The 144,179-nt window shown below is 45.8% G+C and overlaps 1 protein-coding gene across 1 annotated transcript; it reads left to right on the forward strand.

Annotated features, from left to right (window-relative positions):
• The first annotated feature begins 6,187 nt into the window (after window positions 1-6,187).
• On the forward strand, window positions 6,188-110,083 carry LCP2 (lymphocyte cytosolic protein 2). Its single transcript, XM_083181777.1, has 22 exons — window positions 6,188-6,715; window positions 6,837-6,918; window positions 7,015-7,077; window positions 33,140-33,186; window positions 49,013-49,078; window positions 53,144-53,214; window positions 56,610-56,647; window positions 63,169-63,340; window positions 66,963-67,051; window positions 76,755-76,821; window positions 78,320-78,388; window positions 80,563-80,603; window positions 81,359-81,384; window positions 82,927-83,007; window positions 87,874-87,904; window positions 90,963-90,975; window positions 92,214-92,328; window positions 99,322-99,368; window positions 99,595-99,677; window positions 107,139-107,216; window positions 108,434-108,583; window positions 109,429-110,083. Exons 2-22 carry the CDS (start codon window positions 6,841-6,843, stop codon window positions 109,555-109,557), a joined length of 1,554 nt encoding a protein of 517 aa, XP_083037903.1. The 5' UTR covers window positions 6,188-6,715; window positions 6,837-6,840; the 3' UTR covers window positions 109,558-110,083.
• Window positions 110,084-144,179: the final 34,096 nt, after the last annotated feature.

The raw sequence follows: 144,179 nt of genomic DNA on the forward strand, positions 1-144,179 counted from the left end.
CCCACATCATATGTGTACCTTTAGCATGTATAACCTTATATATTTCTAACTTATCCAATTAAACCTGAAATAAAGACTCGGAGGCATAGGTTTGGCAGAAATTGTTAACTGATTTATTTATAGCAACTTTTTAAACTAGATTGATTATTTGTTTTAGTATTGATATTAATTAATGGTGGCCAAGAAAGAACGGCTAACTACAAAACTCCATCCCAAAATCTGACGTAATCGTCCTAACTCAAAACAAACGGTATCCAACTACACCACCCCATTGACTACCCACCAAGCCAGGTAGGTTGCTGTCCCCGACACGGGTGATACAGCGAAAGGCCTAAGCCAATGAGAGGTGAGAGCACCGCAAAAATAGGCCAATAAAATGGCAACCTTAACACTTAGTAGGAACTATTTGATTAAATCTGCCGTTCTTTCCCGCCAGAGCGGGGGATTTCTAAAAGAACTCCCCCCGCCCCGCCACCAGCTAGACTAGTGAATCTATAACCCCCAGCAGACCCTCCAGAAATATAAAAAGACCCTTACTCACTAAATGAACCCCATCAGGCCGAAAAAGGTGCTGAAAACCAAATCTAATCCTAGCATGGGTGACAACCGCCCCCCCGTTGGCCAGCACCCATCGAGCAACGGCTGCATTAAGTTTTTTCCTAGCCTCGTCGATCGCCCGTGGATCCCTAGCCCCTCTCCAACTAATTCGTGGAATTACGTAGGACCACACAATGGTGCAAGACGGCCAAGCTGATTTGATGGCAGCGAGATTGTCTAAGATCAAGCTCCGCAGCTCTAATTGGGACAACTTCCCGAGGTCGTTACCACCCAAATGAATTGCTAAAACAGATGGCAACCCGTAGCGACGAACGTTACCCATAAGGAACGCCCGCAGGTCCCTCCAGCGCATACCCCGAACACCTAGCCACCTAACTAACTGGGAGCAAGCGAAAGCCGGACCCTCGCCTGCGGAGATTGACCTGGCTGCCCAAAAGATACCTATCGAATCCCAGACCTAAGGAAAGAAACGTAAAAAAGGTGTAATTAGATTGGGTTCTGAATGAAGGCACGTTTACAACTAAGGAGGATCTGCCAAAAAAGAAAAAAGAAATTTCGAGATTCATTTGAATAAGGCACAGTAATTAAGGTGCCAGTAGACATGCTCCAATCACGATTGGAGCCATACCAGGACACAAAGGGTAAGAGACAAACAAGGGAGGGTGAGGCATGGTAAGGGAGAAGGAATGACGGGTGTACTCGGCCGGAGGAAAACGACTGGACCTGCTGAGGGACTCTTAATTAGACTATAATCAAATTAGTGAACCAAATTCAGTCCGTTAGGTCAGGCAAAAAGCGAGAAAACTCCGGACGCTGGCCCAATGGCAGAGCGTAGCTACACCCCGAGTAGGGAGGACACAGGGTTGGGGGAAACAAATGACCATTCAATTCCTCAGGCAGACACAAGGACGCACAAGCACAGGCAAACCTTCAGGGCAGGAGGTGAGGTCTAATATATCTCCTATAGCTCGCTGAGCGCCATCTGCCTAAGGACTTGATTTCAGCAACTGGCCAGCCAGCCGCTGCGGCCGAGGTAGCGGCGCCAATTCGAAATGAATGGGTACCAAAGTCCCCTGGGGACAGACCCAATCTCACCACGCAGCGCCCTAGCATCCAACGAAATTGATACACCGTCAGAGGTGACCCATCATAATGCAAGAGCCAGGAACCATCCATAGATGGCCTGACCTCCGCGTACAGAGATGCTAGGGCTACAGGGCAAACAGAGGCCGGAATTGCCGGCGTCATAGAAGCCCATCGACCCCTGGCTGACTGGTCAGTCTTAGATCTCCTAATTCTAAACCAAAGGGCCCCCCGTCCAACCGAATGTCGGATACTAGTAAAATAGCAGAGCGGGACCTAGCCGGAGCAACTAGCTCTGAAATTCTAAACGCACCATGAAACGCCATGGAAAAAGCTAAACTAAATAACAGTGTTTCAAAAGCAGAATCAGCGGAATGACCTATCTCATCTATTATGGCTGAAAGTAGCGAAGCATCAATGGGCCTGCGACAGTCGGGACTAACGGGAACTACACGTGACCAACCCTTCATGGCCTTGACCACCAGAAAGCATTTAGTAAAGTCAGGAAAACCTTTTAGTTTCGCAAAGAAAGCTATCCCCGCCAAATAGCGCGCTGCCACTGCCCTGGATTTTCCCTTGCAGTACAGCGACCACAGAAAGGACAACAAGAGACGCTGTCCACGCCTACCTGACTGAGAAGCCCCGCCCGCGAAAGACTCCCACTCCGTCCATGCCGCCCGATAGTTCCTAAGGGTAGAAGGGGCCAATGAGGATTCGGCTAACCCCTCCAGTCCTGCCCGATCACCTGCCAAACATAAGAAGGGCAGGGCACCCCAACATCGTCAGCCTGTGGAGCTAATTCCCTAAAACGCTGCCACTGGAAGCGGGAGAGTGCATCCGCAATCTCGTTCTCCACCCCTGGAACGTGTCGGGCCCTAAACAGAATATTATGCCGTAGGCACTGGAGGGAGAGCTGCGCCAACAAACGTAATACTAACAGGGACTTCGCTTTCTGATGATTGATGGCATGGACTGTGCTGAAGTTGTCGCACCAAAACAGTAGGCTCCTATTAGCTAGTCTCGAGGCCCAGATTTCCATAGAGACCATGATGGGGAAGAGCTCCAGCAACAACAGGTCTCTAGTAAGACCCCTTTCAACCCAATCGCCAGGCCACCTCTCGGCGCACCAGTGACCGGCCAGAAAGCAGCCAAAACCCAACGACCCAGATGCGTCGGTGAAAAGCTGTAGTTCCCCATTGGCGACCGTGGGGGCCAACCAGATCCGCACCCCGTTGAAGTCCTCTAAAAGGAGGACCAGACAGCCAAGTCACGCTTAATCTCAGCGGACAGGCGAATAAGGTGGTGCGGCCTGAGAACCCCCGCGGTGGCCCGTTCTAACTTCCTGCAAAACAAACGTCCCATAGGGATAACCTTGCAGGCGAAGTTGAGCTGGCCCAGGACTGATTGGGCCTGACGTAAGGTGACCTTGCCTCTGTCCCTACACATCTCAATGGCCTCTCCCAGTTTCGACACCTTATCGGGGGGCAAGCTACAAAGGTCCTGTACCGTGTCAATTTGAATTCCCAGGAACGACAAACACATCACAGGGCCCTCGGTTTTATCGTCCGCGATAGGGACACCGAACTGCCGGAAAAGGGACTGCAGGGACAACAACAGCTGGGAACAGCGGTCGGAGCCAGCCGGCCCGACACATAGGAAGTCATCCAGGTAATGAGCGATCCCGCTCTCACCGGATGACTGTTCTACACACCAATGCAGAAAGGTACTGAACCGCTCAAAAAACGCACAGGATACTGAACACCCCATCGGCAAACATTTGTCGATGAAATACCCTTCTCCTATGCGGAAGCCCAAGTACCGAAATGCATCAGGATGTAGAGGGAGCAACCTGAAAGCAGACTCAACATCCACCTTAGCCATGAGTGCCCCCCGTCCAAACGACCTCACCATGGCCAAAGCGTCGTCGAAGGACTGGTAAGTCACTGAACAACACTCGGCAGGAATAGCATCGTTGACGGAGAACCCCGCTGGCCAAGATAGATGCTGTATGAGCCGAAACTTTCCAGGAGCTTTTTTAGGGACAACCCCAACAGGTGAAATGACCAAACCCTCTAGCGGGGGCCTGGGAAAGGGGCCCACCATGCGTCCCAGCTGAACCTCCTTAGTCACCTTTTCCAACAGCATGGAAGGGAGTGAGCGCGCAGATTGTAAATTCCTAAACGCCCCTCCCCGCACCTCCCCCTTTACGGGAAGGCGAAATCCCGAGCTAAAACCCTCCTTCAAGAAAACAGCCGCTTCTCTGTCAGGATAAGAGAGGAGCCAATCCTCCATGGCCTCCACCCGGACTGGAGTAGCTGCCCTAGCGAGAACCCCCAGGCCCATTGGGTTTGGGGGCAGAGCCGGCACCCGCCCCCCCTAGAGGGACGGGCTCCGCGAAAGCAGTTTGCAGCCGGGTGGTTCCCCGAGCAAGTAATGCAAATGTGCTTGTAGCGCCAACGGGTGCCCAACTGACAGGTAGCGTTATTAAAGGCAAAGCACTTGCCCTTGGCGGCACCCATCGTGCCCAGCTTCCCTGCCCCAGGGAAACGGCGAGCGGCGGGGGCCTCCGCTACCGGCCTCTGCTGCGGGAGGGGAGCAGACGTGGAAGGGGAGGAGGTTGCAGCCGCCTCAACTGTGTCCAAGTGCACGCGAGCCACCTCCATCCAAACTTCCACGTCCTTACAGCCTAAATCCAAAATGTGCAAACAATCCTGTTTGCGCCTAAACTGGTCGTCATAAGTACGCCATGCAGTACCCCCATATTTACGTTGCATTTCGTGTATCATATGAATATACCGTATGACGTTGATGTGCTCGTCTGGCCTATCCTCCAAGTAGCAGGCTGCAAATACGCAGAACCCCGCCAGCCAGTTGTCATAGGACCGGTATGCCTCCGATCCTATGCCACCCTTTTCCTTGGCGGCCTTAAATGCCTTCTTGGTGTCCTCAGTCAGACTGAACACATCAACATAGTCCCCTTTAACTATCTTCTGCCTGCAACTCTCGCGTAGACCCCTTAACACCGCGGTGTAATCACAATGAACCACACCCGGCAAATTACGCCTCTTCCTCTCCCTGCGCGACATGGCGGACATCTTCCTTCGCTTGACTTGACTAGCGCGCCTACCCACCTCCTTTTTTGCATATTTAGCTGCACGCTTGCGGGCCTTCGCTGCACTGCCAATGTCGGACCCACCCGCAGAGGAGGAAGAGGAAGTGGAAGAGTGGCTACCCTGGGATCCCCCGGTAGAGGAACCCCCATCAGACCCTTCATCATACTCCAAAGAGTCCTCACCTGGCCTCTCCGGCTGGGCCGCCCAAGTGTCGTCGTCATCATCGACCTCATCCAACTCGCCGGCCTCGAGAGCCGCCTCGTCTTCGTCCTCATGTGGTTCAGCCCACTCCTCGCACTCCAGTACACGGTGTCTCGTGGATCTCAGGTTCCGCGCTCGGGCCCCCCCGCCTCTCAGGAGCTACAGGGGGATTGGTCCCTTCTTCCATCTCGGCCACCGCAGAGCCCATGTCGCGGAAAGCCTGCATAAATCTGGAGCAGCCCGGTATGGGCCCTCCTTGTGAGCCGGGAGCCCTACGTCTCCCTCGGGCAGAACCCCCACTCTCCTGGGGCATACTATCTGCTAGGGGCGCTAGGGCGCTGGCGACAGAGGAGAGGGCTGCAGATAGATAAGAAGGGTCAAAGGCCGGGGAGGGAGCCTGTGCCACAGGGCCACGGCCTGTGCCAGAAACCGGCCCAGACCGGCCTCTGCGCCTAGAGGCCCCCGCACCTCTGCCCACGGTCCTCCTCACTAGATCTGCCCACTCATCCTCTCCCACCTCCCCGGTGTCAACTTCCCCAGACCCGCCAATTGCATAGGCCTGCAGGGGGCCCTGAGGCGCAGGCACCCTCTGCCGCCCGGCCACCCTGCCAGCCATCAATTCCTGCCCCCTCTGAGCCGCAATCTGAGGCTCCTGTGCCCCCCTGCCCCTGCCCGCCTGCCTCCGCGACGCCGGAAGTAGGCCCGACGCCGGGAGCCCCCGCGCCCTATATGCGGGAGCCCCGCGGCGAGAAGGCCGTCCAGGATCGTCAGCGGCAGCAGGTAGGCTTGAGGCCCGGCCGCCTGTAGCGGGGATCGGAGCGTGTCCCCGGCGGGCGCCCCTAGATGACGCGGGCCGGCCGCGTGACGTCACCACAGTGCGCCCGGCTGCCGCGCGTGCTGTAGGCCGCGCCGGCGCTAGGCCAGCCGCGGCGGTCTCCACACCACGGGACCGGCGTCGCCCAGGCGCCTGAAGGTGAGCGCCAGCAGGGGGGGACGTGTCAGGGGAACCCGCGGCCATGACTCCGTCGCCGTCCGCAAAACGGGCGGGCACGCGAGCAGCACGCCTAGGTCTGTGCGGGTGAGCCATAGGCAGACCGATCTAGCTGAGGGGGCTTGCAATGATAGCCAGGGAATACCTCACTAAGAATCTCAACGCTGAACGGGGAGAGCACGACCACTCACCCCAAATTCAGCAGGCAGAAGAGGTAGATCCCTCCTCTTCCTGCCCTATTAAACATCAGCCCCTTTTGCCCAGCCTATGCCCCTATTGGTTGCTGAGTCACATGCTCCAGTGTGACACACTTAATGGGGGATGTTTAATCCACTCCATTTTTACTGCTGGCATTACGTTATTCTAATGTTAGTTATTGGGGTTAATAATAGCGTAGGAGCAAAAAATTAAAAATCTGCGATTTTAGCAGTTTTTATGCTTTTTTAACAAAAAATCAGAACCCAAAACGTTTAGGGGGTGTTTTGGCAAAACCCATCAGAACCCAAAACTCAAAATGTGAAAAGTGGCTGGTGCACATCCCTAATTTAAAGGAACTTGCACTATCCCTGTTGACTGCAGTTTACTTAGCTTCATCATGCTTTATATAAGGAAGTGGTAACGGAAATGTGCTGAATTTTCTGAGAAGTGAGCCCCAGTACGCTGGGGGAAGTTGTCAGTCTTGTGGAAGATGTTTCAGCATTCAGTTGTTTATTAGGGGACAAGCAATACCATACAACCAACTAAATGACATCGGCAACTCCGACGATTGGTAAACCCTAAGGATCTCTTTCTCCTTTTGCAGTTCATGCTTCTTACACTAATACGCTGACATACCCAGATACAAGATTTGTTCTGTAATGAACTGAATTGTTCAGTTATTCCCTTAACAGAGCAATGGATTTTCGAAAGGTACCGCCTTCCAATGAAGTGAGCACCTGGGGTCCTGAAACACTCAACGATTATTTCAGAATGGTAAATATTACATCTTTGTGCTGCGATCAAGTTTTTAAGCAATTCATATATACCAATAACCCTAAAAATAACAATATTTTCTTTTTTTATATTTAGTGCAACCTTAAAGATTGTCATAAACTCATTAAAAAGCAAGGGATTACCGGGAAAAGGTTTCTGGTAAGCTTGTACATCTTCATAGTAAATGCTATTTGTGAGAACGAATGTTAATCTAAGGTTCAAACTGTCTGAAGGAAAGAAAAGGTGGAAGAGAGAGATAAAATCAGCTTCTAACTGCACCGTTACAGGCTGTGTTTGAAAAATGTCAGGAGCCGGTCCATTGATATTTTATCTCTCTCCAAGCAGTGATAAATCTGCCCATAGTATTCTTAGAAAATCATTTGTTAATTTGGTTGACTTTCATAATGGTAACTATGTAATGTTATGTACAGTGGCCCTTATTCAGATCTGATCGCAAAACAAATTTGTTCTTAAAATGGGCAAAACCATGTGCACTGCAGGTGGGGCAGATGTAACATGTGCAGAGAGAGTTACATTTGGGTGGGGTGTGTTGAAACTGAAATCTACATTTGCAGTTTAAAAATAAAGCAGCCAGTATTTACCCTGCACAGAAACAAAATAACTCACCCAAATCTAACTCTCTCTGCAAATGTTACATCTGCCCCACCTGCAGTGCACATGGTTTTACCCATTTTGAGAACAAATTTATACTGCAATCAGATCTGAATAAGGGCCAGTATGTACAGTATATGTAAGCATTGTATATTAATTATTATATCTAGGTATAAATGTTGCTGTGTTGTCTCTAAACCTTCTTTCTAAGACTTCATTGCAACAGAGAAGAGTGTCATACAGTACATTTAGGCCCCTATTCTTATTCACTCGCAAAGGCAAATTCCTTCTAAAATGGACAAAACAATGTGCACTGCAGGTGGGGCAGATGTAACTTGTGCATAGAGAATTAGATTTGGGTGGGGTTTTACTTCAAAGTGAGATCTACATTGCAGTGTAACAATAAAGCAGCCAGTATTTTTCCTGCACAGAAACAAAATAACTCACCCAAATCTAAATCTCTCTGCACATGTTACAGGACCTCAGATATGTATGTCGCTACAGCTACAGACCTGGTGGCTGCGGGAAGGTGGGGGGGGGGGTCCCATGACATCACTGGAGTGATCACAAACTCATGTGCAACTGAATACACCTTCATAGCTTATATGCTAGAATGCAAAATATTGACTGCTAGGGTAGCTCTATGGTTAAGGAGCCTGGCTACAGCATATTTCTCTACGTACATGATTGCAGCTGAAGGCAGATACTTCTCCCGAAAATGGCCATGGCAAGTTCTCTGCATTACAGTTCCCATTATAAATGCGATCACTAAAGGTGCCCATACACATTACAATCATTGTATACAATATCGCATCTCATTGCATCTCGGTTTTGCGATGAGATGAGATCTAGTACAAAAAGTATGTGCAGCACATTCTTTTTGTACTAGATCTCATCTCATCGCAAAACTGAGATGCGATGAGATGCGATATTGTATACAATGATTGTAATGTGTATGGGCACCTTTAGGCACTTGGCACATGCACAGTGTGATGATAGCACATGCTCAGTCTGCCAGTAATCACTCCCTTGCATGAATATCAGCATTCAGTGGTGTAGCTACTGTAAGGCAGACCCCTCTGCCGCTTGGGGGAGCAAGCGGCAGCAGGATCTGTGTGGGCACTGTGCGCCGACACCCGCCGCTGCCCACTGGCTGATCACTGGAGAAAAAGTCAGCCGCGGCACGGGCATGGCCATGACACAGACAAATCCCCACTGATTCAATTGAACTGTACACAGATCCGGCTATTAGCTACTGTGTACAGGATGGGTGGGTGGGTGACTAGGGGCAGCCTGGGACACGTTGGAGGAGAAGCAGCAGTCTGCTGGTCTCTCTGCCTCTCTCCTGCTTCTCCGTTATGCGTGTGACGTCATCACGCCACACGCTGGGGAAACACGCTGGAGAGGAGCCGGGAAGCCACCAGAGAGGGAGCAGACAGACAGTCCCACCCAGTCCAATCCTCACACATGTTATTGTTATAATAGAGGTGTGTTTTTGTCTTAGCAAAATGCCATGGGGGGAGCGCCACAAATTTTTTGGCTGGGGAGAGCAAAATTTATAGTTACGCCATGTTTTTGACCAATTTTGTTCATTTTGACCCTTCTGAAAGATATTGATCAAAATATCTTTCAGTGTGTATCATAGGTGTGCACACAGAGGGTGCCAGGGGTGCACAGGCACCTCCTAATGACTGGCATCCCCGGCACAATTGCAGCACCTCCTAATGACCGGCAGCGGCAGTGCCCCCTCTCCCGGCCGGCTAGCAGTACCTGCGCTGGGTTGCTGGCCTGGCTGGGCTCCTCCAGCAGCAGTCAGCACGAGTCGAGTGTTCAAAAGGGGGCGTGGCCACGGGGGTCCGTGATTAGGTCATGCCCCTGCCTTTTCCTGTGCCCGGGTAGACCACACTGCAGCTGCAGCGGCCCTGCCTACTGTTCTGCCACTGTGGCAGGCTCTCAGGCTGGCTCCTGGCTGAAGCCTGAAGGTAATGTGTGCACTGCAGAGACTGGGGAGTGTGACATTTATTGTGTGGGAGTGGGCTGTGTGTGAGAATGTAGTGAGGGGAACAGGGGGCCTGATTCAGGATCACTCACTAAGCAACAATCTTTTGCTGCTTAGCAAGTAGAACACCGCCCGCAAATAACTGTGAAAACTGTAATGTCCCTGCTGTATTGTTACCTGCCTGGCTGATGCGGTGACCAGTGGCGCAGCTGATGGCTGCCTAGGTGCTGTGCAGCTCAGCACGTATGTGTGCCCTGTGTGATAACCGTACTGTCCCTGCTGTATTAACCATACTGTCCCTGCTGTATTATCTTATCCACGGCGCCACTGGTCGCCGCAACAGCCAGACACGGCTGTTGCGGCGACCAGTGGCGCCGTGGATAAGAATTTTTTTTTCTTTGGTTGCCTAGGCTCTGTGCTGCTCGACAGGTACGTGTTCCCTGTGTGATAACTGTACCGTCTCAGCCTATATTGTTCCCCACCCGGGGGTCCAGTGGCTCAGCGAATATATGTTCCCTGCATCTATATACCTCAGGGTACATCTAGCGTTTACATATAATACAAATATAAGTCACTATGCACTGTGTAATATGAATATGGGTCACTATGTGCTAATATTAGTCACTATGCACTGTGTAATGTGAATATGGGTCACTACACTCTGTGTAATGTGAATATTGGTCACTACGTGTGAGTATTGGTCACTGCGCACTGTATAATATGAATATGGGTCACTACGCACTATGTAATGTGACTATGGGTCACTATGTATGAATATTAGTCACTATGCGCTGTGTAATGTGACTATGGGTCACTATGTGCGAATATTGGTCACTGTGCTGTGTAATGTGAAAATGGGTCACTACGTGTGAATATTGGTCACTGCGCGCTCTATAATGTGAATATTAGTCACTGCGTGCTGTATAATGTGAATATTGGTCACTGCGCACTGTATAATGTGAGTATGGGTCACTGCGCGCTGTATAATATAAATATGGGTCACTACGCGCTGTGTAATGTGAATATCGGTCACTAATGCGAATATTGGTCAGTACATGCTGTGTAATGTGAATTTGGGTCACTACATACTGTGTAATGTGAATATGGGTCACTGCACACTGCGTATAGTGATTATGGGTCACTACATGCTGTGTAATGTGAATATGGGTCACCTCGCAGCCATTTTCCCAGTGGTCTTTACCGCTGCTCTGCCGGACCGATGATGAGGTGAGTAGAATTAAATGGGTGAAGGGTGTACAGCGTGTGGGGCCCCCAGCAACACTTATGTGGCATCATATGTAATAGCTATTATTACAATGTGTGGTATAATATGTAATGGGCATTATGGAATGTGTACTGGGCATTATTGCCTAATGTGCAATGGGCATCACAGTGTCAGGTGTAATGTGTAATGGGCATCACGGTGTGAGATGTAATGGGCATCGTGGTCTGGGTCAATGTGTAAGGGGCATCATGGTGTGAGGTGTAATGTGTAATGGGCAGCACAGTGTGAGGTGCAACATGTAATGGGCATCACAGTGTGAGGTGCAACGTGTAACGGGCTTCACAGTGTGAGGTGTAACGGGCATGACGGTGTGAGTCACAACGTGTAATGGGCATTACGGTGTGTGGCGTAATATGTAAAGGGACTTACAGTTTGTGGTGTAATGGGAATTACAGTGTTTGGTATAATGTGTGTGACATATCGTGTATTGGTCATTATGGCATGTGGGTTTGTGACGTGTATTAGGCAATACAGTGTGAGTTTTTGGCACGCGCCTTCAGCGCACACTGTCCCTATTATCCCTATTTTACAAAAATTCGTCAAGCCCTGGCATAATGTGGAATGTCCATTACTGTGTGTGGCATTATGTTTGATGGGCATTATGGTCTGTGGTATTATGTGTATTGGGCATTATGCTGGGTGGCATTAGGTGTAATGGGCATTACTGTGTGCGGCATTATGTGTGATAGGCATTACGGTGTGTGGCATTATGTGTAATGGGCATTATGATGAGTGGCATTATGTGTAATGGGCATTATGGGGTGTGGCATTATGTGTAATGGCCATTACAGTGTACATTTTTGCAGCGCGCCTTTGGCACGCACTTTCCCTGTTTCTCGTGTGTGATGTGGGAATGATTAATTCTGAAGCCCATATACATAAATAAGTCACCTTCTATTTAGTTTGCATTGATGCCCAGTAGGCGTGATGGACATGCCCAGTCGGCTTTGATGGACATGCCCAGTAGGTGTGATGAACACGCTCCTCCAATGGTGCACCCCCTAATAAAATGGGCTACGCACACCTATGGTGTGTATGCAACGAATGACGAATGATGATGCGCGTACCCGCCAGTTGTTCCTCAAGGCTGTTCGTCAACTGTGCATGCAGCTCAATTTGGATATCTAGAAACTGTAGCTAGATTGTTTGTCGTTTGTCAGGGGAAGGGGGGTGCGGGGGGGTGGGTCTCTGGCTGTTTGTGACAGCTATCTGCAGTAGGGCAGAGTCTGTAGACCAGGGGTGGCCAAACCTGTCCTCAAGATCTACTAATGGTGCAGGTTTTCCAGGCAACCTGTGGATCTATAGTAGGAATGAATGCAGCAGGTTTGAATATGTGACTGTTAGTATTGACTACAGCTGTGCACCAGCTAGGTGATCTGGAAAACATGGACCATTGGTAGATCTCGAGGACCGGTTTGGCCACCCCTGCTGTAGACAGATTCACTCCAACTGCGTGTGAGGTACAGTGGGAAATAAATTTTACTGCATATGCCAGTACTACTGTAGGCTGTGCTGGAGGGGATTCTGTGAATATGTGACTGCCTAGGGGGGGTCTCTGTTTGTTTGTGACTGGCTGCTATGTCTGCATTAGACTCATAGGGTGACATTTAATGAGATGCGAAAATGTGATTTGTGCAATTTTTTTCGCACATTTTCCCAAATTTGCATATTTAATGAGATGCGAAAAATGGCAAAAACCACTGATTTTGCTGCAAAATCGCACATTCTGTAAGTAGGATTTTTAGTCGCGCCAGAACTTGCATCTAGATGTTTTCCCATTGAAAAGGAAAATTGGGAAATGTGTCTAAAATTCGCCACATACTGTATCTAGACCAGGTTCTGAAAGGCGAATTGGCCAGAACCCTGCACTGATGATTGAGATCTGTGCATGTTCCTGTGTAAAAAAATGTGTAAACGTGTTCTTGTTTTTTTAAATAAAAATGGCGTGGGGTCCCCCCTCCTGAGCATAACCAGCCCTGGGCTCATTGAGCAGGACCTGGTTCCAAAAATACGGGGTCAAAAAGCGTAGGGGTCCCCCGTATTTTGAAACCAGCACTGGGCTCCAACAGCCCACGGTGTCATGCCACAGCCACTTTTTACATGCGGGGGAGGTCTGCTGGCACTTGTAGTTCACCTGCATAAAGCAATGTTAAGGAATGTGTGATTTAACCTTATCAGGCCGGCGTCCACTGGCCACGGACATCGGTGACAGCCCCGGGCTTCAGCCCTGGACGGGTGAAGCCTGGGGGGAACCCCTTTATTGGGGGGGTCCCCACTCCTCCAGCTACCCCGTCCAAGGCTAACCAGCCACGGTGCTCATGACCTTATATAAAATGTGTCCCCCGGCTGTGGCATGACACCACGGGCTGTTGGAGCCTGGTGCTGGTTTCAAAATACGGGGGACCCCCAGATTTTTTGTCCCCCGTATTTTTGGAACCAGGACCGGTCCAGGAGTTCGGGGCTGTTTTCAGAAATACGGGGGACCCCTACGCTTTTTGTCCCCCGTATTTTTGGAACCAGATCCGGCTCAATGAGCCCAGGGGTGGTTATGCTCAGGAGGGGGGACCTCACACCATTTTGTTTTTAACACAAATTCTCACATTTTCTCAAATTCGCACATTTTGATGCCTAAAAATAGCACATTTTCATGACTAAAATTCGCCCATTATCGTACTTTATCACCCTTTTTTACCCGCAATACACACCTCATTAAATATGCGAATTCGGATCAAAAAATGCGATTTTAAAAAGTGGGATAATGGGCGAATTTGAAAATGACTAAAAATCGCATTCTATTAAATGTCACCCATAGACTCACTGGGGGAAATTTACTAAAGGAAATTTGTAAAAAATAGGTGTATTTGTATCCAGAAATACACTTATTTTTGACAATTACTATCCCAAAAGAACGGCAATTCGTATTCGTATTGATGTGCTATCAATACGGATACGAATTGCCGTATTTTCGGGATAGTAAATGTCAAAAATAACGGTATTTCTGGATACAAATACACCTATTTTTTACAAATTTCCTTTAGTAAATCTCCCCCACTGTGACAACTCAGATCCCCCTCCAGCTCAGCCCCTCAATAGGCAGACATGTCCCATACAGACCTACAGTATTCAGATTCTGAATGTCTGACATATCTGCCTATGCCGGGGGGGAGTGTGTTTACTATTTAGAAACCCCCCTTTTAAAATCCTGTGTTTGCCACTGCACAGTCACAGTGAATCATGTGACTGTTACACAAATGTGACTTTATGTGGAGGAACTTATTTGGAAAAGTGTTGCTTGCGTCTTGAGTCATAGGATGACATACTTGGAACTTGAAAGTGACGATGTTGGACGGAGAACAGTTATTTTGCTTATTACTTCATGATCATAGAGCTTATATTAAAATAGGAATACCTGGATTCTGGGCTTGTAATAAGGTGCATTACAGGGGCAAACGCAGGATTTTCAGAAGGGGGTTTCCAGAGGGGCGGGGCAAAGCATGGAGATGGACACTTAGGTGACCCAGTATATGCCGGGTCAGTTAAAGTATTATAGATAGACCAAATGTATATAAATAATAATAATATAAACATACAGGGGCGTCAACAGCAGTGTAGACCTCTGGGCATAGCAATGTATTGGGGCATCTACCGATCCTCCAGCGGTAGGGGTGGGGGAAGCTTTGATGTCCCGCGGGTGGTAGGGGGTATTATATCAACCACTCAGCATGTAGGGCCTGGATCAGTCATTTCCACTAATTACCCCTTTACTGCACAGATGCCCTGAATGAAGGGGCCCTGATACATAACTTCCAGGGTGGTAGAGGATGTTTAATATGCAGTGGAGGGGTGATAGTGGAGTGGGCTTATTATTCATATTTTCTGGTGGGAGGACAGCTTGCTTGAATGCAGATATCTCCAGTTCCCAGAAATAGATTTCTTAGATTTTAATGGAATTAAAACCTAGAGAATCCCACCTACCAAATGGTACTGGGGACTAGCAGGGCCGGATTTGTGCCTAGGCCCGTGAGGCACCGGCCTCAGGGCGGCACCAATTAAGGGCGGCAGGCAGGCTGACATTCTGTTAAATGGCACAGCAGGTGGGCAGCGGCGAGGGACAAGTGACGCCGCCGCAGACATGAATTATCATATGTCGGCGGCAGCGCCGCTTGTCACCCACCACTGCCCACCCACTCTGCCATGCACATTACATCACCGCTAGTGTCTGGGTCCGACGGTCCCCCTGCACGTCCGGAAATGGCTCAGGCTCACTGCTGCCGGCTCCCGCCTATTGGCTACTCTACACACACACAGTCTATTGGCTGCTGTGTATCCAGCAGCTGAGCTGAATGGTGTGCAGATCCTCCCTGCGCTCAGTCAGTCACAGTGTGTGAGCCGGAGAGAGACTGACGGAGACACTGTGCTAATCACTGTACTAATAAGTGCCTTCCTCCCTCCGGGTCCTCCGTACAATGAGCAGTCCAGAGTGCTTAAAAAAATATTAAGGTGGACTACAGTTAAATTTTTATGAAATATATAAATAACAATGTATATACATATATGATTACATTAAAATAGGGGTAGGGGGGGGGGGGGGGGCACAAAAATGTTGTGCCTAGGGGCGGCCTGGCCCCTAAATTCGCCCCTGGGGACTAGGGGATCAGAGTTCAGAAGGCAGAGCAATCTGCCAACGAGTATATAAAACTACATACCAGGTGTGTGGAGCTGGAGCAGTAACCAACTGCTGGAAGGCTGATATCTCTGGGTTGATATCTCTGGTTCTGGGAACAGTAGAGACAAGTTACTAGTTTCCATCAAAGGGGGAGAGTCCCAGCTTTTGGAATATACCCTTAGAAAAACTCTAAGTCAGAAAGAACCTGAAATATCTGACTGGAAATAGCAATTAACAGGCTTGGATGGGGACCACTGCTTTGAAGTCAGATATCTCCGGTTCCCAAGGGCCGATTTTTTAAATTCTTGTATCTAGGGACCTTAGACTCCTGTGGGGGGTTTCTGGGTACTCAGAAACCCCCCCTGCGTGCGCTAATGCATTACTGTCTGGGCCTAATCAAACACAATAACATTAAAATAACATATTAAGGTACTTGTGTATTTTGGCGGCGCCCATCGCATCGCATACCATAAGGCATGCGATGGTATGCAATGCGACGCGATATCGCGCTATACTGTACAATGTCATACAATTTTATGAAAAGGTCGGAGGACGCGTACTGCCGCCCCTCGCGGGCTCGCTGCACTCGCCACGCTTCGGGTTCACGTTTATAGTGGGGGGGTGGCGTGGGGGTGCATTTCACATTGTAAGCACCCATTAGGGTGCTTAAAAGCACCCTTTATGGTGCTTATACGATCTTTCATCGCATAGGGGGCAAACATCGCGTCGCATCGCATCACATGCCATGCGATGCATGCCATGCAATGCGACGCGATGAAAACATTGCGCGATGAACATCGGGGGCACCGCTATAATACACAAGTATCCATATTTATTTAAAAAGTATAAATTTTCAGGTGGCCACTTTATACAAAATAACAAAATCAACAACATAAACAATGTATCACTAATCTACTCTACTGTGTAGCAAAAGGTGCCCATATTCAGTGCGATGAACTCCATGCTTTTAGTATTCGATTGCATACCATCTAGTACAAAAAACATACAATGTGCTACAGCAGCGTGTTATTGTACTAGATACGGTGCAATCTAGTACACAGACTTTATGTGTTGTGTAATGGGAAGTGCACGGGGGGCGCTCATCTCATCGCACTGCCCCACCGGCTGCTTTCTGCCGGCTCCTCATGGGGGAACGGGAGCTGGGAGCCTTTTTCATTACTGTAGATGTACATATTTACTAAGTAGGACAGCTTACAGGGACATTCGAGGTGGCACGTGAGACATTACAGTGGGAATATTTTGCAGTTACTTGCAAGGCTGACAGTACCAACATAAGCATTCAAGTGCTGCCCCCAAACATGTGCTGCCCCTAGGCATATGCCTCACATGCCTAAGGGAAAATTCACCACTGTGCCCAATATAGGCTTTGCTGTTTGTATCGTTCTGAGAAAAAAAGAATTATCATTAAATAACTAAATGTCATTAGTAAAGAACATTAAAACAAACGTCTTCAATACAAGTGTTCCATAAGAATTATCTGAACGTACAATGTATTCTATCAGGGGCATCCTAGGAGAGGAGGAGGCCTGTTTGCAGCCTCCTCCAGCCGGGCCCCACCCTCTCTGCTTGGAGCAGTAGGATCTGAGCACAAGAACGCACAGACCCTAATGTACATGCATGGACTGCTGGAATAATGGTGCGGCGCTGTGGAGTGTGAGCATTAGAGCACTCAGAGTCCACTGTGTATGCGCCAATCACTGGAAAAATGCCCACCGCATTCCTTTTCCCGCTGGACTCCACTGGTAAGGATTACAGAATCATTATAGATACGCCACTGTATCCTATATAGAAAAAGGAAAATCAAAAATAAAAAGAGAAGGGGGAGGAATAAACAGGGGTAGGAGGTGGGGGAAGGTCATGCACGCCATGGTAATGGCCATCTATTCATTAGAATATTGTGCTGGATGGTCTTGAAGCGGTATTCTGTTTTCATACCACTGTGTTAATATAAAACAATAATGTACTTGCTTATTAGGTGTGTATTTTAAAGTCAAGAACATTTGTAACACTAAGCGCTGCTGGGTGGATGTTAAGGTGCATACACACTGTACAATTTTTTTGACCAATTTGGTTGAAAGACATTTCCATTGAACCCAGTGTCCTGGACGAAAGATGTTGACAAAAGATATTGTCAACAAACAAACGATGAATGATGATGCGCATACCCGCCAGTTGTTCATCAAGATTGTTCGTCAACTGTGCATGCAGCTCAATTTGAATATCTTTCAAAAAGAGCCTATAAACTGTAGCTAGATCTATCTTCTTTTGTCTGTCGTCAATATATTTTGTCAACATCTTTAGTCCAGGACACTGGGTTCAATGGAAATGTCTTTCAACCAAATTGGTCAAAAAAATTGTACAGTGTGTATGCACCCTTAGTCTCTAAAGCAGGGGTGGGGAACCTTTTTTGTGCCAAGGGCCGTTTGTATGGGGAAAAAATCCTTCAGGGGCCATAAGTAAAAATTTCTCTTACAAATTGTCCTGCTGCAGCCGTCCCACGCTGAATAACAGTCTCCGGCTGCTGTTGATTAAGAGGAATCTTGCGAGAACTACCGACCTCTCGCGAGAATTACCCTGTACTTGACTCCTGGCAAAGCCACTGGGCGGGTGGGAGGGCCACTCAGACCGACTACGGGGGCCGCATATGGCCCCCGGGCCTGAGGTTCCCCACCCCTGCTCTAAAGTAACAGTTGCTGATCAAAATGACTGGACACATTTGTTTAAAATTCAATCTTTATATATCAACAAGTTAAAAATAAACATACATATAACAAGACTTATGGTGTGTGCACACGGGGGCGATATGCCATGCTATGCGAGTCCCGATGCGATCACATTGCATCGGGACTCGGCATGCTAGAGGGGCACAATTTAGACTATATAGTGCAGATTTGCACTATATATTCTTGCCTGCCCTCTCTATTTCACTGCCGATTTGCGCTCACACGGTAGCGATGTGGCTTCCGATGTTCACTATATCGGCAACATCGGAAGCCATATCTTACCGTCTGTACACACCATAAAAGTTATTTTTAACTTGTTGATATATAAAGATTGAATTTTAAACAAATGTGTCCAGTGTCATTTTGATCAGCAACTGTTACTCAGAGACTAACATCCACCCAGCAGCACTTAGTGTTACAAATGTTCTTGTGTTTTTCCCTATTTTTTGTGAGCAAAGGCTAGCTCACACAACACGAGCAGCAGCAGGTGGATAAATAATATATGACACTCATTTTTAACCTCTAACGCATATTAGAGCGCCAGGTACTGTGATCCGCCTGTCACCCTAGGTTCCAGTTCGTTTCACAACACATTGTGTATTTTAAAGTGTCAATAAAGCTTGCCCATATAGAATAGAAGTGTTTTTTTTTTCCTTATGAAGAGATGATTCAATCCAGTCCATTCTAAAGACGTAAAAATAACTTAAGCATGGATAATGATAGGGGAGTGGAGTGGATCCATTGTTGCAGAATACATTTTTTAGCTATTGAAGAAAGAATGATTCATCCTTTTATACAGCCCTTAGATATATGCATTTTTCCTGGATGATATCCCAATATTGTCCATTCTGGTGTCAGCGGGAGATAAATCATGTAATGCAAAGAATTTGAACTCAATCCATTTTTTTTAAAATAACAATACAACCCACAAGCAGATATATAATAATGCATCTGTATTAGAACTTTTTGGACACATTGGTGTATTGGTTATGCCAATCCTGTTTTCGCGTTTTTACTGCATTTTTCATTTGATACATCACAGACACAGGGGTAGATTTATTATAGCAGTTCCTGCTTCGCCTCCGTAGCGAGGCGAAGCAGGAGGGGACAGCAACAAGATCTACTAAGATCTTGCCACCGAAGCGGGGGGAGCGCTAACTCCCCCCTCCGGCGATGTCCCCTCCAGCTGACAACGCGTCAGTTAACACTGACACGCTGTCTCCTTCCCCCCGGCCGGCTGGACTGCGCATGCGCGGGATCTCGCTACTCACGCGAGATACCAGTGCAGCTCAGAGCCAGCAGCAGGGACAGCGTTGTCCCTGCTGTAGGCATAGGGCATCGCCATCTGCAGCTGTCGAAGACGATAGCTGCAGGCGGCGGAACGGTCAGCGATGCTGACTGTTCATAAATCAGGCAGGAGGTAGGCGTGCCCTATGAAATATCGTAGCTGCGCTATGCCTCCTGCCCCACACCGCCACATGTTATACAACCACTCGGCGGGTGTCTTAGATCAGGGGAAGCGCTATCCCCTGCTTTAGCGCATGGGGATAGCGCAGATTCCCCTGATAGCAAGTTAATAAATCTGCCCCTTAGTAAGATAATCAGTTATGTTAAATCAGGGAAGGATAATTGCTGATAGTATAATAAAAGCAGGTCATCTCTCTATAAGTAAATCCTTCTGATAAAAAAACACCATTTATTTATTTATTAACAGTTATTTATATATCGCATACATATTCCGCAGCGCTTTACAGAGAATTTTTGAACATTCACATCAGTCCCTGCCCCAGTAAAGCTGACAATCTATATTCTCTACCAGGGCTTAAAGTGGTCTTGGAGAGGTGGTGGAACTCATTTCCACTTGAGTACCAGGAAGAGCGGACCATATGTGGAGTATAACCATAGAGCCACCAGGAACTTAGGAAGAGGAGGTGGCTCCATCTTGTTGACTCTAATGCCACCTGAATCACCTATTAACATGGGTGGTGGAACATGCTTTTCTGTAGAACTTACTGTGCAAGGCCGTGGTGGAGGTGAAACTTGTTCCACCTCCAGTTATAGGTGGTGGAACTCAGTTCCACCCCGTTCCCCCCACACTTTTACCACATGTACACAAGCACACATTAATTCTGGGGTTAATTTTTGTTGTGAGCCACCTAACCTAAATATATTTTGGAAGTTTGGTAGGTGATCTAGGTCGCCCTGCGCACCCCTCTATGCAGCCCTGGAATAATTCTGGGTGTTTTCCAGGACACCCCAATATGAACTGGTAGAGAATTTTTTTTTTTTTAAATTCCTTGGGCGCAAACAGGTAACAGGTATTTTATTGGTAGAACGGTAAAACCATCACATTAAAACATAGAACATCAAAGACAAAAAACATGAACAATTTCCTCTCACCCAGTGTAGGTGGTGGAGCCACAGATGGCAAAAGCAGAGTGTCCCAAAAAAAGATACACCCTGCAGGCTCCACAGGCTTAGCACTGGGCTGAGTCCTTAGGTAATAGCAGCAGTCTTGGTCCAAAGCGTTTCGAGTCTTTAGGACTCTTTATCAAGGCTAATGAAAGTTTCTGAAATGCTGCTTTTTATGGTAGAAAAATGCGGGAAAAAGAGTGGGCGGGATAGGTGTCCGGGTACCTGGACCTCCCCGGAAGTTAATGTTCATTGGTAGTTCAGTGTGTTTCCATGGAGAGTGTTCTCTTCTATTTGCGGAGAATGCCGCGACCTCACTTCCGGTTTCCGGAGGTGCGGGCGGCGGAAGTGAGAAAATGTAAAGACCACTTGGAAATATCGAGACTCTGAAACCATGTTGGCAAAAAAAGAGATGGAATGGATTTTTAGACTAAAAACCCTGGTCCCCCATGGTCTCAATAAGGATTTTGAGTTAAAGTGGTTTTTATGATTCTAGAAAGATAATACTTTGCTAGTATAGTGTTGTGCTTGGAGAAAGTCACAAGATATTAAGTAGTCATATTGTCTATTCCAGTTTTCTCAAACTCGGTCCTAAGGACTCCACACAGTTCACGTTTTCCAGGTCACCTGACAGGTGCACTTATTACTGACTAACACATTTTAAAAGATCTACAGGTGGGGAACTAATTATTTCACTTGATTCTGTGAGGAGACCTGCTAAACATGCACTGTGTGGGTTCCTGAGGACCGACTTTGAGAACGTGGTCTATGCGCTTGCTCAAATTTTAAAGGACTTTCTAAATTAGAGTCTGAAAAATATCTGATTGTGTAAAGCACCAAAGTCCCATCTGCAAAAAGGATTTGCCGCAAGCCCATCCTGAAAATTATTATTACCCATCAGAAGGAGATGTAGTGAATAAGAGGGATGAATATTACATTTGTTACGTATAGAATGCCATGTTGGGCATATACATTCTAATAGAATGTACTGCTGGAAATTAATAACCAGTGTGACTTGTGCATTTCATTATATATTTGCTGTCCACATGGTATAATAGTGCTCAATCAATGGACGGCTATATTCAATTTCTACTGTTAAAAATAATTTTCTTCAAAAATTGTATGTAGCGTTGTAATGTTTCCCATATCCTATGTATATATAATGTCAAAATCTATAGCAATATCTTACTTTTATTATTTGTGAAATATTCAGAATTCATAATTGCAAACTATCTCTATATACACAGTGTTCCGTAAAATTTACTTTCAGACTATTTTTTAAATAATTAACTTAGTGTAATCCACCTCTCCATGTAAATAAATACAATATATGATATTAAGGGGGGTATTCAATGTCATGGGCACGGCTGTCGAGCTAGCGCGACAGCCGTGCCCCTGTCCCGTTCTCGGTTAGCTCGCCTGGAGCTCGGCAGTCGGGATTCAATGTCCCGGCCGCCGAGCGGCAAGAAGGGGGCGTGGCCGTGAGTTGATGATGGAAATAGACGAGCTCCGGCCGGGAGCTCGCCTATTTCCGGCTTTTCTCGGCAGAACGAGCCTGACAGCTTGTGATGTCGGGCTCGTTCTGCGCAAAACCCCTGTTCAATGCTGTCGGGGAAGACAGCATTGAATAGGGCCCCGCAGCCATCTCCCCCGTCGGGAGATGGCTGCGGGAGCTCGAAAGACATTGCATACCCCCCATAGACTCACAATGGATGAAACTGTTAATGACGTGTTTGTGTTTTATCACTAAGCGGAATGAAAGTTGTTTTCTTAACCTCATGGGGTCAGATTAGACACCAACCTTACCACACACTTGTGGCATCCTGGTGCTCTGATAGATTGCCAACAGCTATTCATGGTGGAACTGGAGGTCACATCTTGGGTTATTATTAGGAAGCTTGGTGCCAGGATGGTTTTCGAATTTCTGTTCTTCTTTGGTGGAGTAATATACATAAGAATGTTATCCCTCCATTCTTAGTCATAATTTAAATATATAATGTTCTTAAAATGACTAGCACATATATTGTATTTACACACAAATGATAGATTACATTCAGTCTCTGAGACAAGGTGTCAGTTGCTTGATTAGTGTTCTTTGGTTGAATGAGGTGAGTTAAATCTATACTGTAGCACTAACTTTGTTAAGAGTTTTTTGTAGCACACAAATTATTTATAGGTTGTCACAAAGTTCTTCACTGTTCTACAGAGGAATGACTTACACACGGTAGATATAGGTACAAACAGTGTCTTCGAGAAGGGGTGGGAGGGTGGGGTTCGGGATGGTTTGGGTACTTTATACCCAGGGTCTGTTGGAGGAGCCCAGGTCCCGCTCCACCCTCCTCTCTTGCAGGGTTCCGGGCAGAGGGGAGGGGGATGACAGGTTGCTGCCGCAGCACAGCCTCTCTCCCCAGCTCATCACACGCTTCTCAGTGTTGTGTGCTGACCTGGGGAGCAAGACATCTGCAGCCTGTCCCAGCACAGATTACGTTTATTTTTTATTTCTCTTCATAGGGTGTGACCATGCCCCCCCCCGGTGACTACACCGCCCCCTTTTACCTGTCAGTGCCCCTGGTTATTAATGACATTGTTAACAGTTTATGACAAACTTGATCATTAGAAGCTGCGTTGTTTGATCTGAAAGTGGGAATCAAGAGGAGGGAGGGCCCTGATCATGAGATCTTACAATCTAACAGTGGGTGCACATGGTTCGATTTTGCTTATGATTCCATCCCAATTCCATTGCCATCGAATTGGGATAGAATCAGATAGAATCGAATGGTAAGCAAAATGCATTCGATTTGACTATATAGTAAAAATTTGTACTACAGTATACGGGGCGGGATGTATTATGATTAAAATGCAGTAAAACCCACATTTACCGCATTGTCATATGTACTAAAACCCCCGCCGCACCCTCTTCGGCGGGCAGGGTATCGCCACCTTTGGGTGGTGATACCCTATAGAAGCCTATGGGCTTCTATCGCTGCCCTGCTACCCGGCATCCGCACCCCCTCAATGTCCTTCCTGCTGATCCACCTCCCCCAGCAGCATTTTGCAGCCGGGGATGTCCTTCCGGCTGCAGGGGGTCGCTGACCGTCGACTGACCTCTCACCTAATCACCTCCTCCCACTCCCGTGTCCAAGACTTCTCTCGTGCTGCCCCCCTGCACTGGAACAACCTCCCGCCACCCATCAGGCTTTCTGATTCCCTTACCTCCTTCAAGCGCTCCCTCAAAACCCACTTTTTTCGACTAGCCTATCCCTCCTCCTAACCTCTTTTGATCCTCCTATCTTGCCTCCGTTCCCATCCGTTTCTACTTATCCTGTTGTTTTTCGTTCGTCCACCCACCTATTTTTAGTATGTTAACTCTTATGAGTAGGGTCCTCCTGCCTCACGTACTCACCCTACCTCTTTACCTCACCTGTCCTCCTGTCCTGTTCTTCCCTTCCTCTACTTCATCTTCAGCCTCCTCGACAATTTTGACACCTACTTCTGAACTGAAGCTGATTTTATTTCTACCAGCTATACCCCTATTTATACTGTATTTTTCAAAACACCCTGTACGTTACCTTGTCATTTGTTTTTTGTTTGCTATGTACGGCGCTGCGGACACTTTGCGGCACCTTATAAATAAACGTACTACTACTACTAGGGGGTGGGGAGATGCCAGGGACGCCACAGAGCCCAGGAGGTGACCCTCGCAAACCACATTACAGGTATCACGGGGGCCTCCGTCACGCACCGCGATGCCAGCTGCTTATGTTAGTACATATGCGCTGGTATCACAGCGGCCAGGCGGCGAGGGGCGGCGATGTATGTCAATTTTTTTGGTAAATAGCTTTTTTTGAAGCACCTAAGCGATAACACAGACAGTAACTGTAACTATCACATAGAAATTTTCTTCTTTTCTGTCTAGGAGATAGAGTCTCTCTGACATGTGCTATATGTTTAATGTTTGTATGTAAAATTGTACTTGTCCTTATGGTTGGCTCGCAATATTTTAATTGATAACCAAATAAAAGTTCATTTTTAACTATACTTAACAAACCAAGTTGTGCCCCTAAAAAAGAGAGAGTTCTTCTTCTTTTCTTCTTCGTTGCATCATATCACTCTCTAGGGAGCACCTCCACACATATAATTGACGGATACGTTAGTATCTAATCAAATATTTTCGTATTGTGGAACTATATATATAGACATACACTTCTTTTAGTGGAATTGCCAGTGACACTAGTGCATAGACAACCCCCCCCCCCCCCTTTCCCCTTTTCCCAGTTAATCGCACATGTAGAGAAGTGTATAAAGATATGCTTCCAATGTGTTTGAGGGCTGTGTGTGGCTTGCAGGTAGTGAAATAATGGTTTTGACTTAATAGGCTGCAGCACTGCTTATTACATTCAGGTGTATGTGTTTGAGTACTAATCAGCATTAATTAGCAGACCCAGGCGTCCGCTCTCATACGGTATCTCTAGGGGTGGTCTGGAGGTATCGTTGGCGTCCGCCTGTTTTCTGTCCGAAATGCACTGTGCTTTCGCCGATCGAGCGGTTGTAGCACCGTACATTTTTGGTGCACACCCCCGTGTACGCCCATGTTTACGCCCAGTTTTCCTCATTATTTCGGCCGCTCCCCTCAACACGCCCCTATGCCGCCCACAATGACTGTACTCTTGCGGACAGGTTTTTTCGCACGGAAAGACCCATCCGTGAGCGTTGTGAAGTCGCCGCGCCTGCGCATTGCGGAAGGTATGCATGCGCAGAACAAAAAAAACCCCGATCTGCCGGCGTACGGTCCCAACGTACCAAGCAGAATAAACAGGATAGTGGGCCAGATGCACTAAGTGATAAAATAAAGAGTGATAAACAACCAACCAATCAGCTCCTGTCTGACATTTTTCAAACACAGTCTGTGACAGGTAGCAGCTGATTAGCTGGTTGTTTATCACTCTACATTTTATCACTTTTGAAGCTTAGTGCATCTGGCCCAGTGTGTGGTGACAGTGGGAGGGAGAACTACAGGATAGTGTGTGGTAACAGTGCGAGGGAGAACTACAGGATGGTGTGTGGTGACAGTGTGAGGAAGAACTACAGGATGGTGTGTGGTAACAGTGCGAGGGAGAACTACAGGATGGTGTGTGGTGACAGTTCGAGGGAGAACTACAGGATGGTGTGTGGTGACAGTATGAGCGAGAACTACCGTACAGTGTGTGGTGACAATGGGCCAGATTCTCTAAGCTTGAAAGTGATAACATGGAGAGCAGGGGCGGTTTGGGGACTAAAAGTGGCCCTGGAAATTTTTTGTGAGTGGCCTCCTGTGGGTGACACCAAATCCTGAGTGGCTTGCAGGTGACGAATGCCGGCAGCAGGAGGGGGGGGGTGGGGTGGGGGAGGGGGGAGTGCTGCCCAGTCTACTTTTAATTGCAATACCTATTGTACGTGCATCAGTCTCGCCAGCCCTACAACACTGTGGGATATGATTTTGACTATATGTAGGCATAAATGTAGGGTGTGGGGAAGGGGTGTTGCCCCATATTAGTACCAATTCACATTACACCACTCACTGTGCCAGGTAGAGCCCCTTAGACACGCCGTACCAGGATTACGCACACCATAATGCCCATTACACATGGCAATGCCCATTTTTGGGGGAAAAGGTGTTGACCACCAAACAGGGCACATTTTACATTAAAAAATTACATAAAAAATTGCACACTGCACCAAGATTACACATTGTCACACCATTATGCCGATTTGACATATTATACCACACACCGTAATACCTATTACATATTATACCACACAACGCAATGCCTATTACCTATTATGCCACACATGTAATGCCTATTACATATTATGCCACACACTGTAATGCCTATTACATATTATGGCACACACCGTAATGCCTATTACGGTATCCGGACTATTTGCCTACAGAAAAAAGATAGACAACCATTAGGTCAACACCATTAGTTCGACAAGCAAAAATGTCGACACTACCATTAGGTCAACTGTGTCTAGGTCGACAGTCAAAAGGTCGACATGGGTTTTTTTCACAGTTTTTTGAGCCGACATGTGCCGACAGGCGATATTTCATGCCCTACCATCCACTAGGGCAAGGTGTGAGAACATGGGGACCGTCGGTGGTGGCAGGGGAGGCGGCGGACGGCGGCGGGAAGCTCCGCCTGTCCCTGTAAAGATAAGTGGAGCTACATCTGTACATCTCTCCCCAGGCCTCATTGACTCTCCTCTCCCCTCCCCCACCCCCACCAACCCCCCCCCCCCGCCACAAATGGCTGCCTCGGATCTGTGCACTCAGCCACATGTAACCTCTAATCCCCGGTCCCCTGTGTGATAATTGTACTGTCTCTGCTATAACTGCGATGTCTCTGCTCATACTGTTACCTTCCAGGCTGCTGCAGCGACCAGTGGCGCCGCTGATGGCTGCCTAGGCGCTGTGCAGCCTGGCGGGTATATGTTCTCTGTGTGCCAGTATACTGTCCCTGCTTATATTGTAACCTACCTGGCTGCTGAAGCGACCAGTGGCGCCACGGATGGCTGCCTAGGCGCTGTGCAGCTCGGCGGGTATGTGCTCCTTGTGTGATACTGTTTTGTACCTGCTTATACTGCTACCTACCTGACTGGTGCAACGACCAGTGGCGCCACTGATGGCTGCCTAGGCGCTGTGCTGCTTGGCGGGTATGTGTTCCCTGCATGTAACATCTCAATGTAATGTATGTAATCCCCCCCCCCTTCATCCCTGCTTGATGCTGCACTGTATATCCACAAAAAATTCCTAGTGTGCGCAAGCACACATGGAGAATAAAGTTGATTCTGATTCTGACATGCTCATTGCCATGGGGGATTAGATGATTGTTGCAAGAGAAAGTTACACACTTGTTGCCAGGGGGAGTTACATGCTTGTTGTGTGTGACCCGTTCACACTGCCAAAAAACCCGTGTTAAAAGGCAAATTCCCGGGTCCACATGCTAGACCCGGGAATTTGGCTGCAGTGAGAATGGGGTATTAGACAGAGAGGGGGGCGAGCATAGCTCATTACAGCAGCTGTAAGCCGGCCAGGAGAGTGCACTGCAGCTTGTGGGGGGGCAAGGAGAGTGGGCTGTAGTAAACGGGAGCAGGGAGCGCTGACTACCACTGATCGTTGGTGCAGTCAGGATTGGGTGCAGGGGCAGCAGCGGGCCCCGAGCTGTTTCTTGGGCCCGCTGCTCCCCCTACACCCAGTCCTGACTGCACCAAAGATCAACTGCAGTCATCGATCCCTGCTCCCGCTTACTACAGCCCACTCTCCTTGGCCTGGCCCTCGGTAGTAACGCCACTGATGAATGGGCTAGTACAGTGGTTCCCAAACTTTTTCAGTCCAAGGCACCCTTTGGGTCTCCATGACTTTTTGAAGGCACCCTTAAGCCAAAATAATTACCAAACTGTCCCTTTTACACCAAATAAATACTTGTTTTAAGGGGCCTTCACACATAGTGATGCTAGATTATCTAAGTGATCTAGTGAAATGCCTGTATATCGCTATGTGTGTAGGCCCCATTATTCAGCAAATTACCAGGTTGAAATTTTTAACCCAGTAATTTGCAGCTCGGTGTGAAAGGGGTATGAGTCACTTATACCCCTTTCACATTGCAAATATCATGTTGCACCTGGGATTTGAACACTAGTCTGTACCAGAAGTGACCCATCATTTGCAATATTTGGTGCTTACAGCGACCCGGCTTATTGCCAGTACAGGTAGAGCGTCAGTATGTCAGGCGGGGAGGAGGCAGCACAGATGTGACGCTGCTGCCTCCTCCATAGAAGTGAACAGGACAAATGTCGCTCAATCCAGGGTACCCATTCAAACTGCCAAGCAACCCGTGAATAACACTGCTTATACCCCGGGTTGGATTGCTGGGTTGCTGGACCCGGAATATACTGTAGAACATGGCCCTTTCTTGGCCAGGACTTCAATCAGCCATCAGGATCCTTGCCCAGCACATTACTTGGCCATTCCAGCAGACTTCAGCCGGCTGACTCTAGTCTCAGGTCAGGGGCGTAACTAAGGGACCCCATACATTAGGACATGTCGGACCCAATTCTCCTGTGACCCGCCCGGCAGCTACCCGGGAGACTCACATACAATTTGGCACTTGATGAGCCAATTTTTACATGTGATAAATCGCTTGCGGATCGGATCAGATGTCACACACTTGCGATTTTGGGCCAATTTCACCCAATTATCGGCTCAAAGTGCCGAAATCGAATGAAATCGTCCCAAAATTGCATAGTGTATGGGGGCCTTAAGACCTTCTGGGCCCCATAGCAAAATCTTGAGGGGGGGCCCCTTCATTGCCACTACTATGACCTGGGGGGTAATAGGTTTTAAAAGACAAAGAGGGTGTTAGGGGAGAGAGGAGTGGAAACAAAAGTGAGAGATGGGTGTTTACAGAGTGAGTGGCCCTGCCTGTAGCCAACTGGGGCAAATTTTAACGGAGCAAGAGGGGTCTGCTGCGTCCTCCCACACTATGGCAGTCTGACACACAGGGGCACACTAACACACATAAATATTGTATACTAGGTGATTCATTGCGCCCTACGGGCGCTCTTCACACTGTCGTAAGGGGCTGCGCCCCCTTAATTTGTGAACGTTGTATTGTGAGAAATATGGTTAGAATTGTATGTAAGATGCCCTGTATTGCAACTTGAGTTATAGGTGAAATGTGTTAAATAGAGAGCATGTGATTTGGAAGGGGGTGTGTATTGCTTTGTTTAATTAAAAAGCCACGAATCGCAGGAGGGAGGGCGCGGGGGGGTTGCCGCGAATCATGGGAGGGGGGGTTAGCAGCGAATCGTGGGAGGGGGGTCACAGGGTGGGGTGGTGCCGCGAATCACGGGAGGGGGTGGTCGCAGGGGGGGTGCCGTGAATCGTGGGAGGGGTCGCGGGGGGTGCCGCGAATCGCCACAAGAAAAAATCAACACAGAAAGGTCAACACATGTAAATGTTGACATAAGTGTGGCATTTCATTGGTGTCCATGTCGACACATGAGAATGAATATGAGAACATTCGAAAAATGAAAATAAATCTCAAAATCTCATGTCAACCTTTTTCATTGTCGACCATAGCCATAGGGAGGGGGGGGGGGTTTGCCGCGAATCGCGGGAGGGGGGGTCGCGGGGGTGCCGTGAATTGCGGGGGGGTTTGCCGTGAATCGCGTGGGGGGTTGCAGCGAACCGCGGGAGGGGGGGCACAGGGGGGTGCCGTGGATCGCGGGAGGGGGGGGGTTGCCGCGAATTGCGGGAGTCGCAAGGGGGTGCCGCGAATCGCGGGAGGGGGTCACAGGAGGGGCGCGAATCGTGGGTGGGGCGACGGGGGGCGACAGTGTCTTTGCTGGACAACATGGGGAGGCAGAGGATGTCTGGCACTGTGGGCTCACTGGGCTGGTTCTCTGTCATGTGAGTCAGTCACATACCTCCCAACATGACCCTCTTCAGGAGGGACACATTGCTCTGTTTCTGGACTTCCCTCATAATGTATGATTGCCATCACCTGTTTCACACATGTTATTAATTGATTAGAAAGGTGCTTCAACACAGGTGCTGGCAATCATTAATTAAGGGAGAAGTCCAGAAACAGAGCAATTTGTCCCTCCTGTTATACACACACTTTGAGTGACAGATGCAGCCAAATATATAAGAGATAAACAAAGGGCACACACATTGTACAGGGGCGCAAACACACACAAGGACCAGGGGACACAAACACATACAGTACCTACATTGTGCAGGGAATAGGGGTGGGGTGCACTGACACTTTGTATTGGATACATGGATCAGGAGTGCAGATATACTGGAACCAAGTCCCCTTCCCGGCCTTTCCCTCCCCTTCAGGGTGAAGAGTACCTGCTGCGTGTCTCCAAAGGAGCGGTGCTATGATGAGACACTGCAGAGATGGGAGCTCTGTATGAAATCTGTCTGGCAGCATTATAGGTCTGAAATAGCGCTGCATGCCTGGACGAGCGCTGTACGTCCAGCTCTGTGCAGGGCAGGGGGAAGGATTGATAAGAAACATCCAGCGGCTGCTCTCCGGTGACTAGTGGGGAAGAGGGAGCTGCCTCCCTCCCGGGGCCGGTTAGCTCGGTACAGACTGCCCCCGCTCCCATTAAGAAAAAAAAGACAGGCGGCTGCCAGGTTGTAGTGGCGGAACCCCTTGTGACAGTGCAGGAAATGGGGGCGGGCCGGCTCTCACAGGATGCAGGACGCAGGGTCTCTGACTGTGCTACAGAGAGAAACTCTGAGTCTGAGCTATTGAGATGCCGCTTCCTGTCCAGGTTCCGGAGAGGGGTTTATTTTACATCATTTAACTAAAAAAGCATCGGGTCAGGGATCAAGTGGCCTCACGGACAGCCGGCCTCCCGGGAAACTTCCCTGAGAGTTTAATGGCCAATACGCCCCTGATGGAGAGTGATAAATAGCCAGCATATCAGCTCCTGTATGACATTTTTCAAACACAGTCTGTGACATGGCAGGTAGGAGCTGGTCCTGCTCCTGGGAGACTCCGGCATCCCCTTCCCTGCAGGCCCAGCCTTGGCCCCCCTGTCTCACACTCTGGCCTACTGCTCAGCCGCGGCCCCCAACAAAGGCCCCCGGACACATTGGAAGTGATTAGGCCCACAGGTCCCAGCCGCTGACCCCCAGCACCAGCAGATGCGGGAGCCCCCTATTCTGTGGCGGTGCCACAGGCATGATAAGACTATCAGGAGCAGCGGTGTGGAACTCAGCCCAGAGAGGGCCCAACTCCAGCACCAGGTCTCCAGGCCTCACTGACTCTCCCCAGGCCTCAGTGACTCTCCCCGTCCCTGCCCCCCTCCTCACCGCAAATGGTGCCGCAATATGGCTGCCTAGGATCTGTGCACTCAGCCATATGTAACCTCGTGTCCCCTGTGTGATAACTGTACTGTCTCTGCTATGTCTGCTATAACTGCAATGTGTCTGCTCATACTGTTACCTACCTGGCTGCTGCATTGACCAGTGGTACCGCTGATGGCTGCCTAGGCACTATGCAACTTGACGGGTATATGTTCTCTGTGTGCCAGTACACTGTCCCTGCTTATATTGTCACCTACCTGGCTGCGGAAGTGACCAGTGGCGCCGCTGATGGCTGCCTAGGCGCTGTGCTGCTCGGTGGGCATATGTTCCTCGCATGTAATGTCTCAATGTAATGTATGTAATGACCCCCCCCCCTCTTCATCCCTGCTTGATGCTGCACTGTAATCTACAAAAAAAATCCTAGTGTGCACAAGCACACATGGCCAATAAAGTTGATTATGATTATGATTTATCACCCTTGCTTTTATCTCTTGTTAAGGCTTAATACATCTGCTCCAGTGTGAGGAAGAGAAACAGTATGGTGTGTGGTGACAGTGCGAGGGAGAACAACAGGACGGTGTGTGGTGACAGGGTGAGGGAGAACAACAGGACGGTGTGTGGTGACAGTGTGAGGAAGAGCTAGAGTTCGGTGTGTGGTCAGGGCCGGATTAACAATGGGCCTGATGGAGCTACAGCTCCAGGACGACTCTCCAAATAGGCCCATTTTGTAGATGAGGACTGGGGCTTTCCAACGAGCCCCTTGGAAACCGGAGATACCGCCGGCCAAAGCTGGAACGTTTTCCCCATATGATAACATGGGACCCGCTAATTCAAACCCCCACCCAGGTCCGATGGCTGCCAGTTCCCCCCCACCTGGCATCACAGAAGCTCAAGGTTCATTCGAACCCAAATCGCTGGGCCTTCAATCTGATACCAGGCTGGTTCATATGGGTTATTTGGTTCCAGAGATATTGCGGATAAACCGATTTTTTTTGTTTCTGAAATGTAGTTTCATGGCTGTTCATGTTCTTTGAGGGCAGATTTCTCTGGACCCAAATGGCCCAGTTTCATGGGATCAAAATCATTTGAAGCCCACTCAAAAGTTCTTCAATATGATACTGGTCTCATGTAAATGAGTCAGTTTGTTCCGAAGATATAGCTGGTTAAACAATATTGCCGGTTAAAGGAGGGGGGCTTTCTCTCCCCTTCACACCAGAAAATGCAGGAGGGACTAGGCTGGTGTAAAATGGGCAAGCCCGGGAATTTCCCAGAATGATCCTGGGACCATATTCCCGTGTAAGTCCCTGCATTTTATGGTTTGAAAGGGGTATTATTTCAAATAACCGGGACCTGCAGTGCACACATAATGGACATAGATGGGCACCCGCCTTAGATGAGTATCTTCAGCATTTGGTACTGTGCTCTGTTAATCGACAAAGTTTGTGTGGGAGACGGGGCCAATAGTCTGTGCAGGGCCACAGCTATTTTTTTTATAAAGGCAGCCTCATAGGTGCATTGGCCTACCGGAAATCTTCCCAATAAGGTCCATGAGCGATCCACCCTTCCATTGACACAACATTGTAGATTATGTAAAACATCTCCCTTCTCAATTCACCCAACTTTGTCTTTCTTGTTACAGGAAATGTCAGAAAATGACATGCAGAAGTTTCCTAAAATAGCTGTACCGTAAGTATACAAGAATCTTTATATTTTCCCTAATATATGATATACAGTATTTACATATATTGCTCAACAAGAAACAACATTAACATTAAAATTGCGAATGAAAATGCTTTGGCAATCAATACATAGATTCTGCATCTACCATGGCATAGAAGCGTATCATTGGCCATGCTTCATAGCTCTGGTTCATACATTTGGTTTGGATCAATATCTGTCTCATTCTAATTTGTTTTCCATTTTTGGCTTAAATGATATTGGTACTTTCCTTTAATTAGATACTTGTAATACATGATGTAGCACTTTTTTTATACCGTACATTTTTATTTTTTTTTGCTTTGTACTCAAGCTTTAATAAAGAAAAAATTGCCAGCAATTATTACACTCCCAGGCATAAATTCTCCTATAGAATATGCCTGGGATTGATTCTGCGTTGACTGCTGATTTACTACTGTGCAAGAATTCCTAGCTCCATTTTAGACTGAGGCCTGAACAAATATTTAACATACATGCCATTCATATTTACATTTTTTATATATTATGATGGAAAAAAGGACCTTTATGTACCCATATTATTGCTCTCCATTTAGTATTGGATGAATGTAAAGTGAACAAATCATTACATGTGTAACTATGGGCCTCATTCTAGTTCACTCTTTCTGACAAAATCCTTCTTAAATGGACAAAACCATGTGCACTGCAGGTGGGGAAGATGTAACATGTGCAGAGAGAGTTAGATTTGGGTGGGGTTTACTTCAAAGTGAGATCTATATTGCAGTGTTAAAATAAAGCAGCCAGTATTTACCCTGCACAGAAACAAAATAACTCACCCAAATCTAATTCTCTCTGCACATTTTAAATCTGCCCCCCTGCAGTGCACATGGTTCTGTCCATCTAAGAAGGATTTTGTCAGAAAGAGTGAACTAGAATAAGGCCCTATATCACTAGACTCAGTAGAGCATTGTTATCGCCTGCCTGTGATCGCCATATTGGGGATGGTGAAGACAGGGCCAGTGCAAGGCTTCTTGGCATTCTATGCAAAACTTCAAACTTCTGCCACCCTTCAACCCCCCCACTCCCCACACACACACACACCACCACCACATCCATCCGCTCAATAACCACTTTTCAGACCCTCATGTGAAAGTGTGGAGCTGGCATTTTAATGTTCCATGGCCGCCACCTGTATTAAGTACTACAAGGATTTCTTCCTCACAGACATGATTCATTTTGTTATAGGCAGACTCAGTGTCACCACCAGTGGCGTAAATAGATACATTTGGGCCCCATAGCAAAAGTTTGTAAGGGCCCCTATTGATCAACTAATGCTAAAAAATGTATATAGCACATGATACTTTGACAGGCAAAGTGGGCCCTTCTCAGCTCTGGGCCCCATAGCAGCTGCACTCCCTGCACCTATGGTAGTTACGCCCTTGGTCACCACCCCCAGATCCCGGCACCCTAGAAAGCTGCCTAATAGTAGAACCGACCCTGGGTGAGATTTTTTACTTTGGTATTAAAGCAAGTATTTAACTTGGTTCATGTGACACATGCATGGAAGGCTCCAGAGAAGGGGCAGCAGTACATATCAAAATTCAAATAGGGGAGCCACACTCAGAGGCGTAACTATTTTTTTGCGCCCCCCCCCCCCCCCCCCCCCGCCGGACATTTCGGGCGCCCCCCCCCCCCGAAATATTAACCCCCTCCTTACCCGTCCCCATTGCCGCCGGCGCTTCTGCCTCTAACCCGACACGCAGATCAGTGTCAGGTGACGGGCGGTCCCCGGCTCCAGCTGCAGTGCTAATATAATAACAGACACTCGGAAAATGGCTGCCCCCATACAGCATTATGGGGGCAGCCATTTTCCGAGTGTCTCTTATTATATTAGCACTGCACATGGAGCCGGGGACCGCCCGTCACCCGACACTGATCTGCGTGTCGGGTTAGAGGCAGCGGCGCCGGCGGCAATGGGGTAAGGAGGGGGAGGGCAGGAGTCGGGAGCTGGGACCAGGTGGTAACTATAGTCCCGCAGACCCCCCAGGCGCCCACACCTGCCTAGCGCCTCCCCGCCACCGCGGGGGCTGCGAGACTATAGTTACGCCACTGGCCACACTCACTGCTAGTGAATCATTTTGGAATGGCAGCTGAGTTGGTGGCAGGTGCCTCTCCTCAGAGGCGTACCGAGATATTCGTGGGCCCCATAGCAAAAGTTTGTAAGGGCCCCCTATTTAGCAACTGATGGTGATTAATATATGTAAAACATATTACTTAGACAGCAAAGAGGGGCCCCCTTCAGCTCTGGACCCCATAGCAGCTGCACCCCTTGCACCTATGGTAGTTACGCCCTTGCCTCTCCTTTTTAAATTTTGACCTGTGCTACAGCCCTCGTCCCATCCCCCCCTCCTCCAGAGCCTCCACCGGACACATGTATGCTCTCTGTTCTGCAGTACGTAACTAAAACCTAAGTAGCACACAAACTGATAATTCTCTTGTTTGCAGACCAGGAAGGATGTATAAACCACAGAAACTTTCAGCGCACTGTATTGTGAAACAACATGAAATGTTGATGTATTTTCCAACATGTAAATAGAATCTCTGAACAAAAAAAGCAAAGAAGCACTGTAAAATAGAGTGCAACATATACTAGCAGAATCCCCGTGCTTTGCTACGGGATGAGGATGTTAAATTAGAACAGGGTCCCTGGGAAATGATCTATTTATTTACAGTTTCTTATATAGGGCAGCACATTAGGCATCACCTGATATACTCTGTGCTTCTGGGAGACCCTGCTACTGCCATTATATAATTCTCAGTGTGTGGGTTTGTGTCCTTTAGAGAAGGGGTGTGGCCTTGCAATGAGTCCCCACAGACCCCCCACAAGTCCGGAACGGAGGCAGGCGGGGATCCGGGCAGCGCCGCAGCAGGGTCCGTGCAGTGCTGGGGAGGCAGCGGGGTCCCTGCAGTGGATGGGCAGTCAGCGGTGGGGTCCCTGTGGTGGATGGGAACCACTAATAGTTCACATCCGCCGCAGGGACCCCGCCGTTGACTTCCTATCCGCCGCAGGGACCCCGCCACTGTCTGCCCAGCAGTTCTGCTGGGCTCTGGGCTCAAGATTCCTGTGAGATCTCACTGGAACCTGCTGGGAGGTGAAACTCTATGCTAATACACTGTGGGGCCTGGAAAGGATCATTGGAGGGGGTTTTCAGACATAGCGGCGCAGGGTGGCGGCGAGTGGCAGTGAGCCCCTGCCGTGGCCCATGGGTGCGTATCATTTTCCATGGGTGCTCGGACCCAGGAGCACCCACGGAATCGGCGCCTATGCCCTTCTTCACAGCATGTCACTGCCCCTGTCACATGCAGGCTTGTTGTCACTGACATATCATGCATGTCCTGATATATTCTGAGCTGCTAGCCCACCCCTAGGGCTGATAGGGGTGTGTTACCCCACAGTGTTTGTTCCCAGATTATAAGTCATATGTGTAGCAAGTTTGGTGTAAATTGCTCCAGCCATTCCAGAGTTATGCTGTCTGTTGAAATATTTTGTGCTGCTGCCTCACTTATAGGGGTGCTAGGGGCGTCTTACTCCAAGGTGTTTGTTCCCAGATTGTAAATCATATGTGTGCCAAGTTTTGTGTAAATTGCTCTACGCACAGTGTTTGTTCCTAGACAGTTAGCTATATGTGTACCAAGTTGTTTGTAAATTGCTCCAGCCATTCCGGAGCTATGCTGTCTGCTGAAATACTCTGTGCTGCTGCATCACCCCTAAGGGTTCTAGGTGTGTCTTACTCCAAGGTGTTTGTTCTCAGATTGTAAATCATATGTGTGCCAAGTTTTGTGTAAATTGCTCTACACATTCTGCAGTTATGCTGTATCCTGTTATACACTGTGCTGCTGTCCCACCCCTTAGGGTGCTAGGGGTGTGTTACCCCCACAGCAGTGGCGTAGCTACGTTTTGGGTGCCCCCCCCGCCGTTAGGGGGGGGGGGGCCTCGCCGCCACCCCGCCAAGCACCCCTACCCCCCTGCCCTGCCGCCCCGCCGCCTATGCAAACCCCCCCCCCCCCTCAATCCCCCACAGCATTACCTATCGCGCTGGTCCCGGCGGCTCCGTTCTTCTGCTGAGGACCACCACAAAATGGCCACCCCCATACAGCAGACAGTTTCAGAGAACTGAACAGTGCTGAAGCTGCTACCATCAGTCATGACAAGGCCGATACCTCTTTGTATTTTTTGCTCTTTGGAGCATTTCTCTTTTTTTGGGATAGTTTATTAAAATGCCACCCTGTCTGCCCCTGCCGTGCTGCTCTGCTTCCAAGATGTGCCAGGTTGGAAGTGTAAGGTCCACATGTATGTGATGCCCACTACTGTCGCTTAGCTTAGTCATCCAGCTACCTCGGTATACCCTTTTGGCCCAACTACAGTAAATGAAAACAATTTTGTAAGTTGTGAAGTGATCAAAATTTACTAGAAATGAGTGGAAACTAATGTTATTGAGGTCAATAATACTTGGCAAAAACAGGCCCAAATTCTGTTATTTTAGCAGTTTTTAGCATTTTTTTTATAAAAATCCAGATCCAAAACCAAAACCCACAAGGGTGGTTTTGCCAAAACCAATCCAGATCCAAAACACGAAGGGAGATCCAGATCCAAAACCAAAACCCGAAAAAGTGTCCGCCGCACATCTCTAACAGTAAGTATTCACAACCTTTGTTCAATACTTTGTTGATGCACTTTTAGCAGCAATAACAGACTCAAGTCTTTTTAAATATGATGCCACCTCTCATGCTCCATCAGGTTGGATGAAAAAGTGTCAGTGCACAGCCATTTTCAGCCCTCTCCAAAGATGTTTAATCAAATTCACGTCTGGGCTCTGGCTGGGCCACTCAAAAACATTCACAGAGTTGTTCTGAAGCCACTCCTTTGATATCTTGGCTGTGTGCACAGGGTCGTTGTCCTGCTGAAAGATGAACCATTGCCAAAATCTGAGGTCAAGAGCGCTCTGGAGCAAATTTTCATCCAGGATGTCTCTGTACAGTCTCTGCTGCATTTATCTTTCCCTCTATCCTGACTAGTCTTTCAGTTCCTGATCCTGTCACCACCATGCTTCACTATAGGCATGGTATTGGCCTGGTAATGAACGGTGCCTGGTTTCCTCCAAACATGATGCTTGGCATTCACGCCAAAGAGTTAAATCTTTATCTTATCAGACGAGAGATTTTTGTTTCTTATGGTCTGAGAGTCCTTCAGGTGCATTTTGGCAAACTCCAAGTGGGCTCTCGTGTGCTTTTTTACTAAGGAGTTGCTTCCTTCTGGCCACTGTACCATACAGGCCTAATTGGTGGATTGCTGCAGAGATGGTTGTCCTTCTGAAAGGTTCTCCTCTCTCCACAGAGGAATGCTGTAGCTTTGACAGAGTGACCATCGTGTTCTTGGTCATATCACTGACTAGGGCCCTTCTCCCATGATCACTCAGTTTAGACGGCCGCCCAGCTCTAGGAAGAATTGGTACTTGTGTAGTGCTACTTCCGGGTTCTACGCTCACCACAAACTATGTTAAAAAAAGTAACTTAACTCCATGCCAACGTGGATAGTTCAATACCCCCACTATCCATGTTGGCATGGAGTTGATTTTAAATAGTGTGGCGAGCGTAGCGAGCCACCGAGCCCGCAGCGTGGGCGAGCGAAGCGAGCCCCGCAAGGGGACTCAGACGCACGGTGCCATACTGGCGCCGTGAAACTACACAAGTACCGAAGAATTTTGGTGGTACCCAACTTCTTCCATTTTTCTGCACACTTCACCATATTTGTGCCTCGATACAATCCTGTCTCAGAGGTGTACACCCAATTCCTTTGACTTGATGCTTGCCAAGTGTGAGACCTTATATAGACAGGTGTGTGCCTTTCCAAATCATGTACAATCAACTAAATTTACCACAGGTGGACTCCAATTAAGCTTTTGGAACATCTCAAGGATGATGAGTGGAAACAGGATGCACCTGAGCTCAGTTTTGAGCTTCTTGGCAAAAGTTGTAAATGCTTATGTACATTCAAACATGAAGGTTAATCAGCACAGTCTAAAATATATGACAGCCAGACAATACCTATAAAGCAGAGTCTTTACAAATTTAGTGTTTCATATATAGGGAGATGCTTCCTAGGAATTAGTGTAAATATACACAAAAAATGAAGAAGAAAAAGGATTCCTACAAGGGGACTGGACTGGTTAGCATTGTTATTTAGCATTTATTTGCCATGTTTTCTTTTAATGTGGTGTCCCAAGAAAATAATTTACAATAAAATGTAGCTTTTATTGGTTATCAATTAAAAACTGTGAAATATGGTTAAAAATTATTTTACAGTGAAATCAAGTGCAACAATGTGTATTAAAGTGTGATAATAAATGTAAAATAAAGTTGTCCGTTGAGTGTGATCACTAATGTGGTATAGTTCTATGACTATAATGTTCAAGATGTGGCAGTTATGTACATGTAATTCTTAGTTTTTTATTTTTAATAAATTGGCAAAAATCTCCCAAAAACTTAATTATGGGGTATTGGGCCTGATTCTGGTTCACTTACAAAAGTAAATTCTCTCTCTAATGGACAAAACCATGTGCACTGCAGGTAGGGGGGAAGCAGATGTAACATGTGCAGAGAGAGAGTTAGATTTGGGTGCTATTTCGTTTTTTTGTGCAAAGTAAATAATCAGATGTTTTCTTGAGCGTTTGCAAATCTAAGTCACTCTCTGGTGACTCAGATGTATGGCGCCCAGCTACGCCAACAGGGCGGGCAGCTAACATCTGGTGATGTCAGCTGCCCGCCCCCGGCACACGCGTCTTCTTCATTTCCAATATAAATGTTGTGTAGGTGCCCATGCCAGGAAATAATTATTATATATTATATATTATATCATTATTTATCTGACCAAATGAACAATGCTGCCAATGGCACAGTAGCTCCCAAAATACAGTATGTGTCTGCAAGCACCTCTCCTATGATGGTGGTGGGGCACATGATTCTCCTATGGTGGGGGCTCGTGCCTCTCCAATGGTGGTGGTGGTGGTGGTGGTGCATACCTCTCAATTGATTGGGGCACATTTTCTCCTATGGTGGTGGTGGGGGTGCATGCCTCTCCGATGATGGTGGTGGGTATTCTGCCACAGATGCACGTGAAGGAAGTCTCTGATAGTTGTGAGTGGCAACCCTTATGCAAACAGTGGAAGATAGTGAACTCGTTATGTTAAATTCCCTTAGCAACACCAGTTGCATGTAAGGATCCAGTGAGGAGGATACAATGGTAATGATTTAGGTATTTTATTGCTGTACCTTGAGATGATGCACAGATATACCTTGAGGGATGATACATAGAGGTCAAAGCAAAATCCTTTCTGCAGCTCAGGAAAACATGTCTGCTACACATGAGACTGACACAGGAACTGGAAGTGAGCTCACAGAACAGGAGTAGTCACATGACACATACATATGGTAATTACATTAACTTACAGAGGTAAATATAACATTGGCCAGTAGATGGCAGCAAAGGATAACAAATACATAAGAACTCAATAAATCATATAGCATCCATACAAAATGGTGGATTCAACTTGAGAAACCCTAACTAGGGCAGCACAGTGGGAGTGAATGCCTCTCCAATGTTAGTGGTGGGTGACCATGTCACTCCAATGCTGGTAGTGGGAGCACCTGCCTCTCCAATGTTGGTGGCAAATGCGTATGCCTCTCCTGTGATAGAGTAGGCGCATTTCTCATAATGGTTGTGGTACATTGCACTCTGGTGATGGTGGAGGAGCATGCCTCTGTGGTGATGGTGGAGGAGCATGACTCTGTTGATAGTAGTGGAGCATGCCTTTCTGTTGATGGTGGAGGAGCATGCCTCTCTGGTGATGGTGGAGTCACATGTCTCCTTGGTGATAGTGGAGGAACATGAATCTGGTGATGGTGGAGGCGCATGACTCTCTGTTGATGGTGGAGAAGCATGCCTCCCAGGTAATTGTGGAGGAGCATGCCTCTCTGTTGATGGTGGAGGAGAATACCTCTCTGGTGATGGTGGAGAAGCATGCCTCTCTGGTGATGATGAAGTTGCATGTCTCCTTAGTGATAGTGGAAGAACATGCATCTGGTGATGGAGGGAGCACATGTCTCTCCGATGGTGGTTGGGGCGCATACCTCACCTATGGTGGTGGTATGGGTGCATGTTCTGTAGGCTCTCACAAGTAGGGCCCACTTCCCCATGTACCCTTACTTAAGCCATGTTGTGCCCAGAGACACAACCCACATGGGGAACATGGCCCTGTGCTACAGAACCGTTATTAAAGAGACAATGAGTGCTAGGCACCAAATTTACACTGTTTGATTGGCGTTAGGCAGCAAGTATTTTAAAATGTATATTTTAGTGTGTGTGCCATAGCCCCGGGTCACCCCTGGAGGCTGCAGCAAGGTAGTGACTGAGCCACCCACAGGGGCTGGTCAGCTCCCTGTGTTGTGGAGGAGGACTTATCTGTGCGCTGACCAGTCCCGACTCCCAAAGCTACAATGCATTGTGGGATGTGCCTGGGTAACCTATTGTATATTGTGCATAGTGCATACACACTGAATGGGATCTGTAAATGATATTGTCAGCTCCCTGGCTGCTGCATGCTTTGTTGACGATTGAGTCAACATTGAGCATGCTGCATGTCCTCTGTGCTGCATGAACGATACCATTAGTTGTGATATAAATATAATGGATTTGTGCACTTGGCTATGGAGTATGGACCTGATTCAGACCTGTTCACTCTGCTGCAGATTTCACAGCATGAACAATTTTGTGATGGCCGCACATGCGCATGGTGAGCCATTCATACAAAGACAGTTTGTGAAGGCTGTCCTTCGCCGGCTGCTCCCATGGTGATTGACACTATGTGGCCATTTGAGGGATAACCATGCATTTTCTGGGAGTGCCCAAAAAACCATAGGCATTCCACGGCCATTGGGAGAGAGGTAGTGTGGCCAATCCCGGGATCGGCGGGATCCCGGGATTTGGCCTAAAAAAGTCCGGGATTTCAATCCCGGGATTGGAGAATCCAATCCCGGGATTTTGGGATTAGACTGCGCATGCAGTAGAGGTCACGCTGCGCAGGCCACACGTCACCAGTGACCGCCTGCCCGCCTACCCGCCTCTTCTCCGCCCGCCCGCCAGCACGCCGGCCTGACTCCGCCCGCCTGCCCGCCTCCGCCTGCCTGCCTCTTCTCCGCCGCCCGCCTGCCTGCCTCCGCCCGCCTGCTGTCTTCTATGGAGGTGCACTTGCCGGGAGGCACCGTGCACCTCCAAACCCACTCCCGGCCGCCCGCCCGCACCCTAATGTAAGTAGATGTGCGGGTCGACCGGGGTGGGTCCTATGCTAAAAATGTTTTTTTTTTTGGTGGGGATGCCAATCCCGGGATCCCAGGAATCCCGGGAATCCCGGGATTGAAAAAATGCCCCGGGATTGGCATCCCTAGAGGGAGGGCCGCTGACATCATGAGGGGCCACCTTCTCCCCTGAGCCTCCACAGCACTGAGTTACTCTAGACTTACTCGGCACTACCAACAGAGAAGAAAGCCATTTGATGGTGAGTGATTCCGAATGTTTTCCCCCTCATGTGCACTGCATTCACAGCCGTGCACATGGGCGAGATTTCACTCGGGTGGTGCGGTGTGGGGGGCCATTACCTGCCCGCTAGGCTCCAAACACTCACAGCCCAACAAGCAGGTCTGAGTAGAGCCCTATGTTTAGCTGCAAGATCCACGTACAGATGAATCTTGTACAATAGCATACATGCCTACTTTCAAATTCACCCCCCGCAGAGGCAACACGTCAGGGGGGCGGGAGCAAGGCTGACATCACTTGGCCCCACTTAAACTACGCGAAATGACGCGATCGCGTCATTTTAGCCCCGCCCCCTCTCCGTGGACCCGCGATTTCCAGTAATTAAACCAGCGGGCACAGCGGGAGCGGGGGCTATTACCACAAAGCAGGAGACTTGCCTACCTTCCCAGGGGGCCCGGGAGAAGGACCCGATTTCCGGGAGGCTCCTGGCCATTCCGGGAGGGTAGGCAAGTCTGTAACAATATGAATCTGTGAGTCTTCCGTCTCATCTCTCAGTGTATATCATATGAGTGCTTGCCTAATAAGAGCAGCCCCGGAATTAAGTAAGTAATTAAGTAACCCTGTGTGTTTATGTAGATAAGAAATTTCCTTTTTTACTTCTTCATTTTACCATGCAGTCTACACAATTGTTAAACCTTTCAAGACTGGAGGTGGTTCAAAACTACCCTCTGTCATGGTTTTATGCAAATGTATTTTGCCAAGAGTCATTCATTTATCAATCCACCCAAGATTTATGTTTTTCTGGCAGAAGCTGATGTATTGCTGAATGTGGGTGGCTTTGTGGATTTTCAGCATCTTGTATGTTTCTGCTCTACGTATGTTCAGGAGACAAATCACTTGCAAGTAGTTGTATGCAACTCAGTGGCCTCTCAACTTGTGGCTGATGGGGGTGATGTGTTGGCACAAAAGGCACGTGTTGGCTCAAAAGGCCTGATTCAGAGGTTCCCGCAGAAGTGCAAAAATCACTCTTAGGAGATTTCCACACCTATGCACGTGCATCAGAGCAAACATGAACAAGCTTTAAAACCGCAATAAAAGGCGAGTACAATTGTTTCTGTGGCGGCAGGAAAAGGCAACGGGGTGGTGACAATGCGACAGGTGTCGATGACCGATTGTTTTGTGTGAGCAGTCAGGACACTGCTAACGCATCCGGACCGCCGTGGGGCCTGCGTGTCACATTGCAATACAGGTTCTTGTATGTACAGTATGGGCGGTATTCAATGAGCCTGATTCGCCAGGTTTTTATGGCGAATTTGTGCTGTTTGGCGAATTTCTGACAAAAACGGTGAATCACCCTATTCAATGACCACATGGCGAATACATTTGAAGGTTTTTTTCGCCATGATTCACCGAGTAGCAATCGCTATCTTTTTATGGTGAAGTGGAATGTGAACTTTTAAAATAAAGTGTTTTGTTTTTTACATTTGGTGTAAAAAAAATCAGGAATTTTATTCTGAGGAGGGGCATGCTATTTTTATTCATGTGCTGTAAGCACATGAATATATATTTAATTTTAAAAATAATATTTTTTTTTTTTTTTTTTTACACCGGAGCCGAGCCGCTCATTACATATTCATATATTCACTGCACGATCATTACGATCATGTGTAGTGAATATACGCCCCCCTGCTGGCACCCCCGGGGGGGCCAGCCTGTGCTGCCTGGCACCCGGGGAGCCCACCTAACCCCCCACAAAGGTCTGGGCTAGGCAGAGAGACTACCATCTCTCTGCCTGGCACCGTCCTCAGGCTCCCTGCGGCAATCGCCGCAGGAGCTCATATTCGCCAGTCAGGGGCTCGCTGCCCCTGACTCGTTGAATACCGGAGCCCGCCGGCTCCGGAACGTGGCGAATGTGCAGCGAATCCAAAAAAGGATTCGCTGCACCTCGCAGGTATTCACATTGAATACCGCCCTATGTGTAATTAGAGTTGTTTCCAGACATTGGGCCAGATGTGCCAAGCTTCAAAAAGTGATAAAGTTGTAAAGATGGAGGGAGGCCTGTCACAAAGGAGAGTATAACTCTGAATATACAGTAGGTGAATGCAACAGTAGGTGAATTAACAACATATTTGTGAAATGGCAGCATACAGAATTTCTATTTCCATTATCAACAGTTCATTTTTATTCTGATGCCCAGTATATATCTCATTTAATTATGCAAAGTCATATTTTATTTTCACTTTCAGATGGATTTATTACTTGCCATTTCCTGCATATATTTCCTCTTATTTTTTTACATGGTTAATGAGTATAATGTAGATTTGCAATAAACCTTTTGCTATGCAAATGTGTGTCATTGCATACTTTGCTTAATTAAAGGTGTGCCTTATACAGTATATACTGTAGCACCGTTATTCGGATTGGTGACTGAAATGCATGCCCCGTGTGGTACTATATTATTTGGTACTATGGCCCTTATTCTGCTTGGTGCGGCCGGAGCCGCATATGCGGCTCCGACCGTGCAGGCGAATCCCCGCCTTCCATGCGGATCGCCACGGCCGTCCGTACGCGGACATGTGGCGGTCCGCATGAAAATGGCGGGGGAGACGCCTCCACCATCTTGGAGCAGCCCCCTGCATTCGATGGTCGCCGACCATCGAAGGCAGGGCCGCACGCTCCACCAGCTCCCGCAACCATAGACCTCACGGACACTTGTCCGTGTGAAAGCATGTATGGGGGCGGGCAGCTGACATCCGGCGATGTCAGATGCCCGCCCCCAACACATGCGTCACAGCCTCATTACCATGCGTACGCCCCGCGTTTGCATGGGAACGCCCATGAAACGCGGGGCGTGTGCATAGGGAAATGAGGCTAAGTAGCCCCTCACGCCCCTATCCACCCCCTTTGCGGCGGTAAAAAAAATTGTGCGGCGATTTCGCCTGCACATGCGCAGAGTGCCCTCTGCACATGCGCAGAGCGAAAACATCGGCGGAACGGCCGCAAGCGGCCGTTACCGCTTAGATCTGAATAAGGGCCTATATTATTTGGTACTATGGGCCTTATTCTAGTTCACTCTTTCTGACAAAATCCTTCTTAGAGGGACAAAACCATGTGCAATGCAGGGGTCAGATGTAAAATGTGCAGAGAGAATTAGATTTGGGTGAGTTATTTTGTTTCTGTGCAGGGTAAATACTGGCTGCTTTTTTTTTTACACTGCAATATACAGTAGATCTCACTTTGAAGTAAAACCCACCCAAATCTAATTCTCCCTGCACATGTTACATCTGCCCTACCTGCAGTGCACATGGTTTTGGCCATCTAAGAAGGATTTTGTCAGAAAGAGTGAACTAGAATAAGGCCCTATATTATGTGTTTCCATTCTGTCACTCTCAGGCACACCTTAAGCTTACCTCTAACATTACAGATAAGTAAATTGGGGCAGGGGCTGTGGCAGGGGGCAAACACAGGATTTTCAGAAAGGGGTTTCCAGAGGGGCGGAGCAAAGCATGGAGATGGACACTTAGGTGACCCAGTATATGCCGGGTCGGTTAAAGTATTATAGATAGACCAAATTTATAAAAATAATAATAATAATAATAATTGTGTGTATATATATATATATATATATATATATATATAAACAAAAGGATATATAGCGCTAAGACAAAGGTTCTCAGTCCAGCAAAAATAAGCCTATACCATAGGCTAATGTAGCACAAAGTCCCAGTTTGTTTGGACTGCAGCTCCCTCATATAGGATTCCTGGGATCCTCAGGAATAATGGATGTCTGTAGAAAATATAAGAACAGAGGGGCGCTCCATAGTGCATAAAACAGTTTATTTACATAAAAGCACACAGCATAAATGATAACCAGCCAGTGAGTGCTCGTACCAAAGTAATCCTCAGTGTGGGCTGGATACCACAGGGTTCAAAACATTAACCAAGCCAGGCAAATCTCCAACCTTTATCCGGAGCAACCGTCAGGAACTCACAGCCCACGCTGCTCTCCCCTCCAGGGGTTACACAGCGTGCCGGGAACCTCGTACGGGAACAGATGGAGGAAGGACAGCCTGGACAGCGTACAGCATGCAGCGAGCGTCTCCGTAGCCACGCCCCAACGCGTTTCGTGGAACACTTTGTCCTTCCTCCATCTGTTCCCGTACGAGGTTCCCGGCACGCTGTGTAACCCCTGGAGGGGAGAGCAGCGTGGGCTGTGAGTTCCTGACGGTTGCTCCGGATAAAGGTTGGAGATTTGCCTGGCTTGGTTAATGTTTTGAACCCTGTGGTATCCAGCCCACACTGAGGATTACTTTGGTACGAGCACTCACTGGCTGGTTATCATTTATGCTGTGTGCTTTTATGTAAATAAACTGTTTTATGCACTATGGAGCGCCCCTCTGTTCTTATATTTTCTACATATATATATATATATATATATACACACACACACACACACACACACATATATATAAATATAAAACAGTGTAGACCCCTGGGCATAGCAAAGTATTGGGGCCTCTACCGATCCTCCAGCAGTAGTGGTGGGTGAATCTTTGATGTCCCGGGGGTGGTAGGGGGTATTATATCAACTGCTCAGCATGTAGGGCCTGGATCAGTAATTTCCACTAATTACCCCTTTACTGTACAGATGGTGGGAGATGGAGTGGGAGAAGGGGGCATTGGGCTGAATAAAGGAGCCCTGATACATAACTTCCAGGGTTGTACAGGATGTTTAATATGCAGAGGAGGGGTGTATAGTGGAGTGGGCTTATTATTCATAATTTTCTGGTGGGAGGAGAGCTTGCTTGACTGCAGATATCTCCAGTTCCCAGAAATAGACTTCTTAGATTTTATTGGAAATAAAACTAGAGAATCCCACCTACCAAATGCTATTGGGTACTAGGGGATCAGAGCTCAGGAGGCAGATACATACCAGGTGTGTAGAGCTGGAGCAGTAACCAGCTGCTTGAAGGCAGATATCTCTGGTTCTGGGAACAGTAGAGACAAGCTCCTAGTGTCCCTTAAAGGGGGAGAGTCCCAGCTTTTGAAATATACCCTCAGAAAAACTATAAGTCAGACAGAACCTGAAATCTGACTGGGAATAGCAATTAACAGGCTTGGATGGGGACCACTGCTTTGAAGTCAGATATCTCCAGTTCCCAAGGGCCGATTTTTAAAATTCTTGTACCAATAGAAAGAGGGGACCCTCAGCTTTCAGCCTAGGGTCCTTAGACTCCTGGGGGGGGTTCTGGGTACCCAGAAACCCCCCCTGTGTGTGCTACTGGGCTGTGGCCACATCACAAAGGGTGTGTCTAGAATTGAAAATCACTAGGTTGTCCCTTATCTGCTTATGGTTCCCTTCATAGCATTATCCTACTGCAGAAATGGCTGCAGACTAGCAATTAACATACATACCCAAATTCCCCAAATCTGTAAAATGCAGAACATATTGTGACACTGGGACATAGACCGCAAAGTAGGATTATACCATTAAAGTAAAGGTTGGACAATGGACCTTATTTTGGTCCATTCGCATGGCCGTGTGCGTTCTTACGGGGCAGATGTATTTTCTTTGCGCAAGCGCATTTCCCATACGAGCAGAGGGCGGGGGAGCGTGGAGCGGCAGGGCGGCTCATGAGCATATGGGAACACCCAGCGTTTCATGGGTGCCCAGCGTTCTCATGCTAATGGGCCGATGATGCGGGTGCACCGGATGTCAGCTGCCCGCACACTCAGAATGTGCATGCAGATCTAAGGTTGCTCTGAGCAAACTTAGAACTGTGTGCACATTCCGCATCATTCGATGGTCGGCGACCATCGAATTATGTGAGTGTTCCCCCGCAGGCTGCGAATGGATGTTCATGTAATTTGATGTTCATGTAATCCATTTGAAGCCAGTGCGAATGTACGCACCTTGCGAATGGTGGGCCGGCGTACCACCATTCGCAAGGTGGGATTCTGGTTGACTCGCAAGGATGCAAATTCGCATCCGAACAGATCAAACAGAATAACCCCCAAAATTTCTCCAACTATAGCTCATTTTGGTGAAACTGACGCTGAATACATGGCATACCTCCCAACTTGTGCTCCTATTTATTATGCCTAGTGTTTTATATTGGAGAATATTGGCCTAGGTCACTTGTTGCCATAGATATGAGGGTATCGTGTCTGTAAACCAGGAGAACCCGTCAATACATTCATGTTTGACGTTAGATTTATCTTTGTGATGATTTTCTTTTTTTTTTCTAGAATCCTTATTAAACTTCAACAAGAAATAAACAAAAAAGAAGAAAAGAGAGGACTATTTACGACAAGGTAGGCCCTGAGTGGTTTGCAAATACATTTAAAAATACTCTTCTACTAGGAATATATTACCAGATCTTTTTGTATGCAGATATACAGTACTGTGCAAAAGTTGGTTATGGTATATTAGACTTACAGATCTACAGTCAAAAGGTTGACAACTATTGGTCGACCTTCATATGGATGACATGGTAAACAGTCAAAAGGTCGACATGGTCCAAAGGTCGGCAGTCGAAATGTCGACATGTAAAAGGTCAACAAAGGTCGACGTGCAGTTTTTGTGTTTTTTGTTGTCTTTGTCGACATGGACACCTTATAAGTGTACTGCATCCCCTGGCATGACTCGTTGCACTCGCTATGCTACGGGCATGGTACATCACTGCGCTCAGTATTAGAATCTAACTCTATACCCAAGCCAAGAGGATGATAAAGTATGAACAAAATTTACAAAAAAATCACGAAAAACTCACTGGCATTGGTCGACCTTTTTCATGTTTTTCCCTTTAGTTCCCCTACAGATTGATATCAACACAACGTAACAGAATAAAAAATACATAGACCTGTATAACAGGATGCTCTTGCTATATTAACAGGGATCAATGATTCTTCCTGAAATGAGAGAATAGGTCTTTGTCCCTCCGCAGGGAAATAGACCACAAAAGAATATAATTGTGCAGCACCTTTGATAAAACAATAAGGGTTAATAGATCCTTGCACTTACAATTTAGTGACACATATAAAAGCATGAAAGATTATCCCACTGGCAAGCTGCTATACTGGTAGACCACAATCTCCCTCAGAACTCCTGCAGCTCGTCCGGTCAGAAGATGATGATATGGATCGTCCAAGTACAGGTACAAGCCAGATGGGCAGATGGGATACACACATTTAACGCGTTTCAAGCAATATGCTGTTCGTAAGAAGTGTACCTAATGTCCCATAGTAGCTCACATTTATACGAGGGGGGTTTTATCAAAGGTGCTGCACAATTATATTCTTTTGTGGTCTATTTCCCTGTGGAGGGACAAAGACCTATTCTCTTCCAGGACTCATTGTTCTTTATGCTGAAGGTAGTTCTTAATGGCACTGGTTGTGTGTTTAGAGTTTCTGTAGAATAAATTTGGAGCCAATCAGATGCCTTTCTGATGGTATAGCATGATGGATAAGTACAGATATAGCCACGCTCATCGTTGCTGGCCATGGGCGCTCGTGCCTGTTTGGTGCCTTAAAGTCGCAGCCACAATGCTGAAATGCTACATGGGGAATACACTTGCATAGTGGGGGAGGGGTTTGCACACATGATTGCACACACACGATAACACAGTCACACATTTACATCACACTCACCGCGGCTGCAGAAGACCCGCATTCCAAATCTGGAGGAGATGACACAGCTTCAGAAAGTGAGTAATTAGTAATAATCCTCAGGAGAGGGGGTTGGGGTAGGCACAACCGCCAGGGTGCCAGGGCAAGTCCTAGCAATTTCTAATAAAAATAACAATTTTAAGAAATATCAGACTTGGAGGTGTGCGAAGAGACACAGGGCGGGATGTATCAACGCTTACCGTCGCGCTGACATCCCGTTTTCGCTTCCGCCGACTGTTCGTGTGATGTATGAATAAAGTTTCCGATTCTTGTTCATGAAAAAACTCCGCCGGGTTGAAATATCGCGGAGTTTCCGGCGCGCAAGATCATCCCATAGCAGTGTATTGTAGCTGAAGCGGTGTGTTATGTATTAACACTCGCAGCGCTCAGCTTTTTTTGGACATAATTCGCCTTGTATTGCTGGCGAACTGCAGTTGTGACAGTTCAATTATTAAAGTATAATGTATTTTTACAGTGTGTTATTTACCTTATGAAAACAGGTTGTGCTGTGGGATGTATTTTACTTGTATGGGAGGCAAGATTGGTTCTTTTTTGGAAGGTGTGAGGCACAGATCATCAGGGCTAGGCAAGAGGCAGTGAGGTGTGAGGCACACTGCCTCAGCCCTGATGATCTGTGCCTCACACCTTCCAAAAAAGAACCAATCTTGCCTCCCATACAAGTAAAATACATCCCACAGCACAACCTGTTTTCATAAGGTAAATAACACACTGTAAAAATACATTATACTTTAATAATTGAACTGTCACAACTGCAGTTCGCCAGCAATACAAGGGATAAGTCAAACAAAAGCTGAGCGCTACGAGCCGGGGAAACCCAGCCAGCAGCAGGACGCATCTGCGCATGCGCACAAAAAAAACAAAACAACGAAAAGATTCCGACGGAGGTCTGCATTACCGCAGACCTAAGAAACAAGGGAAAAAATCATACATAACGCGGAAAACTCCGCAAAAAGCCTGCGAAAACAGCACGAAAAAAAGGACTCCACTTCACTACAGAAATGCGAGTATTGATAAATCCCGCCCACAGTCATTTCTCTAGTGATTTTCTGTCCTGCAACTGAATAGCAAATCTCCACAGCTGCTGAAATAACGCCATGGGGTTTTGGAATTCCACACCCTCAATTAAATATCCTGCTATAACTACATTTTAACCAGTTGCCTGATGCGTCTATGTCAGAAACACCCATTGGCAGTGCTGGGAGGTGATCTTTCTGAAGTCGCTGGACTCACAGTGCCCTGCCCGTCCCTCTGATCTTGTGGCTCCATCAACTGACTCATGACAGGTGTTGCTTTCCTATACCTCTTCTCTGGCCACAAACAGCCTGACTAGAAATCCTACTAGGATCAGGGCAGGATTTCCCACTAGGCACATGAGGCACGGCCCAAAACGCGTTGGTGAGGAGGGAGCACCATCTACATTGTCCAGGGATCCTTGTTGCCATTTTTTTCATCTGTAAGGCAGATCCTCCTCATTCTCTAACACCCTGGTGAGTTTAGGCAGATGAAAGGATTTCCCCTTTTTTGGGGCAATTTTTTATTGTTTTTAATCCATGTATATAGGCTGGAGGCTATATTTGGATACCATTTGTTGCTGAATAAGTCTTTTTTTACGTGTGATGCAATTGGAGTGTCTCATCTGTCTGGGTTTGGAGGATCCAGGACTAAGGACTGAAAGAAACCTATATGTGCATATAGGGCATAGCTATAAGGTAAGCCCTATTCATCTGGGGACGTGGGACCAGGTGTGGATCTGAAAGATACCGTTATATGCAAATAGGGCTTGGGAAACAGGTCAGTGACACAGATTGGGTACTGTGTATCTGCCTTTATACCCTCCCTGTTGAGCCCTTTTCTTTGACTTGCAGTCAGCAACTGAAATACTATTGATCAAGATTGAAGAATCTTCCTCCACAGGACAGCGCGATAGTCTCTACCTTTTTGTGTACAAATTGTCTATTTGGTGTGGTAACCTTTGGTAAAGACTGTGCGGCAGTCCAGGGGCGCAAGTGATTTCCAAGTTCTCTTTGCTATAAGGATCACCCACAAGTCTAGGCTGAATTTAGCCACATCTGTGCGATACTCAGAGGGCCCAACCCAGTTGTTGGCTACTCTTTTTTCTAGACAAGAATTCCTGCAAAAAGAGTAATAGAGTAAAAGTTTAATAATTTGGGACAGTTATAAAAAAGAGACTTGACCGTCTCTTTGTCAAAAAATGTTCCCAAAATTGTCAATTTTGTTTACCAAATGATGCTAGCTGCTTAAACCCGATTCAATGTATTTTTATTATCAAATCTGTATTTATTGGTTAATAAAAATATACTGAATCGAGTTTAATAGCGATTATTTACATAATGTGATCACATAAATAAGCTGTACATTTGATGCATATTTTTGGAGAAAACATTGGCCAGTTAGCTGGGTAATCGTCCTTAAGTAAAAAAAAAAAACGTAATAAAAAGAGTTTACAACCTACTGTATGTTCTCATTTTAAAAATAATTATAAAAGTGTACAGTACAATAATAAAAAAAAAAACAATACCCATTAATAGTCTTTAGTAACCACAAGGCATTTGTAAGATACAGAACAAACAAAAAAAAGGAAATTACAACGTTTCCGTTACCCACTCAGTTCTGATGCTTAAACCACCTACAGAGAAAACCTTTTTATTTTCCTTTTATACTTCTTCTCAGGCCGGAAACTCAGAAATTTCACCCAGCAGGCCAATTGCATTACCCTAATATGCAAGGAACTTCCAATGCAAGTAAGTGAATGTTTCTTCTTAACCCTTTGAGTGCCAATTGAATTTGTCAAAATAGGTGTGAAAATTGGCAAACATCATAATGACCTATAGGGGAAAATTTTCTAAAAAAAATTAGTGGAAAAAAATCTTATTTTCGTATTCTTAATGATGGGACATTCGTATTTGTATTGACAAATACGAATGTCTACACCATCGATAGAATACGACAGGAATCACCATTCAAAAGAATGGTGGTTTCTGATTTACTAAGCAGCCGTTTTGAAAATACGGCTGCTAATTAGTGTGAAACTGCCACGAATATACGGCAGGAAAATACACCTTGCTTTCCCTGTCTATTTGGCAGAGGCCTGCACGGATCAGTCAGATCCGTGCAGGCTTTAGTGTAAAAAAAAAAAACAGCGTGGGGTCTCCCCACAGCTGTTACCAGCACCAGGCTGAAAGAGCCGGTAATTAAAAATCAGGGAACCCGACAAATAGGGGTTCCCCGATTTTTAACAACCAGGTCCGGGGCTGGTTCCCAAAATACGGGGGACAAAATGAGTAGGGGTCCCCCGTATTTTAAGAACCAGCCCCAGGCCAAACCAGCCAGCAGGGTAATGCCACAGCCGGGGGAAGACTTTTTATACAAGTCCCCCCGGCCAAAGCATTAACCCCCTGACCGGTCAGCCTGGCCAGGGGCCCTGGGGGAGTGGGGACCCCCCAATAAAGGGGTCCCCCCCTCCAGGACTTACCTGACCAGGCTGATGCCTGGTGCTGTCCTCGATGCCCCTGGGCGGTGGGCATCGAGCTGATTTGAATGTAAAAAATAGAATAAAAATCTATTGTTTTTTACTGTGGAACCATGAGTCCCAGCAAGGACTCATTGTGGAGAACCACAAGTCCCAGTCTGCGGGGCATTAAAAGGTCCGCTGGCACTTGTAGTTCCACAGTAAAAAAAATAGTGAAATAAATACACACTGACACACAATAAAACTTTAATACATCCAAAGCCCATACATACTGATACTTACCTATCTTGAGCCCGTAGGTAGGTCCCTGGGTCTTGGTCCGGTACCTTGTCCTGCTCCATGCGGGACCTGTGGAAGGAAATCCTACTCACCCAGGTCCTCCATGGAAGGTCTGAAGTCTTGATCCGCCGTAGTCCTGGACTTCTGTCACCTTCTGTGACACGCCGGCGACTCCATCGGCTTCCCGCATCCGACTGTCAGAGAGGCGCAGAGATCCTTCATCCTCCGCGCCGCTCATCAGAATAATTCTATTGGCCGCTTAGCGCGGCTTCTGATTGGCCGCTAAGCGGCCAATAGAATCATTCTATAGAGAGGCGCGGAAGATGATGGATCTTAGAAGGTGACAGAAGTCCAAAACTACGGCGGATCAAGACTTCAGACCTTCCATGGAGGACCTGGGTGAGTAGGATTTCCTTCCACAGGTCCCCCATGGATTTCTTTGGACCCGGATGGATGCCGCCGACACAGACGCCGCCGACAGAGATGGAGCCGACCGCCGACATGGAGCAGGACAGGGCACCGGACCAAGACCCAGGGACCTACCTACGGGCTCAAGATAGGTAAGTATCAGTATGTATGGGCTTTGGATGTATTAAAGTTTTATTGTGTGTCAGTGTGTATTTATTTCACAATTTTTTTTACTGTGGAACAACAAGTGCCAGCGGGCCCTTTAATGCCCCGCAGGCTGGGACTTGTGGTTCTGCAAGTCCCAGCTTGCGGGGAGGCTTGCTGGGACTCATAGTTCCACAGTAAAAAACAATAGATTTTTATTTTATTTTTTACACTCAAATCAGCTCGATGCCCACCGCCCAGGGGCATCGAGGACAGCACCATGCTTCAGCCTGGACAGGTAAGTCCTGGAGGGGGGACCCCTTTATTGGGGGGTCCCCTCTCCCCCAGGGCCCCTGGCCAGGCTGACTGGTCAGAGGGTTAATGCTTTGGCCGGGGGGACTTGTATAAAAAGTCTCCCCCCGGCTGTGGCATTACCCTGCTGGCTGGTTTTGTCTGGGGCTGGTTCTTAAAATACGGGGGACCCCTACTCATTTTGTCCCCCATATTTTTGGAACCAGCCCCGGACCTGGAGCCTGGGGCTGGTTGTTAAAAATTGGGGAACCCCTATTTGTCGGGTTCCCTGATTTTTAATTACCGGCCCCTGCTCTTTCAGCCTGGTGCTGGTTACAGCTGTGGGGGGGACCACACGCTGTTTTTTTTTATTTATTTATTTATTTTACCATTTTTTTTACACTCTGCAGCCTGCACGGATCTGACTGATCCCTGCACACTGCCTACACTAATTCGTATTAGCGGCCGTATATATGGCCAGCTTATACGAATTAATACGACATCGGAGGGTTACAAAGCAGTCGTATATGACTGCTTTGTAAATCCCCCTCCGGAACACCACTTTGCATACGAGGTAGGCAGTCGTATTAATTCGTAGCAAGAATACGAATACAATTTATTGTATTCGTATTCTTAGTAAATTTCCCCCATAATGGTTACCTAATATAGGAAATGTAGGGGATTATTCTGGTTGATTCACAAGGCTGCGAATTTGCAGTCTTGCGAGTCCACAAAACCCCACCTTGCGAATGGTGGCCTGGTCGCCGACCCATTCGCAATGGCTATTCCGTTATTATTATTGTTAGTAGTAGTATTATTAGTATTATTATTATAAGCCAGCTGTGCCAGATAGTCCGGCCTTGGTCACAATTAGCTCCTCATTTCGTCAAATGCAGTTTTACCCTCCTGAAGACCTTCACCCACACTTCATCAAAGGACCTAGTCCTGCACTCCAAAGAATTTTTACTTACTATTCAATGGAGAACGCCTACATTGTGGATCACATAGATGGGGGGGAATTTACTAATATGGAACTTATATTTCATATGGGATGTTGCTATGGGCAACCAATCAGAATCGACTTCTTATTTATTTAGTACCTTCTAGAAGATAATAGCATACACTCCAACATGACCCATTCCATTAGGTACAAAATGCTCTGTTCCTGGACTTCCCTGTCAGTGGCAGTTACAGATGTGAGCCTGCAGCACAGTCCAATATTCAAAAAGGGGAGCCACACCTACTGCCATCCCAAACATCACTGTCCTGGACTCACTGTGACCCCCCTCTTTGAATTTTGGACTGTGCTGGAGTCCAACCTCTGTAACTGCCACTGGCAGGGAAGTCCAGGAACAGAGCATTTTGTACCTAAGGGAATGGGTCATGTTGGAGGGTGTGTATTAGATAGTATCTGATTGGTTGCCCATAGCAACATCCCATGTGAAAAAGAACTCTCATCGTAGTAAATTTCCCCCCATGTGCTGCTCAGTGACATCTTAATACTGATATACTGTAGTAAGGTGTAAAGTCTTATTTCTTTTGCAGACGCATCAGAAAGCTGGGATTCAGACTCTGATTCATTTGTAAGTTTTACAACTTCTACTTTTCATGTAATAGAGACTAAAATAGAAATAGAAATTAGCGAGTTCTACAAAAAATAAAATATATATATTCTGTGCTCTCAAATGGGGTCTGTACTGTATGTAAACACATAACTCCCACCCGCAAAGTACCACTGCCGAGCTTTCAAAAGTTGGGAGTCATATAAACATATGCTAATATCCATCTTATTAACAGAAACTGTTGTACTTATTTTTCTATAAATACTAATGCACATCTGTCACCTATGTATGTTAATTTATGCAGATATGCAAATTGGGACATATTTATTAGAATCCGCATCTGAGATGCAGATAGGATGTGATGAATTTGCACCAATCTGCAATGTGATTATTGAGTACATTGTACTGATGTATTAATTATCGCATGTAGGGACAATGCTTGTGTGAAAGCTCTGCCCCTGCTGATCCCTCAGCACAAGTATCATTATCAGCACTGTGTTTATATGTGTCTGCGCATGTGCGGTCCAGTTGCTCCTACCTGTCTTCCCCGGAAGGGTCAAAAAATAATGTTGATAAATACAGTAAGTAAGAGATATTTATGAAAGCCAGTGGATTAAGTCGGTGTATAATGCACACAGCAATCATTTCCTTTAGTGAAGTATACACTTAGGGAAATATTACTTATTGAGGTGACTTACCCCAAACAGAAACAAGTAGAGCACAGCGTTAACAGCTTCTGGTGGAGGCCGGGGGATGGTCGCATGCACATGGAGCTCCATTCTTCCATCCACGGAGCTCCACCACCCCCAGCTTCCGGAGCCGCGTGGCGGCGGCAGGGGAGGAGAGTGAGAAGGCAGAGGAGGCGAGCAGAGGAAGGAGGCTGGCAAGGCGAGCGCCGGGCAGAGAGAAGAAGGCTGGGAAGAGAGAAGTGCCGAGCACAGGACGCAGCGACACCCGGCCTCTGGTGGGCAGCACTGCAGCCTCTGGCTGCACCATCACCTTCAGCCCCTGGCAGCACCATCAAGCACCTTCGGTAGAGGGCCAGCAGAGATGCACATTCAGTTACCCCCCCCCCCCCGGCCTCACTGACTCTCCCAACCCCACCCCCACCCACCAACACCACACCACCACCACCCACGCTGGCTCTCCTTACAGGAAGATGGCCTGTTGAGCCCTTGCAGATAGCGCCGCAAATGGCTGCCTAGGAACTGTGCACTCAGTCATGTAACCCCATGTCTCCTGTGTGATAACTGTACTGTCTCTACTATAACTGTACTGCCTATGCTTAAAGTGTACCTACCTGGCTGCTGCAAAGACCAGTTGCGCCGCTGACAGCTGCCTAGGCGCTGAGCAGCTCGGCAGGTATGTGTTCCCCGCGTCTTTCCTTATCCCCCCTTTCTTTATCCCTCAGGGTACATCAAATCTGTATGTGTTTGTATATCTGTCACTGTTGAACTGTATCTAACTGGCTGTTGCACAGCAATCCAAATCAAATTCCTGGTATACGCAAATATACATGTCCAAAAAAGTTGATTCTGATTCTGAAATAATGCTGATGTACTGTAATATAATTGCAAGTGGTGGACATAGTTGCCCTGCCTTCACAAAATATCTTGAAGACTTCTCAATGTCAGGAATCTCTCCCAGACTACTGTAGGTACTCCATGCCAGAAAGAGCATTGGTGTCACCACATATGCTTGGTAGAGACTGAACACATCCCCAAAGATGTGTCCTCATGGGGAAAAGGGTCATATGACGTCTCACCCTGTAAAACGGGAGCAGGGATAGATTGCGGCAGCGAGTCAGTGTGAATTCCCTGAAGGTGCCAGATGCATTGCAACTAATATAGAAGCAGGGGGCGCATCTTGTGCTCTGTGCAGCAGCACCAGCCGAGCCACCCTAGTTACAGTCCTGAGGAATAGACCAACCTCTGGATCAGCCCACTTTTACAATGAAGTTCGTGAGCTGGGAATTTGATGATGTGTTTCACAGCGAAAGCACTGCACCTTGTCCTGCCTCCTCCCACCTTTGTTCAGGGATATTCCCGCAAGTACTGTAGTAGTGGTGAGACATTGATTTACTTAGTGGGAGCTGCAGTAGCTGTAGGGATGTGATTATTAGAAGAGTGCAGTAGCGGAAAAGAGGCTGCACCACCAGCCACATTTAATGAGACATTAGCTATAATCATCACTACAGGAATCTGTAACATAATAGAGCCATCTTCTTGCTTGTCCCTGAATACTCAGAGCACTAATTGACCTCAGCACAAAATTGATATAGTTCTACCATAGCGGCACCCATGCATAAATGTTGAAGATAAAAATGATGAAAGGTTAATAACTCTATCCAGCTATTTTTGAGTTATGACCTACATTGCATTTATAAAATGCTGTAGTGGTTTATGCAGAATGAGTACCGTGACAATAGTCAGAGCACAGTATTGGCTGTGCACATGCATAGAACTGTTCAAGGACGCGTATGAAACCATGCAGAGTTATAACAATTGAGAGTTACAATGGTGTCCAGGAGGCTTACGATGGAATGATTGGATGGAGCAAGTAAGAGATATTCTGTCATTAGTAATGTTCAGTAAGGCCCTTATTCAGATCTGATCGCAGTACAAATTTGTTCTCAAAAGTAATACAAGAAATGTTCAAATTCCCCCTAGCGCTTTCAGATAACGGTACTTATGAGTTATCTGGGCGTCCGATTTTTTGATTGTATGCCTTAAGTTAAGGCATACAATCAGATGCGATGCGATATCGCATCGCATCGCATGCGACCATCGGATGCGATGACCCGATTTTTCCATAGGAATCGATGTTAAAATGGACTGAGTCCATTTTAACATGGAATTCAATGGGAAAAGGGGTCCTTTTCATACCCCTACTATCCAAGTGGGCATGGAGTTGGATATAAACCTGTGGCGAGCGTAGCGAGCCACCAAACCCGAAGCGTGGCGAGCGAAGCGAGCCCCGCGAGGGGACGGTATTCTGTGTCCCCTCGCGGGGCTCGCTATGCTCGCCACGCTTCGGGCTCGGTGGCTCGCCACAGGTTTATATCCAACTCCATGCCCACTTGGATAGTAGGGGTATGAAAAGGACCCCTTTTCCCATTGAATTCCATGTTAAAATGGACTCAGTCCATTTTAACATTGATTCCTATGGAAAAATCGGGTCATCGCATCGCATCGCATCCGATGGTCGCATGCGATGCGATGCGATGTGCCCGATCCGACCCGATTTAGAAATCGGGCGCCCAGTTAACTCACAAGTACCCAGATAACTTACACTAAAATGTATAGGTAAGTGTCCTTCTAACTTGTGCAGTAAAGTCCTTGAAAAGTTCACAAGAATACATCTGCAATCAAAGTCAAAGTCCTCCAATGTATGATAGGAAGGAAGATATGTCCAAAGTCAGTGCTTCTACAAAGAAAAATAAATAGTGCAATACAGCTTTGCTGGAAAGGGATAACAATTTTTATTTATGCACTCACAATTTCAATGTATTATAAAAACAGATAGTCACCAGCCGGTGATAAGGTGGGGAGGTTACACCCAATCTTTCTCCAACGATCCTAAAGGCTCCGGAACCTCTTTGGTCGAAAAGGAGATCAGGGGGCACCAGACAGAAATTCCTCCTCCAAAAGAACGGGTGATTCTACCAGCCACGGGAACACCTGCTTAATGCATTTCGGGCCTTCAGGTCCTTCCTCAGAAGCATGATGTTTCCCGTGGCTGGTGGGATTTAAATAGCAGAAAGGGCGCCAAAAGAAACTTACGTTTCCAGACGCCGGCCCGGCACTAGAACAGGAAGTGGAAGGGGCTACGCAACTTTTGCGTTCCACCCCGACTTCCTGTTTGCGTTCCAGAGACGGAACGTCACTTCCAGGCATCCTGTAGACGCGGCTGACAACGAAAGTGGAACATGTTTTCATTGCGCTCCACCTCGTGTTCTTCCTGCGTTTCAAGACCCGGAAATTCACATCCGATATTATGTAAACATTATATTGCACATCTCCCGTATATTATTTACATTCTTTTTTTTTTTTTAAATATACATATACAATTATTCCTTATAAGACGTTCTCTTCCAGTCCTTATTCTTTTTTGGGGATCAATTCTTCATAAAACTTTCTTTGATATACATCCATTAATTTAGGAGTGGTCCCGAATAAGTCCATATGTAAAACATTTAAGAAGGAGAGAATGGGGATGTCAGTCTTAATACATATAATATATACAGTTATAAAAGTAACTAGACTAAATATACTAAAAAGCAGATATTAAAAAGATATTAAAAACATAAAGATAAAAAGTACTATAAAAACCATTTTCTCTCGAATTCACTATTGAGACCGTTTGGCACCAGGGTATTAAGTTTAAAAATCCATCTCATTTCACACTGTGCCAAATGTGTGTCGACAGTTTTATTGCGCCATGTTGGGGTTATGATTTCTAGGCCACCAAAAAACTTAATACAGCTATCTTTTGAATTGTGAATCTTCTTAAAGTGGGCTGGAACTGTGTGGGTTTCTAAACCCTTTCTTATATTGTACACGTGTTCCGCTAGGCGTGTTTTTAAGTTTCCGCCTAGCGGAACACGTGTACAATATAAGAAAGGGTTTAGTAACCCACACAGTTCCAGCCCACTTTAAGAAGATTCACAATTCAAAAGATAGCTGTATTAAGTCTTTTGGTGGCCTAGAAATCATAACACCAACATGGCGCAATAAAACTGTCGATACACGTTTGGCACAGTGTGAAATGAGATGGATTTTTAAACTTAATACCCTGGTGCCAAACGGTCTCAATAGTGAATTCGAGAGAAAATGGTTTTTATAGTACTTTTTATCTTTATGTTTTTAATATCTTTTTAATATCTTATTTTTAGTATATTTAGTCTAGTTATTTTTATAACTGTATATATTATATGTATTAAGACTGACATCCCCATTCTCTCCTTCTTAAATGTTTTACATATGGACTTATTCGGGACCACTCCTAAATTAATGGATGTATATCAAAGAAAGTTTTATGAAGAATTGATCCCCAAAAAAGAATAAGGACTGGAAGAGAACGTCTTATAAGGAATAATTGTATATGTATATTTAAAAAAAAAAAAAGAATGTAAATAATATATGGGAGATGTGCAATATAATGTTTACATAATATCGGATGTGAATTTCCGGGTCTTGGAACGCAGGAAGAACACGAGGTGGAGCGCAATGAAAACATGTCCCACTCTTGTTGTCAGCCGCATCCACAGGATGCCCGGAAGTGACGTTCCGTCTCTGGAATGCAAACAGGAAGTCGGGGTGGAACGCAAAAGTTGCGTAGCCCCTTCCACTTCCTGTTCTAGTGCCAGCGTAAGTTTCTTTTGGCGCCCTTTCTGCTATTTAAATCCCACCAGCCACGGGAAACATCATGCTTCTGAGGAAGGACCTGAAGGTCCGAAATGCATTAAGCAGGTGTTCCCGTGGCTGGTAGAATCACCCGTTCTTTTGGAGGAGGAATTTCTGTCTGTTGCCCCTGATCTCCTTTTCGACCAAAGAGGTTCCGGAGCCTTTAGGATCGTTTGAGAAAGATGGGGTGTAACCTCCCCACCTTATCACCGGCTGGTGACTATATGTTTTTATAATACATTGAAATTGTGAGTGCATAAATAAAAATTGTTATCCCTTTCCAGCAAAGCAGTATTGCACTATTTCTTTTTCTTTGTAGAAGCACTGACTTTGGACATATCTTCCTTCCTATCATACATGGGAAGACTTTGACTTTGATTGCAGATGTATTCTTGTGAACTTTTCAAGGACTTTACTGCACAAGTTAGAAGGACACTTACCTATACATTTTAGTGTAAGTTATCTGAAAGCGCTAGGGGGAATTTGAACATTTCTTGTATTCCATTTGTTGGAAGGTGGGGAAACCTTCATATTTCAAATTTCCAGCTGCATTCAGTGATCAGCGCAAGAGTGGTATCAAACAACCATTTGTTTTTTCTTGTTCTCAAAAGTGGCAAAACCATGAGCACTGCAGGTGGGGCAGATGTAACATGTGCAGAGAGGTAAATTTGGGAGTGGTGTGTTGAAATCTAAATTGCAGTGTAAAAATAATGCAGCCAGTGTTTACCCTGCACAGAAACAAAATAATTCACACAAATCTAACTCTCTCTGCACATGTTACATCTGCCCACCTGCAGTGCACATGAGTTTGCCCATTTTGAGAACAAATTTGTACTGCATTCAGGTCTGAATAAGGACCCAAGTTCATACGCATGCAATCCTGGAAATTTTGCAATATACCCCTAAACCCCTGGATTAGCCGATATGTGTGAAAAGGTTACAGTATGTAAATATAATAAAATACTATGTGACAGATACATGTCTGCCAGTAGCACTGTGCCTGATTGTTTCACTCCCAATCTTCTTGATTGATATAGATAGACAATAAGACAGATACACTATTCATCTTTTACCATTTATTGTAGATAAACTTTGAGATCTTTTGACTTTCCCTCCTTGTGCTGTGCTCAATTACAGGATGATGATGACTATGTGGAACCAGATGAAGATGATAGAGATTACGAGTCCCCCAATCCAGATGATAATGATGGTGGTAACAGTGATGGGGATTATGAGCCACCACCATCCAACATAGAAAATTGCCTAATCAATCCGCCAAAAACAAAGTTAGGCGACTCAGATTATGCTGGTTAGTCATTTGCAAATACATGCAGCTTTTATAATGGTAGATTTAAGAAGGTTATAGTTATCTATTTGCCACAGATGTTGCTTGTTAGAGGAATTTCATGGATCACGCTTTGTGGGTCCTCGCTGCATACCAATGTTAACTTGTGCGCTTTAGCAATGGGGAACCCGAAATGTAAACTATTACCCTGCTTCCAGCTCTTTGATAGGACACACTCTTATTGGAGCCCATGTCTAGGGTTATCATAACAGCAAGAGACAAAAGGGACTGGGGAGAAAGAAGGGAGCTGAAGAAACAGAAGGGGCTGGAGCTGGAGAGACAAAAGGGGATGGAGACACCAAAGGGAATGGAGAGAAAGAAGGGACTGAAGCTGGACAGACTGTGGGCCAGATGTATCAAGCTTCAAAAAGTGATAAAGTGGAGAGTGATAAACAACCAGCCAATCTGCTCCTGTAATTTTTCAAACCAAGCCTGTAACATGGCAGGTAGGAGCTGATTGGCTGGTTGATTATCACTCTCCACTTTATCACTTTTGGAAGCTTGATACATCTGGCCCAGAAGGAAAGGGAGATACAGAAGGGGGTGGAGCTGGAGCAGTGTTGCAAATAAGGGGGTACGGCGTGGTACGGAGTACCTGTAAGAAATATGTTGCAGGTACGCAGTACCACTTACCCCTGATCCACTGTCATTTCTATTTTCATTTTAAGTCTAAATATAATGCATCCGCAGCCCGCCCACCCAGCGTTATGATTGGTGCTGTATGCAGCTACCGGCTACTGCTGATTTAGCCTGTCACACTGACTGGCATCAGCAGCGCCGACAGCATGAAGAGCAGGCTCCACTATTGTAAGCACAAGCTGCCTGGCTCTCCCCCAAGCAAGAGCCAACCCACCCCCAGTCATTCCCAGTTTCTCATTCCCTGTCTCCTGTGTCCACGCCTCTATTGTCATTTAGTCACTCCTCTAGCTTTGTGTGACCACGCCCCCTGATGACACATGACCATGCCCATTTTTGGTGGAGGCTATCAGTACCACCAAGAAAAAATTCTACTTGCACCACTGAGCTGGAGAGATAGAAGGAGATGGAGATACAGAAGTGACTGGAGCTGGACAGACAGAAGGAGATGGACAGACAGGAGGGGGTTGAGCTGGTGGGATAGAAGGTGGAGAGACAGAAGGGACTGGAGCTGGACAGACAGAAAGAGATGGAGAGACAGAATTGTCTGAACTTTGGAGCCGGAGAGACAGAAGGGGCTGGAGCTGGAGAGAGAGACGGGGCTGGAGCTGGAGAAACAAAAGGGGATGGAGAGACAGAAGGGACCTGAAGAGACAAAAGGGGCTGGAGTTTTAGAGACAGAAGAAGCCATGTTTATGCAGAACCTGTAACAGCTACGGGATGACTCTGATGGCTCTGGACCATGGGCGTTCGCAAGGGTACTCTGGCATTCCCATGGGTATGCGTGCGGGCCAATGCCTGCCAGGCGTGGGCGGCTGACGTCACAGTAATTGCTGCAAGCAATGAGTTCCAGATTTTATTGCTCTAATGGCGAAGAATCATCTTCTTAATTCAGTATGGAATTTATTTTCCTTGAACCTCAGTATATGCCCGCGTGTCCCACGTGTAAACCGGTTAGTGAACAAATCATCTCCCAGTTCCATATGATTCCCAATCCTGTATTTGATCATATCTCCTCTCAACCTCCATTTTTCCAGTGAAAACATATTCAGCCTGGTTAACCTATCTTTGTATTCTAGTGATTTGAGACCTTTTACTAGCTTAGTCGCCCTTCTCTGTACCTGTTGCAATTCATTTATGTCATTTTTAAGGTGCGGTGGCCAGAACTGAACACAGTATTCCAAGTGTGGTCTCACCAATGCCTTGTAAAGAGGCACGATCACATTGGCTTCCCTTGAATCCATACCCCTTTTAATGCATGCCAGTGTCCGGTTTGCTTTTGCTGCTGCACTTGAGCAGTGTTTACTATTACTCAATTTTTTTTATCTATGATGACCCCCAAGTCCTTCTCTACAGCAGAATTCCCTATAATAACTCCATTTAGCCTATAAGTAGCTTGTTAATTTTGTTCCCATAATGAACTACTTTACATTTATCAACGTTAAGCTGCATTTTCCACCTATCCGCCCACGTTTCCAGTTTATTTAAGTCACTTTGTAGTGTTTCCACATCCTCTCCTGAGTTCATTTCCTTACTCGATTTCGTGTAGTCCGCAAATATTACAATTTTACTCACTATGTCACTTCCTATATCATTAATGAATATATTAAACAAGGTGGGTCCCAATATTGAACCTTGTGAGACTCCACTTTGGACCTTACCCCAGCTGAAATGTATGCCATTTACCACCACTCTCTGTCCCCGATTGAGCAACCAGTTTATAATCCAATTACAAATTATATCTCATAACCCAAAATTACCTAGTTTCATAAATAACCTTTTATGAGGCACTGTGTCAAAAGCTTTAGCGAAATCAAGCAGTATTAGTTCCTCATAGAAGCTAATTAAATTTGTCTAACATGATCTATTTTTGATGAACCCATGCTTACTTCCTCCTGTTCTAAGAAATTTTGGATACTATCTCTTATTATTCCTTTTAATATTTTCCCCACAACGGATGTAAGGCTGACTGATCTATAATTTTCAGGGTTAGTTTTGTTTCCTTTCTTCCATATTGGTACTATGCGCCAGAACCTTGGTACTGTCCCCAAGTTTATTGATTCCTCAAACATCAGATATAATAGTAGTGCTTTGACAGAACTTACTGTAATTCTTTTAGTATCCTAGGATGTATTTCTTCCAGGCCAGGAAATTTGTTACTTTTTAGGTTCTGTAAGCTACAGTATGTTTGACTATTTCCTCACTCAAACATACAGTTTAGAAGCAATCAAGAGCCGAGCATTTAATCTATGAGAGATCTTCTGAAGATTCTTCCCTTGTAAATACTGCAGCAAAAATTGAGTAATTCCGCTTTCTCTTTTCCTTCTATTACCAGGGTACCCTACTTATTTTTTAGTGGTTACAATATTTTCCTTCCTTAACCGTTTCCTGTTTATTTAACTGTTACATTTTTTAGGATTAGATTTGCTATCTGATGCTATTTTACGTTCAGTCTCTAATTTAGCCATCTTGACTGTATTTTTAAATTTCTTATTATATTCTTTGTATGTGGCAAATGATGTCCTATCTTGTTTAAATGCTATAAACTAATTTCAGAAAGACTTTAATTTCCGAAGGCAGGAGAAATCATGAAATCATGATTTCTCCTGCTAGCAGCACCATGGGAGGGGATGTTTTAGCGAACGCATGGTACCGAGGGGATTCGGGTTCAGTGGGGCTGCGTAACGGAGATCTTAAGCAGCAATCTTTGGGGAGAATGTGAGAAGGAGCAAGTGCGAAACTTGGTGAAAGTTGGCTTTGCCGTATAAATGTTTGCCACTTTATAAGAACTCGTACAAACTCTTGCACTACATACTTTTCGAAGGCTGCTCAATCTCCCCCCTCTTATGTCTGTTCAATTACTTTCTTTAGTTTTGTTAACTACAGTACAGGTAGCTTTGATTCTGTATTATTTAGCACAGCTCTGATCATTTTCTTTATCATATTTCAGACAGGCCAGTCCCTGGGAATTATCCTAAAGGTCCACCTAATCCTCCTACAAGACCTGAATTTCCTTTATTGTCTGCTAGAGGCAAAACCGTAAGTTGTTTTTGATGTGTTAAATCATTTCACAAATACTGCCAGAAACTGCTGTGGTTCAGCTTTTCTCTGTGGGTTTGCCCTATAAGGTCCAGTGGTCTAAAATGATCTCTAAAATGACTATCTAAATGGGTAAATATTATAGCCTGCAAGCTGTAGGATTTCGGAGATTCAGCAGATGCTGTACAGTAGATTTGAAGCAACATTATTTGTAGAGACAATTCAAGGTTGATTTGACCTTTTAAGTTATTGCTCCTTAAGGCTAACTCACCAACACTTGCAGCAGCTGCTTGCATGCAGACTATTAGGAGCTATGCTGGGCTTTGTTTTTAATAGCGCTGCTGCTGCCTCTGGGGTGTGATATTTAGGGACAGTGGATGGGGGCCCCTATGTAGTGAACGTGAGACAACCACCCCTTTCACTGCACACCTTTCACTGCACCTTTAATCCAGCCTGGGATACTCCTCATTTTGACTGAGGGGGACATGTATCACACCTTGGATAGTTGGGAGAGGTAAGGTACCAGCCAATCAGCTTCTAACTGCCATTTTAGAGGCTGTGTTAAAATAACCATAAGGTGCTGATTGGCTGCCATTTATCTCTCCCTGTTTTATCTCTACTCCAAGGTTTGATGCATTTCCCAATATTTATGATGTATATAGGTACTGGTGTATGGATCATTTAAGTAAATAGCTATTGTGCATTTTTTATATATATGTATATTTTTAATTTATGTATTTAAGAAGTATAAAAAGACCACTAAAATTAAAATCCGATCGGTATATTATACAGAAAATGATACTAAACCACCACTGCCAGTTTCCCTGAATATGACAATAGAAAATCAGATTGCATATATCTGCATAATAATTCTTAATAGAATGTCAAACGTCTCATGTTATATCATTGTATCAATTGTAACATGGTCCCTTTAGATTCATTTACATTTTAGGTTTACTTGACTTTTATAATACAAATCAAAATATATATCTAAATTAAAGTTAAATTAAAGTTTTTATTATTTATATATATATATATATATATATATATATATATATATATATATATATATATATATATATATATATATATATATATATATATATATATATATATTCCTCAGATCTACAGTAATGGATCAATCCAAGTAGGTGCGAGTTGGGTCCTGCGAGCCATGCTCAGGGTGAGCTTGCACTGCAAATTAAGGCCTTATTCAGATCTGATCACAGTACAAATTTGTTCTCAAAATTGGCAAAACCATGTGCACTGCAGGTGGGGCAGATGTAACATGTATAGAGCAGTGGCGCACGCAATGTTATGGTTTTCGCCTGGGCTCTGGGTGATACGACAGCTGGCAGGAGGAAAAAGGTCAGGCGTGAGCCCGCAGCTGGGACCGCTGTTTAGAACGGCCACAGCGAAACCTACACTGACTCTGTTGAGTCCCCCGGGCAGATGGAATACCCCTGCAAGTGCTAGGCTTCGCCTGTAGCCGCCGCGTTCGACAGAGCCAGTTAGGCCGGCTCTGACCCCGATGCAGCCAGGTGTTAGGTAAAGACAAGAGGTGAGCAATCGCCAGGGGGTATCTCAAAAGGACCGTCTTACTACAAGGGCCTAGCTGGGAATATACCCCTGACTACCGGCACCGGGCCAAGAACGGGGAACGGCGACCCAGTCGCAGACACAAACAAGGAAATAGGGAATCTCGGAACAGGGACACCCCGAGACTGCGATTCCCCAAAACAAGGAGTAGCTAGAAGGGAAATACCCCTGCCTACCCAACGCTAAGGTGACAGACAATAACCAAAGAGGAAGGACAACAGAAATGATACCGCAAAGTAACAGCGGACCCACGGAGGGGTACAGCCACGGCGGGCCAAAGATGGTATAAGGAATAACCAGCAGGCTCCAACGGAGCACTTACGTGACCCACAGGCAGATTGGTAACGGGGACAGGTGCAGGCTCTGGCCCAGGACAGGATGATGATCCAAGCAGGCTGGGAGACAAGAGAGCAGGAGTATACACCAGGACACTTCAAAGACTGGAGCAACAATGCTCCGGGGACCGGGTAATCAGGCTTATGCTATTACTAGCAAGGAGCTGAGCTGCAGAGGATATATCCTGGGATCCAAACAGGAGACTGGAACAAGGGACCAGGAAGCGTGGCTAGGAGCAAACAGAAGTTCCCTGCAAATGCAGCAGGAACTTAAACAGAAAGCTATCACTGGCAGAATACTGCAGGTGAGCCTGCCCTATAAAGGGCTCAGGTGATTAATTACACCTGAAGATTCAGGGAGCTCCCAGGCTAGTGCTTGATTAGCTTAATATCTCACAGCCTAGTGAATAAACTAAGCTCCCAGAACACAAAGCTGTAATGGCAACAGACCTGCCACTGGAGGTCACCAGTGAGTCAAAATGCCAAACAGAAACTGACAGAAAACAAAACAGACTGGTTCCTGACAGTACCCCCCCCTTGAGGAGGGGTCAACAGACCCCAAAATCCAGACCTCCAAAAATTAAATGTATCTGGATTCTGGATAACGGGGCAAAGGCAACAGAAAGGTGAACACAAGCTAAAACCACGGCTTGTCTCAGTGCCCCCCCTTGAGGGTGACCACAGGGCACAACCAAAAAGACAAACAAGATGATCCAGGAAAGCGGAAAAAGATTAATGCTTCTTTTTCTTTTTCCTAGATTTTGATGGAATCAGCAGTTTAAGGCCCCACACATTATCAGATCTGATGGTACCTTCTATCAAATCACAGCTATGGGTTACCAAATCAGAAACAGAGTTGAAGTCTCGATCTGAGGAGATCATGAGAGTCTTTTTAACAGATGGAATCTCAGAAAGGGAAGAATGTCTTAATTGGCCATAGGCAGAACTCTTATTGGATTCCCCAGACCCAGAATTACAGGTACCAGATGTGTCCAAAAATTTTTTGTCAGGAGTCAGTGAGACAAAACCAATAGCTAAACTCCTGGATTCTGGACCAAGCGATGAGGCAGAAGAACGAACAAACAGAGACTGTGAGTCTCCAGAAGCCAGGTCCTTAAACCCCTGGCTTATGCTGGGCACCACATTTCCAGGAGCTGGTGGAACCCCATCCTTCTTTTTGGGACTGAACTTCTTAATAACTGCATCACAGAAAGAAGATAGATCTCGGATACAAGGGTCACCAGCATTGATCCGCTCGTAGGCCCATGTCTGAGGTCTACCCCTAAAAGCAGAAATGATGAGGTCTACAATGTTAGCCCAAGTGACCCCTGAAGATGGTCCAGATTCAAACAGGGAAACATAGTGTCCAACCAGGGCAATAAAATGGGCAAGATCTCCATCAAACACGATGGACGTAGGGACATCCACCTCTGGGACCTCAGAACTGGAATTCTCTATGGGAACAACAACCTTGGGGGCTAAGATTTCTGAAGCCTCCCGAGAGGCTGGCAAAACCGAAACACTCACCGGGTTTGCAGCCATCAAGACCCTTGCTGAGGCTGTGGTCTTTGGGACCTCAGACAAGGATATGGCCACCCCTTCCGGGGACACAGCTTCTATGATACCACTTGAGACTAGATGGACTGAGTCCCCTTCCGGGACCAGACAGACAGAGTCCCCTTCCGGGACCAGACAGACAGAGTCCCCTTCCGGCACCAGACAGGCAGAGTCCCCTTCCGGCACCAGACAGGCAGAGTCCCCTTCCGGCACCAGACTGGCAGAGTCCCCCTCCGGCACCAGACTGGCAGAGTCCCCCTCAGGGACCGGACTGGCAGAGTCCTTCTCAGGGACCGGACTGGCAGAGTCCCCCTCAGGGACCGGACTGGCAGAGTCCCCCTCAGGGAACGGACTGGCAGAGTCCCCCTCAGGGAACGGACTGGCAGAGTCCCCCTCAGGGAACGGACTGGCAGAGTCCCCCTCAGGGAACGGACTGGCAGAGTCCCCCTCAGGGACCGGACTGGCAGAGTCCCCCTCAGGGACCGGACTGACTTGCCCCCCTTCTGGGGCGAGACAGACTTGCCCCCCTTCTGGGGCGAGACAGACTTGCCCCCCTTCTGGGGCGAGACAGGCTTGCCCCCCTTCTGGGGCGAGACAGGCTTGCCCCCCTTCTGGGGCGAGACAGGCTTGCCCCCCTTCTGGGGCGAGACAGGCTTGCCCCCCTTCTGGGGCGAGACAGGCTTGCCCCCCTTCTGGGGCGAGACAGGCTTGCCCCCCTTCTGGGGCGAGACAGGCTTGCCCCCCTTCTGGGGCGAGACAGGCTTGCCCCCCTTCTGGGGCGAGACAGACTTGCCCACCTTCTGGGGCGAGACAGACTTGCCCACCTTCTGGGGCGAGACAGACTTGCCCACCTTCTGGGGCGAGACAGACTTGCCCCCCTTCTGGGGCGAGACAGACTTGCCCACCTTCTGGGGCGAGACAGACTTGCCCACCTTCTGGGGCGAAACAGACTTGCCCACCTTCTGGGGCGAAACAGACTTGCCCACCTTCTGGGGCGAAACAGACTTGCCCACCTTCTGGGGCGAAACAGACTTTTGGGCCCCCACTCGGGGCTACGGCCTTTGGGCCCCCACTCGGGGCTACGGCCTTTGGGCCCCCACTCGGGGCTATGGCCTTTGGGCCCCCACTCGGGGCTACGGCCTTTGGGCCCCCACTCGGGGCTACGGCCTTTGGGCCCCCACTCGGGGCTTCGGCCTTTGGGCTGAACACTTTCCGCACATTTTTTAGGAAACCCGGAAGATCCCTTAGGATGGGATCGTCAGCCTCTATGAGAGGTTTAACCCACTCCAAAGCTCCTCCTCTAAAGCATGATAAGAGATAACGGACAGCAGAAGCAGGAGTCATCTTCACATTATGTGAGAAGTCCATTCCAGCGAGGAATTGCTGAGCAATTGGTCGGAGCTGGGCCAAATCTCCATCGAAGTATGGAGTGTTAGGAGTATCATCAGACACGTCCGGCGGGCCTTGGGCATCAAATTGGCTCGACTGACCTCGAGCACCACAAACGTTCAATGAGCCCCAAGCGCCCTTGCCGCTAGATGAGCCCCCGGCATCGGACTCGCCTAAGGAGACCGGGACTCCTGGATCCACAACCTCAGAGGCAACTCCGAGAACCCCAAGATCGGGGAAGATGTCACTAGAAATCCCGGCTGAGACTGATGTCAGGGATTCTTTTTTCGGAGTTATGCCTCCCAAGGCCTCATCAGGAGCAATGACCTCCATAACTCCATGTGGGGTTAAGTTCCCCAAGACCCTCTTAGGGGTGATGGCTTCAAGGACCCCCTCTGGGATTATGCCGCTTGAAGCCCCTTTTGAGGGAAAAACCTGATACTCCTCTACGGGACTTAACAGTTCCAATGTTGAAAGAACGTTGATCTCCCTGACTGGAAGATTAGTATCTAACGTCTTTCTGTCTGGAATCTTTGTGGATGAATTCCACATTCCCGTCTGATTCAGTACCTCAACATGGGGCGCTCTAGTCTTAGGACCCCAGTTGTAAGTCGGAGCGTTACGTATGTGGGGTGTGTGGTCAGGCTCCTCCTGCTTAGAGGAGATAGGCATAGATGTAATCTCCTGATACCACTTGGATTGAGGAAAACCCTTCCCAGTACCACCACCAGGTCTGCGCAATTCGCAATACTGGAGAAAGTGGCCTGATTCCCCACAATACAGACATAGGTTAAAGTCTTTACGCCGTCGCCGCTCTTCTGGTGTGAGCCTTGGCCGTAAAAAACTTCTATGTCCCTTCTGAATCTCCTGATCTGAAGTTTGACTGACTACCCCCTTAGCCAGGGTCTCCCTAGGAGCTGGTTGAGCCCCAAAAACCTCAGACAGATCCAGGAAAATTTGGGTTAACAGATCTTGCAATTGCAGAAATGACTGCTGCAGACCCTTAACCCGCTCAGGTTTTAATTCTGTAAAGGCCGTATTTAAGGCCATCAAGGAAGCTTACAAGGCCTGCATGATTAAGTACAGCAATGAAACAAACAGACCAGACCACCTGGGCAAGCTGAATAAAGCAAAACCCCGTAACGGGCAAAATGCGGGAAGAAAAAAAAAATCTTAATATGGACAAATCTATAAGTCCCGCTACCAATCAAAAACACCCAAATCACCTTGAAACAAAATTTTATATATGCATGTATACCTATGACTACTGTGAACACATGCATATATCGGTATGGCCAGTGATAATGTTATGGTTTTCGCCTGGGCTCTGGGTGATACGACAGCTGGCAGGAGGAAAAAGGTCAGGCGTGAGCCCGCAGCTGGGACCGCTGTTTAGAACGGCCACAGCGAAACCTACACTGACTCTGTTGAGTCCCCCGGGCAGATGGAATACCCCTGCAAGTGCTAGGCTTCGCCTGTAGCCGCCGCGTTCGACAGAGCCAGTTAGGCCGGCTCTGACCCCGATGCAGCCAGGTGTTAGGTAAAGACAAGGGGTGAGCAATCGCCAGGGGGTATCTCAAAAGGACTGTCTTACTACAATGGCCTAGCTGGGAATATACCCCTGACTACCGGCACCGGGCCAAGAACGGGGAACGGCGACCCAGTCGCAGACACAAACAAGGAAATAGGGAATCTCGGAACAGGGACACCCCGAGACTGCGATTCCCCAAAACAAGGAGTAGCTAGAAGGGAAATACCCCTGCCTACCCAACGCTAAGGTGACAGACAATAACCAAAGAGGAAGGACAACAGAAATGATACCGCAAAGTAACAGCGGACCCACGGAGGGGTACAGCCACGGCGGGCCAAAGATGGTATAAGGAATAACCAGCAGGCTCCAACGGAGCACTTACGTGACCCACAGGCAGATTGGTAACGGGGACAGGTGCAGGCTCTGGCCCAGGACAGGATGATGATCCAAGCAGGCTGGGAGACAAGAGAGCAGGAGTATACACCAGGACACTTCAAAGACTGGAGCAACAATGCTCCGGGGACCGGGTAATCAGGCTTATGCTATTACTAGCAAGGAGCTGAGCTGCAGAGGATATATCCTGGGATCCAAACAGGAGACTGGAACAAGGGACCAGGAAGCGTGGCTAGGAGCAAACAGAAGTTCCCTGCAAATGCAGCAGGAACTTAAACAGAAAGCTATCACTGGCAGAATACTGCAGGTGAGCCTTCCCTATAAAGGGCTCAGGTGATTAATTACACCTGAAGATTCAGGGAGCTCCCAGGCTAGTGCTTGATTAGCTTAATATCTCACAGCCTAGTGAATAAACTAAGCTCCCAGAACACAAAGCTGTAATGGCAACAGACCTGCCACTGGAGGTCACCAGTGAGTCAAAATGCCAAACAGAAACTGACAGAAAACAAAACAGACTGGTTCCTGACACGCAGGGGGGTTTCTGGTTGCCCAGAAAACCCCCTCACAGGCCAAGCTTTTTCTTTTTAAGTGGGCACCCGACCACCTGCCCGGCAGCGGCTCCCCAGTGCTGACGATTGCCCAGCGTTGGCTCGCCAGTGCTGATGATTGCCCGGCAGTGGCTCCACAGCGCTGACTCATGCTGACCCGTGGCTGCTCAGCATGAAGGGGCACAGCAAAATGCGCAGCACTTGGAAGTAGCGGCTGGTCATCGATAATTGCGGCAGGAGCCAGGTCTGCAGCAGAGAGAGGTGGGAGGTGAGCACTACCAGTGGGAGGGGACGGGGGACTCATCTCGGTGCAGAGGCCTGCTGGTTCGGGGGCTGTGGAAGCCGGGGGCAGGATGAGTGGCAGTTGCTGCTCCCTCCCTGGTAGCTTACTGTACATTGTGTAGCCAGCACAGCCGGATGAAAGGGGGGACCAGGGGATAAGTACATATGCGCACGCAGGGAGGGGGGTGTATGTATGCTATGAGTACTGTATGTATGCATTGTATGTGTGTAAATAAGTATACCATATGTGTGTGTGTGTGTGTGTGTGTGTGTGTGTGTGTATGCATGTATGATGTGTTCGTGTATGTATGATTGTACGTATGCTGTATGTGTTTGTGTGTGTATGTATGTAACTATATGTATGTAATATAAGCATGACAGCCACCAGTGTGTAATCCCTTAGCCAGTCAAATCCCTTTATGGTGTATATATGTATATGAATGTATATCTTTCCTGTATTTATCCCGAACTGAAGTATATATATAGAAACCCCCCCATGAAAATCCTGCGTTTGTCACTGTAGAGAGAGTTAGAGTTGTGTGAGTTATTTTTTTCTGTGTATGGTAAATATTGGCTGCATTATATTTACACTGCATATGGATTTCAGTTTCAACACACCCCAACCAAAGTTAACTCTCTCTGCACATGTTACACGTGCCTTACCTGCAGTGCACATGGTTTTGTACTGCGATCAGATCTGAATAAGGGCCTAAATGTGCAATCCAATTCCAAACCTGCATTGGTTTTCTGGATGAAACGTGGGTTTTTTTGTTTGTTTTTTGGGAGGGGGGTTGTGTGCAACCCCAGAGCAGATACATAGGTAGAGATAATCTTTATTTAAGGAACAAATGCCAGGAAACAGTGTGGAACATCTGGTGCACCCTTCGCAATCATGCACTTGTAGGAGTTTAAATAACATAATCTGGGCAGTGAAGAAACATCAGTTGTCAGGCAATTTTCTGTACAGTTTTATAATGTACTAAATGATGTGATTTTCGAAATTGCAGATAAGAGGTAAAAGTATTTTATTCCAACTGTTTGCAAATGTATAAAAACACAGACAATTACTATATAGACGTTTTTTTGTACCCCAGAATTTTGGAAGGACTGCAACTGGAAGAAAGTCACTTGCTGGCTGTCATTTTTCTACCAGCAATAAAAAGTGAAAAAATCACCCATTTTACATTGTTTAAAACCCTTCAGGACAGTACATTTTGTATGGCCACTAGCAGCCGTGTATATGATCTTGTCATCTCAATTTTGACTTTTCTGCGGTCCAGACTGGTACTTTCCTCATATTTTCATGCACTTCTCCCATGTTTCTTCTGTAGAGAAGTCGTGCAATCTTGCATGGCCGGATTAAGGGGGGGAGCTCATGGGGGTCAGTACTCCTGGGCCCCCTCTATCTAGGGCACCCCATGTTTTGTAAATAGGAGTGGGGTAGCACTGCAGCTTCACCTATCTGCCAATGTGACAGGGATTAATGGTGCTGAACGTCGGGAGCCAAGGCACCCAGACTTCCCAAGTGTGCAGTGTATTACTGGGAGTTGACTAAGTCCCATGAGACTGCTGAGCTCTGATTGGTGGAGCTCATCCCATGCATCTCAGGCCCATGGAGGACAGCAGCAGCAGCCTCTTCATGGGAGGGTTTTTAATCTGAGGCAAAGCTGAGCCTGTGAGGTCTCCTACAGAGTAAGTTGCAGAGGGATAAACACGGGCTTTGCATGTGGTGTACATATATTATCCCCCCCCCACACACACACAGTTACCCATTGACCAAGTTTATACTGCCATTACTCTGTGTTTCGACAGTGTAATATTCTCCTTTGCAGTTTGCGGCCAGTATTGACAAGTGGGAGGGGGCCCCCTGTCTAAAGTGACCCCCAAAGGCTTAATCTGGCTGTAAATATTGTTGATTGGAATTTGTGGAATCTGTCATTTTCTCGATGTGTGCATTTTTCCATGTATTGTATGTTCCTAATTGGTTTGACCTCTACATGTTGATAGAGGCATGTGTACTTTACATATGATTACACATGTGAGCACTAATTACAGGATATTGTTCCCAGTTCCCAGTGTCGCAGCCTTCTTCAAGCCAAGAAAACCACAGAATACCAAAACCTCCACAGCAAACAAGTAATGTGCTATTCATTTGCACTATTTAACCATACCGGTATTGACTGTCTGTAGAATAAATGTAAGGGTTACTATTGTCAATACTGTATGTACATTAAATAGAAAATCACTGCTCATGTGAAACATTTAGGGCCAGATGCACTAAGCTTCAAAAGTGATAAAAAGGAGAGTGATAAACAGCCAGCCAATCAACTCCTGCCTGACATGTCACAGACTGTGTTTTAAAACATGTCAGGCAGGAGTTGATTGGCTGGCTGTTTATCACTCTCCATTTTATCACTTTTGAAGCTTAATGCATCTGGCCCTAAATGTTTCACATGAGCAGTGATTTTCTATTTAATGTACATACAGTATCGACAATTCAGTTTTTCTCTAAAAACAACTCTAAAAATTTTAAGAACATGTTACAGTTACATGGGTGTGGGTCAACAGTCAATAGGCTAACACCAAAAGGTCAACAGGCACAAGATCGGCATTGACGAAAGGTGGACACCAGTAAAGGATCATCAGGAAAAAGGTAGACATATGAAAGGTTGCCATGAGTTTTTCATGGTTTTTCATGTCTATGTCGACATCTGTCATCATGGAACCCCAACACATGGTACTCATTTAAAACAGAAATGTAAGTATTGAGCAAAAGTACACACAATGGAAGCTACATTGACACACAGCGATGTAGCAGGTATAATTCTCTAGATACAGGGGTGTCGACAGATCTACAGTGCCCTGGCCAATGAGGGAGCTCGAGGAGAGGGTTAGAGTTAGGCTGCGGGATGGGAGTTTAGGATTAGGAACTAAGAATGGGGCTTAGGGTTAGGCTTGGGATGTGGGTTAGGGTGTGGTGTAGGAAGGTTAGGGTTTTGCCCTAATGTGAAGGATTGGGGTTAGGCGGCTAAGGGGGTTTTGGGGTTAAGCCGCATTAAGGAAGGTTGGGGGTTGAGAGTGGAAGGAGCCGTACCCGAACCCTGTCGGGATTATCTCCATCAGGATGCAACTGTCAGTACTCTGACAGCCGGCCACCGTATGTATTCTATCAGGTTTTTTTGGTATACTGCATTTTAATGTCATATAACCATTACTCTCCAAAACAGCATTAACATTGTATTTGCCAGATACATTGGGGCAGCTGTTAGGAGTGAGCAAAAGTGCGCCAGTGGAGAAGTGTCCCATGGCAACCAATCAGCTGCTCTGTATGGTTTTATATTACGCAAATGTTAGATGTTACTTCAGGGCTGATTGGTTGCCATAGGCAACTTCTCCACTGGCTCACTTCTCCTCCCGTATCACTGCTTCATACATCTGGCCCATTGTTTATTATGAGTTATCTTATGTCTCTATTTTGTTACATTTTTAAAGCTTTTCCCTTTTGTTTCCTAACTATGATTTCCGCTTAAGGATTCCTTTTGTCCTTTTACGCATAAAGACTACTGAGAAGACCTCATGAATACATTCATATGTTTTATCATTTCAGTAACTTATGTTTTGTCTATTGTTACAGCTGCGCCTCCAATTGTACACAGAGAGTCAAAGCCAACTCTCCCATTAAACACTGCAAAACCTGTTTCAGGTCAGTATACATATTGTGTTTGCATAACACATTCACTGTAACACACATACAGATGGAGCTGCTCCTGGCAATTGATTCGCCAGCCGCCGCCAGCCTCCGGCAGGCGCCAGCCGCCTGCTTCTGCTCCCCCACTGCCGCCCCCCCCCCTAGCTTCCCCCGATCTCTGCCGGTATCCCTGAAGCGGAGACAGGTGGGGAAAGTGCTCCCCGCCGCCACGTTGATGGGGACGCACGTGCGTGTGAGACGCTCGTACGTTCTCGTCAAATGGAGCGCCTCTCCGCCGGCAACTCCCAGCGCTGGCTGAGAGGTGCTCCATCTGTATGCTCTAAATGTGTTTCTTATAAAACTGCCCCAGTGATTAGTAACAAGTAAGATAAACAGTTTAGAGTTGAATTCAACTGTTAGGGGGCCTACACAGCGGGCTACACTGATGAATGATCTGAGCAATGTAGATTGCTCAGATCACTCAGCAAGATCCTGCACAGCGATGTGTCTGCGCTGTATGTTGTGCAATCTGTCACAGACAGTATTCTCCGGTGAGATGCAGGATATTAATCGCCGGGCAAGGCCACACATCGCTATCGCTATGACCCCTACACATGGAGCAATGTAGGAGCATTTTCTAGGCGATCTAGTCAGATAAGATGAAATTGCCGTGTGTAGGCACATTTGGAATGGAGTATGTTCCTGAGCTGCCTCTTACTATCACCCCCTGTACAGTAACCCAGGCTACAGTAGATGATGTCACTGCCACACTACTGCACATGAACACCCTGGTCGACATTTCTGCTGTTAGACTCAATAGCAACATGCAGATTAGTTGGATAATCAAGTCCAACAGGCTAGGAGTTTCTTAGCAACCTCCAAACTTATAGAAGCCACTGAGAAATTGCCATCAGTTAAATTCACTTGTAAAGATTTGGGAGTTCTGAATAACAGCCTATACCCATAGCTCCCAACTGTCCAAATTTTTGCAGGACAGTCCCCTTTTTTTAGGACTGTCCTGCATCCCAACCATGGGATAGCAATGTCCTGTGGAGGGGGAGGGAACAGATGGGAAACCATATGTCACTTGCTCCCCTGCTATGCAGATCAGCGATGAATAGACTATGTGTGCATGCGTACAGCACCTATTCATGGAGACTGGTGCACTAGTGGCATGGCCAGCAGCTCACAGTAAGGATGGCCATTGACCATTGATTATTCAATATCATTGATAGTCTATGGCCAATGTAGAATACACATGGTTTCCCAACATCAATTCTAAAAAAAATAAAATGAATGTATTTTATTCCCTTTAAGGAATGGGGCACAGAGCTTAGCATAGCCCCTTGATGGTGCTATGAAGCCCCATCCCGGGCTCCGATTGGCCCACAGCCATGTGTATAGGAAAACATGGGGGACCATCGGTGGAGTGAACCCTCGATAGTTCCCATGCAATTGGTTAACACCATCAAATATCCACCAAGGCTAACGTTGATGTTGACCATCAATGGTGAACCCACCCATAGCCATCCCTAGCTCACAGAGTCCTGGCAATGCCCCACAGTGACGAAAAATGGAGGAGTGTCTCGCAATCGCAGCATTGCCACAAAAACACACACCCTTTTCAGGAACTCGTGGCTGCCGCCGCACACGGGGATCCCACTGATCAAATGTTGGGAGGTATGCTATACCTACTTTATTAATGACAATCGTTGCTCAGTTACACTTGGTGAACTCTAAACCACACTGGGACAGGTCATGTAAATGCCTGGAAGTTCCAGATCAATGAGCAATATGCACCTGCTGCAGCAAGACTGAAGCCATAGTGTATAAGGCGGACATATTTGTACCCTTGAATATTTAGTACATATTTTGTATTTTTTTTTTTGTGTATTCTTGGAAAGTTTCACCATTAAAGATAATTCATAATGTAATTGCATACAATGCAAAGACCAAGACATTTCGGTTACACGGATGTATGAGCTCTTGTGTAACTAAATACAACCTTGTTTTCCTATTATTACCAGACACATAGATAAAAAAATAAGGATTTTTAAGCAGTACAAAGTCAGCTCAATAAGGTTCTGATTATGATTTCTGTTTCAATTCCTACAATATATATATTGTACAGTATTTCAACTACTTCCTTTAATAATGAGATTTATTGTTATGTATTTTTTTTATTTCAGGGAAATTTCAACCTGAGCCCTCAAATGTAAACCTGAAACAAGTAAAGTTTATTTATTTATTTTTATAGATATTCAATTTTGTGTATTTTTATATTGGGCAGAGTAGTTTATTTATTAAGCCTTAAATGTTACCTGTTGTGTCCATATATAATGAAAATGATAAAACAATAAATGACACAGAGTATACAAATACTGTAGATCCTTCCATAACAAGCAATAACCTCTACAGTCCACTGTTAAACAATTAATGCAAATGTTGGATATCCATCCATCCAGCTATTGCTTAAGTGCAGAATTATTCCTTTGAGCAGTGTTAATAAATAACCCTCGTATATGGAGCTGACTTACAAACAGGCAAAGAAGAAATAAACATTGTACATGGTTTACTTGGCCACAATCTGTCGATTCTATGGCACCAAATCTTCAGACAAGCATCTATTTACCATAGCTTATGCTACCAAATAGGCAGGAGGAGGGATATAAATTACTGCTGCAATATTATGATTGACCTTCGCTTGCTGTAATTTAGTGGTGGAACTGCTCCTTGAACTCTCATCGATTCCTTGTGATCGCTGAGAAATTTCTGTATCTGTGACCACGTACAGAACAGAAGAGTACTTAAAGGGGGTTATTCTAATTTACTCGGTCCCCAGCGCGTTCGCACGGGGGACCTATGATTTAGTAATTCACACGCGCATTTCTGTATTTATACTCAACGCGACCAACTGAAAAGTTTGATGGTCAAAGATCTTTCATTATAATTCTAGATACTAACTGCTATATTTTCTTTTACTAGACTTCCACGCTACCTGGGCGTCTAAGGTAAATGCTGGTGACATAAACAGTACTCCATATACTACTTACTACAGAGTAAATATATCTTGCTACATAAAAACAACCACTTTCAGACAAACTTATTAATTAGAGGTTTGTGTATATTATAATCACAGAGAGATAAACGTATTTGTCACAATACAGAGTGTAACTAAAGGGGCATACACACGGGGCAAATTAAACCCCCTTTCTAAGAGATCTGACTATACGTAGACATATAGCAGGCAGCACGCCTTTTTAAGAGTGATCTTAGTCCATTTTTAATTGACCAATTTTATTTGCCAAATTTGCCAGAGCATTTTCAGAATTATGGGGCACACATACAATCACCCATCCATAACAGGATATCACTCTGCTATCTACAGTACATATGGATATATGGGAGAGAGAGAGAGAGAGAGAGAGAGAGAGAGAGAGAGAGAGAGAGAGAGAGAGAGAGAGAGAGAGAGAGAGAGAGAGAGAGAAGAACTGCAGGCGGTACTCGGTGGGCTTGTAGTGAAACAGATGGTGATGTTTATTTAGTCATATCGACGTTTCAAGACATATATGTCTTTTTCTTCAGGATAAAAATTATTCCCCTAACCCCGCCCGTCTCTTTGAAGTGGAGATGGGCAGGGACGCAGTGCGCCGCCGCCGAAGACTGGGACGCGCATGCGCGTGAGATGCACGCACGTCCCAGTTTTAATGTAGTCCCTCTCCGCCGGAGGGAAGGTTCTGGTGGGCGCTGGGACTGAACGAGAGGGGCTACATCTGTAGCAGGTAGGTGGGCGGCACTTAAGCGTCTTATAATAATGAAGACAGGAAACCTGTTAATCATTCCAAGAAATTTATTCTCATCATCAGGATGTCCTGAAACTCCTGTTTTCTGTATTATTATAAGATGCTTAAGTGCCGTCCACCTACCCGCTGTACATTGGTAACCCAACAGGGTTTGCCCAGGGAAGGCACCTGGTGCTTGTATACTGAAGTTTGAGCTGTGGAGTGCCAGCCATACCAGACTATTAATACCAGACCTTTAATATTCTTCCAGCTGATGCTATGATATCTGAGCATAATATGGCTGTTACAATTGGTTATTGATAGCCTTAAGGGGCGGAGTGTATGGTATTTAGGGTGAGCCTGGTGGGTCCTCCTGCTGTCAGTTTGGACTGATAGGATGTCTTGAGAAAGGGTCGTGCTAAGACCCGAAACGTCGACTGGACCTGAATTTTAATGGAATATTAAAGGTTTGAATCTTAACTTTAAAAAGTCTGGTGAGTGTGCTCTTTGAAAACATCTTCTGGATATAATATGGCGCACCTGGAGGAATTCTTGTGAGGCCTGGGTGATAATGGCACCCCAACATATATCTTTTTTATGAATTTTGTGAGTGATATATATATATATATATATATATATATATATATATATATATATATATATATATATATATATACAGTATGTAGGTGGTAATACAGGGTAATTTACTTGGTAGAAGGTTGTATTGGTGTACTGTATGGAAAAAGCTTTAAATAGATTTATTTATTTTAGGCAAAATGTACTAGTAAAACCAGACCTGAGAAAACCACCATTGCCAAATCAAACCTCCTCGCTAAAGCCAAGCTATTCAAGGTAAGAATCAATTTTGTTTATTAATTTGGATTTTGAAGTGTAATTTACAGTATAACTGTATGCCACCACCTTAGAGTCATCATTGCCCTCTCCTGATGGTGTTGTACGAGTGTGTTGTAATGATTTACTGATTGGTTGCTTGTCGTGCAAATTTGTACTTTTGAACAATATTGGTAAATAACCCTTTATTGATACTTTATCAATGTGCTTCTTGTGTCATTGTAAACTAAAGTATTAACAATGCATTGAATATTTAAAATAACCAAGCCATAATGATGGCATGTACTGTTATACATGAATAATTACTGCAATAACACACAGTTGACAGTGCAATACATAACAGCAGCTGTTCACTTATTAGAAAGTAATCTACAGTACAATTTTTTATCATGTCTGTAGGTGTTTAACTATAGAACTATAGAATTCCTTTATTCGTCTCACAATGGAGAAATTTTCAATACATTTATAATAGGGAAATATTACTGTGGCTTCAGTTGTGTCAAACAGCCTGGTTCCATAACGTTTTGTGTGCAACTTTGTACATGTTTAAAAATAAATTCTGTCTATTTAAAGTCGCAACATTGCGTCTGTAATACACTTCGGACCTTATTCAGGTCAGTTTGCTGGCCCGCGTGTGTTCGCACGGGGCCGATGTTTGCGCTTTGCATGCACTGGGTGCTTGAACCCATGGCAATCAAACCATCTTTGAGGGTGGGGTGGGTGGCGGACTGTTCCATTAGCATATGGGAATGCCCATAATTATGTATTGTGGGCAGTAAAGTGCAGCATACTTATGTATTGTGGGCAGGGCCGGTGCAAGGCACCGGAGCGCCCCAGGCGAGTCGGGCTGGGGGCGCCCCGGTGCCGGGGGGGGGGGTACCTTTCGTCCGGCGCTCTCTCTAATCAAACCTGGCGGCGGAGGCAGCGGGGGTCCCTGCAGTCTATTAAAAATCACGAGCGCTATCCGCCGGGCTATGCGGAAGCGCTTCTAGTGTGAAAACTCTGGCAGCACGCTGATTGGCTGAGATCAGCGTGCGCCGTGCTGCCAGAGTTTTCACAATAGAAGCGCTTCCGCATAGCCCGGCGGATAGCGCTCGTGATTTTTAATAGACTGCAGGGACCCCCGCTGCCTCCGCCGCCAGGTTTAAATAGACAGGTACAGGTACCCGGGCGGCATTTTCCGCCCTCCAGTGGCCGGCGCCCTAGGCAAATGCCTAGGTTTGCCATTGGTGGCGCCGGCCCTGATTGTGGGACTGATCTGCAACATAATTATGTATTGTGGGCAGTGAAGTGCAGCATACTTATGTATTGTGGGACTGATCTGCAACATAATTATGTATTGTGGGCAGTGATGTGCAGCATAATTATGTATTGTGGGCAGTGAGGTGCAGCATACTTATGTATTGTTGGACTGATCTGCAGCATAATTATGTATTGTGGGCGGCGATGTGCAGCATAATTATGTATTGTGGCTTCTGATGTGTTGCTTAATTATATATTGTAGGCAACTTGGATGTAGCAGCGCTGTAAACTAATGTATGTTTTTTTTAAATTGAGAATAAAAATAAGGATTGGACTGATTGTACAATTAAAAACAATAATACATTTATTAATAGAGTGACCAAGTGCTGGTATGGTAAAAATGGGGGGGCGAAGATAAAATCAAATTGCAGAACTGTCCATTCCTATTGTGCCCAAGACAATATTTAGTGCAAATGCATAAAAAATGGATGGGGGTTACCGTCCACCTGTAGACACACCGGGGTGTAGCTTGTGCTCCCTGGGACTCAAGGCCCGAGTTGTTGATAGGGCCGAGTCACCGTCCAGAGTGGGGGAGACACCCGGAGATGGTACTCCCAAAAGATGGTGCTGGGGTCCTTTTTGGTGTTGCGTGTCCACGGTAAGGTTAAGGATTTACCTTACCGTGGACACTCAACACCAAAAAGGACCCCAGCACCATCTTTTGGGAGTACCATCTCCGGGTGTCTCCCCCACTCTGGACAGTGACTCGGCCCTATCAACAACTCGGGCCTTGAGTCCCAGGGAGCACAAGCTACACCCCGGTGTGTCTACAGGTGGACGGTAACCCCCATCCATTTTTTATGCATTTGCACTAAATATTGTCTTCGGCACAATAGGAATGGACAGTTCTGCAATTTGATTTTATCTTCGCCCCCCCCATTTTTACCATACCAGCACTTGGTCACTCTATTAATAAATGTATTATTGTTTTTAATTGTACAATCAGTCCAATCCTTATTTTTATTCTCAATTTTACAAAAACATACATTAGTTTACAGCGCTGCTACATCCAAGTTGTCTTTTCTATCCAGCTCGGGCCTAACTAACCCGACAAACCAGCAGCTGCTAGTGACACAACCCAGGTCACAGCGCCACCTACCACCCCCTCCCCCCGTGGAGGTACCTTTTCTTTATATATTGTGGGCAGTAATGTTCAGCATGTATTGCAAGACTGATGTGTTGCTTAATTATGTATTGTTAGCAGTAATGTGCAATATAATTATGTGTTGTGGGCAGTGATGTGTGGCATTATTAAGTATTCTGGGCAGTCGTGTGCTGCATAACTATGTTTTGTGGGCAGTCATGTATGACATATTTATATATTGTGGTCACTGATGTGTGGCATATTTTTCATTGTGGCAAAAATATATATTAGGGTCACTGAAGTGTGGCAAAATGATGTGTTGTGGCACTGATGTGTAGCAGAAAGACATGTTGGGGCAGTGATGTGAGACTTATTATGTATTGAGTTACTGATTTGTGGCTTATTATTTAATTGTGGTAGTAATATATGGCATAATTCAATATTGGGCACTGATTTTAAACTGCAGGATGAAGTAAGAGAAGGAAAAGCACATGAGGGAAGAGGGGCAGACAAAGAGGGGTGACACAGGTGGGGTAGACAGTAAGTATGGAACAGAGAGTAAAGATTAGATTTGAAAGGGGTCTACTGCCAATTTGCAAGGCAGACTGCATTGTAAAGGAGGTCTGATCCAGCTGTGACACAAGTTTGACCCATGTTTGAAAACCTTACTTGGACCCAATATGGCAGTGGTTCCAAAACTGTTTGCCTAGGCACAATGGGGTGCCTCAGCAGTACACTTGCAGGGGTGCCTTGGGTTGGTGGATCAGGATCAAATTATATTATTTATGGGCAATGTAATAGGCAAAACCAGTGCTGGTGGCTGCCAATCATAATATATGTGGACAAACAGAAGTGAATCCTCTTCCTCACCACATAATTGTGATATATATAATGACAATTTACTTAATTTAATATTTTTTTCTGAATTTCTCAATAAGAAACATTTGGCCTAGGGGTGCCTTGAAAATATTTTGATGCTCTAGGGTGCCGTGATTCCAAAAAGTTTGGGAATCGCTGCATTATGGTATAAACTTGGCATAACAATCCTCCACTTCTACAAACTATCCAATTACTGTATCTTCTGTATCAGTCAGGGGCGTAACTATAGCACCGCAGCCCCCGCCACCGTGGGGGGGCGCTGTGCATGTGGGGGCGCCGGTGGCTGCGGTGCTATAGTTACCTACCCCCCAATCCCCCGCAGACTTACGTATCTTGCTGGTCCCGGCGGCTCCGTTCTTCTGATGAGGACCACAACAAAATGGCCGCCCCCATATAGCAAACAGTTCTCTGAAACTGTCTGCTGTACGGGGGCGGCCATTTTGTGGTGGTCCTCAGCAGATGAACGGATGGAGCCGCCGGGACCAGCGCGATAGGTAAGACTGCGGGGGAGGGGGTTAGCATAGGCAGCGGGGCGATGGGGGGGGGTGCTCGACGGGGCGGCGGCGGGGGGTGGGTATGGGTGCCCCCCCTAACGGCGGGGGGGCGCCCAAAACGTAGCTACGCCACTGGTATCAGTATCTGTCATTGATAAAGTGTGTACCCAGTTTACCCTGTACACACCGAGATATGTCTATTGGCAGTTGTGTTTTAAGACATTTATTGGCTAACACCCCTGCATACACATACACTGTATACTATTATCAGGCCAGTTCCATGGCTGTGTATGAGCTTTATGCTTCTGTTGAAAAGTATGGACAATATTCTGTTACAACTGTCCATTGGTGGACACATAATCACATTAGTTGCATAGATTCACTTTATTTGTACTACGCCCTTTTCCCTGGGCTACCAAAGAGAGCATCCGGTCCCTGGGTCAAGAATGTCTAGGCCGACAGTCACTAGATTGATTAGTAACGGTCGTCAGTGACTAGTTCGACACCTGTAAATGGTCGACATACAGTGCCCTAGGTCGACATTGACAGAAGGTCGATACAAGCAAAAGGTCGACATTTACATAATTGACCCTGAAAAAGTCGACACAAGTTTTTCTTGGTTCATACTTCACCATCCAAGTGGGCATAGAGTCAGATTACAATCGTGCCCAAAGCATGGCGAGCGCAGCAAGCCATGCGAGGGGACGTGGTACACCATGTCCATGTCAACATTTGTTGACATCGGCACACAAAAAAATTAAAAAGTGTGTCGACATTTTCAGTATCGACCACGCCAATGTCAAACTTTTGCTTGTGTTGGCCTTATGTCATTGTCAATCTAGGGTATGCCGACCATTTCTAGGTGTTGACCTAGTCACTGTCGACCATTAGTGGTCGATCTACTGACTGTCGACCTAGACATTGTCGACCCACTACCTCAGAACCACCAGAGAGAATGCCTCATTGGAGAACGCTAAACTGAGAGCAAATCAGTAACTGTAGTGTACACTAGCATTTCCCATTTACAAAAACCATTTATGTTGAGAGCTTTACTGATGTAGTTTCATAATCATAGATAACACGTTCCATTCTTTATCTGTGTTCTAGGCATAATGCGGATTCTGAAGACATATTGCCAGTGAGTAAACCATTTATAAATGTGAATGCATTGTTTGGCTTTAGTAGACAGGATATCATCTTAACTATTCCCAGTGCTTCCATTTTACAGTTTTATTAATGTGCTTCCTTGCTCCAGTTATTAGATTATACATAAACATCTTTTGCAGTGTGAAGGAAGGAACCTGATAGTACAGAAATAAGATGATTGCTCTCACAAGTCAGGGGAGTGTAAGAGAGGAGGGAGCCACTGTGCAGTGCGGTCCCTGTGTAGTCCCCAGCTCTCAAACCGGCACATGCACCAACTCACCAAGTACTGTATGTATTCCTCATAACTGTCCCGATTTTCACAGGACAGTCGTGATTTTTTGTCACACTGTCCCAACTGTGGGCAGCAGTGTGTCCTTAGATATGGAAGGGACAGTTGGGAGACCCTTTGTCACTCAGCAGCGGTAAATAAATGCTGCAGTCATGCACACAGTGTCTATTCACAGAGACAGGGGGACAGGGGGCATGCCAGCAGGTCTCAGTGTGATGGCCAAACTTCCATATTGATGACAGCATGAGGCATGACATGTGGCAACGTCAACCCCACAAAGCCACACCTCCTTTTAATGATACCACGCCCCCTTTTCGGTCATGCCTGCTGTAGGGTGAATGTAGGGAGGTACTGTATGTGTATGCACAGATCTCAGGGAAAATGGCACTGGCGTCATTTTACAGATGATTTCCCTGTGGTTCATGTGTAAAACTTTGGGAAAATGGCACCTGGGCTATTTCCCTATTGATTATGGCAGCATCAGTAGAGAGGTTATATATAGACCCCTAAGGAGGGACAAACTGCGACTGAAGATGTTCAAAAAAAGGGGTGTGGCAGTGCATTTTGTGAGCATGCTCATGCAACACAGGGGCTTGCTGCAAGTCACAGGGGCGTGGCCAGGAGGTGGACCTTCTCAATAGGCCTTCATGGCTAGATGGCTGGTCTGGCCCTGAAACTGTGAGCGCAGGGTATGTATGTGGCCCTCTAGGATCCATGAGCCTGTGGGGACCTAGTGACCTGCACCTCTTATAGATATGCCAATGCTGAGAATGGTCATCTTCTGACCTCATTTGACATCATTACATAGTTACCTACCCTCCTGCGTTCTGCAGGAGACTCCCTGAAATAGCAGCATCTCCCTCTTTCCCTCATTAGTCCAGCAATCTCCCTCATTTCACCTAGCCCTAGTTACATTTTTGGGTAAAAAAGGAATGAGAGATAGATACATTTACATTGAATCATCAGCACCATTTCCCAGCACTTTACCAAGTATAGTATCTCTTACTAAGGGCCAGATGTATCAAGCTTCAAAAGGCGATAAGAGGGAAAGTGATAAACAATCAGCTCCTACCTGTCAAGTTTTAAACCCAGCCTGTAACGTGACAGTTAGGAGATGATTGGCTGGCTGTTTATCACTCTCCATTATATCACTTTTTGAAGCTTGATACATCTGGCCCTAACTGCTTTGGGGCTCATCTACATTTGTATATAAGTCATTTTAAAAGATTCCTCTCAGATGTAGCAGCACACACCCACGCTTCTAGGTGCCACGTTCACAATCTGTTTTCACAATCTCTCCATATATGGAACTAGACACGCCCTTTGGGTGGAGCATGACACGCACCCTCATGACTGTGCCACAGAAGGTGATAAACTGTCTCCCTGCCTGATGACACAATCCTGAATCAGGAAACCAGAGAAATAGCATTGGAAGTAGTGGAGAAGCATTGCTGGCATATTTCTGCACTACAGAGCATACAGTTATAGCAACATAGACTGATGAGGAGGGGATGCTTACAGTACATTAAGAAGGGATGCAGAAATTGTCAGGCAAATCACGGGCACTGTAATGGATTCTCTAATATATAAAAACATTTGTAATTGGTACATTACATAAACATCAACAAACAGGTTTATAATTAGCTATAATACAAATATGTGAGCCATAAAAATCCATTACACATGACGGTACTTGTGTACAATCACGGCTCCCACGATGTCCATCGTATAGTAAAAAATCGCATCTCACCGCATCGATTCGTTTAACAGAAATGCATCCAAATGCATTGAAATTAGTATCAAACATGTTCAATGGCCCCCAAATGTAATTTTTGAGGCTGTACCACCCCCACTATCAACGCGAACCCGAAGCCCCACTATCCACGTCGGCGTAGAGTTGAGAATAGAAAGCGAGCCCCGCGAGGGGACACGGATACCTTCACCGGTATACGCGTCCCCTCGCGGGCTTCACAGGTGTCCGCGTCACCTCGTGGGGCTCGCTGCGCTCGCCACGCTTCGGGCTCGGTGGCTCGCTGCGCTCACCACCCTTTCTATTCTCAACTCCACGCCGACGTGGATAGTGGGGGTATGAAAAAGCCGTAGGACGTGTACCACCGCCCCTCGCGGGCTCGCTGCGCTCGCCACGCTTCGCGTTGATAGTGGGGGTGGTACAGCCTCAAAAATGACATTTGGGGGCCATTGAACATGTTTGATACTAATTTCAATGCATTTGGATGCATTTCTGTTAAAAATCGCATGCGATCGCATGCGACTTTTAAAAAATGCTTAAAAACTGCAAAAATCGCATCCCATCGCATGCCACTACATTTGGCATGCAATGGCATGCGATGGGAGCCGTGAAAGTACACAAGTACCCACATGACATCACACTGTTTTCAATGGGTAAACCGGGTTCAGTGTGAAAGGCACCAACCTGGTGCCAACCCAGTAATAAACCACGTCCACCGTGAGATGTGAAAGGGGTTTCACTTTTTCAGAAGTGTTTTCAAATACCAGGTTAGAGCAGGGTTTGTAATGTGAAAGCATTAGTGTGTCAGCTTGCTGATAACAGAGAAAAAAAGATTTTATTGAGCAATCGTAAGGGATCCACTTTATAGCATAGCATGATTTTTAGCATCCTCAAAATTAGAAACAAAATGATGCAAAAGAAAAACCATAACCTTTGTAACTATTAAATGTATTTTTGCCACTTGTCACAAACTCAGTTCAGTTCATTCATAAAACTCTTGTATGTTTGCAGGATGAAGACGATGGTAAGGATATTCCTGTATGTGTGCTATATGCGCAGTTTGTGTTTTGGGTTGGAAAATGGTCACATTTTCTGGGGAAGGCAAAGTTTAAAACGTAAGACTTCAGTTGTTACCATTTCCTGAGATCCTGCAGAACCCAATTATAACAAACAACAATGCAGTTTTCTAGTGATGAAACCTGGAGCCATCCCAGGATGCAGCTTTATGTGATATCATTTTGGTATAGACTTAAGTCCCTCCCATTATTTTAGTATCAATACTTTATTTTATTAGGAGAAAGGTGGCTTAACCCTTGGAGTGCCGTTGCTGTGAGCGGTCCTCAAAATAGCCGCTAATAATGCCGGCACGGTCAAGGCGACTGTTCTTTTTATGGGTGCAATATTTAACTTAACTTCAATTAATTGACTTTATTTGGCCTGTACTAATTGGCTGTATTTGTATGAATTTATACTACACAAGTTCAACATTAACATAACTCCCGACTTTCAGGGAGACGGAGGAGGGACATAGTGTTGCGCACTGGCGGCGTGACCTAATTTTGGGGACGTGGTCTATACTCACGGCTCCTCACGAGGCCACGCCCCCATTTTGACGCTATGGAGGCATGACCCAGAGGCTCTGTGAGCCTCTCGCCATGCCCCCTGGCTGCGGGAATAGATGCTGTGCACATGCGCACAGCGTTTATTCACTGCTGCTCAGCAGCCAACAGGGGGGACTCCCAACAGCCCTCCCTCGCCGCGGGACACTGCCGGCCACGGGAGGGACACGGGAATGTCCCCAAAAACCGGGACATTCCCGCGGTTTTTGGGACTGTTGGGAAGTATGCATTAACCCTTTGAGTGACAAGTGAATTTGTCAAAATAGTTGTGAAAATTGTCAAACAAATATTTTTATTCATCATAATGACCTTTAATAGAAAATATAATCTTTTTAAATAACATTTTTTTATTTGAATTTATATAACAAATGTGAGTGACTTTTTAGCGGATATTTTGCACATCTCTCACAGAAATGTTGGCTCTCAAAGGGTTAAACATGGCCCATTATGCACCCCTGGACTGCAGTTACTTATCCTTCCCCGTTCATTACGGAAAGAGCTGTGTTGGTGTGTGTGTGTGTGTGTGTGTGCGTGTGTGTGTGTTGGGGCAGTACAGACTCCCATTGCTGTGTCACTCTCACTACAGGACATAGCACATAAGTACATTATTATTTTAATGATTGTGTTGTTTTCCACATTACAGGTCCGCAAAGATATCTTCACCGTCCTTATAATTCAAACACCTTTCCTTCAACATCCCCTAAACCTGGAATGAAACATATAAGCTCAGGATCCAACACTATGCCCATTACAGATACGTACGTGTTATATTTAAATCTAAAACTGATACCTGCTGCAAGAGATCTGTCTGAAATCATGAGTATGCACAACTCTGTGTAACACCATCGATTCCATCTATGCTCACAACATTGTCGCCATGTTCGGCCCATTCAGAGGCAAATAGACTGGTGACTGAGATTATACAGAATCACCCATTGTTTCTGTGGGCAAAATGGACCTGCAAAGCTTTGTTGGATGTTGCTAAACACTATTCCCAAAGAGAAGTATGAGGACAGTTGATTCAGGGGGTACTTAATTCTGCCCTTAAACATGATGAAACATTCTATATACTGAATCTATATATACAGTATATAAAGGCGAACTACTCCTCACCTCTACGAGGTGAAGTACAGCCATTGACCACTAGAGGCCGCTGGATGGATCAAATTACTCCCTTATATGTTTAAAGATGTCATAATAAAAAGTAAAAGCAATATTTGCAGGAACACTGTTTCAAACTTGCTGCATATGGAGATAGGGAGCTGTGAAGACAAATATTGGAGTTATGAGCAGATAGGGCATGGGGGCGAGGTGGAGACTTTGTGGGCTAAAAACTGTAACAGCTCAATGTGAAAGTTTATTGCAGAAGCGGAGAAGCTGAGAAGCCGTCATTGTGACAGACTTTTAACTAGTTGATTAATAAATAGATTCCATAAGGGTTTTGTAGACCCCTTTTCCCTACCTCCCAACTTTTTCAATTGAAGAATAGGAGCGCCTGAAAGGGGGGCGTGGTACATGCAAACGAGGGTGTGGCTTATGCAAATTAGGTTGCGTCCTCGTTTTCGACCACTGCGCAGCTGAATAGACGCTGTGCGCGTCTATTCTGTCAGATTGGGGGATGACTCCCAACTGCCCCCCCCCCACAGCAGGACACTGCCGGCCGCGGGAGGGACGCAGGCACATCCCCAAAAACCGGGACGTTCCCGCGTTTAGCGGGACAGTTGGGAGGTATGCTTTTCATTACAGTTACACACTTGGGGTAGCAAAGCTGCCACTCTGTAGGTCACAGTATTGTGATTGGTCTTTTTCCAGTCAACAATGGTAGGGGTTTGAAAGAGCCCTAGATGTTTTTAGTGATTGGCTAGTAGCTGTGCTCGCACCATAGAGTCCCCAGCCTATGCTGATAAACATGTTGTTGCTGTTTTTCCCTGTCATGGCTGCCATATAATGGTCATCTTTTGGTTCAGCGGCGTAACTATAGCACCGCAGCCCCCGCCACCACGAGGGGGGGCGCTGTGCTTGTGGGGGCACCGGGGGCTGCGGTGCTATAGTTAAACCCCCTCTCAATCCCCCGCAGACTTACCTATCTCGCTGGTCCCGGTGGCTCCGTTCTTCTGCTGAGGACCACCACAAAATGGCCGCCCCCATATAGCACACAGTTCTCTGAAACTGTCTGCTGTAAGGGGGCGGCCATTTTCTGGTGGTCCTCAGCAGAAGAACGGAGCTGCCGGGACCAGCGCGATAGTTAAGGCTGTGGGGGGTTGAGGGGGGTTTGCATGGGTGGCGGGGTAGGGGTGCTTGGCAGGGCGGCGGTGGGGGGGCTGCCCCCCCCCTAACGGCGGGGGGCGCCCAAATTGTAGCTACACCACTGTTTAGGTTATAGAGATAAACATTCCATGCTAAGCCTTGGAGAGTGATACATTGTTGAGAGATAAAGTACAAACCTACCAGCTTATGTGCCAGATGCACTAAGCTTCAAAAGTGATAAATGGAGAGTGATAAATAGCCAGTCAATCAGCTCCTACCGGCCATGTCACAGACTGTGGCCCTTATACAGAGCTGATTGCAGTACTAATTTGTTCTCAAAATGGGCAAAACCATGTGCGCTGCAGGTGGGGCAGATGTAACATGTATAGAGAGAGTTAGATTTGGGGGAGTTATTTTGTTTCTGTGCAGTGTAAATACTGGCTGCATTATTTTTACACTGCACTTTAGGTTTCAACACACCCCACCCAAATGTAACTCTCTCTGCACATGTTACATCTGCCCCATCTGCAGTGCACATGGTTTTGCCCATTTTGAGAACCTGGGGCGTAACTAGACTTTTGTGGGCCCCATAGCAATATTTTTTGTTAAATAAATATAGGGTATTGTTAGTTAGATAACGGGACACTGCTTTAGGGTGACGGAGGGTGGCAGCGCCTGTGGTGGGTGAATTCCAGTTCAGTTTACATCCCCCAGCAGTGCCGGGGGTGGGGTGACACCAATCCAACTGTATCACCGCCAGTAGCGCAGGGGGTGGGTGGTCCTCATTTCAGCTTATGGCCTGCTGTCAGTAGCGCAGGGGGTGGGGGGGATGGATGGACTGCAGACCAGCTTACTTCCACCAGCAGCGCCGTGGTGGGGGGCACAGGTTGATAAAAAAAATTTAAGAGGGTTCAGAGGATTGTCTGCTGGGTCCTCGGGCCCCGCCAAGCCCCTGGGACCTATAGCAGCTGCACCCCACACCCTCTATTGTTACGCCACTGTTGAGAACAAAATTGTAATGCGATCAGATATGAATAAGGGCCTGTGTTTGTAAAATGTCAGGCAGGAGCTGATTGGTTGGTTGTTTATCACTCTCCATTTTATCACTTTTAAAGCTTAGTGCATCTGGCCCCCTGTCTACTATTTTTTAATCACCACCTGTGACAGGGCAGTTTGAGGCTGATTGGTTGGTGTTTTATCTCTCTCCACTTTACCTCCCTCCAAGGCTAAGTACTGTACATCAATCTCTCAAGCTCTGAGGATAGTTAAAGGCTGGGAAGGTGGGTGCATTTCTTTTTATGACTGATTGTTACGGTTATTTTACAGGTGTGCTCCTCACATTAATCATAAAGGCCTGAGAAGAAAAGTGTATTTGAAAAAAATATTATTATTTTCATTTCCCCTCACTCTCATGAGTAAGCCTTGGATTTTTAGTATCTAAAAAATGAAAATTAGTTTTTTTCAATCCATGTTTTTGGTTTTTATATGAATTTATGCATTGCATAAAAATAAAACAAAACCATGCAACATAAAGTATCATTATGTTTGAAACATTGTGCCTTTATTACAGATGTGCTGTGATGTCACCTACCCCTTACACACCTGGTGTGATAGCCACTAAAACATTATTGTGGTGTCACGGATCAGGGTGTGGCTACATGGGAGGTGCATGGCTAAGTGTACTGAGCTTCTTATTCTGTAACTCCAAGGGTCCGGGTGATGCTGGCTGCCCCTGGAGACTGTATGTCTGCAGTACAGTCTCCTACACTGTGACAGGCATAGGTGCCGATTCTGTGGGTGCTCAAGGGCCCGAGCACCCACGGAAATTGATGAGCACCCATGGGCCCAAGTCGCGCTGCTGGGCCGCCATATTAACTTGCTAATTTGCAGCTGCAGCACCCACATCGCCAGCCCTGCTGCCTGGCAAACACTATGCCGGGAAGAGTGTATTCCGTCCACTTTTTAGTGACCCGGTGGCTGCCGCATAAAAGATGCTGCCCAGTGCCATTAACAGAGCTGACAGAAGTATCTTCCCGGCATTCCTGTACGTACGGTTATCATAGAGAAACAGCTGCAGGTCCACAAGTTATGTGTAAAAAGGGAAACACTGTAGCCGTAATTTGAATATTGGAGACAACTGTGCTGCATACTGGTATTATTTTGTGGCCACGCCCCTTCCCCTTGAACCCATTCCCCTATATTTTGGGCTTGAGCACCCACCAGCAAAAACATAAATCGGCACCTATGGTGACAGGAGCCTGGTGCTGCACATAATGTTATTCAGCCTAATTCATACCTAATCACACTGTCACTGAGCAGGAGCCGGTACTTTGATGCCATCCATCAGCAGGTGACACTTTGGTGCAGCCCGTGCCCCCCTTGTTTTGCCCCTGTAGATGCCCTGTCGCACCCAGATTAGGTAACTTTAGGTCCTGTATAAATATGGTACATAAAAGGAAATAAACATTTTAGTATAATGGGAAAGGATAAGAATAGGTTAGAATCTGAGAATCCTGGGCTTACTCATGAGTCATGACTTATTTAAGTCACAAATGAGGCTAAACTGAGCAGTATTTAAAACAAAAACAAACACTCTTATTTACTGTGAATGTGTGGTACAATACTCGTAGTAGACAGGGGCATAGAGAGCAGGGCCGGCGCCACCACTAGGCAGCTTAAGGCATTTGCCTAGGGCTCCAGCCACTGGAGGATGGCACTGAGTTGCTGGAAAGAAGCTGCCCGCCGCGCAACTTCAAGGAGCAGGAAAACAGCCACCACCAGCCCATTTATCAACTCAGCTGGCCGGGGAACGCCGCACCAGGGCTGCCATCAGAAATCGTGGGGCCCGGGACTGACTAAATAGGAAGGGCCCCCTACCACCACCTATTGTTACACAAAATATTTTAGTCAGATATTTTGGCCACACCACTCTAGTCAGCGCCTCACGGATGGCGCACAACAAAAAACCTAAATGAGACCTGCCACATATTTTTTTAAAGGTACGTCGTACCACACTGAAAAAAGGGTATATAATGCCCGTAGCACATAATGTGCCCAGTAGCACAAAATAGGTACAAAAATGTAGGGCCTTGGGGCGGGACGTTGCCACAAATTACTACCAATTCACATTACTCCAAACAATACGCTAGGTAGAGCACCATAGACACACTGCACCAGGATTACACACACCGCAATGCCCATTACATGATACACAGCACACCATAATCTCCATTACATATTAAGCCACACAATGTAAATCACATAACATATTAGACTGGGGGAGGGGGGGGGGGTTTAGGCCACCACTGGAACCACTTCCCAAACTTTTTTGAATCACGGCAACCTAGAGCATCAATATATTTTTAAGGCACCCCTAGGCCAAATGTTTCTTATTGAGAAATTTAGAAAAAAAAATATTAAATGAAGTACATTGTATTTATAAGTCACAGTTATCTGGTGAGGGACAGGATTTGCTCCTGTTTGTTCACATATATTATGATTGGCAGCCACCAGCACTAGTTTTGCCTATTACATTGACCATTAATAATATGAATTGATTCTGGCCCACCAACCCAAGGCACCCCTGTTAGTGTCCTGAGGCACCCCAGGGAGCCTAGGCACACAGTCAGGGAACCACTGGTTTAGGCACTTAGAAGGGGGGTTAGGGTTACACTGCATAGTGAGAGGGTTAGGTTTAGGTGAAGGAGAAGAGGGTTAGGGTCAGGTTGCAGGGGGTGGGGAATCAATGTACAGTATGTACACATATGTAGATTAGGATGGAGCAGTGTGAAGGGAGCAGAAGAAAATAGCAAGTCCAATATACCAATACTGTAGAGAACGAGAGAGGCTTTATCTCTCATAACCTCCATATCTCCCCTACAGTCCACTTACTGTAGCCAGTCCAGCTGCCAGCGTACAGCACAAGCTCAACTGAGCTCCTTATCTCTGTCTCGAGCAGCGTGATGTCATCACGTCACACCGCACAGTGGGTGGCGGGGGTTCCTGCTGGAGGGCTCCCGGCTTCCTGCAGTCCCTTTCTATTACAGCCGTCGTGCTCCGTCCACTTTCTATTACAATACAAAGTATGTGCGGGCAGCGGGGAGGGCTGCATATAATAACCATGGCCCACCGCCGCTGTTGAATGAGGGGGAGGAGTACGGCAGGCCGCGGCACTGCCACTGCAGTGTATACAAGTGAAGGGGTGGGGTTTCTGGGGAATTGGGATATGGCTGCCCGGGCCCTACCCTCTGTTAGAGCGGTGGGGCCCGGGACAGTTGTCACCATAGCACTCCCCTGTCGGCAGCCCTGCACTGAACTATCTCCAGGGAAAAGTATGTTTCCCGGCCCCAGCCACGAGTAGCTCCCACCCACGTGTGTAGCAGGGCGGCGGTGGCCGCCTGCAGCACTCCCCCCAACCCCCCAGCATGGATGTCAGGCTCAGCTCTGCGGTTGTCACAGGTTCTGTTCTCCCGCTATGGACCCCCATGAAGGAGAATAACCCCTGACAGTTGGGATCTCAATGTCATATTACTGACCATTGGAATCTTAGATGTCATCCGGCACCCTTGAGGCACTACTGGATGCATTTCGTCCAGGGCACTACATGGGGCATTATGTGCAAGTGGCACTGTTGGGGGCATTATGTGTGTAAGGGGCACTACTGGGGGCAATATGTGTGTGTGTGTGTAAAAAGCAGTGGTACTAAAATGCCATGGGGAGGGCACCAAGGGAGGGGAGGGGTGGGGGCGCTTTGACACAAACTTGCTCCGGGTGCTATGGCTCCACACTACACCTCTGGTAGTAGGTTGTATGTAATGTTTATAGAGAACTTATATAATATCGACTTGATTTGTCATTCAGAAATGACAAATTGTGCATATTGTTACATGCATACAGTATACTCATGGGTCACATACAAGACTTTCTTTGATGACTGCCAATCAAAAAGATATGGTGTGCGGTGCTGTGTATGTTAATGATTGATGGAATGAGATGTCACTCTTTCATTGGATACATAGTGCATTGTTTATAGGCATTGTTACTTTGTGTAAACAGTATTGCACTTTAATAAATTGAGACATTAAGAAATTAAAGAAAGTTCCAAGTGACTGGAACCTCAGTACATTAGAAGTGTAATTTTTAAAAGTTGATATGCCAGTCCCCGGTAAAAAAATTGGGGCATGGTCTAATCACAGGAGGTGTGGCCACCTCCATGATTAGGCCACACCCCCAAAATGTTTAAACCCCCCCTCCCTCGGCAGCCCTGCTAATATATTATTTACTGCATTACTGTACTAGTTACTACTTAAACCACAACTGTTGTTGTCTCTTAGATGTTGTCTAAGGGCCACAACTGTACTGTTTTCATTCCTATGTGTAGTTATATTGAGACCCTTAAACATTTGAAAAATGCTTCATTATTATGCAGAGTACAGAACATGTCATTTTAGTTTTAGGTACTGTAGCTAGCATTTGGCTTAATGTTTCCACCTTTTGTATTACAGTTCTTACTCCGGAGCCCCAGGGTTACCATACACCCCATACAAACCAGGTAAACTATAAACTATATTACTTTTTGGGCCTGATTCTGTTTGAATCAGGTTGGTTTTGACTTGTAAATGATTTCCGCTTTAATAATGCAGACATTCTCGCTAAAACGTCTGCATTTTCAGCTTCTCGTACCCTAGTGTTATACTTACTTCTGTTTATATAGTCCTAGATCTGCCTGTTCTACATAAACCACCACTGTATATTTTTAACTACTGATCTTTTGCTAGATAAGAGGTTTACCGAAGGGTCCGGGAATGGAAGACCTCCAGCACCGATTCCAGTCATCAATATGCCCCAACACTCCAATGATGTAAGACTATTTCATATTTTTCAAATTTGATGACATACTGTATTTATTAGTAACAGGAAACACTCAATATGGACATTGTGGTTTATTTACTAACATTGAATGTTGTTGTGTAAATGCAGCTGGTTTGGATGTCAGTAAATGAGATCTTTACTATAAACATGGAATCTTATTAAAGAATCTAAACCGGTCTGAAATATTTTCCACTAAACTGGAGGCATGACATATGCTGCTGCGACTACATTGTATGAATAAACAGATCTTGGTGCATTGTTTTAAATAGGGCCAGACCCTGTGTTTTCTGTTGTACATACTGTATATGATTTAGACCATACCTCCCAACTGTCCTGTTTTTTTGGGACGGTCCCGCGTCCCGCCCGGTGCTGGCAGTGTCCCGTGGGGGGGGGGGGGGGCAATTGGGAGTCCCTCCATCCGGAAGTGAATAGACACTGTGTCACAGCATCTATTCAGCATCGCAGGCGGGGGAACACGGGGCGTGGCCTAATCACAGTTAATTCGCATATGTCAAGCCCTCATTAGGATAGGCCATGCCCCCTTTCGGACACGTGTCCAGTAGTGCAAGTAGAAAAACCGACTTAGTGGTAGCGCAAATGGGCGTGGTCAGGGGCATGGTCATATCACACTAGGGGGAGTGACTGGAATATTGCATGCCGAAGGCACGCGGCCAAAATTTACACAGTCATGCCTGTTACGCGTGTTACACCCAATACATATGCCCCTGCCATAATGCCATTACACATTATGCCCCACACCATAATGCTCATTGCACCGCTGCCGCAGAACTGATGCCCATTACTAATATGCCCTCACAGTGCCACACATATGCCCCCAGTGCCAGATATCATATTCCCCCACAGTGCCCCCAGTGCAAGATATGCCCCCACAGTGCCACACATATGCTCCCAGTGCCAGATATCATATGCCCCCACAGTTCCAGATATGCCCCCACAGTGCCACACATATGCCCCCAGTGCCAGATATCATATGCCCCCACAGTTCAAGATATGCCCCCACAGTGCCACACATATGCCCCCAGTGCCAAATATGCCCCCACAGTGCCACACATAAATGACATAGTTCCAGAACAATTAAGCAGCAGCACAACTCACCCTCCGTGAGTGACTCCTGCAGTGCTGGCTGTGTCCGGTCCGGTCTCCTCTCCCCCCTCCAGTCCCCCGCTGCCGCCGCTGCCAGTTTCTGCTTCTCTGGGAGGGGAGAGCATCTCGGGCTTTACTGTGTCCCTGACTCTGACTGTGTGACTGGGCCGTCAGCCAATCATATCTCGCAGGCTGGCTCCTGATTGGCTGCCAGCCCGCAAGCTCTGATTGGCTGACAGGTGACAGCCCAGTCACAGTGACATAGGGAGGGGAAGGATAGACGCGCAATGTGCTCATCTCCCCTCCGAAGGGAATCAGCTGTGGCCGGGCAGCAGAGCCCACACCCCTCGCCACTTACATATGCACGCATGTGCATTAAACACATTTTAGGGGGTATTTGTTATGGCAGTATGGGGTACAGGCAATAGATCTAGGTATGTTTATACACCGGAGGCATTTTGCCATAAAGAAGTTATACAGTACATGCTATAGATTTATGCTGTTGTCAGATTATAACCTTTAAATGTTTTTAATAAATGTGTGTGAGCCTAATATTAGTGTATTATCTTTGATTGATCCAAATGAAGCATATTTTTTCTGCCCTGTTTCCAGTGGTCTGCTTTTGTAATATCTTTTGTGAAGGCCTCAGAGCGCAACAATCGCATTTATTCAGCATCTGCAGAGTTTAGAATAATAGGGCTATAACTTGGTCTATGCCAGTGGGACAGCTAGGGCCATCGACTACCGAATATTCAAAATCATTGACGGTTTAAGACTGATGTAGAAATTTTTTGGTTCTCCACCATCGATGGCATAGCATAACCAAATATGTTTTTTTTTCTACCGAAGGTGCAGAGACACCCATACAGCCCCACCTCCATGTTCTGATTGGCCCATGGTCCGGTCAATATAAGAAAAAAGATAACCATTGATAGTCAAAAACATCTATGGTTTTCCATTGGATATTATTTTGCCATCGATGACTGTACTGTCTCCATCGATGGTAACTATCAATGATGATAGCACTGATGGTCATTCCTAGTGACAACTTCCCTGTATCACAAATCCGAAGGGATCGCAGGAAATGCATTTTTAGGTTCATTTGGTTACAATTGAGGACTAGGAAACATTGATGTACCTTCTTACCCCACATGCTTATGTTAAATATGGGTAATAGCAGATAATATTAATAATTATTTCTGCTCAGTATTCACTGCTGAAAGAGAGGGGAAGGGGCCACAGTTAAGTTGCAAGTATAGTCAGAAAACTGAGGGAGAGACAAGTACATTTACGGAGGAGAAAGTCCTCCCAGAACTCTCAAAACTGAAAGTGGATAAATCAATGGGGCCAGATGGGATACATCCAAGGATACTAAAAGAGCTTAAAGGGGAGCTGGTAAAACCAATAACAGAATTATTCAACCAGTCACTAGCTACTGGAGTAATCCCAGAGGACTGGAAAACAGTGAATGTAGTCCCACTGCACAAAAGTGGAAGCAAGGAAGAGGTAAGCAACTATCGACCAGTGAGCCTTACATCAGTAGTAGGGAAATTGATGGAAATACTCTTAAAACAAAGAGTTGTAGAATATCTCAAAACCAGCAATTTACAGGATCCAAAACAGCATGGGTTTACTGGGGGAAGATCATGTCAAAGAAATCTTATTGACTTTTTTGACTGGTGACTAAAGTAATAGATCAAGGTGGGGCTGTAGACGTAGCTTATCTAGACTTTAGTAAAGCTTTTGACACTGTCCCACATCGCAGACTGTTAAATAAACTTGGTAAGTAAAACAAGACATTTTTTCCCTCAGCACACTGAGCAATGCTAGTAACCAATCTAGAACACTACATGATAATAGAATTCAGAGATATTGGTTACATATACCTGCGCAGGTGTATGCTATGCCCCCAAGCCGCGTCAAGGCTTCTCTGTATATTGGGGGTCCCTAGCGCTATATCTAGGTGCAGGGTGCGGCACCCCAAAAACCATCATAAGCTGGGAAGCCCAGTGCGGCATGCCAGTGATATACTAAGTGTTAATAATTAGTGATAGGAAGCCGAAGCTATATAAAAGGGAGAGATAAATAAATGTAATTAAAATAGGATAGAGATAGTGTTAGTGAGGGAAAAGTGTTAATAGAATGTACTAAGGGCATGCCGCACTAAAGCCACCCAGCCCATCCAGTCCAGGAGCACCGCACCCCACACCACCGTTACCCTAAATTGGGTCTACGATTAACCAGCAAGGAGCCACATGATAATGGCTCCTTACTTGATATATCCAAACTAAGAGCTACCTACCTTGGAGCAACCCCGGACTACTCCATGTGGCATATCAGGACCCACATCTCCTCCTAATATGGGCTCCCTTCTGCCTCTAACAACATACATACAGATAGTGGTAGATGCTCAATTAGTTCAGTAGCATTTCCCAGGTGCATGAGGGAGGGGTTTATTACTGGGTAAGTAAAACAAGACATTTTTTCCCTCAGCACACTGAGCAATGCTAGTAACCAATCTAGAACACCACATGATAATAGAATTCAGAGATATTGGTTACATATACCTGCGCAGGTGTATGCTATGCCCCCAAGCCACGTCAAGGCTTCTCTGTATATTGGGGGTCCCTAGCGCTATATCTAGGTGCAGGGTGCGGCACCCCAAAAACCATCATAAGCTGGGAAGCCCAGTGCGGCATGTCAGTGATATACTAAGTGTTAATAATTAGTGATAGGAAGCCGAAGCTATATAAAAGGGAGAGATAAATGAATGTAATTAAAATAGGATAGAGATAGTGTTAGTGAGGGAAAAGTGTTAATAGAATGTACTAAGGGCATGCCGCACTAAAGCCAAACAGCCCATCCAGTCCAGGAGCACCGCACCCCACACCACCGTTACCCTAAATTGGGTCTACGATTAACCAGCAAGGAGCCACATGATAATGGCTCCTTACTTGATATATCCAAACTAAGAGCTACCTACCTTGGAGCAACCCCGGACTACTCCATGTGGCATATCAGGACCCACATCTCCTCCTAATATGGGCTCCCTTCTGCCTCTAACAACATACATACAGATAGTGGTAGATGCTCAATTAGTTCAGTAGCATTTCCCAGGTGCATGAGGGAGGGGTTAATTACTGGGTAAGTAAAACAAGACATTTTTTCCCTCAGCACACTGAGCAATGCTAGTAACCAATCTAGAACACTACATGATAATAGAATTCAGAGATATTGGTTACATATACCTGCGCAGGTGTATGCTATGCCCCCAAGCCGCGTCAAGGCTTCTCTGTATATTGGGGGTCCCTAGCGCTATATCTAGGTGCGGGGTGCGGCACCCCAAAAACCATCATAAGCTGGGAAGCCCAGTGCGGCATGCCAGTGATATACTAAGTGTTAATAATTAGTGATAGGAAGCCGAAGCTATATAAAAGGGAGAGATAAATGAATGTAATTAAAATAGGATAGAGATAGTGTTAGTGAGGGAAAAGTGTTAATAGAATGTACTAAGGGCATGCCGCACTAAAGCCACCCAGCCCATCCAGTCCAGGAGCACCGCACCCCACACCACCGTTACCCTAAATTGGGTCTACGATTAACCAGCAAGGAGCCACATGATAATGGCTCCTTACTTGATATATCCAAACTAAGAGCTACCTACCTTGGAGCAAACCCGGACTACTCCATGTGGCATATCAGGACCCACATCTCCTCCTAATATGGGCTCCCTTCTGCCTCTAACAACATACATACAGATAGTGGTAGATGCTCAATTAGTTCAGTAGCATTTCCCAGGTGCATGAGGGAGGGGTTTATTACTGGGTAAGTAAAACAAGACATTTTTTCCCTCAGCACACTGAGCAATGCTAGTAACCAATCTAGAACACCACATGATAATAGAATTCAGAGATATTGGTTACATATACCTGCGCAGGTGTATGCTATGCCCCCAAGCCGCGTCAAGGCTTCTCTGTATATTGGGGGTCCCTAGCGCTATATCTAGGTGCAGGGTGCGGCACCCCAAAAACCATCATAAGCTGGGAAGCCCAGTGCGGCATGTCAGTGATATACTAAGTGTTAATAATTAGTGATAGGAAGCCGAAGCTATATAAAAGGGAGAGATAAATGAATGTAATTAAAATAGGATAGAGATAGTGTTAGTGAGGGAAAAGTGTTAATAGAATGTACTAAGGGCATGCCGCACTAAAGCCACCCAGCCCATCCAGTCCAGGAGCACCGCACCCCACACCACCGTTACCCTAAATTGGGTCTACGATTAACCAGCAAGGAGCCACATGATAATGGCTCCTTACTTGATATATCCAAACTAAGAGCTACCTACCTTGGAGCAACCCCGGACTACTCCATGTGGCATATCAGGACCCACATCTCCTCCTAATATGGGCTCCCTTCTGCCTCTAACAACATACATACAGATAGTGGTAGATGCTCAATTAGTTCAGTAGCATTTCCCAGGTGCATGAGGGAGGGGTTAATTACTGGGTAAGTAAAACAAGACATTTTTTCCCTCAGCACACTGAGCAATGCTAGTAACCAATGTATATGTATATGTAACCAATATCTCTGAATTCTATTATCATGTACTGTTCTAGATTGGTTACTAGCATTGCTCAGTGTGCTGAGGGAAAAAATGTCTTGTTTTACTTACCCAGTAATTAACCCCTCCCTCATGCACCTGGGAAATGCTACTGAACTAATTGAGCATCTACCACTATCTGTATGTATGTTAAATAAACTTGAAAGCTTGGGAAAGATAGTTGAATGGATAAGAGCGTGGTTGCAGGACAGAAAACAGAGAGTTGTAGTAAACGGAGTACAGTCAAAGGAGGGAAATGTTACAAGTGGAGTACCCCAGGGATCTGTACTTGGACCGGTGCTTTTTAATATCTTTATTGGTGATATTGCAAATGGAATTGAGGGTAAAATGTGCCTTTTTGCAGATGACACAAAGGTATGCAACAGGGTAGACACACCAGGAGGGGTAAAACAAATGATTGATGATCTATGTAGATTAGAGGAATGGTCAAGAGCATGGCAACTACAGTTTAATGCCAAAAAATGCAAAATCATGCACTTGGGTCTCAAAAATCCAAAGACTAAATATAGTATAAATGGCACTATAATGGAAACTACTGAGGAAGAGAGGGATCTAGGTGTCACTATTTCAGGGACTTAAAAGCAGGTAGGCAATGTAACAAAGCAATGAAGAAGGCAAGTCAGATGCTTGGTTGCATAGGGAGAGGTATCAGCAGTAGAAAGAAAGAAGTAATAATGCCACTGTATAGGTCATTGGTACGACCTCACCTAGAGTATTGTGTTCAGTTCTGGAGGCCATATCTCCAGAAGGATATAAATACATTATAGACTGTACAAAGAAGGGCAACTAAAATGGTGCATGGCCTACATCACAAAACATACCAGGAAAGACTAAAAGATCTTAATATGTATACTTTAGAGCAGAGAAGGGAAAGGGGGGACATGATAGAAACTTTCAAATATATCAAGGGTTTTAACAAGGTACAGGTGGGAGACATTCTTCACAGGAAGAGGAGCAGCAGAACACGAGGACATGCACTGAAACTAGAGGGAGGAAGATTCAGGGGAAATTTGAGGAAGAATTACTTCACAGAAAGAGTAGTAGATAAGTGGAATAGCTACCATCAGAGGTGGTAGACGCAAATACAGTAGTACAATTTAAACATGCTTGGGATAGGCATATTGATATCCTTACAAAAAAATAAGGATCAAATATGGTTTGAGGTAACATGTTTAAAAAAGGGACAGACTAGATGGGCCAAGTGGTTCTTATCTGCCGTCAAATTCTATGTTTCTATGTTTCTATGTTACACACTGGACAATATATCATCCATTCAATTGAATGTGCAATATATTGTGATGGCATCGGCAGGTGTGTACCAGTGATATTTCTGTGTACAAAGTCATTTAGACATTGCATCGGCTGTGCAGCACAGCTAATGAGCAATATATCTGCAGATATTTTGGTGCACTATCCTGTGTGTACGGGTGGTCATGGACAATCCGGTACACCTGCTGCAGAGGTTATATATTCCGAGGAGCGTTGGTCGGATGCATGTCCCAGCAAGAGGAAGTGCTGTACAGTACTCTGCACCATATTTGTGCACATCCTCAAGCCAATGACTGTCAGAGTAGACAAATATGGATCAAAGAGTAGAGATATGCCATTCTTTCCTCTATATTTGCCATATATGTCAACACATAGTAATATGTAACTAATAATATTGCTGAATTTTCCATAGTAAATATTATATGTTGACAATAATAATGTTCCTTTTTATTTTAGAGTCTTTCGTCAGAACAGTGGTACTTGGGCAGTATTTCAAGAAAGGATGCAGAGAATGCTCTTAGATCGATCAATCAGGTAAAGTAATGTACTCTTTTTTAGAGTTTAATGTACCATTACTTTGTGTCAAGCAGTTTTCTGTTACAGCAGTATTTCCCCACGCACTGCTCTCCAGGCACCCTAATGTAGGGGACACACCTGAACGATCATGATCGTGAGCAGATCATGAGATGATCATACAATGATTGCATGATCTGTTGGAGCACATGACCTGCATACAATCCGATTACGATCTGTACACATCGAACAAGCAGTGGGGATGCGCATCGGATCTAAAACATGCCCAATTTACATATAATCGGTCGAGATTGTATCGAAATTGGGGGAATTGAGGCCAAATCATTCTGGCATGTACCCAGCATAAAGCTGGGAAAATACCTTTCTGATCACTCGGCTGATCGTGTAATCACGCCAAGCGCACTGTCCTTAGCTAGACCTTCTGTGAGCTGCTTGCAAGCCCTGTACATGCTGTGCTAGGAATGGCTTACTGTGTAAGGACTTCTATGGGATTGGGTGTTCCGGATGACAAATATCAAACACAGCAACAAAACATATTTGTGTATAATACCACTCTCAGAAAGAAAATCCCCATATCCTTGATTTTTTTCCTGAAAATTGCCACCCAACTCCTACACATCTATCACAGCACATTTAACACAGGTTATTCCCGGGTCAACTCCTTTCACATAGAACTCTGGTCAGCCCTGCAATATACTCTTTGTAATAATAACTGGACAGTCTTTGGCACACAGAGATGACATCATGAAAAGTGGGTGGTGGCTGCCCACTGCATTATAATAACCATGGTGACGGGTTATTAATGCCGGATTTCCTGAGCTGGCTGCGGTCCCCTTCCTCCTCTCTTACTGCCAGCGGCTCTTTGTCTTTTTCCACCTTCCAGTGTGCCATACTTTCCCTTCTGCAGATCCCTGGTTACCTCTGATGCCATTACCCTGCCCGCTCATCCAAACCTGCTCAGCCAAACAGTCAGTGCACTTCCGAGTTATCCAATCACTGCTGTTTACCGGTACCTTGCTCGAAAAACCCTTGTTGGACCCTTTCAGACAGACAGCAACCCGTGTTGGACCTGTTGAAAAACCTGGGTCAAAGTCAACAGTGTTAGACACAAAAACGACCTGGGTCAAGCCAACTCCTTTTTTCTGTCTGAAAGGGTGTAGGTTTATATTTAAAATGATTGAAATCACATATTGAACATACATTTTTTACTGTTGCAGGATGGCACATTTCTTGTGCGAAATTGCTCCCAATCAACAACATCACAACCATATGTTCTAATGGTACTGTATAGAAATAAAGTCTATAATGTGCGAATTCGCTATGACCAGAATAATGAAGCTTACATTCTAGGATCAAAAGGACAAGAGGTATAGTATACTTCAGTAATTACTACAGTACAGTATGTTATTACCAAATGAATGTGCTTGTGAAAGCCTAGTCATGAGAAACACAATTTTAAGATCAAACACTATTTTAAGATCGCAATGCATGGTTGGACCTGGAATCTTGATCTCGGCCCATCACACTATGGGGGGGTATTCAATGTTGGGTCACGACTGTCGGGCTGGCCCGACAGCCATGACCCTGTCCCGTTCTTGGTCAGCTCGATGCTGATTCTGCAGGTGGGACTCAATGTCCTGAATGCCGAGTGCCGAGAAGGGGGCGTGGCCATGAAAAAATGGCTGGATATCGGCAACCTGAGGCCGGGAGCTCATCAAGTCCCGTCCGTTCTAGGCAGAATGTTCTCGACTGCTTGTGAAGTCAGGCACATTCTGCCAAGAACCCTGTTCAATGATGTCGGGGAAGACAGCATTGAATAGGGCCCAGTCACCATTTCCCCTGATGGGAATATCCCCCTAAACCTGGGTCACCCGTTTTACAGAGGGTGAGCTGGGTTTAACATTTCTTATAACCAAGGTTGAATTGCCTCAACCCGGGTAGAGAGGGGGTAGAGCTAAGATCATGAATATCATAGGTTAAAAACACACACACACACACATATATATATATATATATATATATATCTCTATACCATCGATAGTATAGAACCACTGGCTCTATGCCATCACTTAAAAATCCAACTACCACCATTGGTAAACCATAGAGGTTGTTAAGTTTAATTATTGGCAGGTTATGTGTGTGAGACTCTACTCTCACATTTTTGATTGCAATAACTTATTACACTTTGTTTTGTTATTCCTGTCTCTCACAGCCCTTTGGGTCAGTATCTGACATTGTCAACTTCTTTCGTAAAACCCCCCTTCTTCTCATTGATGGGAAAGACCGAGGATCCAGGCAACACTGCAAGCTCACATGTATTGCTGCTCAGAGCTTTCATTAAGACTTTGTTTACCTGAAACTTTGCAACTACCGATGTTCGTAATTAAACATCCTGTACTGATTTTACTTCTATTAGATACATTTTAAGAACAGATTTTTTGCATGAGTACATATCCTGCTTAAAAGACATTAACAAGCAACATCAAATACCAGAGTTAACCTCTGTAACAATGAAAGAGATAGAGCAGTAGCAGTTTTGTTTAAAGTAGATTAATTATGCATTTCCTCTGTCCAATCATCAATGTAGGTATTTACACTATAGGTAGCGCATCGGGTCACCTTGTTCCTAACACCATGCTCTCTATCGCAAATATATCTGTTCTGTTACATTTTGTCACATTTTCTATCATTTGGAATTCCATGCCTAAACTGTACATACTAAACCACAATAAAAATGTTATACTTGGAGTAGGGACACAGTGATCATGTCTTTGTGTGATTTATTATCTCTTTTTGTCTTAACTAACCATTTCTGACCCTGACTTCCCTGGTATGCACACCCGTTCTTCAACACATAAGCTGAGCCTCTTCGCGGATGATATACTGCTTTTTGTTTCTGACCCCCTACGTACATTACCCCACCTACATGACATGCTCGACAGTTTCAGTAAAGCCTCATATTATAAACTTAACACCACATAAACAGATGCTCTACCTATTAATTTAGCTAACTCCTATCCAATATTATCCTCTAAATTCCCCTATAGTTGGCAGAAAGGGTCTATACCAGGGGTTCCCAATCTTTTTTGAATCACGGCACCCTAGAGTATTAACATTTTTTCATGGCACCCCTAGGCCAATTTTTTTTTTTATTAGATTGGGTTTATATGCGATTCCTAGGGTCAGTTATGTGGTAAAGGGCAGGATTTACTTCTGTTTGTACACATTTTATGATTGGCCGCCACCAGCACTGGTTTTGCTCATTATTAATTAACCATTAATAATTTGAGTTGGACCTGGACCACCAACCCAGGGCACCCCTGCATGTGTCATGAGGCACCCCAGGGAGCCACAGCAAACAGTTTGAGAACCACTGGTCTATACGCAACCTGGGCATAAACATTCCATCGGATACTAGGAAAGTTTTGGGGGTTAACCTGCCACCCCTTCTCAGTTCCTTAATTACCCTCTCCAAATCCTGTCTCGCATTTGATATTTCATGGATGGGACACATGTATGCCTTTAAAATGTCTCTCTTACCCAACCCTATGTATACTGTATCTTCCGCACGATCCCCCTACACGTTTCCAAAAAAGAGCGTGCCGCACACAATGCTGCTCAAATATATTTGGTCCTCTGGTCCCCCTAAATTACCCCGTTCTATGATGATCCTCCCTAGAGCCAAAGGTGGACTGACCCACCCAGACCTATTCCCCTATCAAGAAGCCTGTAAACTGGCCCAGATAAATATCTTCTTCGATACGCACTCAGAAGCAAGGTGGGTGTGCCTTGAGACTTCACATGCACATATCCCAGTTGATGACCTTTTTAGGATACCTAAACCACTCAGACCTGATCTTTTCTTGCTTCTCCCCACCACAAGAGCCTCCCTTATGACATGGGATATTTTGATCTCCAAATTCCCCAGTGGCGTGCGGTGGGGTGAGGCAGGTGAGGCACAGCCTTTCCTCTCATACTAACATATACGCCTGAGTTTTGAGTTTATAAAGGATGTCAAAATACAAAGAATATATAAAAAAAATCTTATTTTTATTATTCTAATAATTTTTATAGTCAAAACCCTGTAGTAAAAAGTCTATAGCAGGTGAGGCAGTGCCTCACCTGGGTACAGGGGCGGATTGGCCATTATATCCACCGGGAGGTTTCCCGGGAGGCCGACGCCAGTGAGGCCGAAATACAGAAAAAGAATTCACCTACTCTGTGACTGTCCCCGAGTCATTCCCCGGCCGGGCCGTCCCCTCCCCTCCCCTCTTCATGTATTATTCAGAAGCATTTGCCGCTGCTGGATGCGGCTCAACCTCCTCCTGCCCACTGTCCTCCTCTCCAAATGGCCCTGGGGAGGCGTGCACCAAGAGACACATGCCAGAACCTGCAGAATACTCCCCAAGCAGTGCACCCCCCCCCCCCTCCCCGAGCAGCGCACTCACCCTCCCGCCCTGAGCAGCGCAAGTTGTGTAGGAGGCTTAAAATTAGGGTTTTTGTAAACCAAAGTTAAGCAGGTGGTGGTGGAATCCAAATGAGGTATGTATTGGCAACAGTCCTCCCCGAGCAGCGCACTCACCCCTCCCGCCCCATAGTCAGACTATGAGGGGAGCCGAGGCCGGGACCGAAAAGGGGCGTGGCGGAGCTAACGGGGCTATAAGGGAGCAAGAATGAGTGTTGGGAAAAGCAACAGGAGAGCATGAGCTGCCTGCCACCTGAACTAGGTGAGTACCATGTGATTCTAATGTGACTGGTGTCGGCATATGTACAGGAAGCTCTACAACTGTCAGCTACTGGTGTCAGCAACTGGTGTCGGTATATGTACAGGCAGTGCTACTACCGCCAGCAACTGGCATGGGCATATGTACAGGCAACACTACTAGTGACAGCAACTGGTGTCGGCATATGTACAGGAAGTTCTACTACTGTCAGCAACTGGTGTCGGCATATGTACAGGCAGCCACGCTACTACCGTCAGCAACTGGTGTTGGCGTTATATATAAGCAGCGCTACTCCTGTCGGCAACTGGTGTGGGCGTTATGCATAAGCAGCGCTACTCCTGTCGCCAATTGGTGTGGACGCTACGCCTAAGCAGCGCTACTCCTGTCGGCAATTGGTGTTGGTGTTACGTTTAAGCAGCGCTACTACTGTTGGCAACTGGTGTGGGTGTTACGTATAAGCAGCGCTACTCCTGTCGGCAATTGGTGTGGGCGTTACGCATAAGCACCGCTATTCCTGTTGGCAATTGGTGTGGGCGTTACGCATAAGCAGCGCTACTCCTGTCGGCAGCTGGTGTGGGGGTTACATGTAAGTTGCGCTACTACTGTCAGAAACTGTTGTGGGCTTTACGTACAGTATAAGCAGCGATACAACTGGCAAATGGTTTGCGTGTTATGCATAAGTTACGCTACTACTGACTTTGCTACCGCCCACATGAGGCCACTTCCAGATATTTTCCAGGGCCACTTTTATTCCCCAATCCGCCCCTGCCTGGGTACCTTTTCTGTACTTCTCTTATCAAAACTCAGCGAATCTCCAGCAGTATATATGTGTATAATGCCCACATGGCTAATAAATTGTGTGAAAATCTGGCTCTGGTACTTGCCAGGGACACCTCACCCAGTTACCTCAATGCACGTCCCTGAAATTCCCATACCCCATATCACAACTCCCAACACGTTTCATTGAAATCAATATCTAAATCAGTGGTAGTCAACTCCAGTCCTCAAGAGCTACCAACAGTTCACATTTTCCAGACAACCTAGCTGCTGCAAAGGTGCACTCGTTTCTCACTGACACATTTTAAAAGATCCACGGTTGGAGCTAATTACTTCACTTGTGAATCTGTGAGGAGAGCTGGAAAACATTAACTGTTGGTAGCTCTCGAGGACTGGAGTTGGCTACCCCAGATCTAAATTATCACCCAATCTACACCTCGCACATGTGATCACATTGGGTGTGTCTAAACTAAGCGATATTTTGGAAGGCCAACATGTAGTCCCTTTTTCTGACCTCCAGAAAAAAAGGTTCCTTCCTTATTCTGAAATTCTGCATTATTTTCAAATTTGACACTGGTGGAATACTGTCCCTACACACATTAGGCCGTCTAACATCTTAGCCCCACAGATCTATAATCTCCTCAATTGGAAGTCACTGCCAGTCACAGTGAAGCCAGTGCAGTCTCACAGACTGCATCTGGCTACACTACAGTGGCGGATTTTACCTGCAGCCCTGCAGCCCATAGGTAAAAACCGCCACTGCTGGCAACCCATATTGCCACCAAACTCAGACTTCAATAAAGCTCACCCAATATATCTATTTAAAGACCAGCACACATCCACAAACAGAATATCAAAGTACATTGTTTAAAACAGATATGGCCATGTTTTTTTTTTTTTTGCTTCATGTTAAATCTGTAATGAAGGCATTTTATTAAAATTTTGGTACTTGTTTCCTAGCACGGCGCCACCGATTTTAATTGTATTGATCGGGGCCGCAAAAATCGCGTCGATCGCATCGCATGTCAACCAAATCGCATGCGATGCGATCGACGCGATCGACCTGATTTTTACATTGGAATCAATGTAAAATGTTCCCTGAGACCCCAATTTTACATTGATTTTAATGTAAAAAGCCCCCAAACCCCCCATTTAGATAGCAACCCCCCCCCCCCTGATGGGTGAAATGGCCCTCCATTGTTAACGCCACCCCACTATTGACACCAACCTGAAGCGTGGCAAGCGCAGCGGTACGCGTCCTCTGACCTTTTCATACCCCCGCTATCCACGTCAGCGTGGAGTTGATTTTATATAGTGTGGCGAGCACAGCGAATCACCGAGCCCGAAGCGTGGCGAGCATTACTTCACAGGTATACGCGGCCCCTCGTGGGGCTCGCTGCGCTCACCACGCATCGGGCTCGGTGGCTCGCTGCGCTCGCCACACTATATAAAATCAACTCCACGGCGATGTGGATAGTGGGGGTATGAAAAGGTCGGAGGACGCTTACCGCCACCCCTCGCGGGCTCGCTGCGCTCGCCACGCTTCAGGTTGGCGTCAATAGTGGGGTGGCGTTAACAATGGGGGGCAATTAACCATACTTAATACCCATGAGGGGGCAAATACAATGAGAAATTGCCCATATTGGCCCTTTTCCCATTGTTCCCTATGTGAAATCGGGTTGATCGCGTCCATCGCATCGGATGCCATTTTAATGGCATGCGGCCGACGCGATCAACGCGATTTTAACTTTAAAACTAATTTAACATTGTTCTCTATGGGAAAATCGCGTTGATCGCGTCGGTCGCATCGCGGCCCTTTATAATGGGCCGCGATGGACGCGATCAACGTGATTTTGTCTTTACCGGCAAATTAAGCTGGTAATTGACAGAAAATCGGGTCCATCGCATCGATCGCATGCCTTAAGTAATACAGAAAAGAAAAGATGCCCTTCACCTAGTACATAGCGCTTTCAATTACTTCCCTGGTTACGATGGGGTCTTGGTAACTTTCTTCTGTTGTTTCTCTTTGTTTATAATATATGAAACAATAAGAGAGAGAAAGGAAGGCCTCCAACCTTGTGTAATATGGTTATTTTTGTAGGTGGTATATCACCGTATGACTGGTGTATACCTACATATAAATAGGGTATAGATATATATTCGGGGGGTTTCCCCTTTCAGAGTACTCACACTAGTGGTGTGGCAATGCGCATATCAGAAAGGTTCTTTCTATTCTCCTGTTGGTCGCAATGAAATTAGACCTCCACTACAGATATGAATAGAAAATTTGGTCCTTTATTAAAGCTGGGTAATATTATACATTAAAAAAAGGAGCTCAAGTACTCATCTCATAGGTTCAGGATATCCAGCCACTCAGATGTCAATTGGATAGGAAAACGGGGCCCCGTTCCTGGTGGAGATCCTGAAGTTCCACTTGATGAGGTCTGCTACTCCTAAATGCTGAGTCCACCAACGCGTTTCGATCCCAACACAGGGATCGAAACGCGTTGGTGGACTCAGCATTTAGGAGTAGCAGACCTCATCAAGTGGGACTTCAGGATCTCCACCAGGAACGGGGCCCCGTTTTCCTATCCAATTGACATCTGAGTGGCTGGATATCCTGAACCTATGAGATGAGTACTTGAGCTCCTTTTTTTAATGTATAATATTACCCAGCTTTAATAAAGGACCAAATTTTCTATTCATATCTGTAGTGGAGGTCTAATTTCATTGCGACCAACAGGAGAATAGAAAGAACCTTTCTGATATGCGCATTGCCACACCACTAGTGTGAGTACTCTGAAAGGGGAAACCCCCCGAATATATATCTATACCCTATTTATATGTAGGTATACACCAGTCATACGGTGATATACCACCTACAAAAATAACCATATTACACAAGGTTGGAGGCCTTCCTTTCTCTCTCTTATTGTTTCATATATTATAAACAAAGAGAAACAACAGAAGAAAGTTACCAAGACCCCATCGTAACCAGGGAAGTAATTGAAAGCGCTATGTACTAGGTGAAGGGCATCTTTTCTTTTCTGTATTACCCATTTTTTAAGGGCCGGTGATCCCTTTTCTTGCTCATTTCCACCTTATACTAGCCGCTTGCGCAACAAGATACACCACCTACCCTCTTCTCTTGCATGCCTTAAGTACCTTAACTTAAGGCATGCGATCAACCCCGACGGGCGCCGTGCTAGGAAACAAGTACCAAAATGTTTATTGCTGAAGAGGTTTCTCTTTTACCTTATTTTAATAATTTAAATTAGATTTGAAGTTTCTCTCTCCCCTATTCCTCTCATCTTTCTTTTTTGCACCTTATTTACTCTGACTCCCTCTATGCCCCCTTCTGTACTGTCATTAACTTTGTAAAGCAAAATTTAGTGGAATTCTATATTGTATCTTATGCAGGGCCGGTGCAACTTCAACCTACCCACCCCAATTTTTTTTTAGATCATCGTGGTCATTCAATCCCCGCAACCCCCACTCTTGCTTTTCCAGGAGGTCCTCTGCACCCTCTCCTTTGCCACCCACAACAGGGTACAAGGAGGAGGGGGCAGCAATGTAAGAAGTATGCCTCAAAAGAAAGTATGGAGGTGAGGTCTTAGAAGTTCCACTGCCACCACCTGCATTAAGTACAGCAAGGATCCTCATAGACAGCCTTTATTTTTTGATTTGCAGACTTGATGGCGCCCCCCAGATCCCATTGCCCTAGGCATCTGCCTAAAGCTGCCTAGTGGTAGAGCCGGCCCTGATCTTATGAGGTTAAGAAGTTATTTAATTTGTAAAATAAAAGAACAACAGTTTCCTAATACTGCGTAGATATACTTTTACGTCCAAGAGCAAATGCAAACACAATTAACATACGTTAAAGGGTGGGGTAAGGGGTGTGGATTCTGCCAGGTGGGAGGTGCTAGTGGTGTGGCCCACTAGGGTGGGTGGAGAGGGGTGAGTGCCAGCACCTTCCTAAGAACACTTTAAGCACTGTGTACACTTTTTGAAAAGCACAAAAGCTCTAGAATAGGCTCGTTCATTTTAAGTTTTCATATGGATTAAATGTTTGTTTTTTTTCCATCTCATTGCATGTGAGCTAATATCAAGGGGAATTTTTACTATAGATTTCTGTGGAATAAATCATGTTGTGTTTTCAGGACTAACACACACTTAAAACCTTTCAGATGATATAATTTTTTCTCCCTATCTTTCGCTCTCTGTTAAAAACCAGTTCTCCCTCTTGTGCAGTAGCAGAAAGAAGACTGCAATAGAACTTTAATATGCACAATATTCACCCACCCCCGGGAGCACACTGCTGTATTTGCACTATGCAGAAGTCCTATAATGAGAGAGCAGCAGGACAACAAGCGGGGATGGGGTTAACAAAATATTGACCGGAAGAGTAGTAGTGGGTCTTAAATGATGCAGCATTCATCTGAACTAAATAAAAATGGTTTTGTCAATCGCACATGTATTGGTTTATTACACATACACCCCCTTATCTTATTGATGTATCATGGTAATGTATTACTTAAGTTGGGGTGTGCTAGCACTGGACATGGTTCCCAACCTGTGGTATGCGTACCCCTGGGGGTAAGCATCCACCCGCTCGGGGGTACGCGGTGGCCCGGCCTGTAATGGCGGCAGCGGCAGTCAGACGAGGCTGAGGGGAGGAGAGTGCATTGCGCATCTCTCCTACCTAGGGAATCCGGGGGTCTAAAAAAAGCCTCCAGGCTCCCCCAACCCGCCGCAGCCTCTCTGCGCTCCCCCCTCAGTGTGTGCCGCCGTCCCCCGGTGCATGCTGGATGTTGTAGTCATCCCTCCCTCCCCGGCTTTTACTTCCTGTTGGCTTGATGTTAAGAATGACTGCCCCGGCGCGTAAAGTGACTGCCCCGGCACGTAAAGTGAATGCCCCGGTGTGTAACACTTGAGCGGCGGCTGGGGGTGAGGGAGAACCCGCTGTTCCAGGAGCACCTCACCTCATTTACTTCCATGGACGGTGTCGGCTGGGTCCGCAGCTTACAAAAAGACAAGTCCCGGCTGCCTTTAAGGTATCTGTTCTCCTGGGACAGGTTAGTGGGGGTGGGGTTGGGTAGGTTACACTTGTACTGGGGATGGCAGTGGGTAGAGAGATATACACACAGGGATACCTCTCTCTTCCCCTCTCTCTCCCCCTCTCTCTCCCCCTCTCTCTCTCTCTCCCCCTCCCCCCCCTCTCTCTCTCCCCCCCTCTCTCCCTCTCCGTCTCTCTCTCCCCCTCTCTCTCTCCCCCCCTCTCTCCCCCCTCTCTCTCTCTCCCTCTCTCTCTCTCCCTCTCCCCCCCCACACCCTTCAAAAGAGGCCACACCCCTTTTAGGCCACGCCCCCTATTTTTTTTCCCGCAAAAGGGGTACTCATAAATGAAAATCCTAATCAAGGGGTACGGGAGACAAAAAAGGTTGGGAACCACTGAGCTAGAGCAAAACATCAAAGAGAAGAGAGATTTCATAATATGGGCCCTTATTCTGATCGGTGCGGATATTCCCGCATTCTTACGGTGCGGTCCGCACGCCACGGTGTTTTGCCGCGTGCGGCCATCGTCCGTAGAAACGCCCACGTGTCCTCCGCATTCGGACGGACTCACTCTTTAAGAACAGGGCGTGTTTACGGACGACATACAAAGCATGCGTGTGCGGGAGAAACACTCCGATTCGGCACGGTATTACAGAGTATTACAGAGTATGCTCGGGAATACCGCATCCGAACGGGAGCCAAGCGGTGCTACCGCACGTAAGCGGAGTATTTACGCCAAACAACCCACTATGAAGTATCTTCTGCTATACATCACATGACCCACTTATTCAATTACCTATCCTCATAAAAAACTGCTTATTTGGAACATGTCGAATACACATGTGTATTGCTAGTATTAATATTCTGTCATGTCCATTGTTAGCAGTTTGAAAGTGTCTGACAAGTACAGCATATGTGGGTGTTTAGTACGGGTTCCTTGAAGCAGCAATGGTTTCAATTAAAGCACTGACAAGCGTCCTATTAGTGAGTAATGAGTAAAGGAGTAGATTCTATTGGGTTCAGGTGTTAATGGTTGTAGTCATTAGGCGTACGTTCGCCTACCGCATGAACGAGTGGTGTCCGCAAAGCAATAGTACACTTGTGGACACCGCACATTTCTGGCCTTTTTGATCGCGTGCATTCGGAGTGGTTTCCGAATGTACGCCCCCCAACATAAGTGTACTCCCCCGTGTCCGCCCATGTTTCCGCCCCGTTTTGCCCACTTTGAAACTACGCCCATGTGTCATTCCGCATGACGCCCATAATACGCCCCTATTTCCCGAATGATAGCGGTGAACAGTTCTGGACGGGATCTGGCCGAACTGGTACCGAGTCAAGGCGTGGCACATGCGCGTTGCGTTCTCCACGCATGCGCAGACGCCGTAAACACGCGATCCGAAAGTATGCGGTAAAGTCCGCGTCAATCAGAATAAGGGCCATGGTGCACTGCAGTCTGCACTGTACCACTCGATGACATCTCTTTTACTTTGACATTTTCATCTGAACTAAATAAGATAGATCGATCCTACAGTATCTGCTAAATCTGCCCTTTAGTTTTGTCATCTGTATTATGTATTTTCTGTTTTTCCTACTGTCTAAAACTGCAGAATACTGTAACATATTCACAATAATGATATCCTGACAGCTGGAGGGTTAAGGTGTTTAGTTTAGTGGCACGTTTCTGTCGGGATTATGGCAGTCGGGATACCGGTGTTGGTATTCTTACTGCCGGCATCCTAACCACTCATATCCCATACCTAACCCATACAAAACTTTTGAGAAAGGTAAAGTGGCCAGAGAAGAAGAGCCAGAGAGTTTATTTTTCTATTAGATTTTGTTGCTGCAGGGCTGTGCATCGGGATCAAATTGAATGCATTCTATTTTGATTCGATTTTGCTTATATTTATCGAACCATGTGTACTGAGCATTAGAAGATCTGCCCCATAAACCGATCTGGCAGTCTTATACCCCTTTCACACCAGGAAATGCAGGGACTTACCCAGGAATATGGTCCCTGGATCATACAAGGACTTTCCCAGGTTGGCCCTTTCACACCAGCCTATTCCCTGCATTTTTCTGGCGTGAGGGGGCAGTCGGCCGGAGTCAGGGTGAGTGGGATGATGCTGGCGGGGCCGGCCAGGGTTTTGGCTCAGGGTGGAACTATACGTCATCCGGTGGCTTCTTACAGCGGCGGGAGCGGCGAGAGACTGTAGGAATCAGCGCTCTCCACCCGGCACCGTGCTCTCCACCAGCAGCTACAGGCTGGACCCACCTGACCGGAACCCGCTCCCCACAGGCTTGACCTCCCGAACCGGCACCTGCACCACCACACGGATGGGATACCCATGTCCGGCACCCTGGCTGTCCCTGTCTCCCAACTCCACAGAACGGCTGCGGTGAGTAGAAGCCAGTAAGCCGGGTTGGCCCCTTTCACACCAGCCAGTAACCCGGGCTGGTCGTGGAAGCAACCCTACTAGCCAGATTGAAATACTGGCAAATTTATACGGGCCAACCCAGGAATTCAGGCTTGTGTGAAAGGGGTATTAGGAGTGTACATTTCTGACTTAAATATACCTACTGTACAGTGTATAAAGTATTTTGTAAACATAATGGACTGTAACATTTTAGCTTTCTTTAAATTTGTTTGGATGTGAATTTAGCTGCAGGGTAAAAACCTGACCTGATTATACTACATGTATTTCTGTGTGATATGTTTTATTGAACAACTATTTCATACAATATTTTTTTATATTTTTTCTTAATCAAAAACATCAACTTGAAAACAGCAACTCTTTGATACAGTGCATAATAACGTACAAATGTCAATATCCAGTAATGAAACCCAATGGGGAAATACAACCCTGGGTACTTGTGGTTAAATACAGCTGTACAACCTAGCTATTTATTCATCCGTTGCTTTTCTTAAACTAAACTTATCTTCTGGCATCTTTATAACTGTGGTGTCTTCAGGACAGCTGCAGGCTAAATTCAGATCACAAAGCAACAGGTACGATCTCTCTGTATATGCAAAATATGAAATATTAGGCAGTGTATTAGGAAGTGTACTGCATTTCTAAGCAGCAATGATGCAGCATTCATCTGAACTAAATAAAAATGGTTTTGTCAATCGCACATGTATTGGTTTATTACACATACACCCCCTTATCTTATTGATGTATCATGGTAATGTATTACTTAAGTTGGGGTGTGCTAGCACTGGACATGGTTCCCAACCTGTGGTATGCGTACCCCTGGGGGTAAGCATCCACCCGCTCGGGGGTACGCGGTGGCCCGGCCTGTAATGGCGGCAGCGGCAGTCAGACGAGGCTGAGGGGAGGAGAGTGCATTGCGCATCTCTCCTACCTAGGGAATCCGGGGGTCTAAAAAAAGCCTCCAGGCTCCCCCAACCCGCCGCAGCCTCTCTGCGCTCCCCCCTCAGTGTGTGCCGCCGTCCCCCGGTGCATGCTGGATGTTGTAGTCATCCCTCCCTCCCCGGCTTTTACTTCCTGTTGGCTTGATGTTAAGAATGACTGCCCCGGCGCGTAAAGTGACTGCCCCGGCACGTAAAGTGAATGCCCCGGTGTGTAACACTTGAGCGGCGGCTGGGGGTGAGGGAGAACCCGCTGTTCCAGGAGCACCTCACCTCATTTACTTCCATGGACGGTGTCGGCTGGGTCCGCAGCTTACAAAAAGACAAGTCCCGGCTGCCTTTAAGGTATCTGTTCTCCTGGGACAGGTTAGTGGGGGTGGGGTTGGGTAGGTTACACTTGTACTGGGGATGGCAGTGGGTAGAGAGATATACACACAGGGATACCTCTCTCTTCCCCTCTCTCTCCCCCTCTCTCTCTCTCTCCCCCCCCCCCCTCTCTCTCTCCCCCCCTCTCTCCCTCTCCGTCTCTCTCTCCCCCTCTCTCTCTCCCCCCTCTCTCTCTCTCCCTCTCTCTCTCTCCCTCTCCCCCCCCCACACCCTTCAAAAGAGGCCACACCCCTTTTAGGCCACGCCCCCTATTTTTTTTCCCGCAAAAGGGGTACTCATAAATGAAAATCCTAATCAAGGGGTACGGGAGACAAAAAAGGTTGGGAACCACTGAGCTAGAGCAAAACATCAAAGAGAAGAGAGATTTCATAATATGGTGCACTGCAGTCTGCACTGTACCACTCGATGACATCTCTTTTACTTTGACATTTTCATCTGAACTAAATAAGATAGATCGATCCTACAGTATCTGCTAAATCTGCCCTTTAGTTTTGTCATCTGTATTATGTATTTTCTGTTTTTCCTACTGTCTAAAACTGCAGAATACTGTAACATATTCACAATAATGATATCCTGACAGCTGGAGGGTTAAGGTGTTTAGTTTAGTGGCACGTTTCTGTCGGGATTATGGCAGTCGGGATACCGGTGTTGGTATTCTTACTGCCGGCATCCTAACCACTCATATCCCATACCTAACCCATACAAAACTTTTGAGAAAGGTAAAGTGGCCAGAGAAGAAGAGCCAGAGAGTTTATTTTTCTATTAGATTTTGTTGCTGCAGGGCTGTGCATCGGGATCAAATTGAATGCATTCTATTTTGATTCGATTTTGCTTATATTTATCGAACCATGTGTACTGAGCATTAGAAGATCTGCCCCATAAACCGATCTGGCAGTCTTATACCCCTTTCACACCAGGAAATGCAGGGACTTACCCAGGAATATGGTCCCTGGATCATACAAGGACTTTCCTAGGTTGGCCCTTTCACACCAGCCTATTCCCTGCATTTTTCTGGCGTGAGGGGGCAGTCGGCCGGAGTCAGGGTGAGTGGGATGATGCTGGCGGGGCCGGCCAGGGTTTTGGCTCAGGGTGGAACTATACGTCATCCGGTGGCTTCTTACAGCGGCGGGAGCGGCGAGAGACTGTAGGAATCAGCGCTCTCCACCCGGCACCATGCTCTCCACCAGCAGCTACAGGCTGGACCCACCTGACCGGAACCCGCTCCCCACAGGCTTGACCTCCCGAACCGGCACCTGCACCACCACACGGATGGGATACCCATGTCCGGCACCCTGGCTGTCCCTGTCTCCCAACTCCACAGAACGGCTGCGGTGAGTAGAAGCCAGTAAGCCGGGTTGGCCCCTTTCACACCAGCCAGTAACCCGGGCTGGTCGTGGAAGCAACCCTACTAGCCAGATTGAAATACTGGCAAATTTATACGGGCCAACCCAGGAATTCAGGCTTGTGTGAAAGGGGTATTAGGAGTGTACATTTCTGACTTAAATATACCTACTGTACAGTGTATAAAGTATTTTGTAAACATAATGGACTGTAACATTTTAGCTTTCTTTAAATTTGTTTGGATGTGAATTTAGCTGCAGGGTAAAAACCTGACCTGATTATACTACATGTATTTCTGTGTGATATGTTTTATTGAACAACTATTTCATACAATATTTTTTTATATTTTTTCTTAATCAAAAACATCAACTTGAAAACAGCAACTCTTTGATACAGTGCATAATAACGTACAAATGTCAATATCCAGTAATGAAACCCAATGGGGAAATACAACCCTGGGTACTTGTGGTTAAATACAGCTGTACAACCTAGCTATTTATTCATCTGTTGCTTTTCTTAAACTAAACTTATCTTCTGGCATCTTTATAACTGTGGTGTCTTCAGGACAGCTGCAGGCTAAATTCAGATCACAAAGCAACAGGTACGATCTCTCTGTATATGCAAAATATGAAATATTAGGCAGTGTATTAGGAAGTGTACTGCATTTCTAAGCAGCAATGTTTTCATCAGTGATAGAGACTCATTGGGGTATTTTCAAAGCTTTTTGTTTGCTGTGACAGCGAGCAGCAGGAAGAGACAGGAGCCCTACCATGAAGTGGGAGTGTGAGCTTAGTGCTTGCAATACTGGGTCTATTATGTTTGTGTATTAATTATAAGTTTAACCTTGTCCTGACCACTTAATTTATTTAACTGTTTAAAATAGGCATGTCCAACGTTGGCCCTCCAGATGTTGTGAAACTACACATCCCAGCATGCTTTGCCACAGTTTTGCTATTAGAGAATGCTAAAACTATTGCAAAGCATGCTGGGATGTGTAGTTTCACAACATCTGGAGGGACAATATTGGACATGCCTGGTTTAAAACATCCTAAAACATCCTATGCTAAAGACTATCTGTACTGATAAATAGCAATACTGTATTCCAGTATCCAGTGTATAAAAAGACCAATTTTCAGGGCTGTTACCGCTCCCCCAGACTCCCTTACTTACTCCAGTGTGCTGCAGAGTGGGAGATTTTAGATTACATTTGGAAAACCCCCTCTAAAAATCCTGCGTTTGCCACTGGCTTCCAATGTCAATAAATGGAGATCTGCATAACACTAGTTGAGCGGTGCTGAAGAATCTTGTTTTTGTGGGGGGCCAGGGGGGGCTGTCTATTTTGTCCTGGACACATACAATTTCTAATTCCATGCAGGAAGTGCCTGGCTCAGTATACACCTAGGCTCTGATATACTGTAACAGTAAAAGCAGCTTCAGTTTTATACTATGTTGCCAGATGCCGGTCTCATGCTAGTCTCTTATCTATGGTGGTGGAGCGCTGAATTAAATTTTAGAAAAATACTATACACTGATCAATTGGGTATCACTTTTAAAAAAGTAATTTAATTAGGAATAAAACATACTATGAATCTGATAATATTATAACCAATATTATTGGTTATAAACAAGATTAATGAAAAACAATAATAAAAACAATGGATAAAAAATGCACTCTATTGTTGGACTTTGGACTCTTTTGCTAGCCCACTTGAACCAGCTCTCCACCATCACGTTTGCCACCTTGGTTCCCCACTTGCATTCTTAAATTGGAAAAACATCTATGGGACACCACCACCTGCTAACGACATGGAGCCTATTCTGACTGTCCTAGTCAGGACTTTCATCATACCACTCAAGGCATCAAGCCAGGTTTATGGACACCCACCATACCAGTCAAAATGAACCTTTGGGATACCATTTAACAAGTGGAGGAGAGCCTAATAGGAACAAGCGGGACAACACACTAAGTATACGGTCCATCCAACACTATTTTCAAGTGCATTTTTTTATCCATTTTTTTTATTGTTTTTCATGAATCTTGTTTATAACCATATATCATGAATATTATCAGATTCATAGTATGTTTTATTCCTAATTAAATTACTTTTTTAAATGTGATACCCAATCGATCAGTGTAAAGTATTTTTTTTAAAATTTAATTCAGCGCTACACCACCATTGTTGTTTTTTCTTGTTTCCATGTAGTTTAGGGGACTGACCATCCCCCATGTGTGAGCAGCTAGCTTAAACACCCCATTTCACCAGCGCCTTTATTTGACCTAGGTGTATACTTCTTTCCTAGTCTCTTATCTACAGCTAGGATCTTAAATACTAAAGCTATATAAAGTGGCACAGCCTCGTTTGCATAAAAATGAGGGGACAAAACATACTTAAATTATATTAATATATTTTAATTAAGTCACACATTTTGTTGGACTGGGTTTCATAAATCATGAGTAACATGTTATATATGGTTATGGTTGTCAATTTACCTGTTAGTTTCTTCAGCTCAAGAGAGATGGAATCCATGGTCTTAGTCACTCCTGTAAGGTCTAATGGTTTGGAATCCAAATTATTTTCTTGCTTCTGAAATAGACATTACAGTTAGAAATGAAGTCATTTCAATATGACATACAGATGTGTCCTCATACATGTAGCCTCAATACATACAGGATGCCCGGCAGCAGTGCTCAAACATGGATATCATTAAAACATGGACTGCAATCCAATTCCAAACTAGCTTTGCTTCTTTCAGAGGAAGTATGCATTTATCTTGTAAAGGTAGGAACAATCTTTATGTTAATGTGACTTGTTGCAGTACCCTTTGGACAACCCCTAACCCCACACTTGATTAATTGGAAGTGTTCTAGATTAATTAAGCCAAAAATTAACTGTTAATTGGTAAACATCACCTTTTTATTGAAATTTGCACCCACAATGTAAATAAGTATTTATTTAAACTAAACATAATTGTTCCGAAAGCACCTTTTTTTCTTTTTTTTTTTTTCTTTTTCATTTAAATCCTTTGCAATTTAACTGAATTCATAAGCTTTTTAAACTCGTTTTACTTTAAAGACACCTATAAAAGCATCATGAGCGTCTGGCAAATATCATGGTACAAACTCACATTTACAGACACACACCTCAATGGATTCCCCTTACTGTGCTTTGAGGAATAAAGGTTGTCAATCAGGATAAAAACTGGCAGGAATTTAAAGTCGAGACTCCGTCAGTACTAACAGTCCCAATCCTGACTGATGGGCGGGTATTCGGCACCCATTTTTTGGTAATTTATATCCATGCAATAATACAATACTCCACTATATTTTAATAAAAAAAATCTTTTATATAATTAAAATAATACTAAATATAGCAATCAAAATATTGAGATATAGGTAGTATTCAATCCCCCGCCGCTAATTCTGGCAGGGGAAATAGAGGCGGGCGCCTATTCAGTGCTGTCTTTCCCGACAGCATTAAACATGCATCTCTGCAAAAACAGCCAGCAGTAGGGATCATTTAGCTGAGAACGGCCAGGGATTGTCGAGCTCACGGGCAGATCTCAATGATCCACGGCCGTTTCTCGCAGTAACGACTCCTTTTCGGCACTCAACAGGCGGGACATTGAATCCCACCTGTCGAGATGCAGTCAAGTGGGTCGAGAATGGGACCAGGTCATGGCTGTTGGGCTGGCCTAACAGTAGAGACCCGGGATTGAATACCTCCCTACATATAAATGTAAAAAAATTAAATAATTTTAAAAAGTCATATATTTCCACTTGTTTGGTTTGTGTTATTTCCCTTATGGTGTTTTTTTATAAGATTATTCCATGTTCTGTTATGTTCATGTCATTAACATACTGTATGGGCTGATATACATGACAGGATGGAAATCAGAAAGTTACAGGCTGGGATTTGTTATAACTCACCCAGCATAAATACTGTAATTCAATTGCTTTTACATAATGGAAAATGTGTCTTGCAAAATGTGCTCACTGACTACCTCCCAGGGGCGTAGCTAGGGTGGAGCACAAGCTTCGGACGCCGAAATGTCACCGGGCACCGGAGCCGTGCACTTTGCCACCGGCTCCCCCTCCCTGCTCGCCCACTCCCCCAACACGCCCTCTCCCCGCTGCACCCGGTGTCTGTCGCTATTTTCAATTAAAGTCACCTGCTGGACCGCTAGCCAATAGGCGCTTGCGGTCCAGCAGTAAATCAGAAGCAGCATTGGCTGCTGGACTGCGAGCGACTTTTGGCTAGCGGTCCAGCGGGAGACTTGAGCTCAGGCACAGCGGGGAGTGGGGAGCTGAAGAACTGGGCGGGCAGGGGAGCGTGCTGCATTCCCCCTTGGCAACGAGCAATTTCAGTCCCCTTGGCAATGAGCAATGTCAGTCCCCCTTGGCAACGAGCAAAGTCAGTCCCCCTTGGCAACGAGCAATTTCTGTTACCCTTGTCAACAAGCAATTTCAGTCCTCCTTGGCAACAAGCAATTTCAGTCCCCCTTGGCAACAATCATGAAGCCCCTTGGCATTGAGCATGAAGCCCCTGGCATAGGGCACGAAGTTCCCAGCAATGAGCATGTAGATAAGTGGCACTTATATGTCAGATGTGTAATGGGCATTACCGTTTGTTATATAGTATGTAATGGGCATTACGGTTTGTTATATAGAAAGTAATGGGCATTATGTGTGTCATTATGGCATGTGGCTTTTTGTGTAATGGGTATTACAAAGTTTGCTAAAATGTGCAATGGGCATTACAGTGTGTGGTATAATGTTAGGCCGCGTTCCCTTTCTGCCACACAAGAGCTCCGCCTACTACAAGTCGGGGGGGCGGGGGATGCATGAAACATGCCCTTGCTCCGGGCACCATTGCACCTAGCTACACCACTGCTACCTCCTGCTGACTTTGACTATATGAATATAAACCGGTATGAAAAACCAACCAAACGGGCTCTCCTCCTCTCTGCACCCGGAAGAGGATCATAGTGCAGGGAGGAGGAGGTCACAGGTCCGGGCAGCACAGCTCTGTTCTGCCCGAACACAGGTGAGGGGGGGGGGGGGGGCAGTGCAGGGCAGCAGGGGTCAGTGCGGGGCGGCGGTGGGTCGTGGTAGAAGCCAATAGGCTTCTATGGGGCATCACCAGATTTTTCTGGCGATGCCCCCCGTCACGGTAACCCGGCGGGGGATGTTCAGATCATCCCAAAATTTGTTAAAAACGCTGATAACAGGGTTATTACCGCATTTTTAGTTTAGAGAATCTCCCCCACAGTCTGTTATATGGCAGGTTGGAGCTGATTGGCTGGCTGTTTATCACTCTCCATTTTATCACTTTTGAAACTTGTGCTTCTGGACCAATATCTGCTGCCATGTATATACAGTACAATATAATTCACACTGTTTTATTGTTTTTTACAGGATATTTAGATAATGTGTATTGAATATTTTTATTTAAAATGCATAAAAATATATAAACTTTCAGTGAAAATGTCATGATAGAGTCACTGAGTCCCCTCTGGACAGCACCATGTACATGCAAGGCTTAGCAGCAACATGTCCATGAGCACTTTACTTTTTATCAAGTATACAAATAAAATTGACATGTAAACTCACCACATCCATAGTACAAACTACAGTTTTACCACTATTGTCACTTTGTGTGTGTAAATGAATGTTACAGAAGCTGCAGGGTCTGTCCTACAACAGCCAAACAATGCCCAAGCTCTGAGACTGAGGCAGGAAGCTGCAGTGTTCAATCCCATCATGCACCTTGGCAAGTCTAGGAGCCATGTTTACTGGTTTACCTCATTGCTGCTACCTCTCTGCTCCCTCATCTCCATATACTCAGACAAGCTGACATTAACAGCATTGTAATGCTGAATGTAATTATTTAATAAGCAAGAAATGAGGGAAATAAGTTATTTACTGTACTAAATGTCTTTGACAAAACTAACCTGCCATTGCAGATACAAATAAGGAAACTAGATTTCTGTGGTAAAAAAAAAAGAAAATATCTCAGGTTGAGAGTTTTTATTGTTTATTTCTTCTATACTGCTGCACTTTAGGTAAATAAAAATAAGTTATGAGATTTGCCATTTTACCTCAAGAAAAAAAATGAAATAGTCTTTGTACATGTAATAAATATCTGTTTAAAGCAGCAATGTAGAAACAAATATCCATATTTAGATTAAAAAAAAAAAATATTATAAAATATATACAACACTTATTTTAACTTTACTGTATGTCCATTATTACATACCTCCCAACTGTCACGATTACAGCGGGACAGTCCCGATTTTCGGGTCCTGTCCCGCTGTCCAACCCGCGGCAGGATTGTCCTGCTGCGGGGGGTGGCAGTTGAGAGATCCCCCAATCTAATAGAATAGACGCTGTGCGCATGCGCACAGCGTCTATTCTCGTATAAAAATGAGGTTGTGGCTAATTAGCATATGCCGCGCCCTCATTTGCATAAGCCCCTCCCCCTTTTAGGACGCAGTGTCCCTATTTCATTTCATCAGAAGTTGGGAGGTATGTTATTAGATACCTTATTCTGAACAGACAAAGGGCCTTATTCTAATCCACTCTTTCTGACAAAATCCTTCTTAGATGGGCAAAACCATGTGCACTGCAGGTGGGCAGATGTTACTTGTGCAGAGATAATTAGTTTTGGGTGGGGTTTTACTACAAAGTGAGATCTATATTGCAGTGTAAAAATAAAGCAGTCAGTATTTACCCTGCACAGAAACAAAATAACTCACCCAAATGTAATTCTATCCGCACCTGTTACATCTGGCCCCCCTGCAGTGCACATGGTTTTGTCCACCTAAGAAGGATTTTGTCAGAAAGAGTGGATTAGAATAACCCCCAAACTGATTTCTTCTATCATAGGATAACAACGACTTGAAATGCAAAAGATTTGGAATACTGTAGCTCCACCTAGTGGTCATGTTATGGCAAGTTCTGCTAAAAGGATTTCTGTGCATTTGAAGCAAAGATGTTTAAATTGTATAATACAGTGCTGTATATCTGAGGTGAGAAATCAGGGGCTGGCTGGCCACTTTCAGCCTGGAGGGCAAACAAATGCAAGTGGCCCTGTTTTTTCTTCTAGCACACATATCCTTCCGATATGTAAAAAACGATAAGCAGCAAAAATGCGCTTATCATTTTTTACCATATTCAGTGGTTGATTTCCAACTTGGCACTTTTATTAGAGCCCTGATAGGCTAAAAGCCAGATGAGGCCAGGTAATTCTTTTCTTTCTATCATTACAACATTTTTGTTTATTTTGTAACTAGTGAGGAGGAGGGGACAATGGTCAGTAAATTGTGGTGGTGGTGGTGGTGGTTGGCAGTGTGAGATTGGTGCTGCTTTTGCAGTTAGGAGACCCCTACATAAAGGGGGGAATCATATGATGGGGGGGGGGGGCGATAATATTGTGCCTCATACTTGCCTACCCTCCCAGAATGGCCGGGAGGGTCCCGCAAATCGGGTCTACCTTCCGGCCTCCTGGGAAGGGGGCAAGTCTCCCGCATTTTCCCCACAGCCCTGGTTCCCCCCTTCCCCGCGATATAAACCCCCGAATTTCGTGGGTCCACGGGGAGGGGGCGGGGCTAAAATTATGCGAATCGCGTCAATTTGCATCATTTTAGCCCCACCATCCATGGGCCCGCAAATTGTTGCAGCTGCCAGTCATGTGGGTGGGGCTTAGTGACATCAGCCTCGCCCCGCCCCCAAAACGTAGCCTCTTCCCGCCTCTCTCACTCCACTCCAGGCTTCTCCCTGAGAGGAGTTTTAAGAAGTCTGCACGTATGTATTGTGCCTAGAAGTAGCCCGACATGCCATTGTTATGCCATCAGACTCCTCTGCATTCCACTATTCTGCCATCAGAGTCCCCTCATACTACTATTGTGCCATCAGACTCCACTGCATGCCACTAATGAGCCACTAGACTGCCATATGCCCCCATTATGCCATCAGACTCCTCCAAGTGCTACTAATATGCCATTATACGCCTCCACGTTTAGTTACACAGATTAGAATAGACCAGGTGTGGGGAACCTCAGTCTGAGTGGCCCACCAACCCGCCCATCGGCTTTGCCGGGAGTCAAGTACAGTGGAATTCTCGAGAGAGGTCGGTAGTTCTTGCGAGATTCCTCTTAATCAACAGCAGCCAGCAGCCTTTTCAGCGGCAGCCGCCAGAGCGTGGGATGGCTACAGCAGGACAATTTGTAAGATACATTTTTACATATGGCCCCCGAAGGATTTTTTCTCCATACTAACGGCCCTTGGCACAAAAAAGGTTCCCCACTCTTGGAATAGACATAATTTAACAGAAACATCCTAAACTATTACAGTATGCCCCAGCAAGGAAACTTCTATTCTGTATAGACATACCAACTAGCTTCCTGTCAATCAGTTTGCAAACAGCCATCGATAAAAAAAGTAGCAGGATAGCCTTGCGCATGCATCCTACAGGTCGTAGGCATGCACAGTTTATCGGTAATCACCCAGCCTGTGAATTTTCAGTCTTACCGTCTGAATCAGTCCCTTCAACGATCTACATCCATGCTTCTGAATGTTCAAGGACTGAGATGCCCAATACCAGCAGGAGTTTAGAGGGGATTTCCACACAGCATTCCTGAGATAAATCAAGGTCTTATACTGTAGTACAAATATTATATAAATATATAATGATCCTGGTTTTAACTTCAAATAAAAAGGTTTGTTTAACCCCTTCAGTGTTTTTTTTTAGGGAGCGTTCCCTAAAAAAAACCCCACCACTGTAGGGTTGCTGGGGGCAATGCTGGGCAGCGACTGATGTAGTGCTTTGCGGCGCTGCCTGGCAGTGCCCCCGGCAATCCGGCTGTGTGTGGCGTGACGTTAGCAAGCCACGATGCACACAGCTGTGGCTGGGTAGCCGAAGGAGGCGTGGCTGGGTAGCCGGAGATGGAGTTCAGCACTCAGCTCAGCGGCGCTGCCTGGCATTAAGAGACAGACACTGGCAATCCCGAGAATTTTCCGGGTTTGCCAAACTGGGCACAGCACAGGAAAATTATCAGGATTGCCAGTGAAGGGGTTAATCAGGGTGATAAAATACAGTATAATGTCACATTTGGATGCACTATCGTCACACTGTGGAAATTGCAGAACTATGGAAAATGCTGATTATCCACCTTGATTTAGCCTCCTATGTGAAGAGGTCTATGAGCGACATCTCTGTGACACTCCCCATGACACACAACATCCCCATGCCACCATGTTACCTCCCAGCCAGCACTCATGGACACCCCATATATTTATGCTACTATGCGTCTAGGTTCGTACTGTGGCTCTGTACAAGAAGAAACAGGATGCATGCGCGGTGAGAATCAGATGCATGCTCAGACAATAACATTTCTCCCCTGCATCTGACATTGTCACTGTGTCTGGCTCAGAATGAGGCCCATACTGTTATCTAGTACTGAGGGGCCAGATTGGTCATCTGCAGTGCTAGGATGGGCGAGACCCAGCACATCGGTTTAATTATTGCAAAGTATTGGGAAGTGGCAGAATGTGGTGTTGGCAGCTGCCATGTCCGGCTTTGAAGTTAGGCTGACAGAAATTGTACAAATTATACCTCTTTTACACTGCATTGCTGGATTGCACCCATAGTTGCCTACCCTCCTGCATTCTGCAGGAGACTCCCTGAAATAACAACAATCTCCCTCTCTCCCTCATTAGTCTAGCAATCTCCCTCATTTCACCTAGCCCACATTACACTGTAACATTTTTGGGGAAAAAAGGAATGAGAGATAAATACATTTACATTGAATCATCAGCGCAATTTCCCAGCAGTTTACAAAGTATAGTAGCTCTTACTAACTGCTTTGGGCTCATCTACATTTGTATATGCTATTTTAAAAGATTCCTCTCAGATGTAACAGTACACACCCACGCTTCTAGGTGCCACGTCACAATTTCTCCATATATGGAACTAGACACACCCTTTGGGTGGAGCTTGACACGCCCCCTCAATGGGGCGCGTGCAAAATTCTACTACCAACTATCTCCCTGAAACTAGTTTTCAAAAGTAGGCAAGTATGATTGCACCTGGGATTTTGGGCCTTATTCAAGTTCACTCTTTCTGACAAAATCCTTCTTAGATGGACAAAACCATGTGCACTGCAGGTGGGGTAGATGTTACTTGTGCAGAGAGAATTAGATTTGGGTGGGGTTTTACTTCAAAGTGAGATCTATATTGCAGTGTAAAAATAAAGCAGCCAGTATTTACCCTGCACAGAAACAAAATAACTCACCCAAATCTAATTCTCTCTGCACATTTTACATCTGCCCCTCTGCAGTGCACATGGTTTTGTCCATCTAAGAAGGATTATGTCAGAAAGAGTGAACTAGAATAAGGCCCTTTGTAACCACTTCCAACACTTAAGGCCCATACACACTGGGCGAATTTGAGCTGAAAATCGATCAAAACAGGAGGTTTGAGTGGCTTTCAGCTCAAAGCCGCCCAGTGTGTATGGCCTGGCGACGAGCGGTGAGTGCTGCTGCGCGCTCCCGCAACATCGCCAGGAAAGCCGTTCATCTGCTGGTTATACCAGCAGATGAGCGGCTTTCAGGACGGCTTTGCATAGCACTCCGCTATGCAACGCCGTCCTCCCCCCCTCCATCGGTGCCGGGCAGGGGGAAAGCCGCTCAGTGTGTATGCACTGAGAGGCTTTCCCCGCAGTGATGAACGCGATCATCGCTGTCCTTACACATTGGGCATAGTCGCCCAGTGTGTGTAGACCTTTAGACTGACATCATCCCTACACGGCTTATTGCTGGGTGGTGATGTATCCATAGGCAGGTAGTGAGCTAGCGCTGGGAGAAAAGCTCATCTACTAGCGCCAACTATTTCATAGCTGTGAACAGGACTCAAGTTGCATCGCCCCGTGTTACCTATTTACACTGTACTACGAACCAGGTTGAATCTGTGTTCAACCCTGCTTGCTACCCGGGTTGAAATGCCTGGTCACTCGACCCGGGTAATTTCAACTGGGTGCGTTTAAACTGCACAATATACTGGGTTGCTGCGCATTCATGTGCAATAACCCGGGATATTTATGGCAGTGTGAAAGCGGTAATGGACAGTGCTCCCTGCACTTGGAAAGAATGCAATATGGCACCATACTCCCCCCCATCACTTGTCACTGCTGACATTGGCAAGTGTGGCAGCACCGTGCTGGGTACACATATTGGGCCTGATTCAGACCTGATTGCACGAAACGCAGTGGCCAGCGTTCAGTTTTTACACTGGGCATCAGTCATCACAGCTGCCACGTAGCGCAGGAGTTACTTGGTGGCTGCAATGAATACAGGCATATCCGGGCTGCTACTGACATCACACATCTTCCCCTCACAGGCTTAGGCACATCTGCATTTTCCGTCACTCCCAGCATTTTTCCGGAATTCGTGGCACTCCCATGAAAGGGCCAGATCCCACCCACTGCATGTCAATCCCGTTGCATATAGCCAGCGAACAGAGAAGTTGCAGGAAATTATCGCATCTGGGCATCGTGTACGCATATTGCGGCCAATATGCATGATCAGTTCATTGATTATTTGCATTGCGAATTAGCAACACTGTGATTTGAAAATTTGAAAGCTTACTGTAGTTAGAAGCTGTGTTGGGCACAGCTGCATCATGCACCCTATATCTCTGAAAGCCCCCTCTTTCCAGGTCAGCAGCAGCTGCTCCTCCTTGCCTTGTGGGGGTTGAGCTAATGTCTGCATGAGTAATTTGACTACTGTGGGAGAAGGGAAAGTGAGCTGCCAATGGCTGCTGTCTGCAGCCAGCCAGACAAAGACCATTCAGTCAGCCCCACCCCTCACAGAGCCCTGCTATTCTCCACCCCCTCACAGAGCCCTCCTAAGTGGCTGCTCACAACAGTGAGCACTGATCAGCCGCTGCATCCTTAAAATAACAGCCTATGAGGAATCTGTATATGACTAAAATTAGGAATTAGATCATAGTAATTTCTGTTAATTAAGGAGAGTTTATGAACGATCGCTGTTATTGTTCTTGGCTAATGCACATATTTAAGTGAAAAGGGAAAAAATAAAAAAAAATAAGTAAAATTAATAAAATGTAAATTGATAATAGATGAGAACTGTTAGGATGGCGAACAAAAAAAAATGATTATTATTTTTTTTTTTGTTCCACTGTGTATTATTGAGGAACAATGTTATATAGAGCCTTGGCTTAATGGTCCCATACACAATAGGATAAGGGAAGAATAGAAAGGGAAGTTAAGAGGGAGGGGGGTATATAAATGATTATCTAGGGGCACGTAAAATTGACACATAGTAAGCACAACTAGTCTATGTAAATAAAAGGAAGACTAGCTGATATATACACTGTATCTTCACGGCACAAATGAATGCACTAAACAGATTAAGAAAAAAGGAGAAAAAAAAAAGTTACATTAAGTACTAATCACAACACTTTTATTTTTATTTTTTTTGGATTGAAAATTGCTTAGGACTATCTTTGCCAGGCTGTGCACAGGGGCGGATCCAGGATAAAATGACAGGGGGGGCACCATGATAAAAGAGGGTTTAGGTGGGGGAGGGCCAGTGTTAGTGGCACCAGTGTACATGCTAAGAGAGTGGCAGAGAGAGGGTGGGAATGGGATTAAAAATAGGCCCTGGCATTTAAAGTACGCAGGCCCACCATGGCAACAAAAGTTAAGGATGTAGAAGGCGCGCTCCGGAAAATGGGGTGTGGCCACTCAACAGGGGGCATGTCCTTGAGTGTAGTGTACAACACCATATACAACTTCTACACATTATGCAACAAAATACTAGACCCCATTATACTTGCCCCTTACACATGATGCCAAATGGAATGAGCCAAAATTCACATAATGCCACACGGATTGTGTCAAAATTCACATAATGCCACATGGATTGTGTCAAAATTCACATAATGCCACACGGATTGAGCCAAAATTTACAAAATAACACACGGATTGAGCCAAAATATCACATAATGCCAAATGGATTGAGCCAAAATTCACATAATGCCACATGGATTGTGTCAAAATTCACATAATGCCACATGGATTGTGTCAAAATTCACATAATGCCACATGGATTGTGTCAAAATTCACATAATGCCACATGGATTGTGTCAAAATTCACATAATGCCACACGGATTGAGCCAAAATTCACATAATGCCAAATGGATTGAGCCAAAATTCACATAATGCCAAATGGATTGTATCAAAATTCACATAATGCCACATGGATTGAGCCACAATTCACATAATGGCACACGGATTGAGCCAAATTTATAAGATGCCATATGGATTGAGCCAAAATTCACATAATGCCACACGGATTGAGACAAAATTCACATAATGCCACACGGATTGAGCCAAAAAAATCACATAATGCCACACAGATTAAGACAAAATTCACAATACGCTTCATAAACAGGAACATTGTCCACCAAAGGCTCGCATTAAACATTTACACCATAATGTCCATTACACGTTGTTACACGGCATGATGTCCATTATTTATTATGCCAAACACCATAATGCCTATTAAAAATTATGCTACATAAGTGCTGCTTCTCTACATGCTCATTGCCAAGGGTTCCATGCTCATTGCCAGAGGTTCCATGCTCGTTGCCATGTGGGATTACATGCTCATTGCCAACGGGGAATACATGCTCGTGGTAAATGGGGGACAGCCGCCGCCAGGCAGAAGTGATAGCCACTGACAGTGGGAGCCTGGCTGTATTCCGAGCACTGCAGGTCCCAGCTATTTGAAATAATACCCATTTCACACCAGAAAATGCATTCCCAGGTTGGCCCCTTTTACACCAGCCTAGTCCCTGCATTTTCTGGTGTGAGGGGGAGAGAAAACCACCCCTCCCCCCCTTTAACCAGTTATCTCATTTAACCGGCTATATCTTCGGAACTAACTGATCCATTTACATGAGACAAGTATCATATTGAAGAACTTTTGAGTGGGCTTTGAATGATTTTGGTCCAGTAAAACTGGAACGTTTGGTTCCAGAGTAATCTGCCCTCAAAGAACATGAACCCGCCATGAAATTACATTTCAAAAATAAAAAAATCGATTTACACTCTATATCTCTGGAACCGATTGACCGATATGGACCATCCTGGTATCATATTGAAGGCCCAGCGATTTGGAATTGAATAACATCAATCACAAGCTCCTGTGATGCCAGGGGGGGAACTGGCAGCTGTCGGAACCGGGTGGGGGTCGGAATTGACGGGTCCCATATTATACTATGGGGAAAAAATGTTACAGCTTTGCCAGGCGATATTTCCGGTTCCCGGGGGGCTAGAGACATGGGGCTGGGCTCGTTGGAAAGCTCTGGTCCTCATCTACAAAATGAATGACAGGGGGGGCACGTGCCCGGGTGCCCCCCCCCCCTGAATCCGCCACTGGCTGTGCATATTATGTATCCATATCTGTAAAAAGTGGAAAATTTATGTTTGTTTGTTTGTTATTAATTTGGTTGTTAATTGTTTGTATTTTGCTTTGTATTTTAAAAGTATGAAAACAATAAAAAAAATACTTAATTAAAAAAAAATAACAGCCTATGAGGCAGGACAAAGATCCTGCCAAGCTGTCAGGCATGTGCACATATGGTGCTGCAAAAAATTTACTGGCCTGGGGTGCGCATGGCACCCTGCCCCCTGGCCCAGCCCATCTTTGGAGGTGACACAGATTCGGTAGACAGTGAGCATGGAGTAGAGGGTTAGGATTAGAGGTGGCTTGGTTTGCTGAGAAGTGGATGTTGGGAGTCTGTGTGAAGTTTTGTAGAGAGGTGGAGTCTGATAGGGAGAGGTAAAGAGTTCCAGAGATAGGGAGCAGCATGTGAAAATTCTGGAGATGAGAGGAAGCAATCAGTATGCAGGAGAGGCAACGTGTATATGTGGAGCGAAGAGGATGGTAAGCAGTGTAAAGGGATATATGGTCAGAGCTGTAAATGGGAGAGGAATGAGCCAGGGCTTTGTAAGCCAGTGTGAGAAGCTTGGACTGAATTCTATAGGGAAAGGGGATGTCAGGATATCATTCACAGTGAATTCGCTAGATCGGTTGAGCGTTATAATTAACAATATCTCTCATGGAGGAATCGTGTAGTGTGTACCCAGCTTAATGGTGTAGTATAGGAAACTCTGTATTAAGGACATCCATACTGGAGGTCGACAATCACTAGGTCAACCACTTATGGTCAACAGTGACTAGGTTAACACCCACAAGGTTTACACAAGTTTTATATGTTTTTGTGGTGTAGACCAGCTTGGTTCTTATTTTACCATCCAAGTGGGCATAGAGTGAGAATATAACAGTGTCAAGGCACCGTGCCCGAAGAATGACAAGAGCAGCAATCCATGCTAGGGGACACGGTACACTTCTGTTGACATAGACACCAAGAACTTGGAAAAATCATGTCAACCTAGGTCACCAAAGGCTGCTTCTTCCCTGACACAGAGAAGCGACATCATCACTTCGTGTGTGTCCTGAGATTTTCATTTGCCAGAAGGCTGGGAGGACAGAGCGGCTGAGAGGTTACTCTGTAGTCTGTCCCTTGTTCAGCCGGTCTAGGCGGCGCAATGCAGAGCAGATGCATCATGAAAGAATGATCGCATCATCTCCTACGGTTCCCTCAGTGCAGGGGAAGTGGCAGGCTTTGGAGACAGCCAGAGCAGAGCTCTTAGAAGCTGAACACCCTGCTCCAGCTTTAGAACACTTGCAGGACCCACATTCCCCCAACCACATTAATTACAGTATAATTGTAACCAGGCGTTATGGCAGCTGTTGCAGAGCTGCCGACATTGCCCTGGTCTAGCTTCTGCGTACTCAAGCTGAGCCAGCCCTAGGCAGGCATGAATGCCCCTATGCATTCCAGATGCCCAGGTACTTGCCTACTTTGCCTATGCCTACGGCTGGCTCTGCCCATGAGATCCCACTGTTGGATCTCATGGGTTAAAACTTGGTGTCAATTTGCAAAGATCACTGATTATCGCTGATTGGTTAGAGAGCTGTCTGTCACAGCTCTTAGCCAACCAGCAGTAACCCACTGAATTCAATGGGATTTTGAAAAAAAAGTGCAGCGGCTGCCCCTGTCCTTCTGATGACACCTCCGCTTTTGATACTGCTGGCACCCCCCACTGCTGCTGAAAACCCCACACTGAGGACACGGTAAGCAATGCTGACACCCCAGACACCTCTGCACTGCCAACACTAATGGCAACCTACTTTGCTGACACACCCTTTATACCAATTACCAAAACACCACACACTGCCTACACCACTGGCACCCCAACACTGTCAACACCAATGGCAACCCCGCTCTGCTGACACTGCCTACACACCTACACTGAGGACTCCACCAGTACCCATACAGTGCCAGCCGGCAACTCCAGTACTGATTGCACCACTGGCAACCCCAACATTGCCAACACTGTCAGCATCACCGCACTGAGGATACCACTGGCCCCCATGCAGTGCAGACACCACTGGCACCCCTGCACTGCCAACACCAACAGCGCCCCCATTCTAAGGGTACTGCCAGCACCGTGAAACTGAGGACCCCACCGGCACTACTGCACTGGATACTTTAGCAACATCAAACTGAGGACAACGCCTGCATTCCTGTACTGCCGACACTGCCAGAGCTTATGCACTGCCAACACCGCCAACATAACCTGGCACAGTAAGTGCAATATTGGTGTATGTGACCTGCGCTGTATGTGACATGATATATATTCACACTATATACCGCACTGTATCTGACCCATACTATAACCAGCCCACATTGTATCCAACACGCACTGTATCCCGCATTGGATCCAGCCCACAATGCACTGTAACCAACCTGCACTGTATGCATCACATCCTATATTCCACACTGTATTCGACCTTGACTGTATTCGACCCATACTGTAACAACCCGCACTGTATTCAATCCGCACTGTATCCTGCCCCGAATCCAGCACCACTGTATCCAACCTTGGTATAATGTGTATAAGTAGCTCTAATTTCATGTAACATGTATAAGGGTACTACTATGTGGTGTACCGTGACTAATGGACCCTACTGTCTGCGTAATCAGTAATGTGCTATGTATTTTTGACACTGCTCTGTCACTTAGAGCAGTATTCAATTTTAACCCCCTTGCAGGCTCCACACCATATTCAATGTTCTGGAGGAACCCTCGCTGTCACATGACGGCGAGGATTCCCCCATATAGCGAGGCTCACGGCTAATGCAGGGAGCCAGCTGCATTTAGCCGCTAGCCTCGCTGTTTTAGCGGCCGCACACGCCTTTCCACATCAATGTAAAAACCCTGCGACATGGAGCGTGCAGGGGGGGGGGGGCAGTTGAATACTGACTGTGCGAGCTGTGATGGCGAGCAGTCAGCACAGCTCGCAAATGCATTGCATATACCCCTTAATGTCACCCGCCAATTCACTTCTGCCTTTGACCACGATTGGTGAGAAATTAAAAATAATATTGCGAGGTGTGGGGTAGTCAAAATTGACTGGAAATGAATGTCATTGAGGTTAATAATACCGTAGGGGGGCGGAAAAAACAGGTCACAATTCTGTAATTTTAGCTGTTTCAATAATTTTGGGAAAAACAAATACAGATCCAAAACCAGCAAGGGTGGTGTTGGAAAACCCAAATAAAGATCCAAAACAAGAAGACGATACAGATCTAAAAGCAATGATGGAGGCCGGCGCACATTCCTAAATAAAACACCCTGTACCTGGCGAACGGATTCACAGAATGAAAACCTTTTCATTCCAGTTTATTAGATAGCGCAGATATAACGCCTCCATAGATCCTGGTCAAAGTCTCGCTATAATATCATTTAGGGTGAGTATATACTAAAAACAGAGCAAACCTAAATGATTAACAGAATGATACCGTTTCTTCCTAGTGACTTCTGACCTGTCCTATGAAACTGCAGGTTTGTTTGTCAGAACACAAAGAACAAGTGGGCACAAACACCCTCAGCTTTTACAACTCGAGATGGCTTATTTTGCAAAACAACAAGTCATGTTAGTTGTTGAAACTTTTTTGCATCCCCTGCAACAAATGACACTATTCCGAATATTTTCCTTTCTTAGTAGTAAATAGGAGCTCAGTGTTGACAATGATAATATTATATTTTAAAATATATTTGTATTCCTGTATTTTGTAGCCCACATTACACTTATATAACTCCCTCAACCTGGGTTTTCTCATTTGTCGTGTTTCAAGGCAGGATATTGTTCTGGATCAGTGGATTTTTTGATGATATTTGGGGATTATGCATTTCATCTACATAATACAAAGAACAGGATAATAATATTCTATTCATGTCAGAGATTCAGGTATCGATCAGAAAGGAAACGTGCCATTAATATCGTGGAGGATTTTTAAGGAGATATTGATTTTTTTTTTTTTTTATCGATTTATCGATTTATTTATTTTATTCGGACACTCGCTGAGTTTTTATCACTTTTACATTGCTCCCTATGTGTTGCTATAGAAGATGTTACAGGATGTTCGAGCGTACTGCATTTGCCCGACACTAAATCCACTGGGAATATCATTTTGTGGCAATATCACAGCTAAATTAATAACCCTCACTACAGTATGTAGGAAATTTTCTTTCTGCATGTTAAGCTGAGTATGTACCTTTTTACTAGTATGTCATATTCATTGATACTGAACAAGCTGCACTTTAAAAAATACTACTGATGCAAGGAAATATTTATTGGCAGACTTTGATTTGTATATTATTAGCAAATTACAATGTGTTTCACTTTTTATGCATGTTATATATTGTAAGTACTACTATTTTACCAGTTACATCATCATCAACAGTAGGGGTCAATCCAATTAACTGCAAGTCCATTCACGGCACGAGTGCACAGTGCAGCTGCACTTACAGTACCTCCAGACTTACCAATTTTTGTTTGATGACCCAAGAACCTGGGTGAGATAAGGTGCTGTTGTGGTGCTGTTGTCGACATTTAAATGCAACTGCAATGGCACCTCACCCCCTTAATTGGAATAGCCCCAAATAGTATGTTGCCATTTTTGGTTAACAATTTTTGAAATGTAAAATGATAACCATCAAATATGCCTGTACGTGAATTTGTGGCATAAGGTTTCTTTTTGGCATTACATACTGTACTGCGGCATAATTTCCTTTTGGAATTATCTATTTTGGCCCTACTTTACATGTACTCAGGATGCTTTTTGGATCACATTTACTTTAACTTTTCAAGGAATATCTCAGTATTTATTTTTATAATTTATGAATTGTTAAGTTGTATTTTGTTCTGAAAATTTATATTCATAAAATTATCATTATTATTATTATTATTATTATTATTATTATTATTATTATTATTATTATTATTTATTAAGAAGGTTATATTTCCTTTATAAGGTAAACATTATAAGTCATTATGAAGAATAAAAAATTTTGCTTGGCAATTTTCATACCTATTTTGACAAAGTCACTCGGCACTCAAAGGGTTAAAGATCCAAATAAAAAGTTTATTTTCCATAAAGAATTAAGCCTTGACAAAAAGGATGTCATTTTAATCTCATGGGACATTCAAGTGTAATAACATAATGTTCTGTGTTGCTAAAAGGTTGGTACTGTGTATAATTGGAAACCAAATTTCCAAGAAATGTACTGGGAAAAGCACTAAAGGAATTGAATAAATTAATGTAAAGCTGTGCAAGTTTAAATGGACAAATTTAAAGTTATTTTAATAACTCTTTCTGCAAAGCTGACATTATTTTCATGATTGAAAACAATCAGACGTTTGTATGCAAGATTAATTTATTCAAATGGATTTTATGATAATAGATTAAACCATTCAAAATATTAAATAAATTTGTAGGGGGGCTTTTGGAGTAACTTTCACTGAAGGTGATTATGGAGCAAATGTTATCTTATTACATCCTAAAATGGCCTATTCACATTTGTTTCCTATTATTTCAATTATTCATGCAGGTCAGATTAAAGTGATTTTAGTGAATGGGAGAACCCTGTTCAGTTCTTTGGAAACGGAAGAAGTCACTTTGTCAGCTTCTGTCCTGGGTGCTGAAAACGACTGTGAACTAGATCAGACAAGTATTTGTGCCTGACAATTTGCATTTGTACAGCACTGTGTAAAGGTGCCCATACACAGTGATCGCACGCATTATGGCTGGATCGCAGCGCATGCGATTTGCATGCAGTTTGCATTCGATTTGCATGCGATGTGATGCGATCCGAGGGCAGTACAAAAAGTACGTGTAGCACATACTTTTTGTGCTGTGCGATGAGATGCCCGTGGGAGCACGCAGCACATCGCATGGTGAAAATACACCGTGTATGGGCACCTTTAGCTGTACACAGTACATCTATAATTAGTACTCATTCTCCAGCCCTGAGCCATATAATAAACTCAGCTTCACATGCCACCCTTCCACAAACTGTAATATAAGACAACGCTTGAATAATAGCAACATTGTTGTAATTATTAAGTGAAACACAATATTTTCACAGGAAAAATACAGTACCCAACCTGATATACATAGCTACATATTCCATTTCACTTTTATCTAAAGTGGACTTCATATATAGTAGTAATCAACTGTATAAGTTGCTCCAATACGAACATTGTGTAATACAATGGGATCTATTTACTAAACCTTGGCGAGAGAGAAAGTGGATGGAGATAAATTACCAGTAAACTAGCCCCTGTCAGTTTTCATTCAGTGATATGACAAGTTGGATCTGTTTTGTCGGAGATGGCCGCAAATTCGAATTCACGGTTGTTATTTGACAATCCAAGCCGTCTCGCCAATATCCGGCTTTTCTGACACTCGACAGCCAGAACATTGAATTCCGGCTTTCAAGTTACTTTCGGAGCGAACTAAAATGTTCAGAGATTCCGGCTATCGGGGGGTTTACCAAGAAGTATATTGAATAGTAGATTTTTTCGGTTTCATATACACCTTATACATATACCCTGCAGATCATTTATATAATGATCTGCAGGGTTTCTTTATTCAGTGTTGTTTTATGGTTTAAATTGAGGGTACAATAGTACAGTGTAAATCCCGGCGGTCAGGATCCCGGCATTCCAAATCCCGACGCCGGAATCCCGACCGCCGAAATCCCGACACTTTCTCCCTCCGTGGGTGTCCACGACACCCTTAGAGGGAGAATAAATTAGTGTGCGGAGCGTAGCGAGGCGCCGGGCCCGCTTCGTGGCGAGCGCAGCGA

The sequence above is a fragment of the Crinia signifera genome, chromosome 4, assembly GCF_055691185.1.
Source record: "Crinia signifera chromosome 4, ASM5569118v1, whole genome shotgun sequence".
NCBI classification, from domain to species: domain Eukaryota; kingdom Metazoa; phylum Chordata; class Amphibia; order Anura; family Myobatrachidae; genus Crinia; species Crinia signifera.

Coding starts and splice junctions, on each gene's coding strand:
- LCP2 (XM_083181777.1), top strand. CDS start 6,841: ATGGATTTTCGAAAGGTACCGCCTTCCAATGAAGTGAGCACCTGGGGT. Junction 80,604..81,358: donor CAAATGTAAACCTGAAACAA/GTAAAGTTTATT, acceptor TTCTTTTACTAG/ACTTCCACGCTACCTGGGCG. Junction 83,008..87,873: donor CTAAAGCCAAGCTATTCAAG/GTAAGAATCAAT, acceptor TCTGTGTTCTAG/GCATAATGCGGATTCTGAAG.